We start from the raw sequence: 121,959 nt of genomic DNA on the forward strand, positions 1-121,959 counted from the left end.
CTGCGCGCCTTGGTACCTTCCACCGCGGAGCGAGCGCGAGCTGAGCTGAGCTCCCGGGGAAGCCGCCGCCTGAACAGGCTGGAGCAGCCGCGCGCCAGCCGGCAGCGGCGGGCTGCGCCCATCGCCCGCCCGGGCTGCTCCAGGCCGAGCCCCTGCACCGCCGCGAGCCCGGGTTGTTATTTGTTGTTGGTGTTCTCCTAAAAGGGGGAGGGGGGGAGCACTGGAAGCCGCCCTCCCCACACCGCTGCTGGGCTGGGGGGCCGCTTAGGCCGGCCTGCAAGCTCGCTTGGGGGGAGGCAGCCGCAGTTGCACCCCCTTCCCTCCGCTGTTGGCGGCGGGGGCTGCCCCCGTGCGCCCCGGGAAACTTACCAAGCGGCGGAAGAAATAAATAAATAAGTAAATAAATAAATAAACAGCGGCGCTCCAGGGGTGGGGATCCAGCTTCCCAATAAAGCAAAAAGCGGCGGCAACCCCCTGCCCCGCCCGGCCCCGTCCTCTAGCTAGGAGGGTAACGTCAGAAATTTACCAACCCCCCCCATTAGAAAAGGGAGGGCCGCTGGGGGAGGGGGGGCGCAAGGACCCCCCAACTTTAACATACAATAAAGGGGTGACAAATCACAGCGCCCCCCCTGTTCAAACAAATCGGAATAAAAACACACTGAAAAGCGCCCCCCCACTCCCCCTAAGCCAGCCCCCCTCCGCCGCCCACCCCCGCCGGTGAGTGGGGGCTGTCAGCAGGGAGGGCAGCTGAGGACAGGAGGGGTGGGGAAGACTCGCCCGCCCGCGCGCTCGCTCGCGCTTCACTCGCCCCCTTACCCCCCCCCCCGCGTCTGGTGCGTTGGTCGGGCCCGGCCCCGGCGGCTCATTGTGCTCGCTTCACGCCGGCCCAAGATGGCGGCGGCGCTGGAGAGTCCGGCCAGCCGCTAACTACAATAGAGGGAGGCGAAGGGGAGCGGGCGGCCCCCTTCCCCCAGCAGCGGCCCCCGGCCCATCACCCTCCCCTCCCCCCGAGCGGCCCCTCTAGCATGGTGCGGGGCCGCCGCCGCCGCCTTCTCCTGCTGCTGCCGACATGGGCGAGAGGCTGGAGCTCAGGCTGAAGTCGCCCGTGGGAGCCGAGCCGGCCGTCTACCCCTGGCCGCTGCCCGTCTATGTGAGTATCGGCCTAGCCCGGCGAAGGGCCTTGCTCCGGGCACCCCCCCCCCCGTTCCCGCTTCCCCTCATGCCCCCCCTCTCCGTCTCGGGCACCCCCACGGGACACCTCCTGCTCCCGCTCCCTGTCAGACCCCTCCCTGCCTGGGACACCCCCTGCTCCCTGTCAGAGCCCCCCGTCTCGGGCACCCCGAACCCCCGCTCTTTGCCAGACCCCCCCCCCCCGCCCAGGGCAGCCTCCGTCAGGCTCCCCGTTCGTCCGGTACCTCCCTGCTTCCTGCCAGGACCCTCTGTCTTCCGCACCCCTCCCTCCGTCCCAAATCTTCCCGTCAGACTCCTTCGAGCACCCCCTTCCCTGGATACTCGCCCGATCTGTCAGCCCCCCCCCCCCCCGCCTGTGGACCCCCCATGTCCCGGGTGTTCCACTCCCAGGCACTGTTAGGTGCCCCCTGCCCTTGGGCACCCCCCGCATCTGCTCCCGGTCAGGCACGCCCTGTCCAGGATACCCTGGTCTCCCAAGTCAGCCCTGGCCCTGAGGCCCTCTAGACTCAGCCTTTTGCCAGTCACCTTCCCCAGTGTCACTTTCATGGGTTGTCACCCACAGACTGTCCCCTCTGCTCCTTATCCCTGGGAGCTGCAATCACCTGCCCCGCCAAAGAAAACCCTTCTCCCCCTCACCCCACCCAAATGCTCTCTGCCCAAAACATCTCTCTCTACCCCAGGCAGCCTAGCCTCTGGTCTTGTCAACCCCAAGTAGTTCCCACTCCTACCACAGAATTCCTGTTTGTTCCTTCTTGTCTCATGTTCTGTGCCCCCCAAACAACTCCCCCTAATCTGCTTGGGTGCCTTTGCGGCCCCCCCCCCAAATCCTCAGTCTGTTACTGTTCCCCAATCATCCTGTTCCATGTCCTGAATTACCCATCCTCTCAATGGAAGAAATCTGGGTTTATCCAACCTCTCTTTCCTGGCCTTCATCCCCAATTACTCCCTTGCTCCTGCATATAAATCGCCACTGAGACACCCCTGTCAATTCAACACCTCCCTTTGCTTCCAAACCACCCACCTTTCTAGTCAATGGACACCCCTTTGTCCTCAGATAATCCCATTTCCTCCAGACCCCCCAACCCAAACAAACAATTTCTTTCTATAAATAAACCCTCCTGATGCTGTTGGGCATTATTTTCTTCAAGCCCTTTGGCACCCTGCTTCTAACCCACCTTGCTCTATTCTCCCCAGTCCCCTTTCTTTCCCCATTCAGCCCAGATTTGGATTGGATGTTTTCTGTCACTTCCAAAGATTTTTCTTTTTGGGGGTAGCAGTTTGTAGCATCTGAATTATTGTAGTATAAATAAGTAACTGTAGGATGAAATATAGCAAAAGGTGGGTTCTTTCAGTCCATTCAACTCAGGGTGATGTTTCTCTTAGGAAAAAAGGGAGATTTGACCTCTAAAATTGATTGGACTTCACAGATAAGGGAATATGGGGGTGAGGACAGCTAATGAAAAGTTTAATGTTTTCTTGAAGAGCCCCTAGTTCTTCTGACAGGTTAATAAAGATCCACTTTCCTTAAATTGTTTCAGTCTAGGATCAAGAAGAATTTGTAATTTTGCAAACGTGCCCAAATAATCTAGGCTCTTCTTTTGGGTTGGGATGGGGGTGTCCCAACTGCTCTGACGAGTTGGGGAAGGAGGATAAAGAGGGGGTGGGTGAGACCTTAATTCCCTATAGGGAAGGGAGGGTTTTGGAATTTGTATGTGGTTGCACAATTGCAGCTCTCCTTGATGATTTTGTTAAATGAGCATTCATGTAAATTACGTTTTTTTGTCTAAAGAGAATTCCAAGACAATTTTTTGGTTGACTACACATTCTAATCCACACCTTATCTCAACTATGACACTGATTTCCCTCTCTAATGTGTGTGTATGTAGTGTTTTTTTTAAATAATTACAAATGACTGCCTTTTTCTGTCTGTCTTGAATCAAAGTACTAGATACATGACCCATTAAAATGAGTATCCATGTTCAAATTAGTGAAAGCCTCACCAAAGAGAAACTTAGTTAATCTACTTATATATGGTTAAATATTTGTGCAAAGCCAGTCTACATTCAGCATCAAATATATATCTCCTGCCATATAAAAATGCAGGTTGAGAATTGGTTTGCAAAGAGAAAGTCAGGAATTATCTTCTAAAATTGGTTTGGGTGCTGTTGGCTTTCTTTGTAGTGTTTAGGGGTTTGTGTCATACATCACAGGGAGGACATGCTAGGACTTAATCTTGGTAACGCTGATGCTACTGCAATTATATACTACCTTGCTTGTGACAGGGAGACCACTGCATACTTATTTTCTGACTTCTAGTGCTGTTGGATGTGGCTGTGGTTTCCAAAACATCCTGCATGTACTAGAACTTGCTATTTTTGATTATCCTGCTCCCAGAGCTTGAGCCCTCCAGCACACCCTAGTTAATGCAGCCTTTTCCTGTTTGGGCAGCTCTGTCATTTATGTGTGCATGCGTGCTGCACTTGAATTGACAGAAACTGAAAGTGTAATGGTGACCACTTTAGTTTCATCCTTGTTATCACATATTCACTTCTCTCTCCAAGCTGATTATATGGAGCAATAAGTATTTTCTTGCATAAGTTAGGGCTTAATCAGGAAGAAGGGAATAGGTTGGTGATATTTGTTTGAACTTCCTTGCTTAAAAAATGAAACCTGAATTTAATATTACAACTTGTGAGGTGGGAATAAAGCCATTATCTGGAGAAACTTGGCCAACTGTTTCTAGGTTGCACGTGTATGTTTAACTGTCAGAGTATGCAGACTTGCTTTTACAGAATGTAGTGGGTAGGGTGCCTATCTGCATACGTTATCTGAGATTTAAGAAATGCAGTAGAACCTGAATATCCTGTCATTAAAGTGGCCTCTCTGGGTTTCATATTTTTCCCACAGTGATACAGAAGTGAATGGTTCATCTGGAGCTAATCAATATTTCATACTGCAGCTATGTTGAAGAGATCACACTCCATAATATTTTTGTGTACAGCCTGCAACTTCAACCGTTGCAGCAAAAAACTATAATGCTTTAGAAAGAAATCCTCTTTGAACACTGCAGTGTCTGGCCTACTAACATTGTACTGTATAGACTTTATTTCCCTCTTTGGCTCCAACTCTAGTTGGCAGCAGGGTGTATGTACCGTTGTGGTTTCAGAGCTCAGCTCTGTTTGACGTCAGCAGAACATTTCTTAGTTTCACCACTGACTTCCCTTGCTTCTTGGTATCTAGGAAGCAGGATGGGGTGACTTCAAAAATCAGTTTTTGACATTGTTTGTTTAGAAACATCCTTATTTACAGTTTCTCAAGGCTTATACTTTTGTGCAAACATCATAAGAGAGAATTTGTGGGGGAGTGAGGAGAAAAAAACACTCCCCACTAATTATTTCTGAAAGCCACATGAATGCTGGAGAATCATATTTGCAGTATACAAAGTTGCTCAGGTATTGTGGAGCTGCTGTTTGATAGCACAGTTGTGGGACTTAACATTGTAATTTGCATTTTTTATTTGCTACTACATCCAGACTTCATCTCACTTCACAAAATAATTTTGTATTGTGCAAAAGACTTAGACTATACATGTTCATGTTAATGGATGTTATCAGTTTAATTATGGTATGATTTTATTTGTTGTAAAGGACTGTTGCTTATTTTGTGTACAATAGGAAAACTGGGATGTCCTTAGAGTGCTTAATTTGCATAATAGCTCAGCTGACACACTGATGCCTGTCAAGATGTTAAAAGAACCTGGGAGGGTGATGTGAAACATACCTATATTTCCCTACACGACTAATTAAGACAGTGGGAGGAGAGAGCATTGGTGTTACAGATACAGCCTCCCACTGGCTTACATACAAAACTGAAAGTATGACTGTTTCCTCCGCCTTCTGCTTTCCTCAAAGGAAAGGTCACAGTTTTCTAATGAATACATGGTGAACAGTTCTGTCCATAACATACTGTGATGAGTAAGTTGAATAGTGCACAGTGAGTAATCTTTCCCCTGATGACTCAGAAAATATTTTCTCATGTTGACCTCTGGTTTTTATGAGTACCCTGCTTAATCAGAGCTGAGATGGGTTTATGCTTCTGTATCACAGCTTAACTCCTTGATTCCCAAATTCCTGCCCAAAATTGTGCTTGCATTAAATTCTCAAGTGTCTAGAATATTAGGTCTTGTACTCTGCTTTACTCTGCTTTACTTATCGTGTTAAAGCTTTATTTTAATGTATTTAAATGTAGATACACAGGTTTTGAAAAAATTCCTGGTTGCCTACTACCTTGAGATAGATACAAAAGGCACAAAGTTTGGGATCTTCCGATAAGCAAGTTCCATTTGCAAATATCTGACGAAAAGCCTCAGTCCTTGCTATCTCTGAGATTGTTGGAGTTTATACTAAGGCACTATTCCTAGACCTTCTTTGCTTGCTGGGGTATCTCCAGGGAGTAGCCTCTGTGACTGTACAGTCTGCCTTCGAACTAGCAGCTGTGATGATAAATCTGGGTTGAATAATCTGAGAATAATTCTTTGTTCTATTTTTGTTTGCGCGTGATGTTTTTCTTCTCACTGCTATCTTTCTGTTGGGCTCTGATGGCAAAGATATTCCATTGGCCAGCAGAATATTGTCATAGCATCATCTCTGCAGCTGCTTGAGAGAGGCATATTTTGGCTTATGTGTCTCTTACTGAGGAATAATAAAATATAAACTAGATATAGTACTGACTTTATTTGTACAGGTGACTGGGTGCATAGTATCTTTTTTCCTCCACTAGATAGGAAATCTAGGCTGTGACACACACATGATACCATTCTGTCTCTAATGGAATGTGTTTGCTCTGAAAGTTCAGGGGCAGGCACTAATGATTAAAATCACCACACAGCAGTGAGTGTTACCTTTTAAAATTTATTAAAGGTTAACTGCAGAGATGAATAACAAACCCTATTTAAGATCTTATGCCCACTCTGATTGTGGGGAGCAGCCCTGCCTGGAATATAGTTTTGATGCAAACAGTTACATCATCCCTGACTGTTAAGGAAAAAAGCTTCTTTTAATAGAGGAGTGGACTCCAGTGGTGGGCTGTGTACTGTTGCCTAGAGTTTTCCCAGTGGGAGTGGTGGTGGCAGTGGTTCCCCAAATAAATATTCATGACATAAACTTCTTAATCATCAGAAGCTCTGCGTGTGATGGTGACTCACAAAGTTGGGAAACTTTGGAACTGAACTGACATTTGTGGTGGTGAGGAACTTTCAAAAAAGTTCTAGTGTAGAAATTTTTTTTGAAGCTTTAATAGTCTTCCCCTTCTCTAACCACCCAAACCCTGCATACACTTTGAACGTTAGTGCTGAGTAGGCTAAATCCGGGTAATAACTGACTTGACGATTTCTCAAGGTTGTCTGGAACAGTTGCTCTCAAAGAGAGGTACATGTACCCCATGGAATACGCAGCGCTCTTTCGGGTGGTACATCAACTTCTCTAGATATTTTCCTAGTTTTACAACAGGCTACATAAAAAGCACAAGCAAAGTCAGTGCAAATTAAAATTTCATACAGACGTTTATACTGTTCTATATACTAGATCAGCTGTTCTTAATCTGGGGTTGAGTTTGTTTTTAATGGGGTTGCCAGGGCCAGCGTTAGACTCACTAGGGCTCAGTGCGGAAAGACAAAGGCCGGGTTTTTAAGTGAAACGAGACTTGGGGTATGCAAGACAAATCAGAGTCCTGAAAGGGGTACAGTAGTCTGGAAAGGTTGAGAACCACTGATCTGGATAATAAAGTATATTGAGAGAAATACTTTCTAACAAAACAAGTAAATGGCAAAATGAGCATTGTAACATAACATAATTTATTTGCATTGTTGTAGCTATGCTGGTCCCAGGATACTAGAGACACAATGTGGGTGTGGTAGTATCTTTTTTTAGTCCAGTTTCTGTGGATGAAAGAGACAAGCTTTTGAGCTACACAGAGCTCTTCGTCAGGTCTGGGAAAGAAATTTTTCCTGAAGCCACTCTTTTGGCCTTCAAATAACACCCCACTCTCACTAAGCAGGTTCCCCACAAACCAGGATACCCCAACTTAAAGCAGCACCAGACCCACCAGAACAACCTGCAGACATATTTCCATTGCCACAATGATCAATACCCCCTGCAAAACATCTTTCAAGATCCGTGGCTCCTACACATGTCTATCATACAACATATGCTATGCCTCATCCAGTGCACTGAATGCTCCAATACCAGTAGCGTGGGTGAAACCAGACAGTCACTACACTCTCGAATGAACTTTCACAGAAAAATGATGAAAGATGGAAACACCATATCACCTGTGGGTGAACACATTTCACAAAACGATCACTCCATATCTGACTTCAGTCCTTGTGCAGGTTTCCTTTGGGGACAACACCTTCAAAGGATGAGTCTGGGAACTTAATGTCATAAATTTTGCTAGACACTAAAAATCATGGTCTTAATAAAGACACTGGATATTACAACAATCTGTAACCCACTAACCGCCCCCCCCTTTTTTTTTTGTTTTATTATATGGGGGGTTAATGTGCCATTTCATCTGGAATGGTCCCTTAGAATATGTGTTAATTACGTATATTAAACAATTTGTTCCACCTTGTGTTTAGCTGTGACTTTCTGAGGCCTGGTCTGCACTAGGATATTAGGTCAGTATAACTACATCGCTCAGGGATTTGAAAAAACCCCCCGCTCAGTAACGCGGCTAAACCGGCCTAACCCCTGAGGTAGACAGCGCTAGGTTGATAGGAGAATTCTCCTGTCGACGTAGCTACTGCCTCTTAGGGAGATGGATTACCTATGCTGACAGGAGAACCCTTCCTGTTGGCATAGGTAGTGTTTTCATTGAAGTGCTACAGCGGCATGGCGTTTGAAGTGTAGACAAACCCTCAGTATCTTTCCCAGACCTGAAGAAGAGCACTGTGTAGCTTGAAAGCTCGTTTCTTTCACCAATGAAAGTTGGTCCAATAAAAGATCTCACCCACAGTTTCTCTAATGTAATTTGACAATTTTTCCCCATTCTCTTCAAAATGTAAAATGAAACAGAGCATGTGCTTACCCTGAAGTTTTCTGCTCTAGTTCAGAAGGTGAAAGATATTGCCACCCTAGAACTTCTCACACCCTTGGGTTGCCATAGAGTAGCAATTTATCTTTTCTGCAAAGGCTCTTGTCAAATATAATTTGCCATGGGTGGTAATCAAACATTTATTCACATTTCTAAATGGTTGGATTCAGAGCTGAAACTGACAACATAGCGTAACCTGTACTTTCATCCTAGCAAATACTTTTTTCTAAATCCTTCTCCCACCTCAAAACAGGATCTCCTTGAAAAGTAAGTCAGTCTGTTGTGTAAAAGGACCGTAAGGCCGTTTCTTCTACAGTTCTGTTACTGTGTCGTTATATTTGAGACATCTGAGAGGCATTGATATTAAATGGAGGTTGATCAAAGATACCATTGTTCTTTTTAGAAGAGATCTGTGTTAGCCCCCACTGTCCTGGCCAAAGTTCCAACTGTGACTGTTATATTTTATCTTCCTAAAATTCTCCTTGCAGTTTCAATTGGACACAGTATAGAGCTGTTTGTGCAACTGAAAGTTGTCAAAGTGCTGAGGGAAATTCATCTCACCATATGCAGCTCCCACCCTTCTCCTTCATGGTAACCCACTTAGGGAGAAGATTATCCTTTCAAGTATCAGCCACCCGGATGAATTGTGCTACCCCTGGGAACTTGTGCAGGATCTCTTATATCTTGGTTTGCCAGATTTATGGGAAATGTAATTACCTTTCTCCCTGGACATCCATACCTTAACTTTTGCACTTTTCATTTTTCTTTCATGCTTTCCTTCCCTTTCCTCCTTTTTCTTTCTTTGTTGCAACTCTTAGTGTTAACCCTGAATACCTTGTTAAAGCCTCCCCCTGCAATAATGAATACACCTGATCAATAATATAGTAAACAACAAGCTTGTCCATTGCATTGACATTTTTTATTATGTACCTGATAGCTTGTATCTGGTATATTAAAATACTGTTTGCCGTTGACTTTACTTTCTCTTCCTAACAAAAGTTGCCCCAAGAGGGAGAAGAAAAGTTCACACCAGGATTCCATGAATACAATGAATTTTGTTGTTGTTAACTTGCAGATGAAGTACTAAATACAAAAATAAAACAGAAAAAAACTAAAGGGAAGCCAAAAATTTAAACTGGACCTCTTGGTTGTACTTGCCATGTAACTTGTATTCTGTAGATATGTTTTCCAATGAATTTTCATTCAGTACAATATACATGTAAATAAATGTAGTGGAAACTGGTGGAAGATATTTAGTGAATGTGGCAGCTTAATGAGTTTTTAACCACGTTTTATTCATCTAAACAGTAATGTGTTTAATTCCATTATCATATATAGTATTGGAATACAGACATTAGAGAATTAATGAATAGTTGCTATTTATAGGGTGTAGGAGGAAGGCAAGTTAAGTTTTACAACAGGAAATATAAATGATGAATTTTCATAGATATGATCAGAACTATGAATAAGAAAGACGGTTTCTGCTTTGCAGGGTTTTTTTTGTTTAGTTTTATAAGTGAATGAGTGACTTTTTGAGGAAGCTATGAACAAAGAATGTTTTGGTGTCAGACTAGGGATCTAGGATACTAATGAAGATAGTTAAATGTTAAATGCTCAATCAGTGGTGTAAAGAGAATAGCTGTGGAACATTCTGAAGAATCTTCTTTCATTTAGTATCTCAAATATATTGTTAGAATCTGCCTATACTAAAAGGAAATGTTCAGAAAATGTCCATCATTGTTAATAATATGCAGATCCACTTTTGTTAGCAACATTGGGAGCCGGTGTATACTGTAGACAGTCCAATGTTTTTAGCACTGTAATGTATCTCTTTTTAGATAAGGTCAGTTTTTAACACTAACTATTGTGTAGTGTTCCTGTCAAACTGCTGCCTCCTCCTGGTCCAGGTGTGGTTGCATTTCAGTGATATGGGAAGTGTTCCTTCTAGTTTGGATATCAGTTTGTAGAGCCCTTTGGTGTTAAAAGTGTTCCTACAAGGTTTTGGTAGTATAGGGCAGCAGTTCTCAACTTTCAGCGGCAGCAGGGTTACATGGGGGGAACAATTCCCTCCACCGAAACCCTGCCGCCATTTGCCCCTTTTCGGCGGCAGAGTTTCGCGGTGGGGGGCTTTCGGCGGCGCGGTACGGCTCGCGTACCACCCAGCCTTCTTCAAAGTATAGGGTAACATTCTGGTACTAGTGAAGACGGTGGGAGTTTTGCCATTGACTTCAGTGGAGCCAGGATTTTGCTCTGTTTTCAGTGAGCCTTTATTAGATGTAGTAGACTGGTTGAAGTGCTTAGCCTTTGATTTACCTTTTGCCTTTAAATCAGGAATACCTTCAGATATTAGAGCTATAATTACAATATTTACTGGCCTTTAAAATCAATTTGTTCTTTGGAAGCTTTTGACTATCTTATTACAAATGCTGCATGGAATACAAAGTCTATGGTGGATGTAATCTGTTGAACTGCCTTTCAGTGCAACAAAACTCATTGTTCATTTTTTTTTTTTTTTGATCTCCAACCATCTTTCTTCTCTAGGACCTTGAGATTTTTTAAGGAATATAGGTCTTGTATTCAGGCGTTTCTGATGTTTCCATTTCTGTAATAAGTAAGAGGTAGACTCAGATAGTTAGGGTATTTTCATCTTGGATTAAATGAAAAAACTTCTTAAAATTTTAAATCAAGCTGTGTAAGGTACCAAATCAACAACAGACTAAATAGGTATAAAAATGGTGTCTGAGTATGTATGTACATAAATAAAACTTGAGTAGTGAACAGAATTTCCTGCTTCCATTGAAGGGAATATGTATACTTTGAACCCAACTATAATTTAAATGAAATGCAGTTTCTCTTTAAAAAAAAAAAAAAAAAAAAAAAAAAAAAAAAAAGTCAAAAATAAAAATTGCCATTAACATTCTTCTAGATAGTGGTATGTGCAAATCCAAAGGACCCCTGTGGCTTTTGTATTCCATCCCACTTCTCTGGAAATGTTTAATGGTTGCTTTCAAAGTCAGTAAAGGGTTTATTCTACAGGGAATTCTTTGTCACCAAAAGACCCTGAATTCATTGAAATGTGTTTGGTAGGCAAATTCTGTTAACCCAGTGCACAATTCTGAAACTCCTTAACTTTAAACACACCAAGTTCTTTTATGACTATTGCCCCTGATCTCTCAATATTGTTTCAGAAGTTTGAAAGAAAATGTTCTTATCTTCTAATTTTATCCCTTTTGATTACTCCTTTCCCCCATTCCTGTTCCTAATGGAACTTGAAATTAATATGACTTTGACTTATTTATGTTCAAGCCAATAGTACGGTTTTGGGACTAAGTGTGCATTTGTATCAGGAGTAACATATGCAGAACATTGCCTTTGCTTAGGTCCTACATAGAGAGAGAGGTTTTGGCAATGAGAACTTTTTTTTGCCACTGTCTGTGTGGACACTCTTATTACCATATAAGATTGGTTTATTCAGTTTAATTTAACCCATTTCCCCACTGACTTTAATTTAAATCAAAAAGTCCTTTTTATACAGGAATAAGAGTGTCCATATCCAAACTATAGGTTTGTCTAACCACATAAGTTGTACCGCTTCAGGTGCGCCACTGTAAACTTTCTAGTGTAGCTGTGCCTTTAGTCTCTTGTTGGGTGGATCACATCTTAACAGAGAGGTTGTCTCAAGGATACTTCCCTTCCAATTTGCTGTCACACGAGCCACCTCCCCTGGCATTTTGCAACATGTCCCTGTGGCAACTACAACAATTGCTTATGAAGAGATGTCAAAGTATTTAGAAGTAAAAGAATTTAATGCATTTTAACTGTCTTAGTATAATGTAGCCCCATATTCCCGTTTTTTTAGCAAACCATTTTTTGGTCTTTAAGAAGGCATTAATGCATTGCAGGTTTTACATGGTGTCTTCTGGCCAGCTGTATGTAGCGCTATAAATTTCTTGAAGCTCTGGTTGGAGCCATTATTGTAGTTTATGACCTTGCCATGTGAGAAATAAGGTTTGGATAAATTATCTTTGAGCTCTAGCTCTCTGATTTAATGAAGTTAAAGAGAATGGGCACCCACTGTCTGCAGGAGGAAGTCTAGGGATGTCTCTTTGCATTATACCTCCTCCTTGGTGTAAGGAAACTTGGTGATTCAGAGGAAGTTTCTTGCTCCAATCTGTAAGGGACGTATGGTATTCCGACAATGGAAGATAAATTACACCAATTTACTGTCAGCTGAAGGCTGATGGTGTTAATATGTCTAGTCCTGCAGTATGAAATATTGCACAAATATGACTTTTGCTTTCTCTTCCTCAATATTCAGAGCGTCCTGAGCTCATCAAAAATTGGTAGTGTATATGCCAAAGGGCCTGAAACCTCTGAAAAAGTGACTCGAGATAGGTGCTGGCTGGAGTGGAGATCTTGAGACTTCTCAATTCATTCAGTCTCCTCCGCGAGCAGTCTTTTTCCAGCTATGATGTGGGAAAAGGGGAATGCCTCTTACATTGGGTTTCAGCCTTTCACCATTGTCTGCAGATGTTTGTACCCAGTATGATTCCTGTCTTCAAAGACTTAGCTGCATATCTGCCGAGGCAAAAACGGTATATGCTCTAGATCAGGGTGTACAAAGATTTTTGGCTGCACCTAGAGCACTGGATATTGACAAAGAGCATCTGCATGCCAAACAGGAATGTGGCACACTTTCCTCTTCTCTGTCCCTCTGGGGCAGGCACAGCTCAGAGTAGCACAATATGGCCACCTCTTTTGGATCTACAGAATACCTTTCCACTTGAACAGAAATGGAAGAAACTTGGGGGATATTAAAGACAATCATTGGTCACTTTATTTCATTGGGCAAAACAGGCTGGTTATTTTTTTGGTCCCATTTTTGTGATGCAACTGCTAAGCAACCTTGCCTGCAGGTGACTACAAGGATGTATGCATCCCTTGATGGTGTCCATTGTGGCCAGCTGGGCCATGTTTGTGTTAATATGCAGATTGGCTTTTTGCAATCAAAATATCCTTTATCAAAGCATGAGGAGCTGCAGCACTTCCTGAGACTGGCTAAGCTGTTGGGAGAGCCTGAACTGCTGTGATTTGGTGGCCAGGAGAGGAGTGGTTCCCAAAGTAAGGTCAGCTTCTGCCATGAGATGACCCAGGCAGAGGCAATGTAAAAATGAACAAGCCTTTTTAAATCAGTTTGCTTCAGCTGCTGTTTCCTTTTGAGTTGTACTGGCTGATCCAGTCATCAGTGAAGGACTCATGGGAGACCTCTTCCTCCTGGTTTACAAATGTTTGACCACAACTAGCTTGCAAATGCCCCATTGGCTTGGGCAGCTCTTGCACAATTCTGAAACTAGGCTTTGGACACCTATCTTTGGGGAGAAAGTGTGTCTAGTCAGTAGAATACTGTAAAGGAATGAAGGTTTCTTGGATCTTCCATTGGCTTGCTGAGTGATCTTGAGCAAGTCACTGCCCCCCTCTTTGCCTCCGTTTCCCCATGTGTAAAATGGGAATAGTGATGCTGACTTCCTTTGTAAAGTGTTTTGAGATCTCTTGATTAAAATGGCTACAGAAGAGCGAAGTGGTGGTGTCTGTAAGACCATCTCCAGAGTCCAACTCGTGTGTGTGTGTGGGTATGTGCCCATCCTCAGACTTTCAGTATGCCAAACCCCACCGCCTTTGGAAAAATCTCTCCTGCTTATGCTTCAAAATTCACATTAAACCACATGTAAGGGTTCTCTGGGATTATGAAGCACTGTACAGACTGACTAATCTCACTAGTAGTATCCTCATTTTTACAGATGGGGGAAACAGGTAAATGGGTATTTGTGCCATTTTAATCTTAGAAAATGTAGCCCTCATGAGACTTACTAAAAATATAGACTGTAGGATAATTAAGAGAATGAACTAAACGTAAAAGGATGTGAATCTGGAAAAATGCTAGGATGTGGTTTCTCACTTCAGGCACTGCCAGTAAAACATTTTAATTAAATATGCACTGCTTGTTTGTGGAAAAAGTGCCTTAAATGACAAGTTTACAAATTTAAGCAATAGCTTTTTGAGATACACTTTACATTGAGTCTTCTCATTATTAAAACATTTTTCCGCCTTTGTAAACATACCTGGGTGTCTGCGATGCAACACTACCTTGCTGGACCACAGAATTATTTCTAAGTATCACCTTTAAGATTTAATATGGGAAGGTTACTTTAAAGAGCATTAAAGCAAACAATGTAAATAGGGGAGGGGGTAAATTGTAGAGAAGGTTATGTAGTACTTTCCATTCAGTATTGCAATGCTGGCCTTTGTAATAGCTGGGTAGATTGCAGCAAAGGTTTTGTAATAAACTGTCAAAGTTTGACATTCCAGTTTGATACTATAGACTATAAAATACTATTTTATTCCTATAAAATAATTCAGTTATTTTAATTGGAAATTACGACTGTATTAAAAACACAAATTTAGGTATAAATAGTCCAGTAAAAGGCCATCTATCTACTGTCCAGTAATAATGTCTGCTACTATGTTTGAAAAGTGCTTAGTTCATTGGGGTCCCATTCTTAGTTTATTCCTAGACACAACAGTAAGAAACATGATTAATCCTTAATATCTGCTACTCCTAATCTAGACTAGATAAAAAGAAATATAGATGATTACCCTTAAATGTTTGTTTTTTCCTTGAATGACTGCCACAGAGAACTTCTTAAAAGAAAATGCTCAAAGTGTTCAGGCAATTTAAGAAATAAAAGTATACCTTAATTACAACAAGCAATTCTAATAACAATAAGGAAAGGGGCATGGATTGGGACCTGTGTTCTAGTCCCAGCTCTGATGCTTGCTCAGATCTTGTTCATATTCAGAGTTGCACCAGTTTAATTTTCATTGAGTTTAAAAACTGGTGCAAAACGGTAAGGATATTTGATTTGATTTAAACCAGGATTCTATTAATTTCATCTTAACTCAATAAGGAGTCAAACTAAACCAAAATAAACCAGGTTTAAATTGACTAGAGTTTACACATTGAACTAGTTTCGCATTAGTTTAACTAAATCAGTTTAAAATCAGACATTTAATTCTACTGGTGCAATTTGAATAGAGACAAGATCTTCGTGCCAACTTGGGCAACTTACTTTTTTTTCCTGAGGTCTGATTTACACTTGAAAAGTAGATTGATATACCTATGTTGCTCAGGGCTGTGAAAAACTCACATCTTGAGCACCGTAGCTAGGTCAACCTAATCCTCAGTGTAGATGCAGCTATGTCAATGAAAGTTTTCTTCAGAGAGGTGCGTTAACTACTGTCAATGTGGGAAGCATCTATGTTATGGTGCTACAGTGGGACTGCTGCATCATAGACATGCCCTGAGTGTGTTTCCGCATCTTTTTAAAAAGGGAACATTCTATATCTGCATCACAAGGATGTTGAGACACAGGGTATGTCTACACTATAAACGCTACCGTGGCGCAGCTACAGCACTGCAACTGCAGCACTGAAGTGCTCTAGTGTAGACTTAACTGCGGTTATGCAAACAAAAGGACTTTCATCAGATACTCTGTTTGGGGAACTGGGTTAAGCTATCACTGAAAAGAATCTGTTGGTATAAATTGCATCTCCACATTGCCAGTATACTTGTACTGGTATATCTAATACTGCCAAACCCTTTCAAGTGTAGATATATAGGCTGGTATTTTCAAGAGTACCCAGTATTGGCCTACTGCTTTGAATATCCAAACCAATAATATTTGTGGAGTGCTTTGAGGCCCTATACAAGTACTAAGTTGTAACAAAATACCATCTTAAGTTGGAACAAATTTGAGTACTCAGTTCTGCTGAATCAGTGACCAGAATGGTTTTCTTTTTCAAAGTACTTTGCTGGATATTGTCCTCTTTAGTTTCAGTGTGAAATCTTAATTGAGACAGATTGACTTCTGAAGCACATGGGAAGGAACAACCATGCTTACGGAATATTAACTTTTTTCACTGATATTCTTTTTCTTCATGAAAATGATACCTTTATTTAAAAAAAAAAAAAAAAAGATTTTAGGTAAATTAATAGGGACTAATTCTACCTTCAGATGCTCATGCGTTATGGCCAACAGGTACTATATACACATACCTGGGGCATAATTGGGCTCTCATGTTATGCATAGTGTGTACATGTTACTGTCATAATTAAAAAAAACCCTCTTTTTTTATACGGAAGTACTTTTTTTTCCTAGTTGAAGAGGAGGAAACCTGTTTTATTTAAACTTCTCCAATGTTGACTTGCTGTTTTCTGGTGTAAAAAACACTGAAACTATAGAGGAATATTTAATCATGGACTATCAGTCACTGACAGATGAACTTGATGTTTTAAATTGTATGCCTTAAACGTGTATGCAGAGATCAGTTGATTCTTGATGGGATAATTTTGAAATCTGAAGCAATGCAATTGTAGCCTCTGATAGTCTTTAAAATGGCAGAACAATGTTACATCAATAGTTCGTTGTTTAATTTAACTTTGACTTGGACTTAAACCTCCAAGTTGGTTTGTTTTCAACTTGTCTAAATGCCATTCTTGCTTTGTCTTGTTGTGGTTAAGATGGTCTTGGAGCTTATGGGCTGCAATGGCTTACTGCTTTATGGTCCTAGCGATAGCTACCCCCACTAGGTGAAAGGGCTGTCTCTTTTTGTTCTATGTTTGTACAGTGCCTAGCATAGTAGGTTTCTTGGCTGCAGCTAGGGCTCCTGGGCATTAAAATAATACAAATAAATAATAGTGGTGATAGACATTGCTTCATCTTTAAATCTGAATCTCCTTTTTCTTGGGAGGGTATGTTTGAGGCCATTAGTAGGGTTGGTTGAAAATTTTTCAGTAAAACTGTTTTTTGATGCAAAATTGTATCGTCAATACATTTTTTTGGCAAAGATATCTGTTTTCCTTGGAAATTTCTTCCCCCCTCCCCCCATCAAAATAATTTGGCTGGAAAACTTTGGATTTTGGCTAAAAACTCAAATTTGCTTGGAAAATTTCAAAGAAAATGAAAGTTGTTTTCTAGCTGTGTATTGATGTACATGTTAAACACTAGTTATGAAAGTAGTACTGGGCGTTAACGGTACTTGCTGTCAATTGTGGACTACACCTTTATTTTTTTATACTTGTAGTTTAGACCACATTAAAGAGATGATGATTTAGTGAAATAATGTGCATTCATGTGGCTGAAAGGATTCCAGGTGTTTTACAAACTTCATAAATACAGATTCATCACAGAAATGCAGCCAGGCCAACAAACAGCAGATAGCGTGTTCCCACAAGAATGGGAGAAGGGGAAACTTGGACTGGATGAGCAGAACCCTTTCCTCTTACAAAAAGTGCTATAGGATCTTTAATTATATACAGAGCAGACAGGACCTCTGTTTCTTGAGAATCCTCCAGAAGGCCTTTACGTAGCATACTATGTGATACTTGGTTTATCTTCCTTGGAAGGATGAAAAGTTGAGTTGATCCTGTTTGGGAGCTGAATCTGTGATTCTGGAGAATATATTTGAAACCTGCTGCTTGTATAACTCAGCCACCCTCATCAGCATTATAAACAATTGGAGGAACACAAAAAAGACGCCTGGCACTGTTTAGTGGTGTGTATGTATCTACTCCTATGAAGTCTTATAAAAGACAAAATGCCAATGCAGCTTTACAATTTTTTAAAAGATGATCTGCAAAGGAAATGAAATTGAGTTTGTGCCCATCTTTGTTTTATTAGAAGTTTTTGGGGTTTTGTGTGTTTTTTCTGCTTGTATTTTTTTGCTTTTTAGAAATAGAAAGAATGTCAAGTCTGGTTTGGCTGGAGGACTGGCATGCAATGTTCAGGTTTCTCTACACAGGGAAGTTTTACAAGTTAAAATGATATAGTTATACTAGTATAACCTCCCATGGGGACACTTATTCTGATGGTAGAGTGGCTTTTTATAGTTTAAATCCAAGTGACAAACGAAGCTGAAACAAGGCCCTCTTATGCTTGAATAAGAGGATGCATGCAGGAGTTAAACTGGTGGAGTTATATTGGTATTAATTCACACCTTAAGTCAGTGGTTTCCAGACTACTGTACCCCTGCTTTCCAGACTGCTGTATCCCATTTAGGAGTCTGAAGCCCAAGCCCCGCTGCTAGGGGCTGAAGCATGTAACTTAGCTTCACAGCACTCCCTGTGGTGTGGGGCCCCAGACAGTTGCTCTAAGCCTGTCCTGCAACACTTCCCCCACTGTGGTTTGCAACCCCCAGGTTGAGAAACGTTACTCTAGAGGAGTGGACATACCCCCTGGAAGACCTCTGCATACCTCCAGGGGTACATGTATCCCTGGTTGAGAACCAGTGCCATAAGTTGTTCCAGTATAACTTTCCTATGTAGAAAAAGCTTTGTGTTGTGTGATTTGTGTGTTATGAGATTTCTAATCTTTAACCTGAAGGGACAGGGGAATTGACTTTATTAACAGATTTTCTAACTTTTTAATAGGGCATTTATTTGAGTTATAGATGATAACACAAATGCCCTACAGTCCTGGTCTACTTGCAATTTTTGTACCAGTAAAACTGTGAATCAGGGGTGTGGATTTTTTTTTTACCAATAAAGTACAACCCAAGCATGGACCCAGTTATACTGATATAAATGTGCTTCTATTGGTATAGGTTATTCTTCCCATATGGGAATATGCTCTACTGGTAGATGTAAATTTATACTGGTGTAACTAGGTTCACACTAGATGTGTGGTTTTCTTGTTTTTCTTTTTAATGATTGAATTATACTGGTATGGTTAAAAAGGTATGACTATTGTGTGACAACCTCATAAACACTTACAAGAAAAAAATCTACAAGGAAGACTAGATTTGACAGACGTGGTAATTCTAAGGCTATGTCTACGCTACAGACTTCTGCGGCACAGCTATGCCCATCAGGGCTGTGAAGAGGAGATGTGGTTCCCTAACTGACAGAGCTGCTGTTGGGCAGACGCCCCGAGCGTTGACACAGTTATACTAGCAAAACTACATTTTAACCAAAATTATATTTTTTGTTTAGAGGTTGCAGAATAAGCTATACCAGTTAGAAGCACAGCTTGACTAGTATCAACTGTGTCCACACGATGAGTGCTTTGCTGGTATAGTTTATTGGTGTAGTTGTACTTATATAAGTAAAGAACTCCTAATATAGGCACGGCCTGAGCTGAAAAGTTAAGGGAAATGTGTGTGGGGGAATGAGATTCTCATTCCTTTTTTGTACCTTACAAAGAAACAAAAAAAAGTGCAAAACCAACTTTTGTTCATTTTCAAATTGCTCTGACGTAACCGAGGGCAGAGGTCTTTATATGCCCTCTTCAAATCTGGACTAAATTTTAAGGATTATCTCTGACCCAGGAAATGGGGAGGATGGTTGACAAAGATGACACATCTTTAGTCCTAATGCAGCTAGACAATTCTGCTATAATTTGACCTTTATTAAATTCCTGAGTTTACATTTTCTTTAAATGTGGTTCCAGGTAATTTAGTTTCTTCGGTAGATTGGCTTACCTTTGTGTGAGAATGTTTTATTTATTTATTTATTTATTTATTTTTTTAAAAAGAGTAGCAGCTTTTTAAACACTTCTAACATGGCTTGACTATCCATGCTGGTTGGTCATACCAAATAGATTTAGCAGGAACTGAATGAAACCACTTCTTAATCTGAGCTGCATTTAAACTAGAGAATTGGGTTGTTGGTAATTGAACCAACAGGATAGCACCAGCTAAGTACTAATGGTGCAGCATGTCCCCCTTACTCAACCTGTTTTGGTCACTTATCTTACGTTAAGTGTACCATGTTGCAGTAGTGCTTTCTTGGGACTTAAAATGCAGTTTGCAGCATAGCTTTCTGGTGCAGTGGCTTGTGGGAGATCTTGGAAGTCTTTTGGGAGTCCTGGAGGACTGTGTGAAAAGAATAAATTCTCAGAGTGGTTGCTGTGCTCCGGTCAGGGCACCCTGCCGCTGGGCCCACATTGTCTGGCTCCTTAATTTTTGGGCTGTCTCCTAGTTTCAAAGAAAATTTGTCGAGCCCTGTAGTAGGAAACCTATATATCCCCAAATTTGACTCTGAGAAATAGATTTAGATTTTGTAAAACCTCTATACCACTGTGAGAGAATTCAGAAGTCAGTAAAAGTCTATGAGCCTATAGGGGGTGTGTGTGAGCGTGCGAGCGTGCAGACAGGCTACACATGGGACTAAATAAAACACACACATGCACACTTTCTATATGTATATGTGATCACTATGTCATAAATACATTGTCATGCATCTTTGATCATTTTGCCTGAAGTCTGTGCTTGGACATTTTAAAATTTCAAACATCCCCCCATTTATCTTTTAAATCATCTGCATTCAAATGTTTCCTCTTTTCCTAAAATGTGAAATTTCCCACCCACAAGGCCTTCAAAAATTACCCTGCATGAGGCCCAGGATGGGAAATTCAATTCGGAGGCTTAGCACTTGCTTCTTGCCTTGGAAAGTCCTTTTTTAAATTAAAAGTCACGACACTTTAGGTTAATTTTAGAGATTTCTATGTCTCCTTCTGAGCTCTTTACAGTTGGACTCTTGGTAGCCATGGCTTCTGGCTTTGCAGGACGGATACAATAAAATATTTAGAAGCCCCCATAATTTTCCTAAAACAGACTTTTCTGTAACATGTGGTACATGCAGAAGGGTTTTATTGACATTCATTTGGGATGAAACCTGCAGAACTCACTTGCCAGTAGAACCTCTGTGCTACAGGATCCTGTGTGAGTATATGTAATGTAATAGACAATTTCAGTGGCTTTAGAATTGGAAGAAAGACCTTCGTGTAGCTGGTGTTTGGTGTTGCCAGTTTTTATCACTAATATTCATTCCTATTGTTTAATTGATAGTTTATTTTAAAAAGCCATTTGCTGATCTAGAATCCTATTCCACATATTGAGATGTGAGCATGTGCCGGATGCTCAGTAGATTAAATCAACTGTTATGTAATTTGCATTCAAACATCCACCTCACTTCAATAATCCCTGAGAATATAGGCTACAAAATTTCTTATTTCAAGAAATGAAGGTGACTAATTGGAAGGGCAGTTTTTTTAGAACCTTGTACTGATTTGTGGAAACTTAAGGAAACACTAAGCATAAGAAGCTTTGTTTTCTCACAAGAAATGCTTATTTTGAATATATTAACTGGGTTGGGTGGCAATTAAGGACTCCTGCCTCTGTGTATTTCTTCTAATCTACTTTACAGGATTCAACCTTTTAATCTTTGGGGATTGACATGAATGATGTTCTCCAGATGTCTGTTTGAAACCGCTTCTCTTCTTTTTCTTCCCATTAATTTCAGGACAAACACCATGATGCTGCTCATGAAATCATTGAGACAATTCGGTAAGTGTTCAATGCAGAACTGTACAGAATATTTTCTTTCATGTTGGTGTCATGTCTCAAATTAGACAGTGGGCAAGGAGGGAAGGAATCAAAATACAAAGGAAGACAGCAATCTAATTATAATGTAGCAGCACTAAACCTGCACACTAGATAGAATTGCATTACAGCTCTAAATTCATTTTCTATAAAAATGTTTTTAGGTGCATTTAGGGCACAGGTGATGCAGTAACTTCTCCTCCCCATGCCCCCAACTTAATCTTAGTCTGCAACAAACTGCTCCAGTCCTGGAGGTTGTTCTAACTGAAATTGTACAAGAGGATCAAATTGTATGGTGTTTTTTACCATGAAGATTTTTAAATTCAGTCTGTGGAAGCATAAGGCTAGGAACTTAACAAACAAACAAACAAAAACCCTACCTCACCATCAACTGTCTCCTGTTAGGTTCTGGCCTGAATTAAACTTAGATTGTTTACTTTTTTCTTAAAATATCCTACTGTTGGTACATCTGTGCAGCGCCACTGGCACTCAGAATGGTTGGGAGCATTCCTGCTGCTGGTGGAGCTGCAGCAGAGGGAGGATGTGGCTGAAATACTACTGTAAAGAAGGCTGATTGTAAGAGGTTTGAGCGCTTTCAGGCACCATTACAGCCATGCGTAGTTGTGACACAACAATAATTCATACTCACTGTGGTTTTGGCAGCATTGGGAAAAACTTGGTGGGCAGAAACAGTCCCTAATACAACTGGTTTTTTGTTTGTCCACAATAGCTAGAGCCATATTTAAAATTGTTTTCAAACAGACTTGTCACAGAACTGTACTTAATGGCTATTTTAGTGCCCCACTACACTGGCCATATGGGTTTGCTTTAAGTCCGATGTTGCTCAACTGGGTTCTTACACTGTTTGGGTAGAGTCAAATTGTGTCAGTATGCTGTTCACGCCACTCCTCCCCCAGGCTAGAATGTTGAGTGTGAATACAATTTGACTGCCCATGTGGACCTAGCAAACAGTATTGCACCTGGGTTACCCATAAGGAGAGTTCAGCAGCTGAAGGGGTTAGCATGGGGATTAGGTTTTACAACAACATTTAAAGGCTGTAGAACCTTTCTGCTCCACAGAGCACTTTAAAACACAGCTGTGAAACATAGTTTCTTGTGTTTGTGGATAGAAAATACTATGTTATCCATACTAAGGGACCTCTTTTTTTTAATCCACAAAGGCCCTGTCTAAAAGCTTTCAACCATTGCTAATAGCAGTTCAGCTGTAGTGGCATTAGCAAGGCTGGGAGCCCGAGCTCTCTGGCTCTGACATCAGTTTTCAGTAGCACATCAGATAGTTAAACCTGCTCAGAGCAAGTCTGATACGCTGCTGAAAGTGGCTGCTGGTGTTGGAGAATCATCTGCACTAAGACTTCCTGTGTTCACACCAGCCAATGACCAGAAGAGACAACGCTAGAACACAGTTGGGCCACAAGCATGTTTCACAGCTTCGTTAAAACATAGGTATTTTTGTAGGGCATACAGGGCCCTAAAATACTTTTGCAACTACCGGTCTTACCCATATACCAAATTAACCACAGTGCATACGTATTGCTTATGCTAGTAAGCTGTCCTGTGGAGGTGTGAGGTGAGAGGATATAGAGCTGACCACTGGCTTGAAAAGTTGTGATATGAACAGTTGTTTGCTGTACACTGGCCTAGTTTTGGAAAAAAGAATGTAGAAATAAAAAAAAGAGCCTTAAGGGGAGGGGGTGAGTCTTCATTAGAAGAATGAAAAGAAATCTAGTTCACAAATACTTAACATTATGCCTTTTTGTAAGGTGCTGAATGTCTAAAGAGCAAAGAGAAGAGGAATATTAGTGACTTAATATTTTTCTCATTTGGATACTAAATGCCCCTCTCACCTTTGCTGTTTTTGGGACATTTTGTACATCTTTAGCCTATTCTAAATAAAACCAGATCACTTTTCAGCATAGTAAAGTCAGAAAAGTGATTTTTACAGAAATGGCTGCTGATTTTATTGACTTAAAATGTGGTCCTTTTTTGTTTTCTTGGGTATTTTTGCTACTATTAATTCCATTGCAAAGCCAACACAGAGATGCGGGAGAGAGCCTGGCATCTTTATCAATAAATCTAACTAAGTTTCAGTTGCTTAATCTTTTAGGCAAGGTGATCCACAGGCCAGAAAGAGCTCAGCTTGACTCTCAGATCCCTGATTGTCAGGGTGGCAGTTTCTAAAATGTTCTTTCTAGTAAACTGAGCAAATCTGATACAAAAACAGAGATGATAAACCTGGAACCCCACAAAACCATTATTAGAGTCCTTTATTATACATCCACAAAGCATAAATAGAGGTGTAATCTTTTAATTGTTCTTTTTAAAAAAAACAAAACAAGTGCTATATAGTATTTGAGTAATCAATCCGTCCATAATATCAAGACCTAAGGGAAAGAAAATGTGATTTCTAATGGCATTCTATAGAGCATTTTGTATTTTGGGGGATATTTTGGATCCCTGTTTCTCAATTAGATGATTAGAAGGGGAAAGGGTGTGAAACCCCTTTCTCAAATGTGGCTTCCACAGCCCCTTATAAAGACTTGGTTGCTCCAGTGACTTGCCATTCAGACTAGGGGCCCTTATTGTTAACTTCTAAGTTGTCTTTAAAAACAGTTAACTTTTTCACATTTGAAATGAAAGGCAGAACTCTATTTCCTTTGCCAGATTTAGCTTGTCAGATATATTGGCAGTGGCTGTCAGCTTTGGATTCCTAATAGGAGCAGAATATTGGGATTTATTAATACATTCTGAAAAAGACACCTCCCTTTAAAACAAACACAACATCAAAACCATTATCAAGTCTATTTCAAGATGGGTCACTTAAGTGGAAGCACAATACACTGCACTGATAGAGGGAGAAAGTGCCATCTCACACCACATCTTTGGAGGTGTTCATTTGTGTGCTGAGGACATCTTTCCATTTTCATAAATCAGGTTGCAGGAGATGACTTGTATCTATGTGTGGCAAAAGATACAAGTAGCTTTGTCAAAGGAAGTGGTCGTTCATAACAACTTATTTAAAAAAAAAAAAAAAAAAAACGTATTTCAGAATGATCGTTACTGTGCTTCACATTTCCCATTAGATTAGCACTAGCTGTGGCTTTTGTTTTTACATCAACTGAGTATATTTGTCACTTCATTGTGAAGTCAAAATTGAGTTCATTCCTCTTCAAGAGCTTTATAGTACTGCTAGTGGTAATGGTACTTTACTTCATATTCACTCTTGAATAAGAACTCCTCTAGCTTCATAATTAGCATTTTGTGATGTCTCCGTCACTTCTCACAATATTACAATCTTTTATGCTTTCTATAGCACTGTCTTTAATTTTTAGGAATGTCAGCCTAGAATCCAGGTGGACTGCTGCTTCGGTGAAAATAAAATCTGCCTTGTTAAACACTAATGTAAGAGATTTGGGCGTTTATTGTATTCTGATTCTTGTCTCATTTCAGGTGGGTCTGTGAAGAAATCCCAGATCTCAAGCTTGCTATGGAAAATTATGTTTTAATTGACTATGATACGAAAAGGTGAGAAGAACCGCCTCCCCCCAGTGTTCCTAGGAGGGTAGGCCTAAAAGGCTTGTAGTGAATTGGTCTGTAATTAGTTATTCTTAGACACTGCAAACTGAACTGAAGTTTTCTTTTAGAACTGGCTTCATGCTCTACAAAGTTATTTTGGTAGGAAATGTGTAACAGGAGTATTGGCAACGGCTGTTGGATTAAGGACATAACTGGAAACTTCACATAGCAGAAAGCTGAGCTGGTGTACGTTGGAATGACTCACTTTGAAACAATGATCTGTATCTGCTGTTGGGCTAGAGCCAGGATTAGGAATCTGAATGGCATTGAAGTTTCTGTTTTTGTAGTAACTAAGAATTCTTGTTGGAAAACAGTATGCCAGAGCTGAGTATGGCACCATGGATTTTTCTCTCCAAGTTTGTGAAATGTGAACTTTCCTCACTCCTCTCCTATTCAGAAACAAATACAAGTGACAACACTATATAAAAATGAGAGTCCTGTAGCACCTTAAAAACTAACAAATTTCTGCGGGCATAAGCTTTTGTGGGCTGCAACCCACTTCGTCAGATGTTTGTTATTCTTTAAGGTGCTACAGAACTCTCATTGTTTTTGCTGTATGCAGACTAACATGACTACCCCTCTGGAACTACATACAAAGTTTCTCAACTCATACTGTTCCTATAGCTTTGTCGCTGGATTCACAAAGCTTTGTGAAAACACCTACTACATGGACTGGCTTGAAATGGATGTATTGCAGTCCACTTTGTGGGTAGAGATTTGGAAGGACAGAATCTGACCCAATGGAATTCTTTTGTTTGTAATAAATTTGTTTGGAGACAGTTGAGAGATTCTGTATTTTTGGCTCAGTTTGACTGCACTAACTGAGACTGGAAGTAGAGACGATGCTTGCCTGCAGCCAAGTTGTGGTTTTGAAAACCCATGGTATTTCTTTTATGGAAAAGATCTATGTTCACCTGTATCCATAAAGTGATTGTCTCCTGAGTGGGATTGAGTTTAATCAGTTTTAGCATTAACCGTTTGAGCACCTGGATGGTTTTGCAATGGAAAAGCCTCTTTGGTGCTATTTTATTCCATTTATTTTATATGGTCTGAACATACTACCCGCTCCAACCTCCCAGGGAATTCAATAGGAGTAGTGAGTGCTCAGTACCTCTTAGCATATAAACCATAGACATGATGTTGATATTGTAATACAATAATTTTGTAGTACTGGTGTCTTAGTGGGGTATGTGTAACTGTGCAGCATCACTTTTTGTCATCGATGATAAATAAGAGAAGAAACCATCTGTCCTCAACCACACCTCATATCTCTCTGAAGCTGTTCAAAGAAGCCATAACCCTGTTTTTCTGGTAATGGTTTAATCAGTTTATTTTCCTTAGGGGGAAAAAAAAGAATTATTTGAAAAATTAATCCTAGCAGATTGGCTGCAGTGCTGGCAAATGCTGAGAATAGGAATGAAAACCAGAGTATTATGGAAATGCACATATACATGTATAAAATCCCTTTAAGTCTTGCCTGTTTTTATTAACTTAGAATTAAAAACGATCAATTGGTAGCCCAAAGTGAGTACAAATCAATAGTGTTTCCAAATAAGGAGTCTTAGCAAGTTGTGGGTAGTGAAGTCAAGCTCATGAGAGGTTAAAGATCTACTCTCCCCCCCTTTCCTCCACCTCCCTATGTTTTTCCTCCTCCTGCCTGTCTTGGGGTAGCTACCACTACAGTATGTTACTCCAGTTACTCTGTGGATGGCCTTTCTGCTACTGCTTTCTGGAATCTAGTTATGTAATGAGGGTGGGACTGACAGCTATCTTTCCCTCCTTGGCCTGGAATGATTCTGTAATCTTCTCAGCCTCTGCAATTAAGATGCCTGGCTAAACTGTGACCCCAGCTAACTCGTATAACAAGCAGTATGCTTCTCTGATAAAGCAGGTCTCTGGCTGATGAAGTTTGTAGTTTGAAGAGGCTGCATTATATGGCACACTGCATGTTAGAACAGACTAGAACTCAGCTCTGGTTAAGTGTCTGCTGATCTTCATAGCTGGATATGGTGGAAACAGGAAGGAACAAAGCAGAACAAATTACAAGTGTTTTAAACTTTTTTTTATGTGGGGAAGTGGGACGAAGCTAAGAGGGCCCATGGGAATTTCCAGCTTGAAAGTAAAAACATAAGATAGCATCAAAGTATCTCCATAACTTATTTTTCCCCATTTATTACAATAAGCCTTTGGAAGTTGAACTCCGAAATCAGTTTCCTTAAAAGAATTCTTCTTCCGTTACATGGATACCATGTGTAGAATTTGTCGTGAATCTTTGGGCTGCTAACGTCTCTTATTTAAGGAAACTTTTTAAAATGTAAAATTACCTAAAGAATGATATGGTCTCAACAACAACAACAACAACAAAATAAAAATTACAACTACAATATGTACACTTTAAAAAATGTAGGTCAAATGCTGTGCCTATCAACCTTGGCAGTATTGCTTTAATGTGCAGAGCTGAGCATTTCAAGACCCTCTTTAGACTGACTTGCAAACTTTGCTTTTTTTTTCCCTTTCCCAGCTTTGAAAGCATGCAGAGGCTTTGTGACAAATACAACCGAGCCATTGATAGCATTCATCAGTTGGTATGTATTTACCTTTGTTATACTGTGATGCCTACCTAGTTGGCTTTATTCAGGCTAGGGGTTTCAAATTCATGTACCGAACATGACATCCAAAGAAGAGCTGACTTTCTTAGTGCTCAGTTGTGTGTTTGCTTACAGCGGCACTACCATTACAGCATTTCCATTCATTCGGGAGTTAATAAATCATCTATTAAACCTTGCTTTCTGGGCCAGACTTGGCACTTGAGGATTTAGCCTTGGAGTGAATTTATATAGTTATATAAGAATGGCTTAATTTTTCTAAAATGCAGCTTTGCAGACTCTTAGTCCTTAATGTGCACTTGGCACTCATGCTTTGACATTTGAAATAACTGAGTTACCTTTGAAAAAGGGCTCTCTTGCATGCATCATATCTAGTTTTTTCGTCAGAAATGTCACAAGGATTTAATGTATACATGTTTACTCATGCGTGTGGGGATCAAGACTTAAAGGCTCCTTAAATGCTCCATATGAACCCTCTTGTGTATCATGGCGATGATCCATAGATTAAGAATTCCCTTACTGTTCAGTAAAGCTATATTTTAGAGTTGTTTTGTTCCAAAGGATCACTATGAAGGAAGAAATGGAATGAAATCTAATTTAATATGTTTTTAATGATAACTTTTCTTACCTTCAACCTAGCTTTTAACTTGGGGGTAATGAAACTTAGATTAATATACTTACTAATATTAAGAATTTTACTTAATCTCTGGAATTTAGATGCTAGTTCTTTCAGTAGTATCTGTCACTGCACTTAAAACACTCATCCAATTTAATACTACATCTTCAACAAAAAACACTGTTATGAGGCTTTATGAAGTACTTTGACCTATCAAACACACGCTCGGGCTGTAATTGACATAATAGCAAGTGAATGCATATTTTATGGGAACGTTCAAAGCAAGATGGATTGATTTTAAATCATGATTTAAATCACCAAGAGAAAATCATTGATTTAAATTGTTTTCCACTGATATTTCACATATTTCTTAAATAATGGTGCAAATCTGATCACTAAAACATGTTAATTTACAACTCAATACAGCATTTTACAACATCTAGGAGGGTATATCCAGCCTGTGTCTTTCTTTGCACATGTGACTTTAGTCTGCTGAGAAACAGAAACTGAAAGCCAAGAACTTTCAAGAAGCAAGAGCTGGTAGTTAGGCTGGGCAGACTAGAGCCATTAATTCATTTTTATGAGACTATAAGTGTAGGTTTAACATGTTTGTGATGGGATTTAATTGTAACTGTTATTTTTTAAACGAGAGAGAAATGTAGTATTTTATTGATATAAAAAAAATCCAATTTTAAATAAAAATCTGATTTAAATAAAAAATTTTTTTTATCCACCCTAATTCAAAGTAAACCTCAGAAAGATATGGCCAGCAGGTTAGAACTTCTCCCAGACTTTGCACCACTTTGGAATCTACAAATCTATGTATTATTTGCCTGACTCATAGATGCTCGCCACACTAATCTTGTTTTTAATAGCTTAAAAGTTGGAGTTCTTCAGCATTTACAATCGCTGACTGAAGTGAGAATCTAGTCAGTTTCACTCTGTCCTGCCAGTGTCCGCTGAATGCCAGTGTCCGCAGAGCCCAGGCTATATGAGTGCTGGTACTAGAGGTGCGGGGATGCTGCTGCATCCTGGTTTGATGTGGTTTCCGTTATATACAAGGTTTGTAATTTGGTTAAATGGCTCGCAGCATCCCACTATAAAAATCGTTCCAGCACCCCTGCCAGGCTAGCTGACTTAAGGAGCAGAAATGGTGATTGGCTTCTACCGTAGCTACACTGAGTCCTTAAACAGAGGATCAAATAGGAGGGATCCTGGAGTTACCTCCTTTCTCTGAAAGGAAGATGTGACTATCAGGAAGAAGAGATGGAAAAGATGCCCAGAAACAAAGTTTACAGACGTATAAAATCCAAAGGAGAAGACGAGAGTTCAGAAACATCAATAGCTTCTATTTAGGAGTGAGATTTTTAGTCAAAAGTAGTTTAGATTTTTCTTTTCCACTCCCTCTTTGAGTATGATTCCTCGCATGCTACACTTCATGGCAAGAAAACAAACCCCCCTCTTTATGTTGATGGCGCAATCAAATACAGTAGTTACCTCAAGTGCGCAGGCAGACCTCAGATGCTTTTTTGCTAGTGTATCTGGTATGGAGTCTTTGAAAATACCTATTAGATGAGGTGATGCAGACAGTAACGGAAATCAGTCTTCCCAAGACTCATTGCTGCAAAAGTTCTTTAGCATGTCTTGCTGCTGCTTATAGAAGGATTGTAGATCAATTTTACTCATGCAAGAGAAGCGGTGGAGGAAAGATGTTTGTCTTTGTGTCAGTCACCTTTCTTCCCACAAGTGCAACTACCTCTTGATATATTTTTCTTGTTTACATTCTCTTCCTTCTTCCCACCCTTAGTGGAAAGGAACCACCCAGCCCATGAAACTGAACACTCGTCCCTCCAATGGGCTCCTCCGTCATATCCTGCAGCAAGTATACAACCACTCGGTGACTGACCCAGAGAAACTCAACAACTATGAGCCCTTTTCCCCAGAGGTGTATGGAGAGACTTCCTTTGATTTAGTGGCCCAAATGATTGATGAGATTAAAATGACTGAGGATGACTTGTTTGTTGACTTGGGCAGTGGTAAGTGACAAACTGCTTTGTTTTTCCTTTTCTTTTTCTGCCCAGGCTTTTTCCTCTTTTGAATAAAAAGTTTCAATAACTTTATACTTGGAAAGTAATTCATCCCCACAAACTCTGTGTCTGGCTGTGCACTCCTGACATATCAATGCTTTCCTTCCTGTATTACTAGTGGGATGTGGCACCAAGCATGTCACTGACCCATAAAGTTGTGAAGAAAGGATTGATTCTTCAGGAAACTTGAACTTTCTAAGAATACCCCATTTTTGCCACCATAGGTAAATGTACTAATTTTAAAGTGTGGCTGGCATCAGAAATGATTGTGTAAAAGTGCCATTAACAGAGTTCATATTTTATGCTTTCTGGCTTTTAGGTCCAAGTTGTTCGGTTCATGCATCAGACTTTTTTCCTTGAGTGTCAAAACTGCAAACTCCCCCTGTTACCTGAAAATCAAGTGGGTTCTTTCTCCATCTGACACAATCACCAACAATAAAGATTTTATATTTATTGTGAGGCCATATAGAGTCTAGCTCACTCTTCCCCATAGCTGCATCTGTGCTACAGTTTGCAGTTTTAACAGAAGTAAAAACCTTTTTGTCAGTTAAGTAACCAGATGTGACTTATCTGCTCCACATGTGTGTTTATGTTGAGTAAGAAGATGTTCTTGTTTTAGTTGCTAACATCTGATTCTCAGCAGGAAAGGAGTAATAAGAATTTCCCCTTTTAATTGTCTGAGGTTGAAGTGTGTCCCCTTGCTTTCTCAACAGCCATCCTCTATCCTACCAAAGGAAAGGGGAACCTGCCTACTGAAAATACAGCAGAATTACTAACATTACTTCAATTTTTATATTTGCTAAATGAAATTCTAAGTCAAGGATGTTAAAGCAGGCCACTCACAGGGGACAAAATTAATTTAAACCTACCTTCCCCTACGCTGGTAACTATATTTTATATGTCCAGTTAAGTACAATATGAGACACTTCTAAAATGCTGTTTGAGCAGGCACGGTGCTTTACTGTACTGAAATAACTGCTTCAATTGTGTTGTTGTGTGCAATTGTTTGTTCACTAAGGTCATAAGAGATCATATCTGAAAGTCTCACAATCCTATTGTTTGCCTAACAAGATGGAGAGGTGTATGATCTGAGTAAAATGTTTAGTTTTCCTTGGTGTTGAAAACCACCAAAACCAAATATTAATCACCAAAGAACCCCAAATCTTATTATTGGACTAAAACCAAGCATATGAAAAATATGAAGTTTTACTAGCATCTGAAAATAATGGTTTAGCATGCAATAGTCTCAACCTCAATGCTGGGATCATTTTTATATGCACTGGTTTTTAGCTGATGTACACACTGAAATAGAGTTCTGATTTCTCCTCCCAACATAACTCTTAACACCAATAAAAGTTTGCACATCTATGTCAGAGTAGAGATTGAATTTCCATAGTATTCTAGTCAATGCAGTATGGTGTACAACGTAAACTAGAATACCATTCTAGCAATAGCATAACATCCAACAACTTTAGTGCCTTTCCTATATCTCTACGTATAGGAATCATTCATCTGCCACGAAATGTAACAACCTCTGGTGCAGCATTTTTTAAGGCTAGAAGCCTATAATATTATATCCAGTTGGCATTGCAAATGGAATTTTAGGGAGGCAGAACAGAGTTATGCAAATCGGAATTAGGACAATGGAGTTAACTGCTATTGCAAAGAAGTGATATCCCTTTAACGACGAGTGGTCAGTGAAGAGAGAAGGCCAGTAATCACTCCTTATATTGTATTTATTTAGCCCATGTAAACGCATATAGTTTTTACTACTTCCCTCATCCTTCCTCATTCCTTTTGTTCATTACTTAATAGTTGCATCTTCTTATTCATATTGTAAGCTGTTCAGAACAGTGGCTGCTTTTTATTCTATTTATGTAGTATATAGCAAAATTGGGCCCTGATCTGGGCCCTAGACTCTAGGTGCTACCATAATACAAATATTTACTATACAGGATTGTCAGCTTTGTGGTTCTCCATTATACCATAGTGGGTATTGTATCAATAATGATTTAATGGCATGAGCACCACCTCCTCAATTACCAGTGCTACTTCCTGCAAGCAATCAATGAAATGGAAAATGGCAATCTGCTTGGCTTGAATATTTCTGTTTCCCTTATGATAATCTATGAAACTATGAGAAGCGTATTAGTGAGACATTGCATTTTATATTATTAGTCCAGTACAAAAGATGATAAACTTTGTATTAGAATGAATATAGAATTGGTTTGATTGGCAGTTGTAATCAATTGTAGTAAGAAATGGAGAATGATTATATCATATAAAGATTTACTGTGTACTTGGCAAAATCTGGGTCAGGTGTACAATCAGAAGTTTAGCTGTGATTTTTTTTTTTTTTTCTTTTTTCACATAAGCCAGAGGGATGTATGTAATGTGTGCAGACAAGATGTGGGAATGGCAGTTAATTACTGGAGACATCTCTGATGCAAACATAATTGAGACTGAGTGATGGGAAGTTCATACATTTTTAAGGAATGTTTAGTCTTGCAGTTGCTCCTGAAATTACTTTGATATGTATTGAACATTGTTATTTCCTAATACAATAAAAAAGATAATCATGTGTTCATAATTAATTAATAATCCTGTGTATTAATAATAATCTTGTGTATTAGCATCTTTTTACCATGTGTTGAGTCTTTTGTATGCATTTTCCATCATGATGAAAGTGAGGTATAAATGTTTTGTTACAGCTCTCCATTATATTGAAAAATTTAAACTGCAAAATTTATCTAGCTGCTGTTTGGTTTTCTTGCAGAAACAAAAATCATCCTTATTTACTTCCTGTACTTCTGTTTAGTGGAAAATAGATTCCAGAATTGACATGTAACTGTTTTGAAGTTGGAACTATTTTTTGTAATGTAAATTGACTGATACAAATAATATGACACTGTCATATATATTTATTATGGGAGTGCCCATTGTGCTAGGCACTGTACATACTTCTAGAAAGAGACAGTCCCTGCCCTGAAAAGCTTAGTCTGAATAGACAAGAGAAAGGGTAAGTGAAAAGATGCATTATCCTCACTTTTCAGGTGGGGCATGGACACGGAAGTTGTGCAGAGTTACATAGGAGCTATATGACAGAGCTGGGAATTGATTCCACATCTTTTGAGCTCTAGTCCAGTGCCTTAGGCCCAAGGCCATCCTTCTCCTTGCATACATCTTGGCCTTTGTTTTAGAAGCAGCTTCTTGTGTATGGGAGTCTTTTTACTACAACTCTTTCTCTACCTGCAGGTGTGGGTCAGGTGGTGCTTCAAGTCGCTGCTGCCACAAACTGCAAACATCACTATGGTGTGGAGAAAGCTGATATTCCAGCCAAATATGCTGAGGTAAATTACATCTCTGGGATTATGAGATTGTAGGTGTCTGATTCCAGGGCTGGCTCAATGCTTTATGTCTTGCAGATAATTGCTATGTATTACAAAGCGGGAAACCTGAGTTTGAATCCTAGACAGTCGCTGGCGGCGCTCACTGAGTGATCAGAAATACCATTAGCTGGTCTCTGAGGAGAGCTTAGATCAAGCCTGTGAGAAAACCAGGTGGAGTGAGCCTTTGTAACTGGTAATGGGAAGCTTATAAAAAGGGGACAAAAGGGAAGATGCAGGTTTAATTTAGACACCTTACTGCCCAAATTGGGGATTTCAGGATCCCACTTGGAATCCGCTGTCTGGAATGGGACTTTGAAAAGGCTTTGCTAATGCTGTGTAGGGTTTAACGCATCTAGGAAGATTTTGAGCAAGATCAGAGTATTGGGAGATGGAATAGCTGGAATGCCTAATTTTTTTTTAAAAAAAGCTGCAATCCAGATCATGCTAAGAGTGTCATTTAGCAGCCCCAACCCTTAAATCATTCAGCTTAGATATTAAAAATGTTAATATAGCTGGAGCTGCAGAGTAACTGAAACCTATCAATTGTACTGGAGTATTCAATTAATAGCAGTGCTCAGTATGCACCCAAATTAAGTACTTACAATGAAGTCTCATAATAAGACCATTGTACTTAGTCAGGCAAGCAGTTTTCTTTACACTTTCATTAATTCTATGTCAATGGGGAAATGCAAAGTTAATCAACTTCAAGAGAAACATGGAACCCAAATGAGTTGCAAACAAACAATAAAAGTTGGTCAAACCTTGCAATAAGAATTCTCTACTTCCTCCAGTAGGCTGTACAGAGCTTCGCACCTTTAACTCCTTGTTAAATAAAACAAGTGGACTTTGGTCTGTTTTAAATACAAACTTTAGTTTCTCAAAGAATGTGTGTATAAATTTTTGAGCTTCATTTTCAAGAATGTAGGTAAAGGGTTCTGATTCTGTGATGATGAGTGCTATAGAAGGGCCTAGGAAATAATTTGTCCTTATTCTTTATAATAATCCCTTGGAAGTTTCGAGCTGGAACACTTTTACCAAATCTTTCTCCCTCACCTCCTTACATGAGCATTCTGTCATATTTTAGAGCAGCTCCCTAGGCTAGGCTCCTGGCTCTTTATTTGGTAGTAATCACTGTTTAAAAACCACTTACTTGTGGGAGAAAATACATATAAGGCTACAGTTTTGTTTATACTAAGGCCCTCTTACTCCACTCTGGCAGTACCTACTTTAGGGACCATTTAGGCAGAGCAGTGTGAAGGGTCCATCATGTAGATGACAAGCAGGCTATAAAGAATTACATGAACTTTGCAAGAGAATATATATAAAGTATTAGGAGTACTAATCTTGGTGTCGTCCCTTTTTGATAGTGTCATGTCAAGTGTTTTATGACTTAACATAGTATACTTCGTTTAGCCAGTAATCTTTACACTTATAAATGGGTGTCCATTAGATTATGGACTAGACAGCTGCTGCAACTTCAGAATGTGTGAATCTGCCCTTATATAGCCTATCTGCTTCTTGCTGCATTTAGATTGGCCCAGCTTTTTTTCACAACACATGTTTTGTGTCAGGGATTGTAGTGAGCTTATTGCTGAATTTGTTCATAGCAAAATTTCTCTGGCTACTCCATCACTTTATGCAGATTTTAAGCTTTCACTTAAAATGGGGGAAAAAAACCTAAATCTCAAATCTATGGTTTTGAAGAAAATCTTCCAAAATGTGAACTAATGTTGCACTATCTCTGACTCTGGAGATTGAAACAATATTTCCGAGTATGAATTGTCTTGTTCTTCTCTGTGGGTGTGTTGACTCTGAAGCCTACTGGGAATTCAAATGTCAGCACAAATAGTTTCACAACTGACATTACAGCAGAAACCTCAAGCTGATCTGGGATTGTAAGTGGAGTTTGGGGTGGTGGAAGAAACCTGAATACCATTTCTTCCCTCCTCAATCTGAGCCTTGCATTTGTGGACCTGTGTTTTGCAGTTACAGTAGGTCTTAACTTGTGACTGTTTCTTGCTTTTCCCAGTACACATCCATTTCAATTTTAAATGGAATGAAATAGTATAACTAACTGACCCTCACTGCCACAGTGCTGAAACACCATGTCGTCTATATCCACAGTTTATAGGAAGGGGTAAGCGTTCAGAAAGATAGTGGTACTGCTTCTCAGAAGTCCCAGGCTCTCTGGATGAGAAGGATTTTCAGCTCCTTTCTCCTGTGTCTGGCAATGGAAACCCACTGCCAGCTAGTTGTGTTTGAATTACAAGTGCCTTGCCATCCTATGAACCTTCGCCTCTTTAGTCATAGATTGAAGCACACCCCCAGCTGCCGGTAGTGTGTTGCAAGGCAACTGCAATAGCAACTGTAAGAAGCATGCCTACTTCTGTTTTCTCATTCACTCTAGCAGATGCGTCTTTACCTCTCTTCACTCTCTGGGCTCAGATAGGACTATGTTGACTGCCTCCTGCTTACTCTGAGATTGTGTAGCACAACAGCAACAGTTGCACCATCCTTGGCAGAGTGAGCAGTGCCAACTCGAGTGTGTTCAAGGCTTCCGTGGAGAGGGGAGAAAAGAATAAATCAGTATTGATAATTTGACCCCAGTGAAGCAAAGGAGAGTTTTCCCCTAGGGATCTAGAAGGGTAGACTTTCATTGTGTCTGATTTTTTTTTTCCCCAGTCCCATTCAAATGTTAAAGGCAAAGAACTCTTATAGGCCAGTGAGCATTTGAGTTGCCTCTTCTCTCACTATCATGTAACTGGTATCACGAGATGTCCTAATGGGTGGTTTTGTTTTTCCTCCCTCTTCTAGACGATGGACAGAGAGTTCAGAAAGTGGATGAAATGGTATGGGAAAAAACATGCAGAATACACAGTGAGTGAAACTCAGCTGAAAATCTTTGTGCTCCAGTTATTACTTACGTTCAGAATGTACAGGTCCCCCTCCTCCTCTTCCCCAGTCAAGAAGCAGCATGAGTCAGATTGCTTCCTGTCCTTTATCTCGCTGCTGCTGATTGATCTCTAAAAAGACAACCTCCAAGGTCCCCTTCTTTTGACTCACTTGACATTTGGTGTGCGTTATTGGGAATGTTATTGAGGTTTGCAAAAGTTCTTGGAAGCCCCTTTCTTATAAACTCTTATTATTCACTGATTTCTGCTCCCACATTCAAACATCATTAAAAAAAATTGCACCCTGATTAGCCACTGTGAGAAATTAATGTAATTCCATTCTCTAGTGGCTCTCTCAGAATCATGAGTTCCCCTGCTTGTTTGTGCGTCATTATTCCAACTCCTCTTAAGAAAAAAAACCCCAAAGCTAGTTTGAGGTCCCATAGCTGCTATCCTTCTAGTCAAGGAGGATTGAGTGTGTCAATGTTGTTCCATAGTTATTTGAAGGAATTGCCATTGGGTGGTTCAAGGGAATCTTCCCTTCTCTGGGGTTACAGCTAGCTACCACTGCAGCACTCCTAGCTTGGGAACAATTGACCAGGAAATGGATCCTGGTCTCCCATGAGATTTGCATAGAGCTGTACTAGCTAAGCTGCTGGTCCATTTGGCCTTGACTTTCCTAATATTATCAATGGCCTCTCATTGGCAGTGTTTATCATGAAGGAAGGATATGTTAATTTTTCATTTGCAGAGAACTCAAGACTTGTACTGCTCCTCTAATGTCCAGTGGCCTGCCTTGTCATATAAGGGCTGTACAGTACCTCCTTGAGAAGTAGGCCATCTACTGGATTAAGGTGACAATGTTGCCTGTCTCAAAATATCCCCTTCCTGAAACTGGCATGTAATGTGTGGCACTGTTCCTTTAGATATATGCTGATCCCATGGTAGGACTAGTTTGCAGTAGGATTAATGTCAAGACTGCGAACTCTTTCCTGCTGTGAAACTGTATGCAAGTCTTGCTTCCCAGGAAGTGGCCATATGGCACTCTTCCAGTGTGCTACCCAGCTGGCATTATATGAAAGAAATAGTTACTGAAGATACTTCATTTATGATCCGTGTAATTTAAAGAATAGGGAAGGAACCTAGACTGAAGTGATGAATGTGTATTAATTGCCTTAGGCTGCAAGTATTGCCACATTGAATATTACATGTGGTAGATTCTGACACTGTTGTGGAAACATGACTGCTTATTTTTTGTTTAGTTCTGTGGCTTTTATAACCTTTCCTCCAGTGATAAGGACAGGGGCCAAAATTGTCAAACTTGCATGCCTAAAGTTAGGCTCCCAAATAAGTGTCTTGCTTTTTTAACAGTAACGAGCAGCTGAGCTCCCATTGAGGTCAGTGAAAGTTTGGGTTCATAGCATCACTAAAAATCAGGCCTCCTTGTATATAGATGCCTAAATATGGATTTAGAAGTCTTAACGTTAGGTCACCTAGGTTTGAAAATTTTCTCATCTGCACCCCCTTATCATACATGGCAGATTTTTACTTGCTCTTTTTTTGGCATCTAACACCCCTTTTTAATCACTAATCTGCTGGCAGTATATTACGTGTATCTCTAACCCTAACAAGAAGTAGGTAATCAACAATATTCCCCCAAGCCAGCATATTTTAGCTAAGGATATGCACTTCCTGGTGGATTGCAATGGACTTTTTCCATAATGCTTGTGGCATGGACATTGGGTAAGGGAAATGAGTCCCAAATCCTTCTATATTTAGTTCTCCCACATGACAACACGCTGTGAAGCCACCTTGTCTTTGGCAATAAGACAATAATTCTATCTATTACCGCTGTCGTAAAATGATCTGTTATCACCATGACTAGAATGCATTGGAAGGGACAAGGCAGAAAAGCTTCATCTGCGTATACTGAATGTTGTGGTGATCAACAATGCAACTGCGTGTGAGAGCTCTCTTTTGCTGCTTATAAAATGGTTTGGTTACCACCATCCATTATCTCAGAGGACAGGAGCTCTAGATGTTTTCAGGGGGTTCTCAAGATTCCAGTCTGTAGCCATAATCCTCAACATAACTAAGGACTAGAGTGGTTTGTGACCAACTAGATTTTAACTGTGTAAATTCCATTCTGTATGACTGGATTACAAAATTATGAAGTAAATATTTTTAGAAGACTAAAGAGCTGGGAAGAAGGGGGTGGAAGATTGACATAAATTCAGTGGGAACAAGTCTCTGATCCTACCTGCTGTTTTGCATAAATGATTTGGACAGTGGTATTGAGTTCATGCATATTGTTGCTGCCTTGCTCTAAAAGTCAAAACTGTGACCGACACAAGACAGCAGTAAATCCTGCTGTTCCTCCTGTATGAATTTTTTTTGTTTACAGTCAGGTATCCATAATTCAACTCTGGGTCCCTGGTATAACTCTCTCTCTACTCTGAAAAATGAGTGACAGAATAACATATTGGGGTTCACATTAACTCCATATCCTATGTGCTCAGTTTACAAATCAGGTGATGGGTTTTCCCTAGCCCAGTCCCACAAATGTTGCCTGGAATTTGCGAATCAAATTGTTCCCTCTTCTGGATGGAGCATCATCATTGGCAATGGATTCTGAAATCTTTACTTAGTTAAGAATTCGGTTGATTCACAGACCTAAATAAATAAAATGTCTAGGTTGCTTTTCTGCATTTCTGTTGCATTTGGTCTGCAGTGTTAACAAGAATAAAAAGAAATAAAATATATTTTAGTGAGAAGAGTTAGCATACAGAATTTGCAGTCAGAATACACACAGACAGATCCACTGAGTAAGACGATGCCATTTTAACATTGTCACTTTTCAGTCCATAATTGCATTGTAAAGTTCTCCAGCTGGTGCAAAACAACTTGAGGCATTTTGGAGTCCAAGGTACCTGCTGAGCTAAGATGTTAATAATGGATTATCACTGGAACTTAAAGATATGAGTCCCCACTTTGGGCATGAGAGAGTGCTCTTTTCTCTCCTTTCTGTGAAAATATACACCACTTGAAAAAATCACCACCACCTGTGGCTGTTAGTGCGTTCAGTTTGTTGCTTAGGACACTGTATTCCACTGTTGGTCACTTCAGCCTTTTGGGCAAGAGTGTTCCACTGCAAATGTAAACCGTATTCATTATCTATTAATTCTTCCTTTCTTTGTTTTTTTACTGTAAAATAACATTTTCTAATGTCTGTTCCCATGAAATTGGCACTAGTGCCTTGAAAGTTGGCAAGGGTAGTTTCAAATTTTTTTCAGGGTAACTATTGTCCAAGGAAATCAGTGTTTTTTTCCTTAGGTGGTTAGAACTGGGTAATTACAGGGTCTTTCTTGGGGAATTTCTGCACATGTTCAGTTATCAAATTAAGCTTAAAAATTCAGTGTTGCAATTAACACAGACATATGGTACTTCATGGTTTCCAAGCGTAAATATCCCCACATGGATCCAAATTCAGAACAGTCTCCAGGTGTTTAGGCATAAAATTGAGGAGCCATTTAGAAAAAAGAGTCTGAGTGTTCTTCCTAGGGTATCTTTCTAATGAATTCTGTGTCCTCAATGGCTCCCAATTGTTGTCTTACCATTTCCCTAATAGGAAAGGGTTCATTCAGTTCTATATGTATATTAGGAGAGGAGCTATGTGCAAACGCAAAGCTGGCTGGAGGAAAAAAAAGTTGCCATATTCACACGTCTAATTTTCACTATGGTGAAAGGCTGATCTTTTTTTGGTTTGGTCTGGATTGATGACAGAGCAAGTCCCCTGCTCTTTCCCTGCTGCCAAAAAGAGCTTGCTCTAGCCATAGGGGAAAATTCTTTCCAAGGCCTGAGCCTTGGCGTAAGGTGAAGGAAAACATGCAGATTATTGAGGAATGGTGGGGTGTAGGGCAGTATTATACAGTGCTCTTTCCTGCTCCCACCCCTAATGGAGGTATACAAGTCTCCATGGGGTCCTACCTTAGCCATTAGTAGTCCCCAAATCCTTGCAGGACTGTAGCGGAGTCTTAGGGAATCTATACAGCAAGTGGTCTGCTCCAGAGTTGCCTTAATGAACAGTGGTGTAAATTTGGTTAGTGATTAGGGTGAAACCAGGGTTCACTCTTATTTTGCAAAACCTTGTTTGTCTGGCTTTGGCTTCTTTAAAATCAAGGATGGTTTGGATCATTTTGTTCTTTATCCAATCTCCCCAACACTTTGGTATGGGAGGTATGAAGGCAGGGGAACAGGGAATCCAGATGCATGATTCTAACTTTCCAAATTTCACTGAGGTTGTAAGTATGGCTGCTTGGAGTTGTGCATTTGAGTTACCCCTCTCACTCAAGCAGATTGTCATGGAAGGAAACCTCACTCACCTAGGTATTTTCTCACCATGTCCCAACACCACAAATGAACCTGGGTGCATTAGTGGTGGATGTGTGTAGTCCCTGCAGCAGTCTCTTTCTTCCCTCTCTTGTAGCCCGCGGGCCTTACCTAGCTTTTCTGGTAGGTTTTGGTGTGTCATGGATGCCATGTTTTGCCTTTCACAAAAGTCTTGCTTCAGAACAAAAACAGTATCTCAAGCTTCCTTGATATCACTCGCAGTGATATATTTTGTAGGCGCATATCTATTCTTACCTCTGCTTAAAAGCTTCCATTGCCTAATAGTGAGCTCTCTGCAGCAAGGATGTAGGCAGGATGTGTATTTGTCCTAGATATTTTTGAATGTCCTATTTCAGCGGGAAACTTAATGTTTTGGTATTTGAAAAGCCCTCCAAACGTCCCCTGTGGCTTTGAAATGATGCCACGTTTCAGAGGTTTGGATTATTGCCTCTAGTTATTTTTGCAACGAACAGGGGCTTAAAAATAACCACGTGTACTTTTCCAGGCAGAATGAACTGTTTTTGTGAGCCAAGCACTTTGCACTGAGACAGCTAGAATGAGACTGTGTGTGTGTGTATTTATGGCATTGTGCAGTCAGTCAGAGCTTTACCACAGAGCTTTCCAACATAGGTATGGGGAGAGAATATTAGCTCCTGTTAGATTTTGGAGCCCAAAACTCTGGGAAAGGGGACTTGGCATTGAGAAGCAGCTGTTGTTCCCTGTTATAATGAATATAGATCTGCAGTAGTATGTTTCTTGTTGCTTCCCATGGGTTTGACGTGTCAGTTTGTTTTGAGTTGCATACGTTAGCTACCATGCATGTTCCTGCAGTCTCTGAAGAGCAAACCTATCAGTTTGAAAACCTGAGGGAAAACCTGCCTCTGCTTCTAAATTTAGAAACAATGGGGGCTGGCAACTCTCTAAAGTGGATTTCAGTGAGCTAATTATCCTTTTAGATAAAGCAGGTCCCCTGCATTGTCTAATCAGATGAAAATATCTGCATTACAGATGGTCCTTTCCATTCATTATTCACTGAGGAGATGAAGTTTCTGTGTGAGAGAGAGAGAGCACTATGCGGGTGGGTACACTGATTGGAAGAGGCTGAGTGCATCCCCACTGCTGTTACTGCCATTTCACACTGACAGGCTGTGGTTTCCCTGTGTGACCTCTACCATACATTATGTACTTAAGCAATGCAATAACCCATCAGAAACTGGCTGTGCAGCTGTTTAATTACCATGGAAAAGGTCAAATTTCCTTACCAGTTCTTGTTCCAAATGAAATTGGGGGATACTTGTTTGTGTACTATTCGGAGACCTCAATTTGAGAGGGTTTTTTTTGGGGGGACATTTGCATTCTCCTTTGAAGCTGGTGAAGGTCAGTAGCACTGCTATGGAACTGTCTCCTGAAGGATGGATGATGGGTGGCTCTCTTCGCTTCCCAAAATAATAATTAAAAAGCATCTCTGATACCACAGTCATCAAACTTCACAGCAGGCCGTTCGCCCACCTTATTGGTTGGAGATATACTGCTACAGTAGGGATATAAGCTTAGAGGGCTTGAGAATCTATCAACAGGGTCCAAAATAGGCATAAAAGCATCACATAATTTCCACACTGTGCTTTTAAATAAGTGGTGGTGGGTCACTGGTGCGGAATCACCTTCCTTATTTCCATATTGAGAAATGTACCAGTTATCCACTAACTTGAGGTAACAAGAAACCAGGTTGTAACACAGTTGGGGCCATAGCCATCTTTAAACATGGCTATTTTGGTAGGGTAGATGAGGAAAAATGACTACCTTTTCATGTTAGTTTCCTATTTCTGGTGAGGATTTTATCCAAGCATTGGCTAAATATGGGCTAGCTTCTACAAAACCATGTTTGAACATGGTTGTGTGGTCCACTTGAGTTATTATATGGCTACATCTTGGGTGGTTAGACAGGAAAAACATTTTCATGTTTAACCCAGGGTATGTGGTTTATCAGGGTTAAAACACAATTCCTTAATTTGGTTAGAACACTCTCTATTTGCACAAGCAAGATGAGTCCATAACACAGTTGGGTCACAGCCATTTTTATAGGGACCTGAAATCTAATCAGTTTAAAAAAAGTATTTAAAAGTAGTTTCAGATGCTACTCTAGCTCCAAGTCCTCTAAATAAGTGGCTGGCCTTGTAATCTGTGCCTTTTCTCCCCAGTTACTGTGTGAAAGCCCCAGACAAACAGAAAAAACTGATTAGATGTGGGGAAACAGTGAAACTGACTCAACACTCATTGATGTCTAATGTACAAAGTAAACTGAAATAGAGACTTGTTTTGCCCTCTGTCTTTCAGTTAGTCATCTGAGAGATTACCTGTAACAATGATAGATAAGAAGTGTGCAAGTCTTTTAGACAATTAAATCGAAAGTGTCCTTTTACGTGCTGTTGGCAGAGCCTAAAAAGTATATCAAGTTAAGTGTTTGTTTGACTAATGTATTTACCAGCTTCTCTGGTGTCACGTGATTTGTTTTAGCTTTTAAAAATATTCAGGAGTTTCTGGCTCAGCTCCTCTTCCCATGATTCCAATCCTTAAAATGAAGTTAATTCTGCTGTAATAGAGTGTGGGTTTAAGGTAGGGTTAATCTTCTATTTAACAGAACTGTAGGCATTGTGCCTGCAATGGATACTTTAGTCTGCAGACTAGAGATGGAAATGATAGCTCCATTTGCATTTGGAGTTCTGTGCCTTTGACCAACTCCTTTCTTTTATAAAGCTTCCAATTTAGGGCTGTAAGAATCTTGTTCAGTCTCTTACCTTTGGTTCTGGTTGACGTTTATTCCCTGTTACACACTCTTAGGTTTGTAGTGTAGACATGCCCTAAGTCAACCAATGTTAGGTCAGCTTCCAGCCACCTCAATAATTACTGCAGTGGTTAATGTCCTCCTTATGTCGGTGGTGTGCTCTCACCCAGCTGGGAGCCCAGCTCCCCTCTCTTCCCCCGGCTCTCAGCTTTTCCTGCTCCCAGCCACCCGTTGTCACTCTCCCCTGCTCCCAGTGTGGAGTGGACAGCTGGGGGGTTCTGTACAGGAGGGAATAGGTCAGCACCAGGAGCCTGGGTGGCAGCTGGGCATGGAGCAGAAGTGGAGCCAGGAGTTGGCTTTCTTGGAGGTGTGAGATTGACAAGAGTGACGGCCAACAGCAGTGACTACATCAAGGGTCCCCAAACTACGGCCCGTGGGCCGCATCCAGCCCGCCAACACATTTTGACCATCCCGCTCCCCACTCCCATCCCTGCTCCTTCCCCCACCCCTCTCCCACGTGGGCCCGGCATGCTGCTCCTGGCCCCAAGCAGTGCCACATGGCGGCTGGTCCCGTCTCCCAGCTCTTCCCCTTCCTCCCACCCCCTCCCACATGAAGTGGGCTCAGCCACTCCGGCCCACCATAAGAGCTAGACTCAATGGTATGGCCCTCACCACTGAAAGTTTGGGGACCTGGTCTACATGGACACTGCATGGCCTTAACTACACCGACGTAAGCCCTACGCCTCGTGGAAGTGCAGTTATTATGTTGGTGTAATAGTGCACTGACGTCAGCAGGAGCAAGGCTGTAGTGTAGACACTGACATAATTAGGTTGACCTAAGTGTGTAGTGTTGCCCTGTCTATGCTTGGGGAATTTTCTAAAAACTTCTCACATCTGACAACAGTGGGCCTCTGCTCCACTGGTATTAGCGATGTTGGGCACCCTCATGTAGACAGGCTGCTGTGTTTCTAACATCACATAATTTAGATAACTCTGCACAGAGTTACATGACCATGTTAAATATGTCGACAACCCATCCAGCATGCCCAACATTGCTAACACCATGGGGAGCTGTGCCAGTATTAGCAATTCTGGATTTCTTTTTAGAGACTGTCCTTAGTGTAGACAAGGCCTATTGTGTTCTTCCTCAGGGATAAAAAGGCTTTAAATTTTGATAGAATTGGATTTAGACTTGAATCACAGAAAATACAGACATAATATTTTATATGAGCCAGTAGATATTCAATAGTAAAATAGTGTCCAGTGGAATCTGCTAGGAGTCTTGAGTATAGTGAAACTCTGTTTACAGTAAAATTGAATAAAGGTCTCTCTTATTTCAATGCTTGTAGTGTGCAGACTGCAGGTTTGGTTCAATCAATTCACTGTAATGATTGGGAACAAAAGTAACTTTTTTATGATAAGGTTCCATTGTGTTCAGAGAGGCTTGAATTTTATAGAAATAGTCCCAAAACTGGCACTATTTTATACTGGTGGCTATAGTTTCTAAAAAATCAGACAGCAACTGAGGCAGGCTGAGATAACCAAAAGGGTAAGGCAGCAACAGTAAAGCCCAAGTGTTAATGGTTTGGATTTAGGACCATGAATTCTGCTGTCCAAAGTAGGCAAATTATTCATTGTTACTTGACTTGTGAGAGTCTAGAGCCAATGGTCCAATTTTGGTTTTTTTGTGAACTTGACAAATATTACTGCGGAGCTGGTGGTCTGTGGAATCCAGTAGACTAGACATCTGTCATAACCAGCACCATTGGAAATACTTTTCTTAATTAACCAAGTGCACCTATTTTAGTATTTGCAATATTCCATATCATAATTACAGGGAATACTTCAAATTAGTAATTTATAGGTAACACTTCAAATATCAAGGTAACTTAGGGCCAGCTGTGACACTGTAGTGCCTCTGGTGAAGATGCTCTATGCTGATGGGAGAGAGCTCTCCTGTCTGCATAATAAATCCACCTCTGCCAGAGGTGGTAGCTATGTTGGCAGGAGAAGCTCACCTGCCAACATAGCTCTATCCACACCTGTGCTTAGGCTGGTGTAACTTACATCGTTTGGGTGGTGGTGGCTTATTCACACCCCTGAACAATGTAAGTTATACCGAAGTAAGTGGTGGTGTAGATCTGGCCTTAGGCTAACTGTTAAAAGTTTGTGTTAGCACTGTGAGTGCTGAAGAAATTAAGTACTACTAACTGTAGTAGCAGGACTCTGGAATTTTGCTTTTTCTTTTAGACTTGGCCTACACTACAGACTTATGTTGGTATAAATATGACACTCAGGGATGTGAAAAATCCCCACCCTGAACAACGTAGTGATGCCGACCTAACCCCTGGTTTAGCCAGTGCTGTGCTGACGGGAGGTCTTCTCCTGTCGCAACAGCAACTGCCTCTCTGGGAGGTGGAGTCTCTATGCTGATGGGAGAAGCTCTCCTGTCGGCGTAGGTATCGTCTTCACTAAGTGCACAGTGATGCGGCTGCGGTGCTGTGTGTCTAGACAAGCCCTTAGATTACAAGATTTCCAGGGCAATGGCTGTCTCTTCTGTATTCTGTGAAGAACCTAGAACAATGGAACTTGATTACTGAATCAGGATCTTTGCATGCTACCATATAATGATTGATGTTTTATGTAGAAACAACACTGAAACCATAATGAGAGCTTTTCTGGCTGTCTGTGTACTAGGCTTTCTCTAAAGCTTCCTACCATTGATGCAGCACCACTAGCAGGAACAAATGGTGGGAGTGCTGCAGTAGATGAGGTGCTTGGCACCTTGTCTGATCCTGTCCAGAGCACGGGATGAGATGCTTTGGTTAAAAGGACAGTGATTTCAGGTGTCTTGTCTACCTCAGTGATCCCTCTGTGGGAGTTGCACTAGTGATAGCAGTGGTGGCAGGTTTTAGTGCAGGCAGGGCCTTTGGCTTTGAAGACAATCTTTGGAAATATGACTTGATGCAATGCTGGCAGTTTGAGTCTGTGGAAAAAGGAGTCAAGGTAAACAGTGACGGGGGTAAAATGCCCACAGTGGCCTCAGGCAAGGAGTGTGTTTGTAGAAAAGAGATGTTGATTTTAAATGGTCTGCATTATCATCTTTAAAGCCAATTAATTAGATGTTCTTGCTAAGATACTGTATTTACATCATAGAACTTTAATTTTGCTTCTTGTACATATGCATTGTGATAGTCTTTATGTGGTCACATACTATGTTTTTCCCCCATTCAGTGCATAGGAAAGGACAGCAAATGAGGCAGTCTATAAGATCTCTGCCTCATTCACAGCAGAGTTTGGAAACCGAGCAAAATGAGGCATAGAGCTGCAAAAAGTGAAAGAATGGCCTTGTAGTTAAGGCCCTAACCTGGGACCCAAGAGATGTGGCTGTGCCACAGACCTCAAATGTGTGTTAGGCCAAGTCATTTAAGCCACAATTTTCAAAGGTGGCTATTAATTGTCTTGTTTCCTGGGTGTCCAACTTGAGACGCTTAGAACGTGATTTTCAGGTGCACTGAGCACTCATCACTGCAGTGGAAGTCAATAGGAGATGAAGATGCTCAGCATCCCTGAAAAATCAGGTCCTAGGGCTGTCAAGGTGAGCACCTAGCCATTGAGGAAACTTTAAAGTAATGGACACATTTGCAGACTTTGGCCTAAATCTTCATGCTTCAGTTCCCCGTCTGTAAAATGGGGATGTTATCCCCCTCCATCCCACAAAGGGGGTTTGAGAAGATGCATTCATTTAACGTGTGATGAGCTTGAGCACTGCAGTGATGATGAGTTCAGTGGAGAAGCCAATGAGGCAATAAAACCTTGTGTTTTGTTGCAACATTTGGGTGGTGGGCAGTAAATCAGGTGTGGGACACACTGAATGATTAGCTCCCTCTTGGGGTAAAAAGGAGAGCTGAGGATAGGGAATGGCCAATGGAAAGGGAGGTCTCTCCTTGTCTTAGGGAATAAATGGAGTCGTTTGAATGAATGTGGGGTAGTTTTCTCCCTGAGCATTTCACGTGGCCCTATTCATAACCAGCATCACTGAGTCAGTGTAGCAATGTTAGCCTTGCCTTGGCCAGTGTGCAAAACTGAAAGAGACATTCACATTTGTTCTTTTTTTTAATAGCTGGAAAGAGGTGACTTCCTTTCAGAAGAATGGAAAGAGAGAATTGCAAACACAAGGTACAGTAGAACAGTTGATTTTGTGGTTTTATGAATTTGTAATATTTGTCAGTTATCATAATGGAAATTGGGAGAATGGTCAGCTCATAATACAGAATTTCCATAGCTAATATTTAAAGCATATACGTGAGCTTCCACATTAGCAGTATGGGGAGCCTGATCTCTGACTGGAGGAATGGGTTTACGTACATTCCCATGAGTATTCATGGGAGTTCCCAGCATAAATTCCTCTTATGCAGTTAGAGGAAGACCCCTTTTGTGTTGGCGTTTCCTTTAGTCTGTGTCAGTGACTCTTGCATAAGCACCAGCTTGCCTGTCTGGTATTTCATGTGGCTGGGATAATTGCTTACCTAGATAGTAAGGCTGTACTAACTGAAATTCTGTTGTGTTGATCCTCTTGGACAGTTGAATATTCACCCAAAATGAAGATCTGCATTTAGAAATGGAATCCTTTTTTGACTGTAGCATATTGCTGCTGAAGAGGGAAGTGTCATGGTTCAAAACACTCCTAAATTTTTGTGAAAGGCTTCATGTTCCAAGAGCCTTGTTAGTAGATACTGATCATGTACCATATGATGGATAGAAAAGAAAAATCTGTTAATGGCAGATGAGCCACCCTTTTTCTTGGAGAGATTGAAAACAGTTGACAAAAAGACTCCTTGAAACTCTTCAGGGCCGTGGCAAGTTATGGGTTGCTTCCAAGATCATGTTTAAGAGCACACTCAGGAAGGCGTCTGCCAGGCTGATTTTTGCGTTATTATGTATTCCAGTTAGACTTCTTAGGCTGCCTTTTAATTTGTGGGCAGACTTGTCCCAGCCTTGCAGTGTGGTGTGGTTTTGCTTTATTGGTTGTTTGCATCTTTACACACACATCCCTCTACACGCCTTCCAGCTCTCTTCCATTTCTTTGGAACAGTTTTAAAATAGGCTTTTTAATATCATTTTTATTATATAGATTAGAGCCATGCAACCTGACAGAACCCAACTATAAGTGTTGTGTTCGGGTGGGTTGGGTGTGGTTGGCTCTCCTCGTACCCGTAAGGTTGGCGCAGTGATGGCTGCATGTCCTGCTCCTGCTGGCCGCTGTCATCTAGTGCAGTGGAATCAGTGTGCTGAGGAGTCAGTATCTCTCACTTCTGCAGCAGACACAATGCAATGGGGGTAGCTGCTGGCAGGAACAGGGCATGCAGCCGCTGGCTCACGTACCCACTGCCGCACTGACTCCAGGGATGAGGATGAAGAGGAGAGCCATCCCCAGCGGCATTGCTGACTCAGGTTCAGGTTGGAAATTGATTTGACCCTTGCTGGCTCAGATCACTAGGGCTTGGGTCCGAATCAGGTCTAGCCCCAAGCAGGCCTACATTGTCTTCTATTGCGCATGAAGACACCAGTAGATCTGATGCAGTAAATGATGGCTATCCTTTGTTACTTTGTATGGTATGCAGTTGATTTTCTTTTTACCAGCCTACAACCATCTTCTCCCTCCCACATAAGTTCTTAAAGCAAAAAAAAAATGTTTTTCTTCCTCAAGCAATAGTCATTTGAGTTTGTTTTGTGAAAGCAAATTGATCCACATCTGCTGTTTAATGATTTTTTTGACTGATTAATCAATTGATATTTTGGCCCAGCCCAACTTACTAATAAAGTGAAATTTCCCGCTTCACTTTTTGTTGTAAGCAGTGTAGGTGGTGGCCTTTATGTTGATAGTAGCCACTTGGATTTTTAAGAGCATTCCTAGCTAGTTCATTTGGTTAAAGAGTTTTATGATGCCATACCGGATCCAACAACATCACTTACCTAATCTAAATTATGCTTCTAATGAAGCAGATAATAGGAGTTCCAAAGGCCCAAACTCTTAAAAATGCATATGCACTTTTGCATAAACACAGTTCTTGTTCATATTTGTGCTCACACAACCACTGACACTTAAGCAAGATGTGTGGCATTTATTACTCATGCTGTCTGAACTTGTGGTTTAGCAGTCTACTGAAAAGGCAGTAAACCTAATAAGGGGGAAATCAAGTTCTTTTGGTCTCCAATATTTCTGTAAATGTGCATAGTAAATATTCCATCAGAACAAACATTTACAGAAATATTTCTGTGGACTTTTCCCTTTCTCCCCTTAAAATTCTCTAGTGACTTTAATACATGTGGCCAGGCTCTGCCATGGGGCGGGAAGCCGAATAAAAGGAGCCCTTGCTGGCCTTGCTTGCCAGACAAGATTTCCCATATTTGTAAGAGCAGGAGTGGGCAGAAAGAAGATTTTTTTTTTTTTTTTAAATTGTGGTTTTTAATAGCTATGGCTACTTCTCTTAAACTCAGTGCTTTTAAGTGTGTGCGCGCATTGTGAGGAGGCACCAGAAGGGGGGAGAAGAATCCAAATTAGTTTAACTCGCAAAGAAATACAAAATAAATCTATCTTATAAAATAGATTTGCTGAAAAAAGTCCTGAAGAACTTGATCCTGCAAGGTGCTGAACACCTTCTGAGTGGTGTTAAGCAGTTCTTATGTCCCACTGAAGCCAGTGGTAGTCGAGGACATTTTGAAACTCTCAATATCAGATGCAAAGTTAAATGGTTTCAAAATTACACCCTGTGTAACACATGTATGCTATATTTGTAATGTTTCTTGTTTCTTCTTGTGGCTGAAGGTCTTTTTTTCACTTCATGACATTTTTCATCTTTATATGGTCATGTTGTCTTGCAACTTGCATGAAATCTCTTGTCAAGGCTTAGATATTTTTGGGGGGAGGTGAACCTCTTGCAAGATTTAATCCCCCAACCACGAAAGATATGTTTCCAGTGTAGGATAGAGACTAAGACAGCTTTAGGGACAGCAAGAGAGCTAGGAGAAAAAGGTTCTCTACCCAAATGCCTTACTATTAACCTTTTGAAAAGACCTGTAGTATTTTACCATCATTTGTGGTGATGGGTGGTACTTTGTAAATACATTATTTTTGTAAATACTACTTCAAATTACCAAATATATAATTGGATTCAACAGGTATCTGTCAAGATGGGCTATCTCACAAGTGTGGTTTAACAAGTGTCACAGACATATCAGCAGTAGCTATGTTCATATGCACTGTAAAAAGGCCACCAGACATTATGGAGGCATGATGAGCATACTTTTAATATTATGATGGTGAAACTTGCCAGTGTAGTTCTTAACTTATGAGTTCATGGTGCAGAAGCTGCTAATCTATGAATGAAAGTGTCATAATATGACACTTTTTCAAATGTAACATTTTAGCAAATAAGTATTGTGAATATTGACTATTTATAACTTATTGCTTTGGGTAGCTTGCAAGTAGAAACTTTTGTTTCTTGGGTAAAAATAGCTATACACCCTCAGGATATACAGCATTCTCTTGTTTCAGAACTGAGTGTCATTCATAGAATATAGCTGATTTCACAGAGTTAGCAGTGTGTGTAAAATAACATGCCATTTGTCTGTTCCTATTTAATAACTAGACCATTATCTTGCAGTGTTATTTTTGTGAATAATTTTGCCTTTGGTCCTGAGGTGGATCACCAACTCAAGGAGCGATTTGCAAACATGAAGGAAGGTAACACATCGAACTTAAATTGTTTTCCTGTTCACTGTGGGAGCTGCTGAATATTCTGCTGTTTTTTGCTGCACAGTAGTAGCTGTGAGGTTTTTGTACTTAGATGCAGTGTTTACTAGTTGCTGCAGCATGCTGTCTCTTCCTGATTTGCTATCTCTAGCAGACAGCTTCCAGTTTAAAAGTCTGTTGGAATCATAAAACACCCCAGAAAGTCTGTTGCGTTATTTTAAATATTCCTAGTATGTGTATGCAAATTGTTTCTATGACAAAAGCGCATTTCCACGGCAGCACTTTCATAATGTTTTGAATATTTAATCCTGAATGTGTTTTTCAGCTTTAAATACTCTATTTATATGCAAGTTTGGTAACATCTAAAGCTCAAAGAGCTATGCTCTGTACTTAAAACAACTCTAGGATTTTATTTAAAAATTCCTAATCTGCATTACCACCCTTGATCAGTGCTTCTGAAACTAGTCTGCAGAGCCCTTTGTGCTCTGTAGAAAAAAGCATTGAGAACCAAACAGTCAGGTATTGGGGTGATAACAGATCTTTGTCCTACGAATTTGCCCACAGATTAGAAAAAAATGGAGAAACCACTTCCCTAGATTAGCATTAAAAATTCTAAACCATTAATCTTAGTTTGCTTTTCACACTTTACTCAATTTCACTGTCCAAACTGATTGATCTCATTTCATTTTGTTTAGTCACTTTTCCCCCTGGTTATTATGCACTATCCCAGGGGTGGTGGGCTTGGTTCTGAGGGTTCAGAGGATTATTAATGAATAAACTGATCCTTCTGCATTCATCTGTGGGGTTCAGATACTCTACATTGGTGGTGATGACATATTTACAATGTTCTGAAGCCAGGTTGGTGGGTTTCATTCTGTTCCTTGTGACCAGGTATAAAAACATGTGGACAGCCACCACAATGGCTACTAATTGGAGCCTTTTATCTCATGTCTCAGTAAATAGGTCCAGGTTTAAATGGGCTTGGAGACTGGACTGCCTTCTCTTCCTACAAGTGGCCCTCCACGTCAGGTCTTAAGGACACTGGTGGCTGGGGCAGGGAAAATTTGCATTGCCTCTGCTCTTGCTGTATCTGTTCTGGCAATGATAAGGCTTCGGTCTCCAAGGGTGTGTTTACATTGCAAAAAGAGACCTGTGTCAGAGAGTCTGCGTTTGGGCCAACTGACTGGTGCTTGTGTTATGGGACTAAAAACAGCAGTGTAACTGTTCCTGCTCTGGTTGGGGCCCCAGGCTTTGGGACCCATGCCTCCTGCTGGGTCTCAGAACCCGGGCTCCAGCCTGAGGCCAAATGGCTACACTACTTTTTAGCCCATAGTGCAAGCCCCAGTCAGTTGACCCGGGCACTATGACTCACTATACTGGGGTGCATGGATTCTTTGGGTTTGGGTTTTGTTTTCAGCATAGACACACGGCAAGATTAATTCAGCATGTTCAACTAATATTAAATTCATCAGGTGAATTGTAGTTATTGAAAGGCCATGTGGTCTCGTGGATTAGGAATGGCTCTAGAAGCCAGAATCTCCAGAGTTCAGTCATACTGTGCCATGGAGCAGTCACTTAATCTATCAATTTCTCTTGTTTAAAATGGGGATCGTTCTATTTACCTATGTCACATGGGTGTGGAGTATTAACTAATAGGTAATATTTGAACATGGCAAGTGTTACTGTTTAATGCTCATTTTTTTTCTCCTGAGAAGTTGGCCATAAAAGCTAACAGCTCGTCATGGCATTGTTGCACATTTTCATCTATAATGTGGCTGGGGTGTTTTTAGATTGGTATGTTTGCTCCTTCCCTTCAGTCCTTCAGACAGGTGAAAATTTAACTTAGTTATGACAAAAATAGTTATTTAACCACTCTTGTAATGCAAATGTAGAGTGGGCTACCACTCTTCTAAGTAGTTGTGGGAGTAGTACTTATCCAGGATTACTGCCTTTGAGGCCAAGCCAAGACATAAATAAAATAAATGAAATAAGTAAACTGCACAACATTAATGCTGTGACACAAACCAACCAAAGCCAGAAGAGTTGCAGTAAGTCTGATTCTCTGGCTTTACTTTAGAGTTGGGCTTTAATTTGTATTTAATTTAATAGGGGCATGAGAAGGAGGCATCATGGTCCAGTGACAAGAGATACTAGAGTGGGAATCAGGAAACCTGGGTTCTGTTTGCCAACCCGGGCTGGGGATTGGACTCAATGACCCAGGAGGTCCTTTGTGGTCCTAAGTTCCTAGGACCTTCAGCAACACACTTCACCTCTGTGACACTCCCCAGTGGTACCCAAGGTTGTGAGGCTCCTCACCCACCACCTGCCCTTAATGTGAATCAGTCTGGTTTGTGCCTGCTGTGGATCAGCTCCTTGAAACCACCAGCCTCGGGCAACACAAGCACGGCTTCCCAGGCCTCACTCCCTCTGTTCAAATTAGTGATGGGCACCGCTGAACCCTGCGAGCATTCCCTGTAGTGTCCAACCTCTTCTCCACTGAGCACTCAGGCCTTGTCTACACTTAAAAAAAAAAAAAAAAGTCAACGCATTGACTTACAGCCACTGCAGTAATTACTGTGGTGGTTGACGTCCACTCAACCCTCCTTGGGTTGGTGGAGTGCGTCCTCCCCGGGAGCATTTCCACCGACCTCAGAGGGGCAGAGTGGGAAGTTGAGTGTTGCACAGGCTGGCACCCAGCAGGCTCCTCCTCTCCCCCCAATTTCCCACCAGGAGCCGGGGGAAGCAGCCCAGGGCTTCTCACCCCTGGGGAATGGGATCCAGTTGCCCCAGCTTTCCCCTGCCTGCTGTACACCGAGCTGGCAGCAGTGTCAATTTCATGGCTGAGGCCCTGCTCCCAGTGGCGGCTTCTCTGGTTCTCTGGCGAGGGTCCAGCTGCCTAGGCTTGCAGATGCCCAGGCATCTGACTCCACTCCCAGCTGATAGGGAAACCAGCCATCCAGCTTGCAGCAGCCAGGGCTTGGGCTTTCTTGTCAATTGACACAAATGACAGCCCCACCACTGATGTAAGGGGATACAGTGTCCACATTGACACTTTGTTGCCCTAACTAAGCTGACAAAAGCTCTGCACCTCTCGTGGAGGTGGCTTTATTTTGTCGAAAAAACAGGGCAGTTTTATCAGCAGGGGGGAGTGATTGTAGTGTGTACACCAGCAGTTTTATCGACAAAAAATATTGGAAACAAATGGTTACATATAAAACAAAATCATAACATGCTTGCTACGACTAAACGTAACCGGTTAACCTTCTGTCTAACGAAGTCTTATTTTCCCCCTTCCCCCAAGTTCGCCAATATTTTCATCCAAGCCTGGTTGAGACTTTTTTCATGAAGCAAAATTGTACTTAGTGAAGAGTGCCAGGGTGTCATCTTTATCCCCCCAAATATTCGAGAGCAAACCTTTGATGTGTAACACCCCCATCCCCAGATTTTCTTCTGTTACTTACCTCTCTGAAGTTCTCACAATCCTGCATTAGCATTCAGTTCAGACTGGTGGGTGGAGACCCACTGAGAACTATACAATACTTAATTTACATTTAAACAGACAGACAACCTGTTTTTCACCTTTGCTGGTGATTATTCCCTAGACACACAATTTAATGACATAATTTTCAATGTATATATATAACTTCTTGCATAATATGCATGCTTGTGTTTTGCAATGATATTGATGATCAGTGTGACATCGGCTTTTATTTGAGACCTTACATGACACACTTTTGGTAAGCTAGAATGTAAATTCCAAACTCAAGAGATTCCTGTAACCCTTCTGCATCCCCTGTGAACCCCTTGACATTAAGAAGTTCCTGGGTTACAGTCTAGCCTCTGTGCCTATATTTCCCCAATTGTAGAATGGGGATAACTCTTTTTTAGAATGCTTTGAGATGTCTACATGAAAATCCCTGTCTGAAAGCTAGCTGGTGGTATTATTATTTGAATAGGCTAGATGTTGTCAGTGGTTATGTTTTATATCTTTACCAAAAACAAAACCCCAAGCTTTTTTAAAGTGACTTGGTAGTGGTAGTGCAATTTCTCATGGTTGCAATTTGGGTATTAAATATAATGCAACATATAGCCAGTACTTTGTTCAAAGAGGTTTTTGTCAAAGAGTAGTGGTAACTGGCTCACTTACATCTTTTTTCCCAGGTGGCAGAATCGTGTCCTCAAAACCTTTTGCACCTCTGAACTTTAGAATAAACAGTCGAAACTTGAGTGGTAAGATTGTCCTTTCTATTTGCTTAAATTTTGACTGTATGGTGTTCAATATATGACTTCTTTTAAAGGGGAAAAGCTCCGTAGAAAGCTGCTATTGCATGTTTAAGCTTAAACACCAAGGTGACGAGTGCCTTCAAAATATACGAGAGAGAGAGAGACATGTTACAGCTCTCTAAGTATTGATGAGATCTTGCATATTAAAGTTTGTCATCAGCACTTTATCTCATATCCATCCTGCTGCATGCTGACCAAAATGGCTCCCTCACACAAGCTCTCTGCAAAGGAATTTACTTTCTCTTAAAACAAACTGCTATAGGAATTCAGATAAGAGGACTTCTGATGAAATGACCTTCAAATATCGGGTACAAAGAAAATGTGGAAATTCAATTACAGAACCTAATCCCATCCAATTACTACTTTACATGGGAAATACAATATCAAATAAATATGCCTGCAGTGTTCTAGGCCTGGGACTCTTTCCAATCCTAATGGCTTTTTTTTTTTTTTTTTAAAGTAGCTTTTAGGGGAATGCTGTCTATTTAGAGCTCATTGCACCAAAATCTGCGTTTCCCTGACATAATAGGAAAGTGCATTCACTTGCTCTGTGGGTTTTCATGTGTTTATCTCACCAGATTTCCATAAACATTTTATTCACCAGTTCTTGCTCTGATGTGACACAGCTGGCACAGTCTGCCTCCTGTTATTGCTTTGCTTTTAAAATCTGTCCTGTTAAAAGCTTAGTTAATAAAACTGCATTGGTTATGATAGTGTTGCCTTCTTTTAAAGCTCTTCTGTAATCTGACTTCTTTGGGGCATTCTTACTTCCTCTTCTGGAAAAACAAAATTATTGAACGGGGTATGGTGAGAGAGGGGACTTGGGGACAGACCAAAAACTATTTTAAAAAGTTTGATTAAACTAGTGATCATACTGACAGTACTTAAACCTCATATTTGTCCTTATATAATTTTCATATACATTCAGATGTTATAGAATCATCATCTTTCAGCAGCAATAAGTATTTGTAATCTCTCCTACACAGTCATGCTGTTCACTCAGGCATTTGGTGGTTACAATTTGTTGTGTAGATAGGATCCTTCTGTACCTAGGCTTAGGCTCTTGGTTACAGCCGAAACTTTAGCCTGTAGCTGTGTTGTCAATGGGTTTCTTGAGCCAGTTATTTTGGAAGCATAGATGGGCTCTTTGTCAGGTTGAAAGCCCACTGTAGCTACTTTTACTCCAGAATGGTTGAGTATCTGCAATAAGAATAAAAACAATAAAATGTAGATACTAAAGATGCATTTTGCATTTCAGAGATTTTTATCTAAACTCATAATGTGATATGTGTGGGGCGGGAAATACAAAATTCCTTCTTAAAATATATAAATTTGACCGCGGTGTTTCAGGTCTACTTGAGCCGTTAATTAGTACCATAGAACATGACTGAATATATCCTCTTTAGGAAAGGACTTAGTCACTTGGCATTAGGGCTCTCTGTGTGTATTCCACGCAAATCACTTTGAAATGTCTTGGGGGAGGGGGGCATGGGGTGTTTAAATCCACCATGCAGCTGATCAGAGTTCCATTGTGGACTGGCTTGGCTGGGAGAAGGCATTTGTATGCTAAGGCTACCTTTGCTATGTTTTTAAACTGCTGGGCCACTTTTACTTTTGATAAATGTGAGTGGGAAATAGGGCTAACCTTGATTTTCTAACTGGCTTTTTTCATTTAGATATTGGCACTATAATGAGAGTTGTGGAGTTATCACCACTGAAAGGGTCGGTTTCATGGACCGGGAAACCAGTTTCTTACTACCTGCATACTATTGATCGCACCATAGTGAGTATAAACGTAGGCCAGCGAAACTTTCATTTTTCCCTTGGAAGCACCGTGCTAGTCTCATACTCTTGAATTCTTGCATTTTGCGTTTAAGGATGTTCAGTGCAGCTCTGGGGGGTGGGGATGCTTGATTCACACAGCTTAGTCTTTTAGAATGCGTACATATATCCAAATTCCACTTCACCTTTGTTATAGTTAGCTTTTGATTCCTTCAGTGCAGCAGGTTTCTCAAAGTATGCAATTCTGTTTAAGTGCTGAGGTTGTCTGTATGTAAATAAACCAGTCAGAATACACTTATATATGAAGTTCCAGAGGGTAGCCATGTTAGTTTGTATACACAGCAAAAACAGCGAGAGTCCTGTAGCACTTTAAAGACTAACAAATTTAATTTCTGCAGGCATAAGCCTTCATGGCTGCACCCCGGGTTGCAGCCCACGAAAGTGTATGCCTGCAGAAATTAAAGTGCTACAGGGCTCTCGTTGTGTTTGTTATATATAAAGAAATGTAAATTCCTCTAGCATCATAATTCACTGTCACTGCTGGTGCTTTTCCTACACAATAGCTCCTTCGTTCTGAGTAAAGACTTTGTAGAGGGCATTTGAATTATTTTAAAGGGTATTGTATCAAATGTGGGAAGCCTCTCATGCCAGGGCATCAGGAGACTTTATAATAATTCTCAATCTGAATTAAATCTTGAGTTACTCTCGCATTAGCCTAGGCATCTTAAATGTGTCTGTGCATTCACCTTTATTTTCTGCTTCATAAACAAAGCCCATAGAAATGTAACTCTTATTTTGTTGAGAAACACTTAATCTTCACGATCTGAATTTTTGTAACATGCTTGTACGACCTTCTTTTGGAAATCTGCTCTAGTGTGTGTGTTGTAGACGTGTATGTTAGAATGGAGATCAATGTTTTCTTTTAGTGCAGTACTAGAATAGAGTTGCCTCCTATTGAAAATAACCTTCTGGTGAACAGAGATATATAACACGAAGCTTTATAATAAGGATGTGCTGCACTGAAGATGATGAACCATATCGAGGCCTGAAATGTGTCCCACTGCACCACGTTTGCTTCTTTCCAGAAAGAATAAAATGGAAATAGCTTATCAAAGGGGAAAGTTGTCAGAATATCTGGAATTTTGTACTTCTGTTAGAAAACACTGTTTTATGCATCAGTGTATTCTGATATGTAGAGTGACTATCTTATCTTTCCCTTTTCAGCTTGAAAACTATTTTTCTAGTCTCAAAAATCCAAAACTCAGGGTAAGTTGTATTTAATTTTTTGATAATGTACTCAGAATAATGAAATATCCAATGTAATCATTTTAAGCATTAGCTTTATAGAGACATCAGAAGCAGATGGGGAAATATGTTTTGAGCTCATCGAGAGAAAATATCTGCAGATAGTTAATCATATTGGAATGAAGTAACTCGTGACTGCAGTTAGTGCTTTGACAGCACGTCCAAATAAATTAATAATTCTTAAAAATTAGCAGGGAAGCCTAGAGTCCTTGCAGTTTTCCACTTCCATTGTAGTTAAAGGATTATTAAATGTTAATTACATTAAAGACCAGATTTTAAGAATGTAATGATGGTTTAATTCCCTGTCTCAAAGCTGAATCTTGTCAGTTAGTGAGTTTGAAGGAGGGCACTCTCAGCTATTATTTTGGGACATATCATTCACTTTGAAATGTAACCTGTGTCATTGATCAATGTTTTACTGCAGTGCGGGGAATTCAAAACCCAGAGGTTTTTGAGATGTTGTGTTACACTTAATAGTACATATTAAATGTTGGTGAAGATGACGGTTTAAATGTAAACTACAAATGGCTTGTGGAGCTAGGCTTTTCTTATCCATCTAGAAAGTATCTTGCATTTGTGGGGCCTCTTAATGCTTTAGGGCTCAGTTGCTATCCTCCAAACCCACCCTTCAGTGGCATTTGAGATTGGGGTTAATGGTAGCTGTTAGGTTTGTGGTTTTGGACTGTTGATTTCAAGCTTGCAGAGGAGAGATTTTGACATTAAGCATGGAGAAAACCCATCACATTTTGTCTTCAAATATTTGTGAACTAATCACAAACTATTTTTGAGCAGTCTCCCTCCTCCTAATGAGGTACTAAATTGCCATAAGAGAGTTTGAGCTTGTCATAAGCCCATCTGACTGACTTTTACTTAGTTCCTAAAGATATTATAGACGATAGAATTGTCAACACGTTAAACCTCCTCTGGAAAGTACAAGGAAGTATGTTTGTGGAGTTTCATGTCCTTCATGGCCAGGCAGGACTCATGCTTTTTCATCTTGATTGTCTCATCTACAGTCCTGGCTAGAATTGAATTTAGGCTTTGTTTCAAAGACTTGATTCATGATTTGAAATGGAACAGCCCTTAAAGATGCTGCAGTGATACAACAAGCATGAAATGTTGGGTATAGATAAGGCCACTGATGTTTAACAGAGGCTTTTTTTTAGAAGTGCAAAGACCTAACTCATTAGGGTGAAAAATGCGTGGCCCTCCCTCCTTTCCTTGTGGTTGCCTATCTGGATAGATGCAGTTTAGGAGACTGGCATGGAATAGTGTAGCTCATAAACTAATTCAAGTTGTCTTCCTTTTCCCACCCGCTGTTGTCTGGAACAGGATAAGTCAGTGTCTTCCTGCCTAGTAGTAAAAAATGTTCTGCCATTTGTTAACATACAAGGACTAGTCACAGTGATTATCCTTGGCTATCCCAAAGGAACTATCTTGGCAAGATAGGAGCCTATACTTCAAAAGGCAGAATATAGGCAGACAACTATCTCTTGGACTTATTTGTGGATGTTTTTTAATGCCATCTTTTAAATTGTTTATAGGAGGAACAAGAGGCAGCTAGACGTCGTCAGCAAAGAGAAAACAAGAGCAACACAACTACTCCAACGAAGGTGCAAGAAAACAAGGTCAACTCCCTCTTGAATTTTCACACAAACGTTCTCTCTTTACTATCACACAAGCTTGTGATCTGCACCAACAATAAAGGCTTGTCTATGTAGGGAGATTGACCAGAAAATCTTTTCCAGAAGAGTTCTCCACATGGATACTTGGTTCAGGAATAAAAATCACTTTATTCCAGAATAATTAGTGTATTTGGTGAATGCAGTGATTATTCTGGAATGAAGTGATTTTTATTCCTGAACAGAGTATACACACGGGGAGCTCTTCTGGAATAATTTATTACAGAATAGATTTTTCCATTCAGTTTTGCCATGTTGATGTGCCTTTCCTCTCAAGTAGGGATTCCTAAACATTTTCATGGGCCGTGCCACATTTTAATAGTTTGGCATGTAGACCACCTGCATTCCTTTAATTGCCCAAACTACCTCCCTTCCCATTCACAATTGCCTAATGTCCCTTTTATAAGAGCAGCAGTTGCTCACATGGGAAAGTAATAGGAGGAAAGTTTTGAATGCGACTTTAGCTTTTATTTCAATGCAGTTTAGTAGCTTGAAATAAGGAGCCAGCTCCCTATGATCACCCAGCTTTGTACAGATCAGTTTGGGAACCCCTGCTCTGTAATGGGTAGATCTAGAGGAGAGGCAATGGAGTGTAATGAACATAGCATACTGGGTGCCAGGGGCAATTCTGATCCTAGATCAAACCATGAACTCTTTATAGCCTTAGGCAAATTACTTAATTTTTGTGTGCCTCGGTTTACCTTCTATAAAAAGGGGATTGATACTTGCTTATCTCAAAGGAGTGTTGTAAAAGTTAACTAATACCCTACAAACTATTAAATGTTGTTAAACTGCTAAATATTAAAGCCTTTTCTCTTTTAAAACTTCTTTAGGATTCTGGTGCTGAAGAAGAAAAAGTTGGGACAAATGCTGTTAAAAAGACATCTCCCACAAAAGCACGCAAGAAAAAGCTGAGTAAGAAAGGAAGGAAAATGGCAGGACGGAAGCGAGGGCGTCCCAAGAAAATGAATACTGCAAATACAGAGCGTAAGACCAAGAAGAACCAAACTGCACTAGAGCTTCTGCATGCTCAAACTGTGTCCCAGACATCCTCATCCTCTCCTCAGGGTAAGCCGAGGAATTCAGTGATTGTCAGTGGAAGAGCCTTTTCATATGAGTCTCATTAGTGTCCAAGAAAGTTTTTAGTCTTAAGAATGAATGCTCAGAATTCTTTATTCAACGATCACAGACTCTAAATCTCCTTTATTGTCAGATTCGCATACCCTCTCTCACTGTTTCCTATTTACACTGTGTCGTACCACCTGCTTTCCAGCTGGGATGATTGATGCTCAGACAGCTGGCTGTTAATGTTAATCCAGACTTCTCAGAAGGGGGGCCAGCAAATTAGTGTGGTTGGCAGAGTTTGCCTTCACTGATGTGTTGGGCAGAAATCCTGAGTGTGCTTTGAAAGATACTTGGAAAGATATGGTCTGTTGCATGTCAAGGACTTACCCAAGTTACCGGGTCCTGTGTTGTAAAACACACATTCCCTGATGGGAAAGGGCATCTTTCTCATTTGCTACATTTCATTGTTTAAAATGTGGTCTGCATTATTTTCTCCTCTAGATGCATACAAGTCACCTCATAGTCCATATTACCAACTACCTCCTAAAGTGCAACGGCATTCATCTAACCAACTGTTGGTGACTCCCACCCCACCTGCACTACAGAAGCTGCTAGGTAAGAGTTCCCCTCCTGATGCATAAAGAATGAAAGGAGTAAATAATAGGTTGATCACACAGTTTGCCATCTGGGCAGTGGTTGTAATGTATCACTTTGCTGTGATGTCAAAATTCAAGGCAAACTGAAACACTCAAGCATTAATTTTGGGGAAAGGAAAATATATTTTAAAGCAACAATGAAGCTCAAAATATTGCCAGCTGGAACTGGATTGGTAATGGGAACATTTCACCTGAGGTCCCCTAAAATCAATACTCTGGCAGCCATTTGGCCTTTGTGAAACTATTTGTGGGGAGGGTCTCATTTTTTTCCTTACATAATTAATGGCCCTAATTTCCCTTTGTTGGCAATCCCAGCAGAGGACTGAATGTGTCAGAGAGACCATTTTGCTCTTAGAAATGGTCCCTTCAGAATTAGGATGAGGTCCATTGGGATATGGGGGAAGGTGGCAGACGCATGCTGTATGTATCTTGTGGATAAATCAGATTTATTCTCTGTTGCGTTTTTAAAATGGGGTATTTCACCAGCACTAAAATACAAGTCAATAAAATGTCATTTTTAAAATTTGGACCATGTTGGCAACAATGTTGCTTGTTACAAGCACCTTTGCACTGAGGATGCTAAACCTATAATAACTAAGGAGAGGTTGTTCCTACAGTGAATCTTTGTCTTGCATACCTAACACTGCAGAAGTGAAAAGGGAAGGGTGCACCTGCCAGCCCTCTTCCTGCCTCGACCAATGTCAACATGTCTTTTCTTTTGCATGTTGCTAAAGTTGAAGCCTGGGTCTACATTTGTTGCATTTAGCTGGGTTTCAGCTCTCATTTGGCAAAAGAGAAAAGGGGCCTGGGTTCAGTAGGAAGCCATACTACTTTCCTAGACACACTGCTGGTCCAGAAACAACTCTGCATCATTTTAAAACAAGATGGTGCTTTAACTTAATGAATAAGGAACATGGGGGGCAGAATTCCATTTTCCCTTAGGGGTGAACCAGAAAGCAAATTAGACAAATAAAACCAGATGCTCTGTGGATTCTGGAGGACAGTGAATCTACATGGTCAGGGAGTCTGTTCCAGGTATAAAAGATGGTCTGAGGAAAAGACGTGGAGTTCCTTCTGAGGGGAAACCTAGGGAGCATTAAGGTGACTGAAATGGCCAAGTATAGAGAGCAACGAGGAGTGAGTTCTTTACAAGACACAGTGCCTTGAAGGTTAGGAAAAAATTGGAAGCCAATGAAGGGATGTACTGTCATGATGGGAGGGGTGCGTGAGAAAGATAACTTTAACATTGGCTTGAGGGATAGACTGGATGCATTGTGATTAGGGAGATTTAAAAAAAAGAAAATCCAGGGCATGGACCAAGATTATGGCAGTGAGTATGGAGAGGAAGAGAGATCATTTTGGGGTATTGTAAAGAACAAGTAGAGTATATTAGCTGTTTAGCTGTGAAGGGGAGAGGGAGCAGAATGACCCCAGGCTGAGAGACTGGAAGGATGTTGGAGCACTCTGAGTGCACTCATATCATGATTATCATGGGTAGCCTGTTTTATTGCTCCTGTTTGCATTAAAGTCCATTAAGAAACTCCTTTTTCAAAACACATCGTCAGGGCCCATCAGCTTCTTTGTCTGCTTCCTGAACATGTGCCATTAGAAGTGTTAAAATGGGGCACCTAATCTAGGTGGTTAATGGATGAGACACAGACCAGCTAAAACTCTAAGTAATATGCTATTGGAGAAAGTTTCAGGTCCATTTTCCTAAAACATTTTTTTTCCTTCAAAGAAAAACACATTACTGGAATAACCATTCCTAGAGCAAAAGATGGTACAAAACGGAGTACTTAAAATAATACACAGCTTGCATTGTAACTAGGAGCTTTCAGCATTCAACAAATTAAGCTCCAGAGCAGGGGAAGTCAATTATTTTTTGTCAAGGTCCAAATTTCTTGGTCAAGGCATAGTCAAGGTCCAGTCTCCAGAGAAGGATTTTTCACATCGCAACAACAGTAATGATAAATAAATAAGATTTTTGCGATCCATTTGGCAGTTCAGTTTTGACCCATGGTCCGCCTATTGATTACTCCTGCTCCAAAGCTTCCATGTACATCATAACCCATGCAAAAGGTAGTAGGGAACAACCATGGTCCAAAATATGAGCGTTCAATTGTTTTTTCTCCCCTTCTTCCCAATAAAGTTGTCATTTCCACTCATTTCTATTACAGACTCTTTTAAGATCCAATACATGCAGTTCATGGCGTACATGAAAACTCCTCAGTACAAAGCAAATCTGCAACAGTTACTGGAGCAGGAAAAGGTGAGATTTTATTTGGTCTCCTGACAATTTCCAGCTGTGTACAGCCTCCCTTCCCCATCCAGGGATGTTTGAGAAAATATCACAGAGACCCAGAATTCCAGATACGTGTTTACCTAATTCCACCACAGCCCCTGACAGAGTTAAAGGCTCTGCTTAAGAGAGATGATGTCTTTTTGGTTCAGGCACAGTACTGAGACTTCTGTGTTCTGTTCTCAGCTGTGTCACTCATTTACTGTGTGACCTTGATCAAATTTCTTTGTCTCTCTGTCCCTGTTTCCCCTGTAAAATGTAAAATCACCTTTTTCACAGGATTTCAAGATTTAGTTTGTTAAATTCTTTTTCATTAAACACTGTTGAATATGGTTGAGCTATTTGCCTGAATATGGGATCACCTGTACAGATGAAAATAAGGGTTCTCCAACACTGAACAATAGCAGACAGATAATAGGAATTTGAACTTTCAAGAGAAAAATAGTGCAACACTTTAAAGCACCACAGTTTCAGTGTCAACTTTCCTTGGTGAGCTTCAGGAGAGGAGGTGACCAAAAGTTACATGAAAACATAACTGGTTTGGAAAAGACAATCCCAGTCAGGTAATGTGGCTCAGTAAATCCTATTTTGAGATCACAGATGGGTCATATCGGACAATAAAATTGAGCTTAATGTAGAGAGAATGTAGAGAATATAATATAGCCCTTACTCTGGTTTTCTTGAATAAAGTGTCCATTAAAAGCTAGTCTGAGTCAAAATGCCGACTATAGTAGTGTGTGCAGGAATTGCGGTGAACCCTAGACTATAACCCTCAAACTAGGCTAACATCAAGATGGCTTGTTAACCTTATCATAAATGGAAAGATATAAACCAAAAGTAAAGGAAGAGCTAACAGTCACACAACGGATTAGATAAGAATATTCTTAAGACCCTTGAATAGTTGTAGGTGTTGAGACTCTGCAATGAGGGGCATGTTATAAAAACCTAGAGAGATCTATGTAAGATGCTTGAGAGCCTAATGGAAAGTGTTACAAGTATAACATTTATTATGCATGAGTTCCAGTTACAGCTGAGCAAATAAGTATTTGGTGCAGTAGCGCAACCAAAAATATCTAGGAGAAAAAACCTGGTTTGTTTTGAACCAAAACTGATTTTTGTTCCTGTTTTTTCCCTGAATGAAATGAAAAACAAACTTTTTTTTGGGTTGATTCCAACAAAATATTGAGTTGAACTGACATTTCTGAAACTTTTCAGGTTTTCTTGGCCAAAAATATTTGACAAATTCAAGCTGAATTTGCAAATAGTTTTGGTGCCCCAAAAATGCATTTTGGGGTAAAATTAATACTTGTTGACCCAAAAAAAAAAAAAGTCTCCCAGCTCCACATGCAGTATTTTTTTGCTGCAGTAGAGCCATTTGTCCAGCAGAGGAAGTACAAGTTCAGTATCCATTTCTTTTCCTTCTTGATTTTGCCTCAGTTAGGAATTAATTGCAAGCTTGAGACTATTAGTATGAAGCCAGATTAATGGTTCCTCCACACATCTCTGCCCATATAGTTCAATTTTAACTGTCAGTAACTTGGGTCTTCCATTTCTAGGCCTCTGGCAGTCTCGGAGAAGAATGCTGCTGGATTATTCTTATGATGTGGTGGGGTTTTATGAGATGCTCAGTCAAGCGTAATAGCATGAAGTCACCAAACTGTTTCACAGATTTGATAGAACTTACACTTTCTCTAACCCATATGGGAAGGCTGGTGTTATCCCCTTGCTGAGAATGGCCAAATATTGCTTGCTGCATTCATCGCGTGAGAAGGGCTTTGAGCCATTATCGATGAGGCTTGCCAGTCCCGTACCACTTTGGCTTATGCCCCTTAAGAAACAGAGGACAAAAAACCCTTCTGGTCATATGCTTGGTGTCAGGAAAATCATTTTGCACAGCCTATTGTGCTGTGTATTGGGATTGTGATTTCAGACTGTATGGAGGAGGGCAAGTTGGTGGTGGTATCGGATGCGTTTTGTGAAACTCTATTTGTAAGTCATCGAGTGTAGCATTGGGCAAAATCACAAGTTAAGATTTGTGAAATCTGAATCCAAAACAGCTCTGTCTAAATAACTGGTTCTCCTGTATGTACTGGTTTACAGTACTGCCTCTGACCGTGTTTCATTTATTACGAAAACCTTTTTTTAATTTAAGTTTTTTACTGAAGCTTCACAGCAAGATGTTGTGACGTGCTAGTACACTAATGTACTCTTAAATGGAACTATCAGCTACCGTACTGGCTATAACACTGAATGAAATGGTGCGTGTTTACAGCATAAGTGATTTCACAGATTCACGTAAGCAATGGGTTTAGTGCCAGGATGATTGTGCAGTTCTCCCTTCCCGAAATTCTTGGAGTAGGTGACAGAGGGATTTTGTTTGTGGTCGAATTTAATACCCCTGTATTTTTTCCCCTTCTGTAGAACACTGCTCCTTAACTGTCCAGATGGTTAGCTCTTGAGTGCAAGACACCTTCTTTTCCTCTTGGCAGTGAATACTCTGCTTCTGCAGAACTCTCGTCTAGAGCTGGGAGAAAAAAAGGAAAGAATCACAAATTTGTGGCTCCTGTTCCCCTCCACAATCCTCTTGTTTTTCATAGAAATTGAAACTCTTTGGCCAGTTCTACTCCCATCCTTTGAGGGTCTAGGGAGCGTGAGAGACTGGGACAGAAAAGCAAAAATGTAAGGAGTCCTTGTGGTGAACTGGTGAATATTATGTGCATGAATTGTCCTAGAAATCAAAGGGAAAGCAGGTAGTATAAGCAATTGTATATTAAAAATAGAGAGAGGCACCTCAAGGAGGTGACTTAACGTATTTCTGATTTTTCCGTGACATACTTTCATTTGCTGAAATTCCTTGAAGAAGGTCCTGTGAGAACTTTGAGGTTCTGTGTTTTATTCCCAGTGCAGCCACGGACTGTGTGTGTCCTTGATTAGTCACTTAATCTTTGTGCTTCAGTTTCTGCTCTATAAAATGTGGTTGATACTTCCCTGTTTTTCAAGTGTGAGTTGCTGAGATCTTATCCTGATGGAAAGATAAGTGAGTTGCTGAGAGATTATCCTGATGAATACTACCAAAAAGCCTATAAATAATGTACTTTGTTTTAAAATATAGTTTCACCCACCATGTTAAACACTAGCAAACACTGCAGAAGCTAGAGATAGAAAAAGATCTATGAAGTAATCTAGTTCCTCTTCTCTTGTAGTGCATTCCTAACTGCCCAGTCCAGTTTTTAATATTTCAGGTGATGAGATTTCATCTATTTATCTTGGAAGACCATGGCACAGTCTAATAGATCTCACTGTTATGAGAGGGTTCCTAATTCTTGTCCGTGTAGGCATCTATAGCACTGAAATGCTAATTGTTGAGATGGAACTTCCCACACATACTACATTGGGAGTTTGACATAAACTTTGTTGCTTTTTTCTGACTCTTCCAGGAAAAGAATGCTCAATTACTGGGGACAGCACAACAGTTATTCACCCACTGCCAGGCACAGAAAGAGGAAATCAAACGGCTCTTTCAACAGAAACTTGATGAGGTATGGTTTGGCCTAGTGGAAATGGACTAAAAATTAATATTTGCTTAGAAATAGCCTTATTAAAAAATTAATAATCCAAGAAATTCTTGAAGTGTTACTCTGGCTTTTGCATCTTGGGTTCTTTCCCAAAGGTGGCCACACAATGGAATTATTTCCTTCTCTTGTCGCAGTCCATTTCTGTTACTTACGTCATAGCTTTACCACTCTCACCACCATACCTTGATCCCAGAAGGGGTGTTAGTGACAATCCTCGGGGATGGTTTTCCATTAAGTAACAAAGGAGTACACAGAAAGCACATTCATTTTCCCCAGTTGAATAGATCTCCCAAGTCTGCCTAATCTTTCTCCAAAAAGTACACTCCTGCACCTGGGTGATCCACAGGCTTTGGTGCTGGTGTTGGCATTATGTCACTATGCCATTTTATTTGTGGCTTTAAGACCTTATGCACCAGCCACTTCTACTTATGAAGGGGGAGAACAACACACTCAGAAATTGAACAAAGGGATCAAATTAAAATCTCTTGTCACCCCAGAAGCAGTGATTTCATTCACCTGCAGTATAAAGATTGACAAGCTGCTCTACTGTTCTGATACATAATAGTGGTGGAATTAATCAGTAACTGCACATCTGGAGAACTTGTTCACACTCACCCAAACCAGGTCACATTCCCCCATTACACACAGCATAGGCTTTGCTGCGCTGTCCAGCACGTGTCTAAGCTGTATTGAATGCTCCTGTGTTTAAGACACTGGACTGCAAGAGATCTGGGTTCATTCAGTTCCTGGTTCGGTCAGACTGTGTGAGACCTTGGGTAAGTCATGTAATTTTTGGGCCTCAAATCTCCACTTTATACATGGGACAATATTTCTTCCACCTGATGTCAGTCTTCTCTGTTTAGCCTGTGAACTCTTTGGACCAATCTTGTACAGTCAGACCTTGGTCTCATTTGAGGAGTCTTTGCTACTCTGATACCACCAATAACATTGGGTGTCACAGTAATATAACACCTAGCTGTATTATCCAGCTCTTTTCATTCATAGAGCTCAGTGTCTCACAAAGAAGCTCAGTATCATTATCATTTTACAGATGGGGAAATTGAGGCACAGTAGCGTCCTACTTCCCTACAGTGGCTCTAAAAAGCATGGGGGGGTGAAGTGGGACAAACAGGTGGGTGCCACACCACCTTAACAAATGCAGATAGTTCAAAGGCCTACAGAGAAGCATGCTGCTTCTCTGCATAAACAGGTGATCATATGGTCCAACTAGGGGTTAACTCCTGGGTTGTATTCCCAGCTTTGCCACTGACTTGTGACTGCACAAGGAATCTCATCTCTCTGCCTCAATTCCCCATCCATAACGTAGTAATGATGATGGCAATAAACTGCCTCTCAGAAGTGTTGGGAAGTTTTAATAATGCCAGTAAACGTGGGTCGAGTCCCCTAACAATGGGCAATATAAAAACGTGAAGTATTATTACTGTGTATGTGCCAACTGTCTGGGATTGGAATACTGAGTCCCACTTGAATCTGACCCTTTCTCCCCCTCATCCTGTAGCTGGGAGTTAAGGCTCTGACGTATAATGACCTGATTCAGGCTCAGAAGGAGATTTCTGCTCACAACCAGCAGCTGAAGGAACAGACAAAGCAGCTGGAGAAAGATAACAGTGAACTCAGGAACCAGAGCTTGCAGCTGGTGCGTATTCTGCTTCCATCTGACTAGTGATGTGTGAGCCAAGTGATGGCCATGTTATATACGGAAGGCAGGTCACATACTGCTATTTTCCTTTTTATATCATAATGAGAACAAAAACTGAACGGAAATCTTAGTTCTTTTAGAGCCTAGAAGAATGTTCTCCATGTAAAGAATGCTATGCTTCTGATGGGAACAGCTCATGTGTCCAGGTCCGGTGCTCACTGTCTGGTTCCTATGCCATCTGTAGCTTTCCTCTAGCCCTGGACCTTTTGACTTCAAAGAACAGTTGCCAGTTGCTTTCTTTTCTTTCTCTTTTCCCCGATCAGAACACATTTCAAAAGACTGAATCTTGATCCAAAGGGTGGTGTGGGGGGCCATTCTTACAGAGATTTTAATTTAAAACCAGAAGTTTTCTGAAGTGACAGCTGATTTAGGTGGCCTCGACCTCATTCACAGCACTCAGCTGTGCAGAGGTGCTCTGCAAGTATGGGTTAGCAGTTTGAAGCGATAGAACACCGTGGCCAAGAAGTTTGCCCAGTGCTCGTTTGGCTGTAGCTATCATCTATATTTCTGTCCCTTTCAGCAGTTCACACAGTTAATATGAGGGTGGGGATGTTTTAGGGATATTTTGAGTAATGTTAGCCATATTAGCTCCATCTCCAGCTGCATAAATAGGGACTGGAAACCAATTTTTCTGTAAAGCTGCAATGTTTGCCTTGAATTGAGAGCTAATTTTTAATATGATGGACATTTCCCTCCAAATTTCAGTTGAAAGGAGGATGTGATTCTGCCCTGCTCCACTGATAGTTTGGAATTATGAAACATCCCACTGATATAACCTTTAATGCTCTTGCAGCTTAAAGCACGATGCGAAGAACTGAAGCTGGATTGGTCAACTCTATCGCTGGAGAGCTTACTGAAGGAAAAGCAGGCACTGAAGAATCAGATTTCCGAGAAACAAAAGCACTGTTTGGAATTGCAGGTAGAACAGGGAGCAAATATAGTGCCACCAGCTTGAAGTAGTGTTCAGTCAGTATTCCAGTTAGGGCACATGTTACTGGTTTTGTTTGCATAACATGACAGTGGAGCATAGATCTGGTGGGTTCCATTGTGGTATTAATTAATGACAAAATTATTAGGAAGTGGGTTGGTTACAACTAGGAACAACAAAGCTGCAGATAATCTTTTGGGTATATTAAGGGCAATTAATGGAAGTTAGCTTGGCCTCCATTATTGCTCTGATCTACTGAACCTGAGTACTGGTTTATTAGCAGTTCTCTGCATCCTTAAAATGATTTGTCTAGTGAAAAGGAAGGTCCTACTGGTTTTGTTCTAATTTTGTTCTGTTCTATGTACACTGTATCTCCTGTGTGCTCTGAGATCTCATGTCAGACATCCCATCCCACAAACATCTTACCAAGAGGACCTTTCTTTTCACAATGGGGTTGGTTCTCCTGGCTTCACAGAAAGCAGTAACCCAGTCCAAATGTGTTATTGGACGCATGGTTGGACACTTTTAGTATGGGGTGTTTGCGCCCCCTCTCCCCACAATCCAGGGGCGTTAAATTAGGCCGTATTTTTATTTAAATCCGACTTTTTACAGACTCTTTATTGAAAGTTGTCTGACATGCTCTAGAACAGTGTTTCTCAACCTGGGGGTTTAGAGGGGTTGCCAGTGCAGAGCTGGTATTGGGGGTGGCAAGAAAGGCAATTGCCTGGAGCCACAGGGGCGCCATGAAACTAAGTTACATGCCTCAGCCCCGTGGGGGTGGGACTCAGGCTTCAGGGGTACAGTATTTTGGAAAGGTTAAGAACCACTGCTCTAGAAGATGTTTCCTAGTAGTCTGTTTGAATATTCTTTTTTTTTTTTCTACCTGTACCTTTGTTTCACAAATCCAGAGCAGTGTATTGAAATTTGTTTTTTAAATCATAGATTGTTTGCTTTGAGTTATCACCAAAAAAGGGGACACTTTTTCTGAGAAGCATCTGGAAGGGAAAACTCCAAAATGTGATATAATTCTTAGGTACAGTCTTTAATCTTTGTCCTCCTCTTCGTTTAAAGATCAGCATTGTGGAGCTTGAGAAAAGTCAAAGGCAGCAGGAGCTCATGCAGCTGAAATCGTATATGCCGTCCGATGAGTCTCTGTCGGTACAACTACGCAATAAAAACCGTTTAAGCCGTGAGCCTGAGGCTGATCACGGCCGATTCCAACTTGAGCTCGAGTGCTCTAAATTTCCTATGCCCCACATCAATGGCATGAGCCCTGAACTCTCCATGAATGGCCATGCTACTCCCTATGAAATCCATAATACTCTTAGTAGGCCCTCTTCCAAACAGAACACCCCTCAGTACATGACTTCTCACCTGGACCAAGAAATAATTCCTTGCACCCCAAACCACAGCAGCAGACAGAAGGTGGACAAGACAGCAAGCTTGTCCTTACCTGATTACACCAGGTTTTCCCCAGCTAAGATAGCCCTAAGGAGACACTTGAATCAGGACCATACAGTCAATGGAAAAGCAACAACTAATGAGATACACCAGAGGTGAGAGTGGTCAGTTCCTGTGTTGGGAAATGTGGTAATGCTTGTTGTATTGCTGGTAATATATCTAGACAGCAGAAGAAAATAGCACAACAGACTCTCTGCCTAGATTTTAAAGCGGTAAAGTTTTGTGGCATAGGCATTTAAGTAGAAGTCAGTGTATCCAGCAATGCCAGTTGATCAGGTAAGCAAGACAATAATGTCTTGAGTTTGTAACAGGAAATCATTTTGGACAAAGGGCACTAGAAGGAAAAGTTGACTGTGTACATCTTTGTTCCAGAGCTGACCATGTAAAAGAGAATGGCCTTACATATCCAAGCCCTGGTATTGCAAATGGCATAAAGCTGAGTCCTCAGGAAACTCGGCCATCTTCCCCAGCGGCCTTACCGATTGCAGGCGAGAAGGTAAGGAAGTTGCTGGCATCTGTGCACAGAGCTGTCAACAGAAATGATACTCCTGACAGAGTAAAGAAATAGAAGCCATAGGATAGAAGGTGGGGACTCCATCCTTTCCGGTAGCCTTAGGAAAGGCCCACTCAGCATCGGGTGTAACATGGAAAGAAAGATATAGTGGGACTGTCAAAAGAAGGAAATGGATGATGGAGAGTCTGGTCATGAAATAGACTGGTAGTGACCAAAGGTTTTATTGCTATCAGATGCCTTTTCACTGAACTCTGTAAAATGAGTGTGTTGTTTTACTCTTGTTCTTAGTGAGTATTAATCAATCAAACCTCACGTCATCTGAGTGTCAGTCTCAGCAGAGAGGCTGAGGAGAGAATGTACCATGGAGTGTGAACTGTCATCTCCCATGTAGAGGCACCCATTCCAGAGCAGGGTTGAGGCACATTAGCAGGTGGCAGTGATAGGAAACTTGCCCTGCCACTGCCTGATCTGTATCTGTTCCGTGGACAGAGGCTTCTGTCTACGGATTTGTCGAACAAGCACCTTTCATCAGCAGCAAATTAATGTTTACATTTCTCATTCATTTAAATTTTAAGAAATATGGGGCTATGAATCCTCAAGCACAGGCAAGGATGTTGGAAAACAAGCTTTTGAAAACTCCCCTCCCTCTCCTCCACCTTGAGGCCCATATTGGAGCCTCCATCCTTCCTGTCCAAGTTGAATCTGGTTCGTCTATGGTCGCAGTGGGTTGTCGTTGGCTGAATTGACATGCTGTCTTTGCAACACATCCAAACTTCCCAAACATCCTTTTCTCATGTATAATGTGCTGCCTGATGGGAACAAATACAACAGCAAATGGAGCTGGGAAAAATGCACACAGCTTCTTTGTATATAAAAACATCCAACTATGCTAAGAAGTAGTAGAGTTTGATTGTGGTTGGGGAAACTCACTAATGAGTAAGGAGCCCCTTTTGAAACAGTCTGCTTTTGTGTTTGCAGGTTTTGCGAGAGAGGACTTCTGCGAGTAACGGAGAAACTATCACCAGCCTACCTATCAGTATTCCTCTCAGCACGGTGCAGCCCAATAAACTCCCTGTTAGTATCCCTCTGGCCAGCGTAGTCCTACCTAGCCGTGTTGAGAAGGTGGTGAGTAAGGGATTGTCAACACTTTCCATCCCTAACTAAAAACCAAACTGGGGAATAATCGTATACGGTGCACCAGAATCCTGGCTAGGACATTGAACTAGAAACTTAGATGCTTTTGGAGTGAATACTGATCTTGTGTCTCTACCTGGATCTTGGGCAGTTATTTTCCTAGAGTTATATTAGATCAGCATGTGTCCTGGACAGGGAGGGAGATAAGTCCCTGCCCCAAACAACTTACATTCTGAATCTGTGGCATGCTGGAGAGGCAGGCATAGTCTAATGGGTAGGACATAGGGCTATGAGTGAGGAATCTCAAGTGCTAATTTAAGCTCAGCTACAGACTTCCTATATGACAAATGAATGTCTCTGTCTTGGTTTGCTCATTGATAAAAAGGGGCTACCTCGTGTGGGTGCTGACATTGAGTTTGTGCTTTGAAATTATTGCACACCGCCTGTGAGTTGTTGCAGTGCTGTTGACTTTTCAGCCTTTACAAATGGAAATGTTTTGGGACCCCCCGCTCCCTTGTTTTTGTTTTGTGATCTCGACAAGCCTATGCTGGTATGCATTCCCAAGCGAAAGAGCATGAAAAGGATAGTGGGGGAGGGAGGATCCATGCTCGACAGACCAGGGATATAAGGTATCCAGTTCCCTCCGGTGTTTCTGCCAATGGGGATTCCAATAGGTTAATAAGGAATATTCGCTGTCTTCCTGTGAGAAGCATGGATTTGGAATCTACCCCGATAGTAATTGGAGAAAGTGGGAGGTTAATGGCACCCTTCTCAGCCCATTGAACCATCTCAAACAGGATGGATGCTTCCCAGTTTGGGACCACCAGTGTTTCGTTTGACTCCCCTCCAGCAGTTCACCAGTACAGCCTTGTGCAGCAACGTACAACTGGATATAAACTTCCCCCATAGCCCGCTTTCCAGCATGGAAGGGGGAAAAGATCTCACCATGCTGAGATCACGTATCCCGTGGCCTCTGCCAGCCTCCTCTTGCACTTCCTTCATGTCCTTTAACTGTTCCCAGTTGATAAGTTGATTGATTGCTCTCATAAGTGCGACAGCCTGGTGCCTCATTAAACTCCCATCCCCCCCATTAAATCCACTCCACTGGGGGGAACAGCTAGTACCTTATTTACCTAATACTTCATCAGAGGCGGTTCTTTCTCTGATAAACTAAATAAGGGATTATTACACAGATGACACAGCCAGCTGCAGTTGGAGTGTATCATAGTCTGACTCCCCTTGTCCCCTCTCCTAGCAGTTGTGTTGGAGAACCCATGTCATCTTAGTTCCAGGTGGAGACATCTCTGAAAATGAAGAAGGTGGCATTGGTATAGAATTACACAAAGTGGCTCTCTCCACCCCTCACTCATTCAGGCTAAGGCTTTATAACTGCTGCCCTGGGGAGTTAGGGTCTCTTTGGGAAATCTCTCTTGCTGATAATTGGTTTGACAAAGTGACAGCTCGATTCTGAAGCCTGAGTACCTGCAACATATGCATATATGTGCGCGTACACGTTCTGAGCCAGGTCCTCAGCTGGTGTAGTGTGGGATAGCAGCACGGAACTCAGCAAGCCTATTCTGACTTGCATCAGCTGGGAATCTGGTTCTCTCTTTAGTGTTCTTGATGGCTTATTCATTATGGAGACATTTTGAGAACTGAAATACTCAGGATGACACCATGCCTTCAGTCTGTATGCACTTCTCATGGTTTCAAGGGAGCTGTGTGTGAACTGAGAGTACGATACAGCCTTTGTTTCTTTTCCCATCTACTCTAAAACTGTGGATTGAGGGACATGGTTACGACACAGTTGTCCTAAGTCAAAGACAGAGGGACCATCTTTGATGTGTTTGTACAGCACCACTGCACTGGGATCCTGGTCCATGGCTGGGGCTCATAGATGCTACCTCCATATAAATATTAAAAGTTGTAGTGTAGATGGGATCTAATTGTCCCATAATTGGGCTAACCCTTGTATGGTCCAGACTTCCAACCTAGTTGTAGTAATACTCTTAGGTTGCCTTACCAATCACTCTGAACTATGTAGCTGTATTACATATCCATGGCTTGGACTTACAGTTGCCTGCAGAGATGGGACCAAAGGGTAAACCATTCTACACATTTTGAGTTCACCCTTTGTTCCTCGAAGGAGAGGAATCACTTCCCTCTTTGGTTTGTGAGCACAAGTCACAGGCTTGTCTAACCTCTGAGTTTCTAAGGTACATGCGAACTCTACACCTTGTGCAGAACAAGCACTTGCTTGTGCTCTTGGGAAATGTTTCACTGTCTGTGAAACCAACAATTCTAGAAACAAACTACAACGCAGTAGCAGGAGGGCCACCAAGGCTCTCAGATTACTGGAGGACTCTAGTTTATGCACCAGTACATTCCTGACTATATGAGGTCAGAGGCAGTAGTTTTTTATTCTAGGTGCCAGATTTTTTGGTGGGGAGAGGAATATTCCTTGTGCGTGGACAGTGATTCTTCGAGATGATCAGATGAAACCCCTGGGATCTTACAGTGCAGTCCATGGCCTGGCTTTCACTGCTAATGCAGAAGGTGTGGCCTGCAGAGATGCCACATCTCGGGATGCATTGTGGTGGAAAGATTTACATGCTGGGACATGACATCTCTGCAGACTACATGAAATAGATGCAGCAAGCTGCCAGTGCAGCCCTTGGTTTGATGACAGTTGGGGAGCCTGGAGTTAAACTGTAATTTTCCTCAAAATATGCAAAGTCTAGAAGGTTTAGGGACTCTAGAGGGATTGAAAGCCACAAATGCTCATGAGTTCTGTTAAATGAATGGCTATTGAACAAACTTCCTGGACTGAACTGGACTGTGTTTTTTCGCCTCCTCCAGAGAAGCACACCTAGTCCAGTTCATCAGAATCGAGACTCGTCGTCCACACTTGAAAAACAGTTTGGTGCTAGTTCTCATAATGGCATAAGCAACGCTGCTGGAAACAAGCCACTGGCTTTGGCTACCTCAGGTAATGAACTCCCCTCTGGAGCCTCCATGTCTCATGGCGGTAGCTCTGTTTGTTGTGTATGTTTGAGCATGTGGGCACTTGGGGCCTAGAGCCCCTGGTGCTGCAGAGAGCTGGACGTATGGTGCAGTTTTATGTCAAGGTTGAATGTTTCTGAAGGTGAAATAAGGCTGAAAAAACATGAAGAAGGGAAGGGTGGTTGGTTGGTTGGTAGACACGCATGAGTGTGGTGGTTCAGACCAAAGAATCACAAACCAAGACAGGCAATGCATTTCTGTTGGTCAGTTCTGAACTCCCAGCACTAGAAGTCCCCCTTAGGGTCTCTTCCAGCATCTGTATAGATTGAATTTACCCACATCCATCTGCATGCCTGTTTGTGGCCCTTTTTATACTCCCAGTTCTGCTAGCTGCAGTCACTGTGTGGAACACTGGCAGACCATAGCCTCTAGCTCTTGCACAAATAGAGGATGAAACAGAAGGATTTCCCCAAGGGTGGGGAGACCAATCTCCAGCCTTACTGCTGCAGTGGACCCAGTTGCTGTCCTGCAGTCTAAGCACCTTCCCAAAGGAAACCCTAACACAGAGAAATGAGTCAGGCCTTTTCCAGTAATCTGGAAAAGCACCTCTTGACTTCCTGACTACCATTCTCAACAACAGGGAGCTTTGCAAACCCACTACACTATTACACTCCATTCAAGGGGCAGGAGCAGTTTCCCAAAAAGCACCCCCAATCCCTTTATTCAGGTTTCTTTGGACCAGTGAGCACTTCAAGGTAGCCTGCAGGAAGTTCTCTTCCACAACTGTATCTTTATCAGATTTGCAGTGTCATTCTTCCTCTGGACTCCCCACCCTTAGGGCCTTTGTCATGATTAACATCCTTTCACCAGACAAGAGCTGAAGGCAGTTCCCTCTGAAGCCAATTAGTCACTCCTGCATCAGCCAAAAGGGGGCTGCAGAATAACATTGGGTTCCCAGCTCCCCTCAGTCTGAGCTATCCCAGGAAAGAAGGCCTAATTCCATGCATGATGCATTGCTGCAGATAATTAATTTAATTCCTTCCCTTTCCCTCAACTACCATGTGGGTTCCTTCAAGTCCCACCACAGTTTTCTCCCTGCTTCCTTTTGGTTTGAGCTGAGGAGAGGGGCTAGGTGTGCAGATGGCAAAGCCTCTTTGGAAGGAAACTGGCTGATTGGTGCTGTGTGGTTGACTGGCTAGAGGAGAAGGCTGGGAGCAGAGGTTCCTGGGTTCTAATCCCAGGTGAACTACTTATCCTGAGAAGGCACTTCAGTAATGATTAAAAACTTGGTTAAAAGCAGGATGCTTCCATGTTATGCATGATCTTTCCTGAGTCAAAGGGAGCAGAATGAACTGACAAATCTAACTTAATTCACCAACACATGTTCTTGGCTTCCCTGTGCAAAGGGCAGAGTTCAGTGCATAGTATCACACAGATGAGCAGCAGTTACGGTTTTGCCAGAATTGCCAGTTAAATCTAATACAGATAAGATAGTTGAACATTCATATGTATCCCAGAAACTTAATTTGACTAGCACTTTAAGATATACAGCATTGCTTCTGTTGAGTGATACTTTCCCTGTCGACAGGTTTTTCATATTCTTCTGGCTCCATGGCAGTGAATGGAACTCTTTCAAACAGCCCAGCCCATCTTAACCATAGTGCTGATCAGGCAGCTGTGGATGACTCTGGCAGTTTGTTTAACTCCATAGGGTCTCGGAGTTCCACTCCACAACATCCTTTGCTAATGATGCAGTCACGGAACTCTGGGCAAAACTCCCCAGCTCATCAGCACTCAGCAAGCCCCAAGTTAAATGGTGCCTCCCAGAGCATGGTAGGGGTACTGCAGTACGTGGATGCTCAGAAGATGTTTGCCGAAGGAACAAAGGGGGAACTTCAGCCTGATGCTGCCTTTTCAGATCCTGAGAACGAGGCCAAGAGAAGAATCATCTTCACAATCTCTCCTAGTACAGGAAGTGTAAAACAGTCTCCTTCTAACAAACACAGTCCCCTGACTGCAAGCATTCGGATGGACTGTGGCCAAGCATACATGCAGGATGGGAAGAAGCGAGGTCGAAGGAAGAGATCCTCCCCTGGAAATCTAAACATGAACTCTGGGGTGTCCCCTAAACGCAAATCCTTACCAACTGTGGCTGGACTCTTTACTCAGCCTTCAGGGTCACCGCTCAATATTAACTCAATGGTAAGGAAAAGAAAGATGGGAGTTATGACAAAGTGAATGTGTGTTTGGCATATCAGTACTATACATTGTTATGATTTTGGTGTTCTGGACTGTGACACACACAACCTATGTGAATATGTTCCTCCATGTGAATGGTTAAAATGATCCATTTAGATGTAGCTACAGAATCTTTCAAGTATCTTTCCCTTCAAAAAATGATATTGACTATTAAACAGAATCTTTAACAAAATAATTCTGACTCTCCAAGTGATTATGAAACGCAATAGTATGTTTGTTTGTTTATAGTGAAATCTAAATTTATTTTAGATGGGGGTAAAATTATGTAACTTAAGTGCTTAAGTCCCAGTGACTTTAAGCAAATGCTGCAGAATAAGTGTTATCATAAAACACACAACAAATGTTCCTAATGAGGACATGTAGGCTTTATTCATCATGGGATCAGAAATATTTGAGGTGAAATTCTTGCCCTCTCTTTCATGCGTTTAACCGCCTAGCTTTATTGTCTTGAAGGTCAAGTATGCAGCCATGATGGCTCAGAAAGGCAAACAAGCACTGTGCAGGGATTTTAGGGTTGTGATGCTGAAGCATAGCATGACTCTTGGTATTAAAATCTAAGCTAGTCTTAAATCTGGAAGCTGAGTGTGTGAGTGAATACCCTGTCTTATGAAGTTCTTTACTAAAAGAATATTTTCATCCTTTTTTTTTTTTTTTCTTTTCTTCCCACCCCAGGTCAATAATATTAATCAGCCTTTAGAAATAACAGCCATTTCCTCTCCTGAAAACTCCCTGAAGAATTCTCCTGTTCCCTACCAGGACAATGATCAGCCTCCAGTGCTGAAAAAGAGAAGCCCCTGATTCAGACCAACGGTGTTCATTACTCGCCACTGACTTCAGATGAAGAGCAGGGATCAGAAGATGAGCATAATAGCACCAGGTGAATAATAACTGTGTAGAAGTCAGGTTAGCAACTTTATGGGACCTGAAGATGCAGCTCTCTAGGCTAGGGTGATGGATGCAAAGTCTGGTCTGTTAGATCTTTGTACTTGGAGAACTATCATGTTAACCCATGTTGCTTATCCAGCGTGAGTTTTTCAACATTATATACATTGTGTACTTCAGTAGCTCACATCTCTTGATAAACAAGGGCGGTGTTGGCAGGCAGAATTGAGTGTAGTGAAGCTACTCAACTAGCTGTGCTTTTAATGCTTGCAGTATGTGGCTTTGTTGGGGAGAATGAGCATAAACTTTGGAGAATTGCTAATTTCAGCATCCTGACCGAGTCCTGTTTTGTGTAATTTTTGGCTTAAAAAATTCCCATTTCAACTTGATACAGAGTTCTTCACTTCCTACCCCAACTGTAGTATGACGTTGCTCTGTGTTAAACACCTGGCATGTTCCTCCCCATTTGTGGATGCAGTAATTGCTCTGTATATGTGAAGCACTTTAAGAGTTAAAGGTACTGTAAATCTGGCTGCCTTAGAGGTTAAAAAAGCAACAAAAAGGTCTATGTATATGTATTCTTGATATGTAGGTAAAATTCCATCATAAGCTCTGTTCAGAGTCTTTGATAGCTTATTTCTTAGTTGGTAAGGATATACTCCACTAGTAAGTTTACGGTTTAGATTTTGAAATTAGTTAGGCAGATACAGAAACATAAAAATCAAGAGATAAGTCATAGGGGTAACTCAGTAACAGCAAGACTTCAAGAAGCACTGTGTAAAGTAACCTTTTTTCTTTTCTTACTAGAATTGAGAGGAAAATTGCAACAATATCATTGGAAAGCAAATCTCCACAGAAGACTGTTGAAAATGGTAAGTTTGGGGAATGTTAACCATACATTTAAATGCATTGTGCTGCCTGCTGCCCTGTGGTTTTTAGACTGTCAACTAATAAGCAGGCTTCCTGAGAGAGAACTTGTGGCATATAGCGGACATGCCTTTGAAAGCAGAGGTCTGTGCTAATACAGATTCTTAAGGGATTGCCTTCATCATATTACAAACTTTGGTGTCATCTCTTTGTAGGTGGTGACTTCAAAAGCCCCTTTAAATTTATGGGCACAGGTTGTTAGTCCTGATTCTTGGCACTTGGGATAAAGCTAAAGTGGAATAGAGCATTTTAGAGGGTGTAATTTTTTCCTAGACAAGGATGCCTGACCAATTTTTGGCTAGGTGGGTCTCTGATATGAAAGTTGATGGAAGAGCAGAGTACAGTAGCCTAATCAGTCCTTTTGAGATGCATTTAACTAGGGTGGTAGAGGGATTAATAGCTGCTGTGAACTTTTCTCCCTGTGTTCAAAAAGCAGAGTCAGCTATTAAAATGAGTTAGTTGTTGGACAGATTTTGCTTACTGAAGACTAAATGAATTGTTCATTGATGCCTGCAACCCTTCTTCCAAACTAGGTGGCAGTTTAGCGGGGAGGAAACAAGCACAAACCAGTGAGAACATGAATAGCAGTAAATGGAAGTCGACCTTTTCGCCAATTTCTGACATCAACCTGACCAAACCTACAGATAGCCCATTGCAGGCTGTTTCATCTCTAAGCCAGAATTCCCTGTTTGCCTTTAGGCCATCCTCTGAGGATGGCATGGCCATCGATGCCAAAATTGCAGCACACACAAGGAAAAACATCACCATGTCCTCCTCTGGGACGGATGGACTCAGCCCCGGTACAAACTCCACTAATGGATCCATGTATAACGGTGGACTGAGTACAGACATCGGTTTACACAGCTTTATTGATGGTGCTTCTCTTCCTCATAAGACTTCAGATGTGACAACCCTCAACTCCTCCCTGGGTTTTCAGTCACAGCGGAGCAAAGATGTGGGGATTTCAGAGACAAATCCCTTTTTGAACAAGAGGCAGCTTGAAGGCCTAGGCAGCATGAAAGGGGAAGACATAAACCGGTCAGGGGTCAAAAGCAAAGAGATCAGCGAATTAAATATTCGTCCAGGGGCTTCTTCTGAAAAAAGTTCCTTGCAGCACAATGGCAAGGCCAGCAAAGGACGGGACCGGGATATGGAGTTTAAAAACGGCCACAATCTTTTCATTTCTGCTGCTGTATCTTCTGGTGGCCTTCTCAATGGCAAAAGCCTTTCCACTGGTGTGTCGTCTGCAGGCAACCCAGCACCTTCTGTTCAGACGCACCATCCTTTCTTAAACACATTGACCACTGGATCACAGTTTCCCCTGGGCCCCATGGCTTTGCAGGCAAACCTCAACTCGGTCACAAACTCCTCAGTATTGCAGTCCTTATTTAATTCAATGCCAGCTGCTGCCAGTCTGGTCCACGTGTCATCAGCTGCAACCAGACTGACTAATTCTCATGCTATGGGGAACTTCTCTCCTGGGGTTACAGGTGGAACAGTTGGAGGTAGGAAGAACTTTGTTTCTCTGGTACAAGGGCAGGGCTAGAGAAAAGCATTGCAGTGCTTCTCTCCAGGTACAAAACCCTTTCACTTATGCACAAGGTGGAGCAGCTCTGCCTTGCATTGACTGTATCCTGCATCTCTCACCACTGATAGAATTAATCCAGTGTGGAAGACATCTTTCTGCTAGATGAATATAGAACTAAATATTAAAGGAAATGGGAATGCACCTAGACGTTCTGATTTCATAACACATGGTCGCATCAGTTGTCACTCTGAGGAACTATCTTAGGTTTGCCAACAGACATGCCGTGTTGCCCTTGCTGAACAATTAAGCATATCTTACCTGTCAGCTTCAGTAAAGGTTGAGACTAAGACGTGAGATTCCTTTCCTCTCTTCCTTGTTCATGCTGAATATCTCTTCTTTTCAGATGAGATGCTGATGGGATTTGCGTAGAATTCTGATGGCTCTTGAACTGACACTGATAAGAGAACGTTTCTGTGCCATGAATAGCAAATGCCATGTGCACCTCTCGCATTCTGTGCTTCTGTTCTCCCTAACGTGAGACAAACTAATGGAAGCAGACAGGAAAGAATCTTCCTTTAATCCCGTAGTATGGGCAGGTTCAGACAGGTCCTGCCATAATCATTCATGCACCATGTCGGGAAATCCTAACTCTCACCTCTTAGCATTTTAGAGTTGCTGGACATACACTCTCTCCCCTTGGGGCCTTGTAAGTGGGTAAAAAGGAGGGAACAGCAGTAATTTGAGTCTTCAGATAAAGACCTCTAGTGACTGGGTAATCTCATCAAAAGGTTACCTGTGTGGCACAGAACCAAAAGTTCTGCTCTGTCTTGGGTCTGGCCATTGTTCCTCATGGCATTTACAGGGTGGCAGTAGGAAGGTAAGTGAATCTCTCATACATCTTGGCCTGCACCATTATCTCTCATTGCTTGCTGCTGTTTCATGCTGCATATTTTGTATGGGGCTGTAACTGCTATAATTTTGCTTTTTTTGCTTTTTGTTTTGTTTCTCTTATCACATGTGACTGTACAAAGCCCATCTGTTGAAGCTGAGTTTTTTTCTCCTGTTTGCAGGTATTTTTAACCATGCGGTGCCTTCTGCTTCCTCTTCTCATCAATTTGGAGCCAGTTTCAGCAGCAGTGCTGTTTCTAGCAGCACGATGCTAAGCTTAAACCCTCTGCAGGCTGTTGCCAGCACCTCATCCTTCCAGTCCCCCTCCTCTAGCTTAGTCACATCCAGTGAGAACAGAGCTGCCCAACACCTAAACAGAGCGCCAGTGCAATCTGTTTTTCATACCCCTCCACCACCTCCTCCTAATGTTTCATTACCTCCTCCTCCTCCATTACTCACTTCTAACTCTGAGCCTGCGCTTCTGCAGAACTTGCCATCCATTCCCGCTAATGAAGCTTTTTTACCATCCTCTTCTGCTGCTTCTGTCCAATCTACTAATGCTTCTTTGTCTATAAAGCTAGCTTCTCTTCAGCACAAAACTTCCCGTCCCTCCTTTACAGTCCATCACCCACCTCTGCCCCGTTTGGCGTTGGCACAGACCGCGCCCATGATACCGCAGTCCAACGCAACCAGCACCTCCGCTATGTGGGTTACACTTGGCATGCAGTCTCCTTATGCTTCGCACCTTTCTGGGGTTAAGCCTCGATAAAGAGCTTGCTTAGCTAACAGTTCTTATTTTGTAAGGTAAGGCTAGAGAAAAAAACAGGAGGTTTGTACAAGATACTGAATGACCTTCCTTTCCTTTTCAGCCGTCAGCCCATAGGTAATCTCGGAAGGTGGGGTGGGGCCAGGCTCTTTAACATAGAGAAATCCCAATTAAATTTGGAGAGCCTTCATGGCAGAAGGGGGGGGGACACTGAAGCCTCTCTGTTTTGGGAGTCAGGATTTCTCGACACACTGAGTGCTCACGATGGTAACTCTTGCCTTCTCTGATATCCAGGAACCTTGTGTTCAGGCTGAGTTAGCAACAGTTACTGATCTATTATTTGAAGCAACATTTCCTGCAGTATCATTATTAGAATACTTTAGAAAATGTGCTGCTTTGAGAGCATGATAGAAATTAGGAAGAGACGCTGTGAACGTTCATGTTTTCCAAGCAGCTATCTGGAGATACAGGCCTGCAAGGGTTTGCTGCCTGGTCTGCGTTTTGGAGGGTTGTTATCTCCATTACCACAGTGTGTGCTTGTGTTCAGATATGCATGTCATTAAATTCTGTGCTGCTGCTGCTTTGACATTAGGTGGCAGTGGGGTAATGTTTTTGTGGCATTGCACCAAATTTGCCCTAGTTGGCTAAAAAAGGAAACTTGAGGTCATAGGCTACAACTTTTTTCTTGGAAACAACTGAGGAAGGATGATCTAGTAGTGGGTTGCAGATAATGTGACCCCCTAAGCAGAGTGCTGTGGAAAATGGAAGTACAAAAGCAGCCTGGTGACTCATGTCTCTGCCTGATTGTGGCAACCTGATCTAATCATTCTCTGCAGCCTGTAATTATAATTTGAATTAGATAAGAATAAAGCAGGAAGTCTCCATTATCTGCTTCTAGTGGCCGTCCCTGATAAATATAGCAATAACAGATTGTGTGAGCCATTGTGCTGTTGCTTCCTGGGCAGTCTTTGGTTTGCCAGGTAGATTATGCACCGCTTGGTAGGTTAGTTAGAATACACTGAGCTAAATTCGAGCCCAAACTGAATAAGAAATGAGGCTGTGGAAGAGAAAAAGGCCTCTGGAAGGTGTGCGCGTGTGTCTATTTTAGCAAAACAAGCGTCAAAGAATATTTTAGAGCAACTGCAGACTAATGTGCACTATCAGACAGTCACACTGTCATTATGAAAGCCTTTGGTTTCATAATGCAATTCCGGATTGCATAGTTAAGCCAGTACTAGGCAACGCCTGCCTTCTTGCAGGTCCTTGGTGCTATTGCTGTCCTCTGGTACAGAAGGTACATCCAGTAGATGGTGACACCCTTTGCCTTTTGTGGCATTTAACTAAATGAGAATACACCTCACTCTTATGAAACACTGTGCACATAGATAGCATGTTCACTGTCAAATTGTTCTTCAAAAGTGATCAAATTTTCACAACGCCCGTGTGGGGTAGGTAAGTTACCTCCAGATTTGCAGACTGGGACGCTGAAGCAGAGAGGTCAAGTAATTTGCCCAGAACTGCGGCAGCAGTGGGTATCAGAGTAAGATATAAACAGTAACAAAATCTGAAGTTACTGGAAAATAGGTTTGGGGATGGAAACTTGAATTTGGAAAGGAGAGGTGTGAGTAGAGTGGGAGAGATTTTTTTTGATGAATGTTTTTTTCATTAGAAAATGCCAGATGGTCAAAATTGAAACTTTTTTTGCAGAAAGGCATTGGTTTGGACAAAGCTATTATCTGGAAGGTTTCTCAGCTTGTGGGGAAGCAGGAAGAGACCCACACCCCAGGATAATACTAGACACGGCACTCCCTGGGATGTGAGAGACCTAGGGTCAAGCAGGGTCTTGAACCTGTCTCCCATATCCCCGGTCACTGTCCTATCTATAGGGCCATTGGGGTCTTTCTCTGGTTTTCATGAAAGATTTCAAAAGGTTTTAGTTTTGTCCTGCTGCGGAGCCAAACCAAGTATCAGAATCTCAACACTTTTCATTAAATGGATTCTTGTATTTGGGCCAATCCTAGGTGTGAGTGTGGTTAAGGTTTGTGGGTCCTTTGTTTATACGTGCACAATGTGGGCAAGGGCACTGTGAAAATACCTTATTTTTTATTATTGAAGTACCAGTAAATCACAACTGAAATTGGGGCTCTTCGGTGCACTCTATAAATGCTTACAGTCCCTGCCCCAAGGAGTTTCCAATCTAAATGGCAAGACAGAGGATGGGAGGGGAAGAGGCAGCACCAGAGAGGGGCAGTATGTCTCCTTTATAAACATAGAAACTAGAAGTAGAGCAAAGTCTAGAAACAGTGGGAAAGGATTTGGCACATGGAAATGCCTAGGCCAACACATGGTGAAAAGAGCTCAACAAAGACAAATAACTAAGGCCCCAATTCAGCATGGTATTTAAGCATAGTCCTGAGCCCAAGTCCAGCACTGAAGTCAGTGGAAAGGCCCCAGTTTACTTTCACCGGGTTTTGAATCAGGCCCCATGTGCCTGATTTGAGAACATGAATAATCCCATTAACTTCAATAGGACAACTCGTGTTCACTTTGCTGAACTGGACCCTAAATCTAGGAACAAGGGATCAAATGGAATTATTGCACTGGCCAAAAGGGGTTAGAGGGATGACAGATGATGGCCTAATAGGTCTCTTCCATCACTAATTTTGACCATCAACACATGGATTGTTCTCCTTTCTGTCTCTGTTGTTGCTGGCTAACAGAAGGTCTAAGAACTATATAGAAAGTGACATTTCTGGCACACAAGCTTGATTTAGATGGGTCTCTTCCTCTCCTCCTGTCCCACAGGTAACTAGGATTTCTACCTCAACCCAATGTGACCTATGCAAGGACAACGTGGACCAACTTCACTCAACTTCCACTGAAAGGTGCTCGCCTGGCCTGGCAGGGGTTTCTACTCTCTCTTACTACTGGACAAAGTAAACAAAAAGAAAAAAAAAAAAAAGACCTAACTAACAGAGAAAAGAATATTCTACTGTGAATCGGAGTTCAAAAATAACTGCAAAGGAAAATGCTTTAAAAAAGCTCCAGTTTGTATTGTCGATAGTTTAGATAAAGTATTTATCTTTTTTTAAAAATGAAAACAGTTTTGACTTATTTTATTCCATCTAAAGTCATAAAAAACCACAACTTATTGAAATAATTCTCTGAATAATAAAGGACTGGCACATCAGCAGAGATGTAAAGAGCCTCCTCTCGGTGCTATTTCATCCGTCAGAACTGTGCCTCCTTAGTTCAAATCCTTGGTGCTGAATTTGAGGGTTGACCAATGCCAAGCCCAGTTCTCGGAAAGGTCTGCTTTTATTTATTCAACTCACTCTGTTCATATACCAAAGTCCATTGGTTTACAGCAAAGCAGGAGCTACGGAGAATGGCAGTCTTTGGTTTGGGTGGTTATTTCTTTTTATTTTTAACAGAGCTTATGGCTCAGTTATCAGGCATTTAATATTGTTTATTACAAACACGAATGCAATACTCCCCTCTGGAATGGCAGCTAGATCACCTGATCTGACCCGTGGAAGCTCAACTGGTTCAGACACTTTGAACGGAAGAAGCATAATGTAAGTTTAGTCCTGCTAGATAACTTCATTGGGCCCATTAAAGCCTCTGGTGGCGCTCAAGTCACTGTGAATTTCAGTAGCTAGACTGTTAATTTGTTTTGGAATGTCATTGGCATATGAACAGGGTGCATAATCACTGGTGTTGGTCTCCTTTTAACAATATTGGGAAGATTGAAAACCGAGCTTCTGTGCTGGGGGAGATAACAGCAGATTTTCTCAGCTTGTTGTTTTTGTTGAAGTACAATGTATTTTGTTTAGTAAGGTTTTTATACTTGATTCCGAAATGGCTCAGCCTTGTACATTTATTGACTTCTAAGTACATTCGCTTTTGTATTTCTTTGCTTTGAATAGGTTTAAATGGTAGTTCACAAAAACACCACAATCTAGCTTAACTTGCCACGCTATCAGACTGATACATTTTGAATTGTATTGTGACTTGGTGTTCTGTGTACAGAAAAGCGTCACTCCAAGCAGTGACTGTATTTTATAGACGTGATGAAAATTTATAAATTTCATAAACTTTATTCAATTTATTTTTTAGGTTGTGTGATGCACAGTAAACGTGTAAAAACTTTTTTTTATTTATTCAAGTGCACAAAATTGGGAGGAGGATCTATTAGTTCATAAACATCGATCTGAAGTTTAAGCTGGATCAAGCACCAAAAAAGGAAACCACAGTAACAGAAGGGGAATTGCTACAGCAAAGTGACTAGATTCAGAGCACACTTGTGCTGAAATGAACACTTGCTAGCCTAGGTTCCGTATAGGGAGATACGGTCGTATTGCATCACAGGCACTTGGTATACTTCAGTCCATTCCAGCTAGGTTAACCTCCAGCAAGCAGCTATTCACTATAAAGATGAGCTCTCCCTTACCAACTACTTAATGTGATTTCCCTTTGTCTCAAAGTGCTGGGCTTCATGAATCAGCTACCTAATTACTGACTTGCAGGCCAAATTATCTTACGCTTTCTTGTGCTGTCCTTCTATGCCTGGTTTGATAAGTATCTCATTGTGTCCAGAGGAGCTGGTAGAAGTGTTCTTCTTTCCTGTTCTTGCTAGCTCCCTTCTCTCCCTGCATAAGTGACCTTGTCCTGGAAAGGTACAGTATCCTGACTGAAATACATTGAAGGTGGGAGTTGTTGTTAAATTGACTGCTTCCCTCTAGACCACATAGCCGGCAATGGGCACAGGAATTAAGCTTTGTTACCACTCCTAAGTGTCTGTGCCTCTCCAGTTGGTGATTCCTGTGTGCAGAAGCTGTTAATGTAACTTTGCCTTATTATTGCTTACTAAAGGGATTGATCCTTATCCCTAATCTCCAGGAATATTTTTAATCATTTTCTGGTTTGTGCATGGGAGAGGAGAGGGAGGAGGTGATGCATCCAGCTGCATTCCTAGCAACAGGAAGAACCTAGAGAAAGGAAAGTAATGTTCAGGGAGTGGTAACTGAGAAACATCCAGTTGCTTCTAGTGGAAGCCAGAAACAATTATGTCCTGGAATCCAGGAAAACGTAACCCAGTTATTATTCAGCTGTGAATTGGGCAACTCTAGCCTGATTCAGACCTTTGAGTAACAAAGGTGCAGAGCTTTCCCAGCAGTCTTAATCCCAACTAAAGACAACCAAGTGCAGACTCGAGTCCTTGGAGGATATAAATAGTGAAAGAGTTTGAACAGCTGCTGACGGGCCCATAGGCTCTGCTCCTCTACATACCTCAGTTAAGCTGATCGACCTCCATCGATTTAAGAGATGGAGGAGTCTGAGCACAGTCCGCTTTCACCAGATAACTGATTCCCATCTTGGCTATGTGCAGTGGGATCAAGACCTGGGGCACCTCCTGCTCATTAGCCTCTAAAAGCACATGGCCTCTTCAGCACTGCTGTTTTGCTAAAGGGTTGACCAGAACCTTGTTGTACTGTGAGTTTCAAAAATGCTTGGAAAACCAGTTGTTGGAAGTGTTCCGCCCTCCCCCCTGCTAACATCGAGACATTTGAAGCATCTGTCCTAGCCCTGCATCCCCAGGAGGCTCAGGCATCCATCTGTATCTCAAACTCAGCCTTCTCCATTCTTCATTGCTGCTGTTGTCTAAGACCTGTTATGTCACTTCTGATGACAATTGGCCCTGCAGGGATTCCGGGGGTTCTCTGGCTTTGCTAACTTTTTCCTCTGCAGCCCGACTGTTGCAGCCCCCTGTGCTCTGTACACTTCGCTTGCTTGGAGGTTTCATCTTCCCAGTCATCTCAGCTGAGATGAACTTCCGGGTAAGTGTCAGGCAGGCTGATACTGATTCAGGGCAGAGTAATGGGATAGGCATGCTGTTGCTTCTCACCAGACAGCCCCCATTTTGCTCAGTGTTGCACCTTGGGAATGTCCACCTTTCCATGGAGAAATTGGGAAATAGATTTTTGAAGTTTTGGAGAGACACATGATGCCTTGGGTCAGGTAAGAGACCTGGGTCTTGTTCCCTGCTCTTTCACTTACTCACTGTAATCTTGGGCAGGTTGGTTCGGTATCTCCATATATTTCCCCACCTGTAAAATGGGAAGGATATTTGCCTTCCTTCATAAACTGTTTTGAGATATTTGGGTGAAAAGCTCCATGTAAGTGTGAAGCATTATTGATAAAGATACTAGTCTGTGTAGCTGGAAACTTACGGATATTTGTGACTTCAACATGAAAGCTCAGTGCCAGAGGTTTGAGATCTATTCTCAATAATCTGAGGTATCCCTTTATTTATTTAATATTATTTAAGCCAAAAAGTGAAGTGCAGGAAAGGAAATCTTTCTAGTTTACAGTGTCCTACACTTGGCCCAGTCATTCTACTACTGTCATAAATGTTTCTTCTCATCTGTTTTGCTGCTGCTGGCAGGGGACTCATAATGAAGCTAAAATACATTTTGTAGCATCTGCATTGCCCAAAAATTGAACTTCCTGAACATTGTATTGAGTTAAGCCTGTGTGGCCCTTTGTCAAACAGCGAGGTGGGAGGTAGATCTTTGCTGATGCAGAGACAAGTTGTTGCACTCTTCCCTTTTTTGGTGGTGTGCATCTACTCCATAGTCTGGCTTTCCTTTCCCAGCCCACGAACACCCTCTTGGAGTGTCAGAAAGTTGGGAGAGCTCCCAAGGCATTAAGCCTAAATTTGCTGTTTTCTGTGGATTAGTCATTCAGTAACAATTCTGATACGGGTTAGTAGTGGTTGGGGAATCCAGAAAATATGTTTCTTTGCCTTGCGTACGTGAGGGCTGCATTGGAATGGGATGTGAGGCCTGGCTGTTGTTGACATGGTTTACCTCTGCCAAATCAGTTTCTGCCTGTATTCCTTATCTCTAAAATGAGGATGATGGTACTTGGCTGCTTTTTTAAAGTGCATTGATTTTCCTGGGAAGGGTCAGAATGTTAGATGTTAAATCTCGTAATTCATTTAAGTGCAGGTTGCAGGAACGATGGTTTTCTCCAGGACTTGGGGAAACTACCAGGCAGCAAATTGGAAGGGCGGGGGGGGGGAGGAGTGAGTTTGTTCTTAAATGTGCTTAGTCATTTGCCCCTCAAAAGTGGAGCTGGTTAAGGGTTTGTATGGAGGATCCCATAGTTTTCCACTTAAAATAAATTAATTAATTAAAAAATACTGAGGCACTGATACATGCAGCTCACTTTAAAGCTTCCCATAGCTGTGAACATCCAACTTGATCCATTGAGGGTGCCCTCTCCCTGAGAGAGGTGTTACTGTTCGGAGTACCTCTCCCCCACCGCCCCTTGTTTCCTCCCAGTTTGTTTATAATCTGGACTGTCACCTCATTGGCATGCAGGTGAGACAGGAATTGAAGCCATACATCTTAGAATTGTACGCTAAAAGAATTCAAACGTATGTGAACTATTGTGGGGTAGCACTTAGGGACCCCAGTTGTAGGTCAGGATCTCATTGGGCTCGGTGCTGTAAACAGATGGCTCCTGCCCTGAAGAGTTGACAATCCAAGTCTGAGATGGAAGGTGGCTATAACATATGGGAGACAAGGAGACTAAATGATTTTCAGTTGCCTTAATCATTGTCTCTCCCTTTACTGTGGGGACAAATATCTATTAGAACACAAATTGCATCCAACTTATTGATACATTGGGTTTGTGAGCCGTCCCAAGCAGGGAGGCCAAGAATTTGAGTGGGCCATGTAGCCTGAATTCCCCTTTCTAATGGTTGAGAGAGGTAGGTACATTGACTGGGGGTGTGGGGAATCTTGTCCTACAACTGCTTTTGCTGTCACTCTAGTTGTGCTTTCTAGTTGCTGCCTGCTTCTGAAGAGATGGTGCCACTCACTGGCCTGTGGATAGGCAGGGGCTTGAAATCTCCAGTACATGCCATCCTGCCATCCAAAATCACATGCTTTATTTTTAAATGGGCCACGTTATTAAAATCTTAACTCCAAGGTGCCAGAGTCTGTTTTAATCTAATCATGTTTGCTGCATAACAGTGAGTGACTCTGAACTCATTGACTTAGGTATCGGAGAAGTGTGCTGAGCAAACAGATTCCAGGCCTGTTAGATGAGTGAAAACAAGCACATAGCACCTTTAATCTAAAGAATCCAAAGTTCAAACAGCTGCTTCAAAGTTGCTTGGTAGATATGGATGTTGTTAGGCTGATAGGCTAGGCTACATCTTGGGCCATGAAAATCTTTAGCTGGGTGTAGCTTGCAGTTGCCCATGTGCCTTATCCTGCTGATGGATGGATTACCTCTCATTTCTTCTGAGGGGTTTTGCTTGTATAGAGCAATACTGGTTTTAATCTCTTGTCTGTGGAAGTTTGTATCTACCCTAGGATGAAGTAATTTTGCTTATGGGGAAAATGGCATCTCTTTTTAAATGATCTAATCTAACGTGCCTCAGAAGACTGATATTTTTAAGTAGAGAAATAAGGCTGGAAAATGGAGAGGCAGGGAAAATAACGCAATCAATCCACACCCAATCCATCCTCCTTCCTTTTACTGTAGCTGATAAAATGACCCCCGCGCGCCCCTTCTTCCCCCCCTCCCCCCCCAAAAAAAGGGGGGGGAAAGGTAAAGGGAGATGAGGCTGTAAAACTGTTTGCAAAATGGAGGCAAGCTTTATTCCTTTCTTGGTTGATTAGAACCTTTATTTAAATAAACCCAATCATTGATAAAGAGCCTTGTAGCGGAAACCTTTAATCCCTCCCTTCCCTTTCCGGAGAAATTGACAATAGCGCTAGTTAAATTTACATAGGTGATAGGCTGGGTGGGAAGGTGACACAGAGGCAACTGCTAGATTTTCATTTTGGGAGACCTGGGTTCAAATCCTGCTTGGATTGTGTATTAAAGTAAATTGGGTTCCAATGCTGTCTGTTTCCATCACCCCAACATCATGCAGTTTTGCTGAGGAGAGTCCTAGGATCAGGATAGCTGGAGTGTAGCAGGGCAGGGAACTGCATTAACCAAGCTGTGTCAAGGACCATTGTGCATTGCCTGCCTTATGTTACTGTGTCTTCTTAGGTCTTGCTAATGTGAGTGGTCATTTGGGTGAGCACAATTGCTTCCAATTGTGTTTTCTTAGTCCATCATATGCTTCCCTTCTCTCAAAGTTCATTCATGGAGCCCAGTTCTTCGTGACATTTAGGGGGACTCAGATGATTTCCAAGGGTGTTTGTAAAAGGAATTGAGGGTCCAATCCCTCACTTTGGAGTCAGCCAGCCAAATTTTAATTATGCCAATGACGGCAGGATCCCTCCCTTATCCCCCCCGCGGACATACTTATCCAGCCACTCTGGGGAGAAACTTCAGCACAGTGTATGGTGTGTTTCTGCTGAGTTACGTCCCAGTCCTGCAAACACTGACTCCTGCCACGAGTATCTCGCTGGTAATAAATGCTGTGCCCCCAAGGAAGTGTTGGCAAGACAAGATCCTTAAGCTGCTAGTATCTCATCACTCTTCTTATTTATATATAGATACAAAAAATATACACCCACCTTTCCCATCCTTGCTACATTGCTGGAATGGTGAAGGGAGATATCAAGAGCTGGGGCTTGCTGTGGTCACCTATAAGCTGCTGTTTTAGGGACGTTTTTCCCCACTGACGACTTCACAACATAAACCACCCTCCACCCATTCTGAAGATGGTGCTATTTTCCACCCCCAGTGACTGTCGTTACACTTGACAGTTTTCTTCACTGACCTGGGAGTAGCCTTATCCATTCATCTTAAGAGTCTAACCAGACTTGCTAACGTCAATCACAGGTGCTGCTCACTGAGAAGATGTGCATTAGCTTTCTAACTCTGTACTAGCCGTGAGGGCTCCTTTAGGAATTTATTGACGCATATAGTCAGTTTGCCTTCTGTATTGAAAGCAAACCTTTGTATACCAGAGCTTGGAAGCATGAAAACACTGACACCATTTTTCTTTAGAGGGAGTTTGCCTATTTAATACTCATAGGTTGTTCCTATTAATAATTCTGCTTCTCTTGTTTTGCCTGAGCCAAAAGCATTAAGAGCACTGGTAGCGCCGAACAATGATTGCTTTGTAGTAAGAAATGGAAACTGTACGGTGGACTGTAAAATATTAATATATTAAAATCACAGTTTGGGGAGACACTAGAAAGTGTTTTTGTGAACTATCTCTGCAGCACTGAGGAAAATCACAATCGACGGGATTATTTTAAGCACAAATTTAGTCAGTGTAAAAGTATCTGATTATTTTTTTGTTAATTCAAAGTCCCTTCCCCATCCCCCTAAACAATTCCTTTGTTTTTCATGAATAAGTTTGACTTATCTTTTCTATTAAATTGTGTGCCATATTTTATTGATCCTTTATACATGATAGATATCTATCTATTTAGACTGAATATTGCAATACAAGACGCTGTTGTTGTGGAACTTCAGGGCATAAACCCCAAATACTAAACCTGAAAATACCTTTCCAGTGTATTTAGCATTTGTGACTGTTTGTCTAAAAGGTTGTTTTTTTTTAGTTTTCATGCTTTGACTTCAATATTAAAGATTGATCTAACTGCTTCCTAAAGGTTTGAAGATGTTAATGCTGAAGTTCTCTCAAGTTTGACCCTGTGATTCTAAGGTACATTTGGTTGCTTTTTTGGTGCAGTGGAATTGTCCTTTGGAACGGTAATATTTCTGGAGTTAATGAGAAAGCAGAATGGGCTGATCAGGCTGCTTGGCTCCACCCCATGCCCCTGGACCTCCAATATAAATTCTTGATGTGTTCAGTTTTAAATTAAAAACCAACTCTTTAGGTCTCTGTTCTTTTTAAGAAAGTGTTTTAGGAGTGGGAGTCTGCCCTTGCCAGGGTGGGACTGGACAGAGGAATGCAAATGAAGTTGCTGTTGCTCAGGAATTGATAAGTAAAACTTTTAACTACTAATAAAAATCCATTTTTCAATGGATATAAAACAAAAAATACCCATTTTCTTGCTTAGAACACATGATATGGGATGTTTCCTAGTGAATAGGAATTAGTTTATACATTTTAGCCTATGAAATTGAATTATTTAAAATTCAAACTTCCCCTAATTTATCTTTATTTGGTTTTTTTATACTGGTATGTTGCCCTGTCATTCTGTTCATTCTTCCATAGAACTAGTGTGAATTCTTCTGGTGTGTATATATGTATGTAATAATAATATATATATATATATATTTTCCACCCACCCTTCTGATTTTCCACAATGCAAGTTAGTTTTTTCTCCCCTCCCTTCCACTTTAATTTCTTGTCTTTTACCTTGATTTGTAATTGAAACAATGCTTTGAAGTTTTGTCTTTATATTAAAATGTATGTATTTTAATACATTGTACTGTGGTGATGCGTCAGTACTTCAGCAAGCCGGTTTTTTGCTTTTCTTACATTTCAGATGAGGATTGCATTCTGTATCCTCCACATTCAGCACTCTGCCCCAAAAGGGAGTTTTGGTCCAGTTGCTTGAGTGGTGGACATACAAGACTCTGGTATTCTTTCTCTAACTATCATAAACTATATTGAATTGACTCTAGCTGCAACAGTATAATAATCACTTTAAAGGGGTATGGAGGCTTTAAAGGACTGCAGAAACTTCTGAGGTGCTAGCAACTTAAAATCCCATTACAAAAAGCCTTCCCCCAACTCTTGCTAAGTGACTCGGTTGCTCAATTAAGGCTAAGTTTAGACTTACCGCCTATGTCAGCAAAACTTGTATCGCTCAGGAGTGTGAAAAATCCACCCCTCTGAGTGACGCAAGTTACACCAACGTAAACGCTGGCACGGCACTATGTTGGTGCAAGAACTTCTTCGGCTGACACAGCTTCTGGCACTCATTGGGGGAGGTGTATGAGAGAACTCTCCTGTCAGCACAGAGCATCTTCACCAGATGCGCTCCAGTGCTCTACATGTACACATGGCCTTAATTTAGTTTTCATTAAATTCCTGGGCTTAAACTCTCCTGGCTGGAGCAGAAGTGATGGTTAAACATTTGCTAAATTGGTATCTTCCAGTGGAGACAAAAGCCCTGATTTAGCAAAGCACTCATATGCTTCACTGAATAGGGATGAACTTAAAGCTGTGCTCCGCTTTGAAGCGGAGCCTGTGTGAGGAACTTTAGATGCTGAAAGAGCTACAGTAACACACCAAGCGAGTGCTACCTTCTTAGAGACACTCATTTTCTGGAGTCAGACGCCGGTAGCAGAAGGCATGTCAGAAGAGAATTCAGTAGCCTTGGTCATGTAGAGATAATATTGGGTGGCCCACTGGGCATATTAGCTGCTCCTTCAGAAGATGCTATGGGATCCCTTTAACATGCAGCTGCTGTTCATTTTCACAAGGGGATCTGCCATACTGCAGCCAACCATTCTGGCTTGAACATGGGGAGAAGGGTGATGCTTTAAGCCAGTTTTGTGTCTATTGGCTATACCCCACTTACATCTCTGGTCTGCTGTTTGCTTCCTTCCTGTACAAAGGGTCATTTTGAGGAGTTCATTGTGGGCTAACATTGATAGGAATTTCCAAAGCCCATGAGTTAAGAGCACAAATGCCATTGAAAGTCAATGGATTTTAAGCACTAATAAAAATCCAAGCCTTATTGATTGAAATCTTTATGACCCCTTTAAACCTCTGCTTTGTTCTTGAAGAAAATGTGCATGGGATTCTTACACAGCAGCTGCAATTTACACCCAGGTTAAAACAATTAAAGGTGTTTATTTAAAACATTGTACAACCTACCAACAGCATCAGTAAGTTTCCAATCAAACTACCTTATTTAATGCTTGTTAGAGCAACTAACCACCAAAATGCAAAAGAAAAAGGACCCTCAGCAGATCATGGAAAAACTTTTTTGCATATAAACCACCAATGATAACACAGATCCCTAAATATCAAGTATTTAAATTGTTTCCCCTTAATCCTGAAATGTAAGTGTTGAGTAATAGGCTACAAGTCACTGTCTAGCTAATTCTAATGAGTTACTGGGCATGACGCATGCTCAGATAACTCTTCACAGCATCTGTCTTTATACATTCAATTAAGTAATGAAAGTGAAATTTACGTACCTCCTAATCTAAGCAAATCGCTTTAGCTGTTCCTTGCTCTCTTAATATGCCCCCCAATCCCGAACAAAATGCCCATTTCTATAGTGTGCAATGATCACAGTAAGTGTGAAAGGGTACCAAGAAAAAGCTAGTGTTTTTGTACAGTGCAGGCACCAGCTGGAATATTGATATGGTTGTTTGACTGGTCTAGGTAACCTGCACCAATGGTGACCAATGCTCCAGTTCTGAAATCTTGTCTGCCACAAGCTATGTTCAAATGGTCACTTGCTAGGATTTTAAATATTGTCAAAGATTTCTCAGATAAGTTGATTGTCTCTTAGCTCTCCACAATCTGCTAAAACGAACATTGAGAATTGCGTCAACCAGTGTACGAGCTGATGCAACGCTGTCTCTAAAGGCAAGCGCACAAAAGCTAGCTGGCTGAACAATTTGAAACAGGCTTTGAGTATGAGTGAATGATTGGGTGTAATTGTTCCATAATTCAGATCTAGTATATTATTCTGCATGAAATTCTACTGTATTTCCCAGCTTTCTCTCATCTAGGAGAAAAGCTCCCGCAGCTGAGATTCCCTAATGTGAGTACCAATGTTCCACAGCTACTAGAAAACGCCTGCTCATGTCTTAGGCTGAGTCATCTTAGCTGACTTCCAGGAGATGACACTGAAAATACACTGCCAGTAGCTAGATAGCAAGAATTGTAACGGTTATAAGAGAGTTCAAAGCACCCTCTTAAACATCATTTCATAGGTCAGTGGAGATGGAGCATCAGCTTAGAGGAAAGTGGGCAAAGATTTTAATTGCAGCTACAAAAGAGAGTTCTAGCAGCTGAGCCCTTTATAGTATCCTTGGAATTTGAGAGGCCACTAAATAGCAAAAGCCATATTTGAACAAACCTTGTCTCTAATGTCAGAGGGGAGTTCTGTGCTTAATACCAGAAACGTAGAGCTGTGTTCTGCTCTACCGCAGGGCAACAGCAAAAGCCAAGAAAAGGGCTGATTGAGACGGCTGTATGGGGCAGCTGAGGTCACATTTTCTAAAGCACAAGCTCTAATGTACTTAGTTGTCATCTGTCCTCAGCAACAGTCATCTGTTTTCAGCTCCCGGTCAGACACTTAACTGAGATGGCAGCATCTCCTCACCTACTGTCCCCTGCAGCTAGTATGTGCTTCTGGAGGCACTGCACAAAAATCAGGATGATACCACCTGCCAGTGTGACAAGGTGAAGGCATGTTTCTTGGCAGGAGATGTGCTGCTACTCTGACTGCACTGGAAACCAGAGCCACCTCCTAGCTATCATGCTAGGGCATGGGGCACTGAACAGGAAGGCATGGTTGTGCTCCCCAGGTGTTCCATATACTACCCCACTCTTATCAGCAAGAGATTCAACACAGAGCTTCCTTAGAGCCAGTCACAAAGCTGAACTATGGCTTCCATTGACCTGTGTGCCTGGAAGGCTGCTCTCTAATAGCATTCCAGGTGGACAGGATAAAACTAGTGTACCGCCTCCTCTTTACCACACTGTACAAGACTGGGGGCTGCTACGTCCTGAAGTTCCTGCATGTAGAAGCTACGGCCTCTGTTGAACATACGTGGTCACATGATGAGGTGGGTAGGCCCCTTTCTCCTCCCCCCCCCCACTGGAAATAGTAAAATGTTGGGCTGATGTCTTGTACTAAGGCAATGAGCCTCCACTAATGTTCTAAACCCTAGTTATTTCCCCCTTGGGGGGGGTCTGAGTAATAATGCCCCATGCCCAAGCAACTGCATCCTGCTCCCTGCAATAGAAAACTGCCTCTGAGCCTGAGGGGTTGTCCCTGTGCACTTGAATCTTGGTTTGTGCCAACAGCTCACGTATTACTTAGCCAGCAGGTTCAAGGCTGGTAAGAGGCCAAGCCATGTAGCTCTAGCCAATAGCCCTGCCTTGGCATTCGTGCCTGGCTGCAACTTCCCTTTTGAAAGCCTTAAAGCAGTTGAAGAAAGTGACTTTGTTTCAATCCTATAGCAAATCCCTGCCGTGGTGCTCGGGGAACCGCTGGTCCCTCACTGGGTTACCGATTACTAAAGCCACCAGGGGAGAAGGCTGCCTGCACCCAAGGGCTTCCCCTAGTGGCTGCTTTGGAGAGTAGCACCTTAAGAGAGAACTCCCAGCCCTCTCCAGAAGTCAATGTGGATTGCTTTGGTCTTTTTTTGCTGACGCTGCTGAGGAAGAGGGAAGCTGCAGAAGCTGTATGTTGGACAGAGCCTGCAGCAGCCCTGTACCACTATTCTTCCTGCTGTGGGACCCTGCCTTCCAGCTCGGGACAGAGAGGATGTGGTTCTGCACCCTATGCAGCTCTACATCTCTCACTCCCTCCCGCAAAGGAGACTAGAGAAGCACCATGGCAACTGCTTTGGTTAGCCTCACAGCAGACCACCTGCTCTGGGAAGGCAATGAGTGCACAGCCCCGGCAAGGAGCCAGAGCCCCTAAGAATGATGCCTGCTCAGGATCAGAGGGAAGAGTTTGGTTTAGACTGTGCCTTGCTTCACATCTCTGCTCACTCAGGCTTGCTGGTGAGAGCCACACCCCCTACTCCAGTGCAGGCATCAGGAAGGACGTTTTAACGTGCTGGAGGCTGGCTTTGGGTAGCTGGATTCATTTGCATTAGCTCACAATTAGATTCTAGGACAAAGTGTTGAGCGGAGGCAGGCCCCAGTAACCTTGCATAGATGCTGCTACCATGCGCATGTCACACTGCACTCACTGCTGCATGCACAGGTGTGGGTGGAGACACTGCCCTCCCACCACCGTGTGTCAGCTGGCACAGCACTTGCTGGGGAGGAGGGACCCTAGTTAACCCTGTGTAATGAGGGACAGTTCCTCCTACCTCCATTCGGGGGTTGTCATCCATAACAGATGAGGGCTGCTTCTGCCTGAAACAGCTGCTCTCTGCAACTGTCTCCAGTAACCAAACAGTGCGCAGGACAGATCCAGCAGCAGGATGCTCAGCAGCTGGAGTGGGCCTGACCAAGTGAGGGGGTGTGGCTGGTATTTCAAGGCCAAGCAAAGGAATGTGATCAGCCCAAAACCACCCCCTTAGAGTACGACCCTCCTCCTCCCTGTGAGATTAGTCAATTTAGCAAAAGCCAGCAGAGAGCGTCAGCCAGCAGTTGGCTCAGGGCACACAGGTGCCAGACTCCAGCCACGGGGTGCAGCAGGCTGACCAGAGCTGGATTGCCAAAGCTCCCATGCCTTTCCCAGCAGAAATGCTGCCACTATGGGCATATTTCTGGCATGAAATGGCCGCTGGCCCTGCGCACCAGACCATCCTGCTTTCTACTAGCAGCACCTGCTGAAGAGCCCCAGGCCGCTCCCTCCAGGATGAGTCCAGCCTTGTTTTCACAGCAGCTTCATGGCTGAAATCCCCAGGCCCCTGGGACTGTGGAGGGTCTTCAACCGCCCCAGGAGCAAGTAATGGGCAGCTCCTACATCCCTCGGCCTGGCAGTTTTATGGTCGCACAAGTTAAAGCTGGCACAACAGTGGCCAGTTAAGACTTTTGCTGCTTCTACAAGACAGCAGGCCGAGAGGGGCTGAAGACAAACAGGAAGTGGGAGTGTGCAATTAATTCGTTAAAAAAGACATACAAATTATCTGGCCCATAAATAAGTCACTTGGTCCCAGGAGCTCCACACAGAAGGAGTTTGGTGTTTTCACCCCACCCATCAGGAGGTGGCTGAATGCCAGTTTAGCCCTGGTGGGAGGGGAGGGGAGGCTGCCAGGTTACAGCTTGCGTGTTCCCAGCTGGAATCGGGCTTCCTCAGAGATTCCGTACTGCTCCAGGGGATCCTGCAGCGAGAGCACAACATGCCCGTAAGTAAGGGGGAGTGAGACTCCTGGCCTGGCTTTTCTGCACAATTAATGGCAGGTGTCTGTGCCCAGGCTGTTACTTTAAGATCTCAGTACCTCCCATTACAGCGTGCGGCTGCCTCCCAGCACTGCAGTACGTTGGGACAAGCTGCAGCATACGAGATCATTACTGTATACAGCCAAAGCCATTCATTTACTTAAGGCTTGGGATTTAGATGAGGGTCAAAAGCTTCTAGACTAAGTGTAGATTCTTAGTAAAAGCAGGCAACAGGGTGGTGCTGATGGGGAGGCGTGGCAAAGAACAGTCCCTCAGCCCTTCCACAGGCTGAAAGACAGTCAGCTATGTGGGTGGGTTTTTTAGCCATCCTTCCATAGACGTGTGTGCACTGATGTCACACAATCACCCTATGGCTTGCTGTTCTCTCCATGAGAAAGCAGGGCAGAGGAGTGGGAAGCCCAGGAGTGCCCTGGCCAAAGCATGAGGGGATCTTACATAGCCCCTGCCCGGTTGTCAGGTTCAAGCTTTCCTCAGTCTTAAATTGGTAACAGCTCTACCAACTGAGAGCAGCTGGGCGGCAGGACCATTACGAGTCCAGGGAAGACACATCCTACCGTAAGCACTCTGGACTGCTTCCAGAGCAATGGCTCCTACGCAGGTGCTTTAACGGAGGACCAAGTCCCTGATGGACAGAGTCCCAGCCACCACCCATGCACCAGGGCTGCTGTACTGGGCAGGATCTAACCTGACCTCTTGCACTGGAGGTTCCCCAGATGGAGGCATGAAGCTAAGCTGACTATTGCTGCTGCATGATAGACTGAGGCAGTCTGTACAGCAACCCTGTGGTGCAGTCAGGTTCCTTAAAACTGACTGGAAGCTCTGACACTGATGGCTTCAAGTACCAAGTTACTAAGGGGTTGCTCTTTCCCATAGGCTGCAACAAGCCGGCCGGGGGGGGGGGGGAGGAGGGAATCAGTCTCCCACTGTTCTGGCTGCTCCAGCGCTGTCTCTGGTATAAAACAGGCAGCAACCCCCACCCCACAAATGCTCCCTAGGGACTGGCAATCCCTGGCCTTGATAGAAGGAAAGGGACTTGTGCCTGATAAACGACAGAGGCACTCACCTTCCCTGTCATCTTTTGAATCTCATTCCGATAGAAGATCAAACTTCTTCTCATGAACTCGTAGCTGCAAGACAAGGAACAGAGCCCAGAGTGTCTGGCTGAATATAGATGTATTTCACATGCTGTTTCAGAGCCCTAATGAAGGGCTCAGCTCAGTCACTGCTGCAAGAGAGTGCACCAGTCCTAATGGTGTATGGGGCAGACTCGATGCAAGAGGGCCCTTGGCCATTTTCCCCAGAGACCAATGCAAAAGACCATCTGCCACAGCCACTCTCCCAATCTTGTCAACAGCGTGAACACGCTTCATGTTGCATTGTTGTTTTCTGAATGCAGTGTCAGTTGCATGCCTCCCCAGAGCTCAGCCCTGCAGTCTGTGACGGCAGCTTTCCTATTGCAGCACCAGTGGCTGTGCACCAAACATCACTCAGAAGGATGAGTTCCTTGGCCTGGACAATTCCCCTTTTAGTGACCAAGATAATGATGTATAAGAGATGTCTTCATTGCAATGCCAGTGTTTTGCTCTCTACCCCAGTGGGCACAGAGCTCCTGGTGCTGCTTGCTGCCAAGTGAGGGCCCTCTTTTCTCCCCATTCCAACATCAGCCAGCTGCAGGGCATGCCCAGTGCTCAGCTGCATTCTGAGAGAACCGCGGAATGGCACAGAAGTTCCCCTGCCCAACTGCTGCCCTACCTGGCTCTTCGGAGAGCCTCAATCCACTCCTGACATTGCTCCTCAGTGTCACATTCAAAGGAGTATTTCCTGTCGGGCTCCTCAATGAAACCTGCCAGGGACAAGGAAAGGATGGTTGAGAAATGTTCCCTGCACGCGCCAGCATGTGTCACCACAAGTTCTGCAAAACAAAGTCAGTCCTTTGCCTGGTCCAGGCCACAAATATCTCCTTATTCTAGCTAAGAATGGCAGAAGAGCACAATCCAGTAGGACAAGGCCCCCTTTCTCTGCGTAACATGGAGCTATCCCAATCTTCTCCTCACTCAATTCCCTTGTGTAATATGGTCTCAGATGCACCGTCCAGCTCCCATCTCTCTGTAGCAAGGGCCACAGCCAGCCTCGCTGTCTCACACTTCGCAGCGAGACTAAAGGTTTGAGTCAGTTTCTTTTAAACCCAAGGGATGCAGTTTGCTCGGCAGAGTTTGCTAGGGAACACCCCAGGAAAGCCAGCGGCAGCACGTATTCAGTGTTACTCCTCGTTTGTCACTGGCACAGCCCAGCAACTTCCCCCATCAGACATTAACTGCGGAAAGTTACGGAGCAGTCATTGGGGGAAAGGCCATTGCCTGCAACTGTCCATTGAAAGTGGTACAGGCCCAGAGCGAGGGGCTCATCTCCCCTTGATGCACACTTATGATGCCTCACGTGGTCACGGATCTATTTTGCACCTTTCATCCTGAAAGAGCTATATGAAGTATACACAGAAGAATCAGCTCATGCATCATCGCAATGCAGCCACCTCTGAGATGGAATGGGGCAGCTGTTTAAAACCACACTAAGTTTCAGAAGAGGCAGCACAGAGCACCACATCTAAAAGCCTTAGCAGGGAATGTAACAAGGAAAAACGTAGCTGAACAAGGTGGAATTTGACCAGGACATGGAGCCTAATGACTCAGTTCTTGTAAAGAGACACCAGTTCTTTAACGACCACAAGCTGAATATATGCAAGTTATACATGTACAGATGAGGCAGAAATCAAATTCAGTAAGTTACACTAGAAGCAGGAACAGACCCTTATTGGCTCTTTTCTAAAAGCTGGCACTGCTGCACAGTGGAAAGTGACCCCCTGTGTGACTTTAATGCTTTACCAAGACAGCATCAAGCCCCTACTTAATTAGCCCTGCTCTTCAGGACATAATGTAGATCGGGGCTCTGGCTTAGAGGTACCTCAGCCAAACTGTCTCAGCATCTCCTGCAGGCTGCAGTATGGCACAGATAGCGAACAGAAGTCTCTCTGCCCCTTGGGAAGAGGAAGAGAAGTTGCAAAGCTCCAAATCTCTTCTCTGCATGCACAGGCCAAGAGGGAAAAAGACTGCTTCCCTTCCTAACATGCAAGACTAAGGAGACTCCAAAAGCAGGACCCCTTCAAAACCCCTCTGTGCAAAGCAGTGTAGGTAAATATCTTAGGGAAAGAACTGCCACATTTGTCTGCTTTGTTGCTGACCGGCTGCCTGATTTGCTGTGGTGTGGAACTTTGGGATACCTGGAATACGTGAGAGTCATTCCAGTAGCATGGCAGCTAACGGCGCAGTGGGGCGGTAATGGGCTACAAGAACCTGTCGTTCTCAGGGCACCACACAGACTCTGTCCCAGGACAGCTGTGACAAATGCTGCTGGCTCCTCGTTGGTCCATGTGAAGTGAGCTTTCCTGGGTCTCAGACAAGTGTGAACATCACAAAAGCCATCACTTGTTGCCCCATTTTGCTGGCAGAAAACTCCTCCGTTTCAAGAGGGTGCTGCGGAGACAGTGGGAGTTTAGTCCCTCGTTGCTGGAATGGAGACGAAGGCTCTGCACATCGAAGCAGCTGTGCCTGACAGCCAGGCCAACAGATATGGGGATGGCCTTGGAGGATACATCCTGTTATTTTCGCCACATACCATTTGCACAATGATTGCTTGTTGGATGAAAGGCTGCTTACAAAGGACAACATGCCATGAGCCAGCTGGAGCCACTGCTATCAACACAAGGCCAAACAGCATGGCGGGAGTACTAGGGCGAGGTTAGCCCTGACAAATGCTTTATCTGTGTGTCTTAATTTTATTTTTACCAAAAATAAAGAGTATAGATGCAGCAATGTGTCAATATCATGTCTTCCCAGACAGGAATTTCCACTAGCATTTAACAACTCATACATGTCTACAGCTCCTTTCATCCCACAGAGCTCTACAAACTACACACAGGGCTCACTTCAGCCAGCAATGAAATGCAGCCCACTCTGGGACGGAGCACAGCAGCTACTTAGCACACAGCATCACTGTGCAGCAGTTTGAGAGGGAGTGAAGAAATTCTTATTGAAAATCCTACTGATGATACAAGGAGGGAATCAAGAGGTAGAATATATTGCTTGTCCAGAGCACAAGAGCTTGCATCCTGACTGATGTGACATGGGGTCTTCAATGACAGAAGTGGCCAGGGTCTTGGTTTTCACACCTCAGCCATGAGACCACACCGTCAGAAGCACAATAATTATACCATGAGATGGCAATGATGCAGTACAGAGAGATGCCTCTCCAGAATCCCTAACACCACTTCTTACAACACCCAGGATTTTCCTTAAGAGTCTGCTCTTTCAAGAACTGCCCCTGCCCCAGCAGAGATCTGACACCCCAACACAATAAGGTACATAATTTGATTCCAGAAATGTTTACACTTGCCCTTCCTCCACTTGACTGAGAAGGGAAAAGTTACACACCACATCTTAGGGAGAGGGAAATCCACTGAGAATCTTTATCCAAAACTCACTGATTGAAAAGACGTTCTCCTCCTCTTTGGTGATTCTACAGTGTTCCAACAGCAAAGCTCCAATTGGCTAGAATGAAACCCAAAGAGAAGGTTTAAGACACCGCTCCCCATTGTTCAGCTAGTTCTATAAACAGGCAAGACATCATTCTCAGTGTTCCCTTTCTTACAGTGATGTGGAGGACATCGTGACCAACTCATAAGAGAAATATATAACTGTGAAGAGATGCTAGTGCAAAAACTATCTTTCCTAAGGTATTTTAGGTCTTTTGTACTATCTAGATATTTACAGCTCTTTCATTGTTTCCCATGTATACTTTGCTATAGTGAGTCTTCCATAGCAACACACAAAAGCAAAAACATTTTTAAAAATAGGAAGACGCTGATAAATCACAAACACTCGCAGGGGACCTCAGGGCAGGCATCATAACTTGACTAGAACTAAGTGAGTTTAAGGTGAAGGGTTCTTTAGGCAGACAATATGTGTCTCTGCAGTCAGGCTTCACTGTATAAATATATTTTGTACTGATTAGTATTTGTACAGTGCTTTGGACATCTATATTTGCACAGTATCATTTTGGAAATTTTATATACATCTAGTGATCTGCCCAAAGAGAGGTGAAGGTAAAAGCTTATTTATAGTTCTACAGAATTGAGTCTGCACAGCGAGTTTCGCTGGAAGGTGTGGCAGGATAAACAAATTCAAATTTAGGTTCTGTAAAGAACAAGCTTCAGGCTTTGCATAAGACTACTGAAATGTGTCAGTGCATTCATATAATTCAGTTTATTTTAAACAAATGAATTTCACCTGCAGAATTTGCAACTCATATATTGGTTCACTGAGCTAGGGCATGAGAACCAGAGAGCAAAGTTAAGTATAAACAAAAGTGAACATGACTATTCTATTCTTTGGCAAAGCTGCAATAAATGCAAGCGACAAAGGAATAGAATAGAGAGCAAAGATTTTTTTTAAATCCTCTGAGTTTCTAATAAAAGGTATTACTTGTATCATGGTGAAGTATCCCTTTAACAGACACTATTCTAAGCTTCCAAACTATTTTGGACCATTTTGGACACGCCCTCCCCCTAAATACACAGGGAAATATTTATAGTCTCTAACCACTAGGACAATTAGCATAAGCAGCAACATCATGTAAGCAGCAGTGGAGGGAAATCCTACTGGGAATGGCCTCTAGCGTGTCATGCAGTCAGAGCTCTAACATGTTTTCAGGGGCACCCAGGACTCAAGAGTGATTGTGAAGTGTGGATTCTTGGCCAGATCCAGATCCTGTGATTGTGAGTCTCAGAGGAGACAGGTAAGGAAAGAAGAAATACTCTAAAGTGAGTGTGCAAGAATTCTCAGGGTCACATGTATCTGTGATTGGCGCAAACTACAAACACAACCCCAAAAACCTTTTCTTCATGATCGTGTACAACAGTACCACACTGCACTCATCCTGCATCTCACATCAAAGCACTTTACAAAGTGGGTATTATCCTCATTTTACAGATGTGGAGGCAAAGATAGATCAAAGGACACACATCAAGTCAGTGGCAGAACCAGGAACAGAAGACAGGTGGCCCCAGTTCTCATTCCTCTGCTCTAACAAGCAGAAAATGCCCTTGCATACTTATAAAGGTCCAACTAAGGAATATTAATAAAATACAGCTATTACATTGCTTCAGGTTTTTTTTAAACTAATACCAGGTCTCTCACGTAAGCAGTGATTCAGTTTTTGTTTACAAAGGAACCCTAGTTCCATTCCTAGGTGATTAGTCTAAATTTAAAATCTACTTCACTAGTTTCACATAAATGAATTGCAGTCCTGAATGTAAGCATTAGAGTCCCCTCCCCTACGAGGTCTCTTTGGCAATGATTATGCTTCAGAGATTGTCTGGCCAGTGTTGGTTGGGTGGCACAGAGGTTATTTATTGGCCCTCAGCCAAAATAAGCAGTGGTTTCATTATGTCTGTCATACACCAATAGCGAGCATCACATCATGACTATTTCAAGTGTAAGTTCTTCAGGGCATGGACCATCTACTACTTTGTTAGTACAGTGTCTCACACTAGGGGCCCTACTCTTGGTTGGCCCTTAGATACTATAGTAATAAACATGTTAAATAATAAGGGAGGCTCCTTCCCCCCCCGCTCCAGCTTTAACCAGCACATGCAGCCAGTTTGCAGAAGCAGGTTATTTCCATACCTCTGCTTCATCTGTTCGGAAGTAGAAGAGAAAGTTGACCACAAGCTTCACTAGGCGTTTCTTCAGCACTGTAAAGAAAAGAGTGAGCATTCAGGCATGGAGGTCTATAGGATGAAGAGCTGGAGCCCTTCAGTCAGGGAAAGGAAGAGATAGGCACATCAATTCTCACTGGTACACAAGGTTGCATCTGTGCCACATGGACCCTATGGGACAGCTCTGTTAGAATTTAAACCACCACTGCTTACAAAGCAGCTTCCGGCATTTAATTCTCACATGAACAGCTCTTTGGTGACAACCACTCAAGCAATCTGAATTCCATCCTGGACTCGCCAGCTTGGGCTAGGCCATGGCTGATGAATTATAAAACTATGACCACACAGGCTTCCATAGCACCTCCCAGCTGGTAGGATCTGAACCCCTGCCACCACCTGTAGGCAGTACACCACCGAAAGGCGGCCACCTCTAGGGCAAAAGGAGGCAGCCCCCCCCACATACAAGGCCTCAAGGAGAGAAGCATTCACCAGGGGAGAGAGCCCATGCAGTGCCTGTGGGGACGTCAGGGACACGCACCGCGCAGGGAGCGCAGCAGAGCTGTCTGGGGAGGAGGAAAGGCAGAGAAATGGCTTGAACTGGGGGGGGGGGGGGAGAAACTGATCCCCACTCACCAAGAACGAGCCCCCCCTGCCAGGCAGCCCCAGGTGTTGGGAGAAGGGGAGGAAATGACCCTCTATCCACATGTCCCCCCCATCTTCCCAACCCCTCCCCCAGCCTTGTGGCTCACCCCAACACACCTCAGGTCCTGGCCCGCCCCCTCCCCCATCATTCCTCTGGCACCGCCCCCCCCCCCTTTGCTCCCCATCCACTTTGGCCCTCCCCCTCATACGCCACACCCCCTCCCCGTACCGCCCGGCCCCGGCAGCGCCCCCTCACCGCTCCCCTTCTTGGGCACCCGCATCAGGATCTCCGCCGCCTTCTCCGCCGGCTGCCGGGACAGGGACAGCAGCTCCCGCTCGTTGTAGCGCATGACGAGGGCCCGCCCCACCCGGTCCCCTTCCCCGCGCGCGCACTCCCCCTTACGGCCCCCGCCGCAGCATCCCCCTGCCGCGGGAGTCCCTCCCCGCCCCCCAACCCGGAAGTCCATGACCCCCGCCGCGAACCGGATGCGCTTTTGCGTCAGCGCCCGGAAGCCGGAAGTGACTCCTTCATCCCCCCCGCCCCTTGAAGCGAGCGGCGCGTGCGCAGTGAGCGACCGCTGCCTGCCGGGCCTGTGAGGAGACGCGGGTGCTGCTAAGGGGAGGAAGAGCTCGCAGGTGTCGGGGTGAAACGTGAGCTGCGTCCTGGGGTTGTCAGACCGGGGGGTGGGGCGGAGGGGCCTGGGGCCTGCTGGGTGGGGGAAGCGTCGGGGTCGGGCTCGTGGGGCGGAGGGGACAGGGGCCTGCTGGGTGGGGGAAGCGTCGGGGTGGGGTGCTTGTGGGGTTCCGGGGCCTTGTTGGGTTGAGGCGGCAGGGTGGGGGAGGGGAGCTCCGGGCTTTGCTGGGCCGGGGGGAGGGGAGCTCTGCTCTGCTCTGCTCTGCTCTGCTCTAGGGTTTGTTGGCCCGTCTAAGGCCGTGGGGGTTGCTCTGAGCAGGAGCAGCCTGGTGCTGTGACCGGGGAGCCCAGCCCCGGGTTGAGGCTGTGGGACCCCGTCGCAGGGCTAGGCAGGGAGGGGCATTAGCGCGAGGCTTGTCCCCTGGTTGCAGTTGAGGGGAGTGAGGCCTGTGTGGAATTTGGGGCAGAGGTTGCTCCTTCATTCCAAAATTCAAAGGCCTTATTTAGCTTCTGACTTGCAGAGGGAATGAGCAGCCCCTGTCCCAAATTCCAGCTAGGCTAGTAGGAGCTCTGGTCACTCCGCACCTCTGAAAATCCAGCCGCTGTCTTCAAAACGCCACTCAAGTCTGGTGACTGTTCTCCAAAGCATCGGGCAGCATCTCATGTAGCTTCCAGACATGCCTTTAGGAGCAGAGCGGGAGTTGGAGTCGATGACGTGTTTTGAAAATCCTAGGTAGCTCTGTGCTTTTAATATGTCTGTGGCCACTTACATAACTTGAAAATAAGCGTGTTCATTGGTGCAATGCAAACAGTAAACTACTCACAGTAAGTTGCTATTAATTATGATAATTACGTTATAGTGCAATAGTGCCCAGAGGTCCCACTCAGGACCAATGCTTTTGCCCTTCCAAGTAGCAATGTACAAACATCTCTGAAGATATGGTGTCTGCCCCAACTTGCTTATAGTTGATGTCTGGTATTTTTCTCCTTATTGTTTAGCTCTTACATCATTTGGTACTTTTATGTGTGAAATGCTTGAAGTGGCAGTACAAGATACAGAACTTAAAGTACATGATCAATCCTTTGTAACCATGCTGAATTTCAGAATGTGCTACATGTCCAACTTTTACAACACAGACCTGGGCTAGTAGACATGCCCACTAATTAACTAGCAGCTTTCAAACATTTTTGCCTCATTTGTGAGTCTATTAAATATCCCAGGCAAAAGTGTGAAATCATGTAATGGAGAAAAATATGTCAAGGTAGCCAGGAAAATGAACTCCCCTGCAAAACTGCCCACTGCCCCAATAAAGTCATTGTATTAGGTGTGCTGGGAAATTCTGTGAGTGCTGAATGTAATCATGCATCACTGCCTCTGTACATAATAGCCAGTGGGCTTCTTGTGAGAATCGGTCTATTGACATGGGGGATATGCTTGCCACGGGAGAAAACAGGTTGGAAAACTTGGTGGGCAGGTCAGGTGAGAGAGAGCTGCTAGCAGACCTTGGGAAATTTGGTAGCAAGAGAATTGGTTACTACCCTTTTCAAAAGGTGCTCTGGAATCTGGACTTTGAACATGGCAGGAGATGCAGTGTCTCTGTCTGTTGAAATTTCAACACTTGACTGCTTCTGTTGGGCTCTCTACAGTCTAGTTCCCAATGAAGGAACATAGTGCAGCCTTTAAATATCAATGAGTTGACTGAGAGCTAATCATCACATTCTTGTACTTCTCTCTCTATTTTTCCCAGACCTTTTCTCACCTAAGTGACTTGAAGTGCAAAAGCCCCAATCATGGATTTTCAACATCGTCCTGGAGGTAAAACTGGAAGTGGAGGTGTAGCCTCATCTTCGGAAAGTAACCGAGACCGAAGAGAGAGACTTCGGCAGCTGGCTTTGGAAACCATTGACATCAACAAGGTGAGCTTTGATCTCTTCATGTACGTAAAGAGGAACAGATTTACTAAATCTCACCAAAGAGGTGTGTTACGGGATTGCTGTAATCCAACATGTCCTCAGGAAAACAAAAGTTGAAATCCATTTTTATTTAAAAATAAATAAAGAGATAAAATACAAGTGGCCATAGGGAAAGAAATGTTTATTAAAGATAATGTTTAAAAAAGAAAAATGGTCAGGTACAGAGTTTAAATGGAAAAGTTCCTGGACATCTAGGCATAATGTACAGATTATCAGAGGGTACAGAGTTTGGTTGGGAGTCAGGGAGTACAATGAAAGCATAATCTGTGGTATCCTGGATGGGGGGGTAATAGGCTTGATGGTTAACAGTACAAGTGATCAGTAATTCGGGAACATCACTTATTGCAGTTATTACCCTTATTGTCATTCACTTATTATTAAGTTATGCACTTATTACACTGCGCCAAATTCCAGGACTTGCTATATTCAGGCCTAGGTTAGACTGAAGAACCAGTGGTAGTTTTATGTTTGTTATCCTGCAGACTACCAGTGCTAGATATGACTCCTGTGTATCAATGGAAAGCTGAGGTGTTGACCTTTCAGATCATGAGATATTGGATCTTAAAATTAGTTCCATGAGTTTTCTAATAACCCTCTTTTCTTTCTCACCCATATCTCAGCCATCTCCTAGTTCAGTTCTGATATGGTTGTTTAGCGGGTGTTATCTCACGCTCTTAGAGTTAGATCCAAAAACTGGGGTGCCCTTCTTCAGAAAAATATAAAACGTTCCATAATTCTAGCTTTCCTCCAGGTAATGAGCACTAAAATCAAGTCAGTCTTGGAAGTGGTGTGAAATAATGCAAGACTGTAATCAGAATGCTGTAATTGACTTTAAGGTCAAGTATCATGCAACTTGAAGATGTTAGACATGATTTGTTCAGAGCAGTAAAACTCTGCCAGGGCCTGTAATCTTTTTTTAAGTGCTGATCCTGGACCAGGGATTAGAGAGAGAGAATTCTGATCTTCTGATCTATTGTTAAGGACAATTAATAGTCTTTAATATTTCAGAGGTTATTTTTTAAATATTTCTTTAGCAACCTATAAAAGCTGAAAAGCCTTAACTTCAGAATTTCCCCTGAAAATCTTAAAAATTGGGGCCCAGATTACTTTTATTTTTCCCTCTCTGCATGCCCTGCAATGAAAGATTTTCCCGACTTGGTCTAGAGTAAGCAAAATAAATATTTTAAAACCGTGTCGTTTCTTCCACTTCTGTTTTTCTGCTCCTGCCCTTCCCTAAAATCTGGGAGGAGTCCCTCTTTGACTACAGAGTTTAATAAATAAATAGCCATAGTGAATGGAGGTGGCCAACACAAGAATTCTAGGTGACTATCCCACTTATGGGTTATTAAGATTATTATAGCTTGCATTAAATCATTGCAGAGTGCTTATTTAGGCCCCAATTCTCTGTGCTGGCATGTGCAGGTAGAGTGTCAGTGGAGTCAGTGGAGCTCTGCTCATGTTCAGAGGTGGGATCAGGGGTTTATTGGAGAGCTGTGGATGGGAATGAAATACTTCTGGTGTCCTCCTCATGAGGAGGGGTTTTAAAGACTGAACTGAAACATTGTCATTTGATCATATAAACAATACATCTACTTGGATTGCAGACTTCTGTGGACAGGACCATACTTTGCCTTTGTCATTTGCAGAGCACGGAACATGCAGTTGAAGCTTCACGAATAGTTTTTTTTAATCCTTCTGAAAGGAGTGTTATAATGGAAATCAGTAAGCCCAAGAGTCCTCTCCCAATTCCAGGAATGATCTTGCCTTATGTGCACTAAAAACTTTTGTCTGAAAATCAGTGTAGTGCAGGTTGCTGATATTTGCATGTGGTTTCTCTCATTCAGTTCTTGTTCTTATCCTCTCCTTAGGATCCTTATTTTATGAAAAATCACTTGGGTTCTTATGAATGCAAACTCTGCCTAACACTGCACAACAATGAGGTGAGTTGAGTATCTGCCTTCTGATCTTCATGGAAAACAGCTGTTCTAGAGTTGCGTCGGATTCTGGCAAGGTTGATTTAGAACTTCTGGGCGGGGTAAGAGTACTGCATATATAAACTGATGCTGTAGAACCGGTGCTCTGGTTTTGTGCACATTTACCTTCTACACATTATTCAATGCAAATTCTTCTGCCATACAAAATGTGGTGTTGAAGTTAAGGGGACCCTAATTATGAACATTATTAGGGAGCAGACCCAAGAATAGCACAAAAACTGACATATGTCTTCAAAGCAATAAAATGTTAGCTGCCTTTCAGGAATTTCCAAATGAAATATCTTTTCATGATATACTGTCTCTCAGCATTACTGCTTAATGTGGGCTCCTCTTCAGAGTAGTTCTGTTTAAAAGAACTTTCCTTTGATTTAATCCAAACTGTTTTTGTGTTGCTGTGTGTTTGAATAAACTTCCAGTGGGTCAAATTCAGTCATTCAGCAAGCTTGAGTGAATGTCTTTAGGTCTTCTGTCTACTCTGCTGTTGAATATAATAAACACTAGGTTGCATGATCTTCACATTTAACCCATTGGAGATGGTCTGATTTCCAAGGAGATGACTCCTACAGGCTGGCTACCTTTTTGTGTTGGAGGACACTGGATAGAACTTATCCTGTAATCTTGCTCTGTGAGAACAGGTTCTTACAACACCTAAGACCAGCAGAAATGCACCCATGAATTAAAAATAAAAAAAGCCAATGGAAAAGTTTTGATTAGGCTGAAAAATCTAGATTGCATTTGCAGTCCATTGCCGCACAAAGCTATTGCAGGCAGGCTAGAAAGTGGTTGCTGAGAAACTGAAACAAAATAAGTACATTTGCCATTTCCTATTATTTCACTTTTAATAATTTACCTAATTTAGAAGTACCTTAAAGACATCTGTTTGTTTTTTTTCTTTTTTAATTAACTTGACAGTGTCTTTGTAAGAAGTGGGGGAAGAAGCATAAGTATATGAATTGGGGTTGGTTTTCATGGGGCGGAGAGCAGTAGATCCAGACTTGTGTCTGGAGCAAGTACCAACCCACAGCCCCTGTGCGGTCTGTTACCTCACTACCAGTTCCCAAACTGATCATTGGGGGTGTGGGAGTGGAAAAGGGGTGAGACCTCCCAGTGTGGGTTGTGAGAGGTAAGGAAGTGGTGGGTTGGGTCAGGGTTTTTTGGGGCATGCAGGAGAGGAAGTGATTGGTGGTTGAGAGTTGGGTTGGTGGAAGGGATGAATGAGGCCTTGAAAACAAAAATACACATCTTCCAGTTCCTCAGTGCAGTTGTGAGGATGAATAAATTCTCCCATTGTGGTGTAGGGGTTAAAATGTTAGCATGGCTTAGAGCTTCCTTCACAAATCAGCTTTACTTCCAGTAGTATCTCATCTGTGACAGTAAGATATCTCCCAGTTTACTGTCATATTTAATTTTCTTATGTCTTGTTTTGTTGCAGGGAAGCTATTTAGCACATACCCAGGGGAAAAAGCATCAGACCAATTTGTAAGTTCTTAATTGTGTCATTTTCCCGGCTCTGGACATTTTAAAACACACAATCACTGTTTAATATGTACTGAGTATAAGTTTTAACAAACATTTCATCCCTGAGTTATTAATTTTTGCACTAGAAATCAGAGAGCAAACTTATTTTTGCTGTATGCAGGAGGTGAAACAGTCCAGTTTGGTTTTTAAATTTCCCTTTCCCTGCATGCAGCCCATTCTAAAAGTAGTTCTTATTCTCCAGTCATTCATATATTGAGTGATAAAGTGGCTGAGCGCAAGGCGACAGGTGCTGATGGTGAAGAATGTCTGGGAAGCCATTACACAAACACATTGTACAAGAAATCACTAAAATAAAAATAAGTTGAAGGGAACAGCTTTGCATACATGGCATGGACCCATTCTGATCTGCATGGTATCTATTTCTGTGAGCTGACAAAGTTATGGGTCTTCCGGAGTAAAAAAAATAACGTTCTTTAGAGCTTTTTGAAAGTGAGCAAAAATCCTAGTTTTGAGCGTACAGCGTGAAATCTGTTGGATGGAAGTTTTAGAAGCTTACTTCCCAGGAGCTGAGCAATGCAGTGGCTTAGGGTGCTAGCCTAAGAGGAAGGATGGCCCACTGGTTAGAGCATTAGTCTGGGATGTGGGAAACCAGATTTAATCCCCTGCCCTGCCACAGATTTCATGTGTAAACATTAGCAAGTGGTTACACGCTGTGCCTCAGTTCTCCAGCTCTGAAACGTGAATAGTGCTACCCTACCTCACAGGGTGTTGTGAGGATAATAAATACACTAAAAGATTGTGAGGCGCCATATGGTCTCCATTACTGTAATATCTAAATCCTTGGATAAATACTATTTCACTTCTGGACCCTTTAAATCCATGTGTCAAGACACTACACTCAACTTAAGGTTATTCAGTGTGGCTCAATTGACAGCCTTTGCTCAGGGGGAGCTGTAGGTCAAAGTTGACCTTGATTGACACAGCTGGTGATGATAGAGTACTGGGTCTGGATGATATTATCTCTTTAAAAATAAATAAGTAAATAAAAATTTAGGGCTAATAAAGGGCTTGGTGCAGAGGAGTTAGGGCTGCTCTCATATGTCTTTCTCAAGCCAGTGATATTGAACCCTTAATTTCACAGACACTAAATTCACCCACAGAATTTAAAGAATTAAATAAGAAAAGTGCCCTTGCTTCAGTCAGCAGGAGCCTGAGAGCAGGAGTAGCTTTGTGCTAAGTGGAATGTGACACTGTGGGACCTCCTGGTTTAACACTATTATGGTGGGTTCAAAATCACAGCAATATGGGCTATCGTTCTCTGGATCAGGGAAAGGGCTGGGAAGAGAGAGCTGGCAGGGTTGCAAGGCTGAAGAGAGTACTGTGAATTGAAAGGATCACGTTCCTGGGTGTAGTTAGATGATGACCACCTTCTGTCCTGATTTCAGGGCTCGCAGAGCTGCCAAGGAAGCTAAAGAAGCCCCTGCCCAACCTGCACCAGAAAAAGTCAAAGTGGAAGTGAAAAAGTTTGTGAAAATTGGACGACCAGGTTACAAAGGTAGCTAGTGACCGGCATGTCTGTTACATCAGGCTATTTTGTGCTCTTTGATGTTTGCTTGAAGTGCAATCCTATGTGTATTAATTATAAATAAGCCTTTTAGCTGATTTGGTCATAAATAAATTATAGGCCCACGTCCCTCTCTCTTTGCATTGTGTGTGTGGTTTTGTTTTGTTTTTTGGCACATAGAATGTCTCTTTACAGCTGGCAGTCAAACAAGGGCCTGTTCAGTAATATGTTGGTAGTCACAATCTTTCAGCTGTTACAGCATCAGTGATGGAGGAGATGGACAACATCGGCTATAACCTGGCTTTCCTTTGCAATCTACCATTGTGCTGTTTCCTCGAGTATAATTCTCCCCCTTTCTTTCCACAAATGCTCAGGGTCACTAATGAGGTTTGCAGTTTCAAATTTGTCTATCCATTTTTATTTAAAAAAATAAAATAAAATCCCATGGCCCTTTTCATAGAAATGGGGCTGTCAGTGCATTCCCCTTCTGCTGCTTCCATTTGTGCCTTCCTATCCCCACTTGTTTTGCAGTATGCTGTGTGCCAGTTCTCTGCCTCTACACCAGAAGTGGCTGCATGCATTGGTGCTATGTGCATAGCTGAACACATTGGGCTCCTTTGGGTTAAAAGCTATCAAATAATGCAGAGTATTTAAAACACTGGAAAACTCTGAACCTTCACACAGTTGTATTTTCTCTTGAATGGTGCTGTTTGCAATACTATCAGTTCCTAAAATAGGATTAGTGTCACTCCAGCCCCAATACTGTGTTGTGGTGGTTTTTTATTTGCGGACCCCTAAAATATTTCAAATGGAGGTTTGGATCCTTTTGGAAATTTTATACATGATCTGTGGACCCCAGGTTGAAAACTAGTGTTCTATGGTAATGACAACCTTCGTGAAGCCCTCAGACATAGTCTGTGGACCCCCAGGGGTTTGAGGACCACAGGTTGAAACCCACTGCTGTATTGAACTTGTTCGTTGTTCTCTTACAGTGACCAAACAAAGAGATCCAGAAATGGGCCAACAGAGCCTCCTCTTTCAGGTAAGGTACTGTTAACCTCGCATCCCTGAGTGATTCTACTAAAGGAATTGCTCAGTTGGAAGTTCCCAGCAGGGTGTATTAGACAGGAGAGACTGGCATTGAGGGTCTTGGCTCAGGTCCTCATAGACATGTTCCCACACAGTTAAAAACAGCCGTCATAATATTCTTGACATGGGCTAAGGCTTGAAAGATCTGTGAAGACTGAACAGCCCTTTTGTTCCTAGGGGTGGGCTCTGTAGGACTGTGATGTGGTACTTTGGCAGTGGTGCTGAGGGAAGTTTTCATTGCTGGTACTGCTCCTGACCATGCTGTAACTATCTTTTGGGTGAATGGAGGAATCCAGGACCATGGCTGGTTTCTTTCACGAGCAGTAAATGTACTTACTTCTTCATATAAAGGACATTAATAGTTTGGAGTGTTTCGCTGGGAGAAATGGGGGAGGAGTGAGTATGTACCTAATGCTGCAATATCACCCCACAGATCGATTACCCAGAGATTGCTGAAACCATCATGCCCAGGCATCGGTTCATGTCTGCATATGAGCAAAGGATTGAGCCCCCAGACAGACGCTGGCAATACCTTTTGATGGCAGCAGAGCCTTATGAAACCATTGCTTTCAAGGTACAATTTAAGGGCTTATCGGCTAATCGGTGATTGGGAATATGTGTCATAGATTTTAAGGCCGGAAAGAACTATCATGATCACCTAGTCTGACCTCCTGCACATTGATCTCTCCCAACCCTATGCATTCTCTGCCTTTGTTGAGCTCACACTGGGAATAAAGAGCAGTTTGGGCTCCATGGAATAGGTCTATGTGGATGAGGTGCTTGGTTGGAAGCGTTAAGAGGAGGGCATGCAGAGACTCCTGGGCCCCCCTTTGGAGCAATAGAAGTATCTGGCTGAAAGCATAAAAACCAGGCCATCTGGGGAGCTGAGTAATTCTCTGCCTCTAGCACACACAGGAGCCCTTTGGGCTCTGCTCCTGAATCCTTTTTGTACAGACATTAAGAGGAGCCGTTTTCTGTTGATACATTTGCCCTTGATAGATATGAAAGTAACTTAATTCCTCCCCGCTGTCTATTAAGGTCTGATACTAGCATGTCTCATAAAAGCCTGGAGTAGCTGTGCTTATCTTGCAGCTCTAGTGCTTAAAAAAAAAAAAAAAAAAAAGCCAAGGAGCTAATCTGGTGCTGCTAATAATAGCTCTTTACTCCTTTTATTACAGGTGCCAAGCAGGGAAATCGACAAAGCAGAAGGAAAGTTTTGGACCCATTGGAACAGAGAAACCAAACAGGTAGCTGGAGACTTGCTTTTCTCACTTCTGTGAGGAAATGAAAAGATAATGGTATAGGAGCATAGGCCAGTGTTTACCAGTGTACTAGTAGTGATACTTGATGCTTCTTCAGTGATGAGCCTCAGTGCTGGGCCTCGCGCAAGAGCAGGTTCTGAACTCAACCCTCCAGTGTGGGTTGAATGTTTCGTGATGGGTCTGGCTGATTAATTACTTCATCCCGTTTCCTAAGGACACTGGGTGCCCAGACCTTGTATGTGCTGGAGTTCTCTCCTTGATCCTGTGCTGAAACTCTTCTGTTTTCTGTCTAACTTGTCTAATGCGTCTTTGGCATGTGACGTGAACTTCTTTGACTCTTCTGAGTTACTAAAGGGGCAGGTGTCCGCAACCCAAAAGTGCACAGTTTTAGCAAGCCCCCTTCTTGGCATTCTCAGCAGGGAGATGGAGACTTGAATGGGTCATCAAGACTAAACTCCTTTCTCACCCTTAAGAGGAGTCCCTCCAGGTCGTGTTGAAGTGCATTTTGGGGAAGCTTGTACAGCTACTGCTGTACTAAAAGAATCTCAACCTCTGGAGCTGTCACCAACACTAAGTTCACTTAAAAATAAAACATGAAGCTGAGATATGGGTCTGTATCTAGGAAATCCTTCCTGAATTGCTGCTGCTTCAGAAGCTAGTCCAGGAGGCAGAACTTTCCACCACAGGGAATGCACTGATTTAACAGCAGCACAGCGCCAGCTACTGGGTGTGGTGATGTGCATAGTTCTATGTATATCCATGAGAATGCTGGGCACAGTACAGCAGGGATGGGGTGATATGAATAGAGATAGGACATTAAGTTGATCACTACTAGCTTAGTGATTACTTAGAACCCGAAGAGTGTGTTTTGGAGTATTTAGAATGAGAAGTGGAACTGTTTGGTGCAAGCTCAGGGGTTGTCTGATGGAGAGGCTGTGTGTGATGTGATCTGACACCTGAGCTGGGAAGCATTAAACATAACATTTCAGTGGTTAACGATATTTCTTGGGGTACTGGGAGAGAACATGGCAGGGCAGCCACCTTGCGAGGTTCCCAAGCTGTTTTATTGATTTTGAATCTGTCCCTGTCTTTTGCCCTAGTTTTTCCTTCAGTTCCATTTCAAGATGGAGAAGCCCCCAGCTCCCCAGAGCATCCCCCCTGGACCTCCAACTGTGAAGAGGCCTCCACCGCCCCCACTGATGAATGGCTTGCCCCCACGACCACCTCTGCCAGATTCCATACCACCACCACCTCCTCCAGGAGGCATCACCTTGCCACCCATGCCTCCTTCTGGACCTGTACCACCCCCGGCACCACCTCAGCTGCCACCCGCTCCTGGGGTACACCCCCCTGCCCCTCTGCCCCCCATGATGAGACCACCTCTTCCCACAGAGGGGCCAGGAACTATTCCTCCCCCGCCTCCTTCCAACTGAAAAGCTCCTCCTGGACTCTTTTCCCAGTGGACTCCTTTGATTTGTGTTTGTTTACACACCATTATTGGCTCAGAGGAAAATCTTTGTCCTTTTTATATGCTAATAGCTTTGCCTGAATCCTGTAGGTTCATTAAAAGGCTTTCTAAGTTGTTTTCTGTATCCATGTCTGTCTCTTTGGGTGAAGAACTTTGCCTGTATCTTCACGTTAGTAGTATTAAGAGGCCCAAGAGAATGAGTAGATTGGATTATAACGTCTAATATACACCACTAAGGATAGCAAGTTGACGATGCTTTCCAATCAGTGGGAAAATGACTAGAATTTCCTAGAAATCTCAAGTAACCATGAATTAAACTTGTGTGAAGTAACATCAATTCAGTCTCGTGCTCCAACACAATGCCTCTTCCTATGTTTTTGCTTAGCAAGGGGATCATAGCATTTGGGAACTCTCCCATGCTCTACATTATCACTTATGATACTACCCCTCTCCTTCCACATAGGAAAACTTTTCTGGGATTCCATGACAACTGACTTTCCCCTCGCTGTTTCACACTCTCCAGAAATTAATCTGGTGCTGGCCTTATACTGATCAGGCACAGTGTGGTCCATCAGAGCTGGTCCAGCTCCTGTTGTCTTGAGTGCAGTTACACTTGTTTTGCTATGTTTGAATCTGGCTATATGTGTCTAAACAGACTCTTGACAGAAGTGGATTCTTGCCCCGGGGGCTGTCTCTTGCTGCATCTTATATACCCAGTGCAGAGGCTGTACATGATTCTGTCTGCAAATGTACATGGTTTGTGTCTCACAGGTGTAGGAAAGGTCAGTGTAAAGTAGAATTTCTAAGTGGACAAAGCCACAAACTAGTATTTTTAAAAATGAAAATTGGCTAATTGTGCAATTAGAACTTGTGGAAGAACAGCAAGAGGGATTTTTCTTTAGATGAGCTGGTGCTCAGCTGGTACCCTAAAGCCTGTGTCTTAATAGAGACAGATTCAAGTCACAAAGGGTATCCAGTTGAAAGATCTTATCCTGAGATGGGCTGAAGGCACTATCACTTGTGAACCTCACAGTAGAAGAGAACTCTGAGCAAACAAGCCTATTGATCTATTTCCAGACCTTGGTCTCCAGTGCTGCTGCAGATCATGAGATTCACCATGCTGTGTCTAGCTCATGAAAATGCACACAGGGCCCTGTGAACCAACAGAAAGATCTGTCTGTGTGTTGAACTTGGTTTTGAAGATACAATTCCCATTTAAAAAACCCATGGGCATCACATTTCCATGGTATAGATTTAGTGCTCAGCATTAGCCATTTGGTACTGTTTGGTACCAGAGAAGGTAGGAAAGAAGTAGTCCCCAGTAGCTCTTATGGTCCAGAGGGATGGGCTATTGCAGTATTGTTCCCTATGTTATCCAGTCCAGCTTTTGTCTCCAGGTATGAGGCTTCCATTACTTCCCTTGGGAGACCCCTTCCTGATGCTCCTGCAGAATAAAATATTATGAGACCCAAACACTAAGTTTTTTGGGAGGAGTTGGACCAGAATGCGCATCTTCATGAGAGGACCTCTCTAAATTGGCTTCAGCATGGAAGAGTTGGTGCTCCCTGTAATCAAGGGAAGC

At 42.4% G+C, this 121,959-nt stretch overlaps 3 protein-coding genes across 5 annotated transcripts; 2 read left to right on the forward strand and 1 right to left on the reverse strand.

The window, feature by feature from the left end:
• Positions 1-876: 876 nt before the first annotated feature.
• Positions 877-87,589, forward strand: DOT1L (DOT1 like histone lysine methyltransferase). Its single transcript, XM_067557769.1, is given in 29 exon segments — positions 877-1,150; positions 21,641-21,684; positions 25,189-25,263; positions 27,836-27,899; positions 30,344-30,572; positions 33,879-33,973; positions 36,827-36,889; positions 48,198-48,253; positions 51,742-51,821; positions 55,992-56,060; positions 57,791-57,897; positions 59,121-59,162; positions 60,746-60,829; positions 61,717-61,951; positions 62,450-62,563; positions 64,782-64,873; positions 68,341-68,442; positions 69,998-70,135; positions 70,992-71,117; positions 72,198-72,682; positions 72,960-73,083; positions 74,080-74,226; positions 77,095-77,224; positions 78,827-79,440; positions 80,170-80,275; positions 80,278-80,374; positions 81,187-81,251; positions 81,840-82,811; positions 87,294-87,589. Coding segments are annotated over 29 exon segments (4,644 nt in total). The 5' UTR covers positions 877-1,069; the 3' UTR covers positions 87,302-87,589.
• A 9,639-nt stretch (positions 87,590-97,228) lies between these two features.
• Positions 97,229-109,297, reverse strand: PLEKHJ1 (pleckstrin homology domain containing J1). 2 transcript variants are annotated; one of them, XM_067557804.1, is made up of 6 exons: positions 109,170-109,297; positions 108,240-108,307; positions 106,037-106,103; positions 103,255-103,345; positions 102,566-102,629; positions 97,229-101,423 (listed from the first exon to the last, which is right to left on the reverse strand). In XM_067557804.1, exons 1-6 carry the CDS (start codon positions 109,261-109,263, stop codon positions 101,358-101,360), a joined length of 450 nt encoding a protein of 149 aa, XP_067413905.1. In that variant the 5' UTR covers positions 109,264-109,297; the 3' UTR covers positions 97,229-101,357. The 2 variants fall into 2 exon arrangements, with proteins under 2 accessions (XP_067413905.1, XP_067413913.1); XM_067557812.1 differs by lacking the exons at positions 97,229-101,423; positions 102,566-102,629; positions 103,255-103,345 and adding an exon at positions 104,292-105,136.
• A 159-nt stretch (positions 109,298-109,456) lies between these two features.
• On the forward strand, positions 109,457-120,492 carry SF3A2 (splicing factor 3a subunit 2). 2 transcript variants are annotated; one of them, XM_067557784.1, is made up of 9 exons: positions 109,457-109,564; positions 111,296-111,464; positions 113,390-113,461; positions 114,948-114,994; positions 116,440-116,549; positions 117,551-117,600; positions 118,081-118,221; positions 118,826-118,894; positions 120,010-120,492. In XM_067557784.1, the coding sequence occupies exons 2-9, from the start codon at positions 111,339-111,341 to the stop codon at positions 120,340-120,342; spliced, it is 948 nt and encodes a 315-aa protein (XP_067413885.1). In that variant the 5' UTR covers positions 109,457-109,564; positions 111,296-111,338; the 3' UTR covers positions 120,343-120,492. The 2 variants fall into 2 exon arrangements, with proteins under 2 accessions (XP_067413885.1, XP_067413894.1); XM_067557793.1 differs by having other exon boundaries at positions 109,467-109,545.
• The last annotated feature ends 1,467 nt before the right edge of the window (positions 120,493-121,959 follow it).

Source organism: Emydura macquarii, unplaced genomic scaffold, assembly GCF_026122565.2.
Source record: "Emydura macquarii macquarii isolate MOO-44397 ecotype Brisbane River unplaced genomic scaffold, CSIRO-AGI_Emac_v2 contig_306, whole genome shotgun sequence".
NCBI classification, from domain to species: domain Eukaryota; kingdom Metazoa; phylum Chordata; order Testudines; family Chelidae; genus Emydura; species Emydura macquarii.

Bases quoted from the DNA above. Each gene is read 5' to 3' on its own strand.
- SF3A2 (XM_067557784.1), top strand. From the start codon at position 111,339: ATGGATTTTCAACATCGTCCTGGAGGTAAAACTGGAAGTGGAGGTGTA. The intron at 113,462-114,947 runs GTGAGTTGAGTA...GTTTTGTTGCAG, and splicing joins TAACACTGCACAACAATGAG to GGAAGCTATTTAGCACATAC. The intron at 116,550-117,550 runs GTAGCTAGTGAC...GTTCTCTTACAG, and splicing joins TGGACGACCAGGTTACAAAG to TGACCAAACAAAGAGATCCA.
- PLEKHJ1 (XM_067557804.1), bottom strand. From the start codon at position 109,263: ATGCGCTACAACGAGCGGGAGCTGCTGTCCCTGTCCCGGCAGCCGGCG. The intron at 103,346-106,036 runs GTGAGTTTTGGA...TGTCCCTGGCAG, and splicing joins GGAGAACGTCTTTTCAATCA to GTTTCATTGAGGAGCCCGAC. The intron at 101,424-102,565 runs GTGAGTGCCTCT...CTCTCGCTGCAG, and splicing joins TTCAAAAGATGACAGGGAAG to GATCCCCTGGAGCAGTACGG.